Here is a 144179-nt window from a genome sequence, read left to right as displayed (position 1 = left end):
CTAGTTTCGCCCTTCGTGGAATCCGCCACGGAAGGGGATGTGCACATTAATGGGACAGGGTTATCGCTCGATATGATAAGCGGGGCTTAGGTGGGAACGGCTACGGTCCCCCACTGGCAGGGCTGGTCCAGTGGACAGTCAGTGATAGAGATTGGTTGGAGTGGGTGTGATTGTGTGTGTGACTGTTTGAGCTATGTTGTTTGTTGTGTTGTTGGATCATATAAATTGTGTGATTAGTATTGACCCCGTTTAAATGTTTTAAAAACTGTGGTGATCCATTCGGGGTGGTGAGCGAGTTATTGGTATGAGACGATGCGTATGGGATAGCCGGGATGAATCACCACGTTGCGGTTTAGAAGTCTTCATTTGTGTCGACGCTTGATAGTATTTTGAAAGTAGATAGTTTTGAGAACATGTATTTCCTTTTATCAGTTTTGGTTTTGAACATGTAATCACTTAAACTATAATTACTTTTAAAGTACGTTTCTTTATTGTCGTATGATATTCATTGCCTCGGGCAACCGAGATGGTAGCATCCTTATAACTGAGTGGTCCTGGTAAGGCACTTGGAGTATGAGGGTGTTACAGGTCAGGTTTTGGAGTTGAGGCACTCGATTGAGTAAGTGGGAAACTCAATAGATTGGCCTCAACTCGATCGAGTGGGTTGTGGTACTCGATCGAGTAGGTTCGTTGCAGGCTGTTTTCGTGTTTTGAGTATGGGATGTGTGTTTATGTTTGTTTATCTTATATAGTTTCAAGATGCCGCCAAAGAGAAACGCGTTATATGCCAGGGCTGAGAACATGAGTGTAGATGAGATCGTTAAAATGTTGGAGCACCAAGATGCTCATACTGAGGCTTTAAAGAAGTTCGAAAAGGATAAAGAGGCAGGTATAGATTTCGCCAAGATGAGCATCAATATAGCGAGGTTTAACCCTAAGGAGTACATGGGCACTGGGGCGCCAATTCTGCTGGATAATTGGCATAGGGTGATGGAAAACATACTCAATGTGGTTCATTGCCCAGAGGATTTTCGAGTAGAACAAGCTGCGTTCTACTTGAGGGAAGCAGCAAGAGAGTGGTGGGATAAGGTTAGGGTGAGTGCTCTGGATCTGTATGTGAGACAGGGGTTATCTGCTATACCATGGGATGAGTTTAAGAGGGCTATGAGGCGAGAGCTTGTGCTGTAGCATGTGCGGAGCAAGTTGAGAGAGGAGTTTGATGACTTCAAGATGACTTCTGATATGACAGTTAGTGAGTATTATCACAAGTTTAACAAGAAGTCTAGGTATGTAGAGGATATGGGGCTGAGCCAAGAGAACTTGGCATTGAGATTTGAGAAGGGGTTGACACCTAAGATTATGGAGAAGTTGCCGGTAGGGGTCCTTACTGATGTTAAGGAAGTATATGAGCGTGCTGGGAGAGCCGAGAGGTTGGTATAGATGAGTAGGGAAAATAGGGATAGAGGTTCAGAAAAGAGGAAGGCTGAGAGTGAGGGAGATGGACAGACTAGTTACAAGATGGGTGGCCATAACCAGGTGAGAGCTTACTCTTCGGGGTCGGGGTTTAGCGGTGGAGCTTCTTACGAGCGTGGCCATGGTGGTCGTAGTGCCAGCTGGGTTTTGACTTGCTTTAAGTATGGCGGTGTGGGCCACAAGAGACATGAGTGTACCAGTGCAGGGGGTCGGGGTTTTTAGAGGCAGACACATGGGAGTTTCTCTCAGGGTCCGTCTCAGAGTTTTGCCAGTAACAGGCCCGCTGGGTCGTGGAATCATCAGGGTGGTCAGAATAATAATAATGGTGGGGCTAACCGCAATAGCGGTAATTCATACCATAGACCGGCGACGAACAACAACCAGTGGTTGGGGTCGGCTGCTAAGCTGTCTACCTCAGCTAGTACTTTCCAGGGAGGTGGACAGAAGACTAGTGGTAAGCTGTTCATGATGGAGAAGAAAGCAGCTGAGGATGATGCTCACGTTATCACGGGTACTTTTCTTGTTAATGGAGTTTTTACCTTTGTTTTGTTTGATTCGGTGGCGTCGCAGTCGTTTGTACCATCGAGTCATGCTTAGCTTTTGGGTTTGAGAGAGTTTGAGTCTGTAAAAGAGGAGGTGTTCATACCGTCGGTGAGTCTGTATCTTGCGGGAGGTTGTATAGGGGTGTGTCTATGATAGTTAGACAGGTTGACCTACCAGTGGACTTGTTAGAGTTTCCCTTAGATGGTTTTGAGATGATAGTGGGTGTGGACTGGTTGGGTAAGTACAAGGCTAAGATCGACTGTCATCAAAAGAGGGTTTCTTTGAGAGGTCCTAAGGGAGTTAGTGTGTCTTATTGTGGGTTTGTTGTCAAACCCAAAGTTAAGTTTATTGCAGCAGTGACTTTGAAGTGTTATCTGAGGAAGGGCTGTCCGTTGATCTTATGCCATGTGAGATACCATAGTATGGAAATTCTTATAGTTGAGAAGATACCAGTGGTGGGAGAGTTTCCAGATGTCTTTCCAGATGAGATACCGGGTTTGCCACCGAAGAGGGAGGTCGATTTCAGTGTTGATTTGAAACCAGGGACGGGACCAATCTTTAAGGCCTCGTACCGCATGGGTCCTAAGGAGTTGGAGGAGCTGAAAAACAGCTGGATGATCTAATTGAGAGGGGATACATTAGACCTAGTGTATCACTGTGGGGAGCACCAGTTTTGTTTGTGAAAAAGAAAGATGGGAGTTTGAGATTATGTATCGATTATAGAGAGCTGAACAGGGTTATGATGAAGAATAGGTATCCTTTGCCGAGGATAGATGATTTGTTTGATCAGTTGAACGGTGCAGCGGTCATTTCTAAGATTGATTTGAGGTCGGGTTATCATCAGGTGAAGATTCGGGAAGAGGATATACCAATGATTGCTTTTACATCAAGGTATGGTCACTGTGAGTATGTTGTGATGCCGTTTGGGCTGTCTAACGCACCTGCAGTGTTTATGGATTTGATGAATCGGGTCTTCAGTCAGTTTTTGGATCGGTTTGTGGTGGTCTTTATCGATGATATCTTAGTCTACTCTAAGACTAAGGAGGAGCATGAGGAGCATTTGAGGATAGTGTTGCAGACTTTGTGAGACAATCAGCTGTATGTGAAATTGTCTAAGTGTGAGTTCTGGTTAGATGAGGTTGCTTTTCTGGGGCATGTGATTTCCAAAAGCGGTGTTGCTGTGGATCCTGCAAAGACAGAGGCAGTTACTCGGTGGGAAGCACCGAAGAATGTAGCAGAGATCAGGAGTTTCTTGGGCTTTGCAGGGTACTATCGACGGTTTGTGAAAGACTTTTCCAAGATAGCCAGACCTATAACAGCTTTGATGAGGAAAGAGAACAGGTTTCATTGGGATGAAAGTTGTGAGACGGCATTCCAAACATTAAAGGAGCGTTTGACCACAACTTTAATCTTAGCATTACCTGAAGGGAGTGAGAACTATAAAGTGTACACAGATGTTTCAAAGAATGGGTTGGGGTGTGTGTTGATGAAGAACGGGAAAGTGATTGCATATGCTTCTAGGCAATTGAAGCCTTATGAGGAGAACTATCCGACACACGATCTGGAGTTGGGTGCGGTTGTGTTTGCTCTCAAGATTTGGAGGCACTATCTTTATGGGGCGACCTTTAAGATGTTTTCAGATCACAAGACTCTCAAGTACATCTTCACTCAAAAGGAGTTGAACATGAGACAGAGTAGGTGGATGGAGCTGATTGGGGATTATGACATGGATATTATATACCATGAAGGGAAGGCTAATGTGATTGCAGATGCGTTAAGCAGGAAGAGTGTGCATTCCCTTTGCACGGCTATGTCCTTGATGAGGTTGGGGGATGAGGTGGGGAAGATAGTGATACATATGATACAGAAAGGGGATGCTAGAGGGGACTTGACACTGGAGCCAGACCTTTATGATGATATCTGCAAGAAACAGGCTTTGGATCCTAAGATCGAGGAGTGGAGAGCTGGGGTAGAGAAAGGGACAGTGTCTCGATTCTCTATTCATACAGATAGCAGTGTGAGATTTAACGGGCGATGGTGTGTACCTAGTGACGAGGAGTTGAAAAAGGTGATCATGATAGAGGCTTATTCTACACCATATTCGATACATCCAGACGGTGACAAGTTATATAAAGATTTTAAGAAGACTTTCTGGTGGCCTAGGATGAAGAAGAAGACAGCTGAGTTTGTGGCTCGTTGTTTAACATGTTAAAGAGTTAAGGGAGAGCAGCGATGACCACAGGGTAAGATTCAGTCTCTTGAGGTACCTGAGTGGAAATGGGAGTCCATCTCTATGGATTTTATAGTGGGTTTGCCAAGGAGTCAACAGGGTAACAACATGATATGGGTTATAGTTGATCAATTGACTAAGTCAGCTCACTTTGTGCCGATGAAAGATACTTGGACCAAGATTGAGTTAGCTTTGGCTTATAGGAAGCATGTGGTTCGTTTGCATGAGGTGCCTAAGGATATAGTGTCAGATAGAGATAAGAGGTTCATATCACGGTTTTAGAAAGAGTTACAGGAGTTGATGGGAACTACCTTGAACATGAGTACTATATTCCATCCTGCGATAGATGGCTAGACAGAGAGGACCATCAAGACTTTAGAGGATATGTTGCGAGCTTGTGTTATGGATTTTGGTGGTAGCTGGGAGGAGAGGTTGGACCTGATTGAGTTTTGTTATAACAATAGCTATCACGCGAGTATTAATATAGCACCATTTGAGGCTTTATATGGGAGGAGATGTAGGAGTCCGATTTGCTGGGATGATAGAGCTGAGGAAGTGGTTTTAGGACCGTTGATGGTACAGGAGATGGTAGAACATGTTAAGATGATTAGGCAAAAGATGAAAGCGGCCCAAGATCAACAAAAGAGTTGTGCATATTTACATTAGCGTGACATAGAGTTTCTGGTTAGGGACAAGGTTCTTTTGAAAGTGTCCCCTATGCGGGAGTCATGAGATTTGGTAAGAAAGGGAAGCTGAGCCAGAAGTTTATCGGACCGTATGGGATTTTGGATCGTGTGGGTGAGGTTGCTTACCGGTTAGCTTTACGAGCTGCTTTGAATAGAGTGCATAATGTGTTTCAAGTGTCTCAGCTGCGGAAGTATGTGAGTGATCCTTCACATGTGTTAGAGGTAGAGAACATCGAGTTGGATGAGTCCTTATCTTATCTTGAGGTGCCAAAACAGATTCTTTATCGCATGGTTAGGAAAACTAGACATGGGGAAATGGTGTTGCTTAAGGTTCTTTGGTCTAATCATGAGGTTGAGGAGGCTACTTGGGAGGCGGAGGAGGCTATGAGGGAGCGGTATCCGTCTCTTTTTTATCAGGTATGTGTGGTTACAGGGACGTAACCATGTTTCTTTTAAGGGGTAGGAGATGGTCGCATAGAGTTTTTGCATGTTTTGTGTCGGTTCTAGTACAGTTAGTAGTTGTTTTGAGTGGGTTTGAGTGTTCTTTTTGGGAGTTGTGTTTTGAGTTTTGGTTATGTTGTTGTGTCGGAGTGGTGATAGTGTGTTTTATTTTTATCTATGGGTTGAACTTCGGGGACGAAGTTCTTTTTAAGGAGGGAAGACTATAATACTATGGTTTTCTATGTCTATGGGTACTCTATCGAGTGGGACTTACTCTGTCGAGTAAAAAGCTTTTTACGCAAAACAGTAAGCTGCTTGCAGGGTACTCGATCGAGTAAGTATGACACTCGATCGAGTAAGTGGCACTCGATCGAGTAAGTGATTTATTCGATCAAGTAAGTGAGTATTAAGGGGTGTTTTAGCCGGGTTTTGTTAATAATGCGGGATTAATATAAAAGGATTCCGTCACTTTTCCTTAAACACTTTTATCATCTAAAAACATTTCAAGAGAAGATTAGAAGTTACGTTGTTCGCTTTCGCCGCATTATTAGCAAATCCCAAGGCTTGGTTTGTCGGATTGTTCTATTCTTTACGCCGTTGTGATCGTTGTGTCGAGCGTAAGCTTCTTGTATAATTTTTATAATGTTTTGATAAGTTTGATTAAACCCTAATTGGGTAGTTTTTGGGGTTTTCGGGGTATTATGATGAGTAGATGGTAATTGTATGTAAACATGTTATAGGAGGAGGATTCGTAGAGGAGAAGTTCTGATTAGCTGCTAGACGGTATGTGGTGATTGCTATTCCAGGTAGGGTTTCCCTACTCAGTATTGTTTACATGGCATTGTTGATTGTTGGTGATTGTTTTATTGTTGTTAATTGATTTTCATAAAGGAATTGGCATTTGGTGATTGTGATTGTATAAGGTGATTGTTGTGTAAATGTTTGTTGTTCTCGGGGTGCGTCCTTGGCTGAGTGGAGTCACTTGCGGGAGTGGCTTCACGCCCTTGATTCGCCCTCTGTGGAACCCGCCACAGAGGGGATGTGCACATTAAGGAATATGGGTTTATCGCTCGGATGAGATGAGCGGGGCTTAGATAGGAACGGCTGCGGTGCCCCACTGGCAGTGTGGAATACTTGTTGCGATGAGTATTCTGGTAGTACTACGCACCTAGTGTGGAGTCAGGTATGTGGTGATGTGACGGAGTTGGTGTATTGGATTGGCTTGTATTGTTGTTTTATTGCAGCTGTGTGTTTGTGTAATCCGTACTGACCCCGTTTAAATGTTTTAAAAACTATGGTGATCCATTGGGGGATAGTGAGCAGTTATTGAGCAGGTATGAGTTGATGCGCATGGGATAGCTGGGTTGAGTCATCACGATGCTGTTCTAGAAGTCTTCTGCTGTGTCGAACAATCTTTTAGCTGTTTAGTTGGTTAACATTTGTATTTCCTTTATTAGTTTTGGTTGGCTTGTATCACGTTAAACTCTTTAATAAAGCACGTTTCGTTATTGTCTATTTGATTATCATTGCCTCGGGTAACCGAGATGGTAGCACTTCCATGACTTAAGTGGTCCTGGTAAGGCACTTGGAGTATGGGGGTGTTACATTCTGCCCAAAGAACTGAGGACTGTGTTGGTTGTAAGAGATACGAATCTGCTTGTCCAACAGTTTTTTTAAATGTTCGGGTTTATTTATGGCATGAAACAACGTGGAGTATGGGTCTAGCTTATTGATACGTCCCAGAAAATTGCATTTCAATCTATTTATTCTATTTGGATTTTTTACTGAAAAAAACCCGCACCCGAAAAGAAATTTTTTTTCGGGTGCGGGTTTTTTTGGCCCAAGTGTATCTTGTCTTTACCACGAATTCTTTTCCTTGGTTAACAACAATTATCGTTTTGCCCATATTTGCAGGTTCTTTAATGTTAATTCTCCTTCATAAAGGAAATAAGGCAACTCGGTGGTATACAATAGGCATATCTACTCTAGAGCTACTTCTAACAACCTATGCGTTTTGTTATCATTTCCAACCGGACGACCCATTAATTCAACTAGCCGAAGATTATAAATGTATCAAATTTTTTTATTTCCACTGGAAATTAGGAATCCAACTGGACTTTCGATAGGACCCATTTTACTGACGAGATTCATCAGTACTTTAGCTACTTTAGCGGCTTTTCCAATTACTCGGGATTCCCGATTATTCCACTTTCTAATGTTACCAATGTATAGAGGTCAAATGGGCTCATTTTCATCCCGAGATCTTTTACTATTTTTCATAATGTTGGAATTAGAATTAATTTATGTTTATCAACTTTTACCCATGTGAGGAGGAAAGAAACGTCTCTATACAGCCACTAAATTTATTTTGTATACGGCCGGGGGTTCCATTTTTCTATTAATGGGAGTTTTGGGTGTTGGTTTATATGGTTCTATTGAACCTACCTTAAATTGGGAAACATTAGTTAATCAAGCGTATCCCCTGGCATTAGAAATAATATTCTATATTGGATTTTTTATTGCTTTTGTTGTAAAATTACCAGTTATACCTTTACATACATGGTTACCAAATACCCATGGGGAAGCTCATTACAGTACTTGTATGCTTCTAGCGGGAATCTTATTCAAAATGGGAGCGTATGGGTTGGTTTGGATCAATATGGAATTATTACCTCATGCTCATTTGATATTTTCGCCTTGGTTGATAATAATAGGCACAGTGCAAATAATCTATGCAGGTTTAACATCTCCTGGACAACGCAATTTAAAAAAAAGAATAGCCTATTCCTCTGTATCTCACATGGGTTTTATGATTATAGGAATTAGCTCTATAACTGAAACAGGACTTAACAGAGCCATTTTACAAATAATTTCTCATGTATTTATTGGTGCCGCACTTTTTTCTTAAGGGGAACTAGTTACGATCAAACATGTCTTGTTTATCTCGACGAAATGGGCGGAATAGCTATTCCAATGCCAAAAAAAATTACACTATTCAGTAATTTTTCCATGGCACCCCTTGCATTACCGGGCATGAGTGGTTTCATTTCCTAATTAATAGTCTTTTTTTGAAATAATTACAAGCCAAAAATTACTTTTAATGCCAAAGATACTAATTTCTTTTGGAATGGCAATTGGAATGATATTAACTCCTATTTATTCATTATCTATGTTGCGCTAAATTTTTTATGGATATAAGTTATTTAACATTACAAACTCTTATTTTTTTAATTCTGGTCCACGAGAATTGTTTTTTCGACTTCTATCTTTCTACCTGTACTAGGTGTTGGCGTTTACCCGGATTTCGTTCTTTCATTATCCGCTGAGAAGTTAGAAGCTATTTTATCAAACTTTTTTCTTGATAAGTTTCATTTAATGGAATGAAAAATTAATCGTTTTCCTCTATATATTTGTATACTTGAAATAAGAACGACTGAATTGGAATTATAATTCGGGCATTTTAGACATTTGTGAGAACCTTCTTAATGGTTCTCACCTGTTTATAAGTTGATAAGAAACACCTTGGCCTATGTTTGTCTTCGTAAAGTCTTTTCTTCAATTAAATTTAATTTAGAATGAACCATAACTATGTATCCCTATTCCTAAGAGATTGACTCCAAAATAGCATATCCAAATTATAAGAATGCCTATAAATGCTACAATTGCATAATTTTCACACTGAATTTTTTTATTTGGTCTAATATGTAAATAATTTGCAAATAAAGTCCAAGTAATAAATGCCGAAGTTTCCTTTGGGTCCCAATTCCAATATGAGCCCCACGCCTCATTTGCCCATACTCCTCCTGAAAAAATACGTATGGTTAAAAGGATAAATCCTAAACTAATAACACTATAACTCCAATGATCCAGTTGGTCTATCGATTGAGATCTATAATAATTTTTAACAGAAAAGGCTGAAACGCTTTCTAAAATATTGTCTTTTTTCGTTCATGTGTGGAATTTCACTAAATAAAAGAGACTCGTTTAATAAATGTTTTCTTTAAGCAGAAAGGGTTATTATAGCTTTTTGAAATAGAATGATTAGAAGTGCTACTGATAACAATGATCCGCATAAAAGAGCGGCATAACCTAGTACCATCATACTTACGTGCATCATTAACCAATGGGATTGAAGAGCGGGTACTAATATTAACGATTGGTGCATTTGCGTTAAAAGGCCTGAAGTAGTAAACCTTTGGGTAAAAATAGCACTTGGTGCAGTTATTGCACTTAAATAATTTTGTTGGTTTTTATATTATGGAATCATATGAATAATGTAAAAACTCCAGGAAAGGAAGATTAATGATTCATATAGATCACTTAATGGGAAATGTTTCCAATAAACCCAACGCATAATTAATAATCCCGTTAGGGATAAAAAAGTAACTATCATGCCTTTTTCTAATGAATTATATAGCCGTACTTTTTCATTGACTACTGAAGTTATCAAATGGAGTGTAATTACAACGGAAACCGTTGAAAATGAAATATGAGTCAAAATACGTTCTAAAGTCGAAAATATCATATAAAACTCTATCCATACATATATAAAAAATAAATACTTCAATTAAAAATTATCAAATGAAAAATAGGAAAGAAATTTTATTTCTCATTATTATTCATTTGATAATTTTTAAGATACCATGCCGCCACTCGGACTCGAACCGAGATGCTCTCGCACTGCTTCCTAAGAGCAACGTGTCTACCAATCTTACCATAGCGGCTTGTTTGAAATCATAATAGTCTTTTTTTATTCAATCGCCGAGAGTAATTTTTTTTTATTGTATTAAAAAAATTTTGACAAATAAAAGATAATTAGAAAATATAAAAATACTTTTAATTTAAGTAAATTTTAATGTACCACTTTGATTTGACAGTTGACTCTCGTGTCGTTTAGATTTGGAACTTTTGTAAACAAAATATTTTGTCTCACTCCGGGGTAGACAAGAAAAAAGTTTTTTCTCGTTTTCTTTTCATTTATTAATCATTTTTTATCTGATTTCTAAATTAGTAAATAACAAATGAATATGAATCCTTAAAAATCTACTGTTTTAGATCACATTTGAAATACGACATCGAACACTTTTTTCTTAAAAGGAGACTTTATATATAAAAAAATGAATTAAACATAAACATATATAATAGCAAAGGAAATTTTCTTTGTATATAGGTTATTTTATAGTTGAACAAAAAAATTTAATATTGAACTGAACATATCATATAAGAAAAGTAGTTCGTTTTTTTATTTTAAAATTTACAAAAAAAAAAAAAACTTTGATAATTTTGTTGTGACAAAACATAAAGGGTTGATGGGGAAAAATTCCCCATCTTAGAAATTAAAAAAAAAATGAAAAAAACGATGATGATTAATTTTTTTTTTTTTTTTTTGAAAAAGGACCGTTTCTGGGTTGACATAAGGGCTCTTCTTCTACATATCATAAGAAAAAGTCACACGTTTTTTTATAATTTTATAAATATTAATTAATAAATTAATAAATACAAAATAGCCATAATTTAGGATGTTAATTTGTTCTTTTAAGATCTTTTTTTTTAATCAGGTCCATTCCGATTATTCCAAGTTTTAAGTACTTTTTTTTAGTACAAAAAATCTTTTTGAATTCCTAGTATAAAGAGATTTTGCTAACGAAAAAGCTTTTAACGCCGCCCAATACCCCTTCTTTTTCCAAAAATTTTTACGAATACGCTTTTTGGAAATAGAAGTGCGTTTTTTTGGAACTGCCATTTCAAATTTAATTTATTCTTCATTGTTATAGTTGGATATGAAAGACATCTATTGTTTAAAAAAATCTTTGTTTCTTATTCATTATCTCTTATTCATTATCTATGTATTTATATTCTAGGCAATAACCAAATTTTGTATGGAAAAAAAAAAAAATTTGTATTAAATAATAATATGGGCGATCAGTAGAAACAAACTATTTTATGATCCGTAGACTATTCATAAAAAAATGCATATGAAATTCAAAATTATTATTAATTAATGACTAAAAATGTTACCTTATACCTATTTTCTAGTTTTTTTGTTGTATTTTAATTTAATTTATATGTACATAATAAACCACGCCGACAAATTATAAAACCCACTACTTACTACTTACTTATTACTTAATATTAATTTAAAAACTTGACTTTAGTTTTTTGAAAACATATCGACTTTCTATATATTTTTTTGGACTGGAAAATAATCAAATTTTTTTGTGTCCAGCGGGTTAATAATTCCGAATTCTGAACATATTTTAGAATAAACTAATTTTTTGTATCATTAGAGCTTTAGTAACTAATTTTTATAGTCTATAGACGAATTAGAAATTCTTTGAATATAAAGGAAAGTTTTTTTTATCTTCTTTCTCCATTTTATATATTCAAATTTACATATTTATTAACAAATTTTATATTTGACCAATAAGAATTTCTTGATTTGAATATTAAAAAAATTCAACATCTATGTATATTTATTTAGTGTTACTATATATAGTAATTTTTAATCAATTTCATTCAAAAGATTACTATTAAAAAAAATTAAATTCGAAATAAAAATTTTATTTTATGGAACATATATACCAATATGCATCAATCATACCCTTCATTCCACTCCTAGTTCCTTTCTTAATAGGAGTGGGACTTCTCCTTTTTCCAACAGCAGCAAAAAGTATTCGACGGATGTGGGCTTTTTCTAGTATTTCTTTGTTAACTATAGCTATGATTTTTTTGATGACACTGGCGATTCAACAAATAAATAGTAATTCCATTTATCAATATGTATAGTCTTGGACTATTAATAATGATTTTTCTTTTGAATTTGGCTATTTACTCGATCCACTTACTTCTATTATGTTAGTCTTAATAACTACTGTTGCAATTTTGGTTCTTATTTATAACGATAATTATATGTGTCATGATCAGGGATATTTAAGATTTTTTGCTTATATTAGTTTTTTCAATACTTCCATATTAGGATTAGTTACTAGTTCAAATTTAATACAAATTTATATTTGTTGGGAATTAGTTGGAATGTGTTCGTATCTATTAATAAGTTTTTGGTTTACACGCCCCATTGCCGCGAATGCTTGTCAAAAAGCGTTTGTGACTAATTGTGTAAGGATTTTGGCTTATTATTAGGAATTTTAGGTCTTTATTGGGTAACAGGCTGTTTCGATTTTCGTGATTTATTTGAAATATTTACTAACTTAATTAAAACTCATGAAGTTAATATTTTATTTTGTATTTTATGTACTTTATTCTTATTTTCTAGTACAGTTGCAAAATATGCCCAATTTCCTCTTCATGTATGGTTACCCGATGCTATGGAGGGGCCTGCTCCGATTTCAGCTCTCATACATGTTGCGACCATGTTCGAAGCTGGGATTTTTTTAGTTGCTCGTCTTTTTCCTCTTTTCATAGTTATACCTTATTTAATGTATGTAATCGTTTTTATAGGTATAATAACTTTATTTTTGGAGCTACCTTAGCTCTGGCTCAAAAAGATATTAAGAAAAGTTTAGCTTCTTCTACAATGTCTCAATTGGGTTATATGATGTTTGCCCTAGGTATGGGTTCTTATTGAGATGCTTTATTTCATTTGATTACTCATGCTTATTCAAAAGCTTTATCGTTTTTAGGATCCAGATCCCTTATTCATTCAATGGAAACGCTTGTTGGATATTCTCCAGATAAAAATCAGAATATGGTTCTTATGGGAGGATTAACAAAACATGTTCCAATTACAAAAACTGCTTTTTTAATAGGTACGCTTTCTCTTTGTGGTATTCCGCCTCTTGCTTGTTTTTGGTCCAAGGATGAAATTATTAATGATAGTTGGTTGTATTCGCCAATTTTTGCAATACTAGCTTATTTCAAAGCCGGATTAACCGCTTTTTATATGTTTCAAATCTATTTTCTTACGTTTGACGGGAATTTAAAGCTTTATTGTAAAAATTATAGTGGAAAAAAAACATTTTCCTCTATTCAATGTTTCTCTGGAGTAAAGACGAATGGAAAAAATTTAATAAAAATATATCTTTAGTTACCTTATTAACAAAGAATGCTAATCGAGCAGAGGCTTCAATTTTTAGGAAAAAACCATATAAAATTTACAGAAATTGTTTTAAAATAATTCGATCTTTTATTACTATTACTGAAAAAAAAATTATGCATATCCTCCTGAATCGGACAATACTATGCTATTTCCTCTCATTGTATTGATTGTGTTTACTTTTTTCATTGAATTATTTGGAATTCTGTTTAATCAAGTAGGATTAGGATTGGATATATTATCTAAATGGTTAACTCCACCCGTAAATCCTTTACATTCACTTTCGAATAATTCTGTTGATTGGTATGAATTTGCAATAAATGGAACTTTATCAGTTAGTATAGCTTGTTGGGGAATATTTATAGCTTTTTTTTATATAAACCTATTTATTCATCGTTAAAAACAATTATTTAATAAATTTATTTGATAAAAGAGGTCCAAAGAGACCTTTTTGGGATAATATAATAATTTTTTTTTATAATTGGTCTTCTAACCATGGTTATATTGATGATTTTTATACAACATATTTTATTAAGGGTGTAAGAGGGTTGGCCGAGTTAGTTTCTTTTATTGATAGACGAATAATTGATAGAATTCCAAATGGATTTGGTATTACAAGTTTTTTTGTTGCCGAAAGTATTAAATATATAGGAGGGGGTCGCATATCCTCATTTCTTTTTTTGTATTTATTTTTTGTATGTATTTTTTTTATTATTTTATTATATATTTTTAGTCCTATGATTGCATCAACTAAAAATTTTAAAAATTGTTCTTGATCTTCTGAACTAATTTGTTCTTCTTCTAGAAGTAAATGAATTCCATTCCGATTGAATGTTGATTCCCCAGGAAATGGACTCATTAAAGGCATGAAATGCCTAATTTCTTTTGATATTGATTTTTTTTAATGTATCTTTTTTCTATTCAAATTCGTGGTAATATAATCATTACGAAGAATACTATGAATCTTATTTAAAAAAATTCCATCTATCCAACTTTGGACTAAAGTTTCATTTATAATAGAGCGTGAAAAGCATTTTTTTTATTATTCCACTATAGGGTCCATTTAAGAAAGGATCATTTATTTTTGGCAAATATTCCTTTTTAGTTTTCTCATTGCATAATTGAGTTTTTTTATCGAGTCCATCTATATAAAAAAGTCCTTTGTCTAGAATTGCAATTCTATTAGCAAATTCAATGTTTAAACTGTTTTTTTTGTTCATTGGTATAAATCCAATAATTGTATAGTTCATCGTATAATAATTTTTCTGTTGTAGACAAAGAAATCTTTCTTTGTATCATTTCCCAGAAAATTGATAAACTGGGTGGATATGTAAAAGAAATTCTTTTTTTTTCCATCGTTTTGACATGTATAAAAAAAATATTGTGACATTTCATTTCTTACCGCATTTTAAAATCGATTGTTTTTTATATATCACGTTGGACGATTCCAACGTTTATAGTCGAAAAGAAGAGAAAGAAGGGGTTTTTCAAGCCATAATAGGTTTTTCTTTTCTTCTTTAAGTATTTCTAACTTCGAGATCTCTTGATTGCCAGAATACGAAGTTGGGCTATTTTTATTGTACGCTTCTTTTAAGTGCAAGTGGAATTCATCCTTTGTTTTATCCTTTCCATTCACTCGGATCTATTCCGTTTCATCAATTTTGTCCGGATCCGCATCTTCCTTTTCTTTCGAAAAAGGGGAGAAGGATCTTCTTCGGTGAATCCCTCTTCTCCCTGTTTAGTCTCCTTCGTTTCAGACTTTTTTTCTATTTCTACATCTGTTTCGTCCTCACTTTGTTTCGTTTCCGAGGTTTCTTTCAGTTTCTTAGTAAAAATGGGCGACGACATTCGGCCTAAATAGTACACAGGTAATAAATAAGAGAATACTAAAGATTCGAGCCATAAATTTTTTTAATTCTGACACCAGATACTTATTAGATCGAATAAGTACATTAGATCTAATAGAATGATTTTGCTGTATCCAAACTAATACCAACCCAAGCCATTTCATGAATAAAATGTGACCAATTAACCAACTAACAAAACTACTTGTTACAAATAACATCTTCTTGTTGCATCGAAACATATAAATGTTTACTAATCTGGCTAACATTGAACTTGGTAAAATGAAATGGATGAATAATTGAAAAATGAGATTATTCAGGAATACACATTGAATGCTGAGATTACGCATTGAATTTCTACTAGTAGATCCATAATCAAAAAAGCATTTGTGATTGCTCTAGAAGAAATGAAACAAAAGGTAGAGTAGAGCTAGGACAGTTATTTTATGAGGTCTACCCAATGCTAGATGCAGAGGCGTATAATAGATCGATATGAACATCACGAGTTGACCCATAATAAAACCAGTTGTTGCTGATACCTTCTTCTCGGTTCCTTCTTCTCCTTCTTCCATAACCTGAGCTCGGAGAAGGAAGAGATAAGAGGGCCCTATGGAGAATGTGGTCAGAAATCCATAATAAAGTCCGACCACAACGACCGAATTGATTATCTTCATGCATAAGGATACTAGATTACCTAGTAGAAAAGATTGAAAAATCATCACAAACCTCCCTTTTTCTTTTGTATTGCAATTTCTAGACTATTATATGATGATTTTTTAACTTTCCGTATCTAGAAATAGAAAGAGATAGAATAGAAACGACATCTCTTATGTCGATGACACAAAAGGGATATTAAATGATTGGAATTGGGATATGGATGGAATATAATGAAATAGAGCCACTTTCAGGTTCTCTATGAAATAAGGCATGGAAGGGAGCCATTACAAAGAAGTTCCAGGAGTTATGAAGGAAGCTTCGAGCTCATATTAATCATGGGTTGAGACCGGTAATTTAATTCTATAAGATCGAGTCTAGCATTGTTCCTCAGTAGCTCAGTGGTAGAGCGGTCAGCCGTTAACTGATTCGTCGTAGGTTCGAATCCTACTTGGGGAGATTTTATGAATTCTTCATTCTTTAATTCAGAATGAAGAGGCTCGTTTTGACTGTTAAGAGTAGGTAAGTGGGTAACCTCTTCCCTGTCTTTTTTTCTATCTCGTCGTATCGTATCTCATTCTCATTCTATTCTGCGCTATTTGATAATCTCCGTCAATACCTCAGTGTAGGTCCGGGATAATTTTTTGTTCCAAAGTCCTGGGGTTATTTACAAATAGCCAATTAATAATACTCAGATGTACTAGCAGTGCATCAAAGATGCAGTCATTGATTCTCCCGAGAGGCTACAATTACCGCCAGCAAATATAAAAAATATTAATGACATGACGAGGAACGCATTTTTGCTATGCTACTAATACTTTTATTTGCTCTGCTATTCTCTGGCTGAGGAAGAGTTACGGGGCGTAAAAGAAATATGTTGGTGGCATACTATAAGCAATAATAAGTGCATGATAACACGTAATAAAAAAAAAAAAAAAAAAAAAAAAAAAAAAAAAAGATAAGGCACATTCCACTTTGACAAAAGACCCACATCCAAGTTCCATAGCTTTAGTTCCGCTATCCCAATCATGATTTTCCTACTCCCAAAAGGGAAAGGCCCTTCCCTTTGGGGTCAGTTTTGGGCGAGGAAGGATTCGAAACCCCGACACCGTGGTTCATAGCCACGTGCTCTAATCCTCTGAGCTACAGGCCCCACCCCGCCTCCAATGTATATGCTCCCAGTAGTATCCTCAAAAAAGGAAACTTTCCTCACCCCAGCCAATTTATTTCGGGTGAAGAAGATATGAAAGCGCGTTTCCCTCTATAAGAGTAAGAACGGTGCATTTCGAGGTGTGAAGTGGGAGAGAAGGAATGTCATAATTGGGTTTTTGAATAAGACGACCTTTTCATTCTTATTATTTTTTAAATATGAAAAAGTAATAAGAATGATAGGTGATAAGCTTTTTATCATCCTGGCGTCGTGCTATTTTCCCGCAGGACCTCCCCTACAGTATCGTCACTGCAGTAAAGTTTAACCACCAAGTTCGGGATGGATTGGTGTGGTTCCTCTACGCCTGGGACACTAGAATATCGAACCACGAACTAAGAAAGGCATGAGAAAAAGACATATTGGCTAGTAATTGTGAGGCTCCAATTCATGACTGGAGGGGACGCCAAAGGCCTCCGCCCTGCCATTCCTTAGATAGATAGAGAGGGAGGGCAGGGCTTTTGGTTTTTTCATGTTGTCAAAGAGTTTACCTATGATTTTTCGTGTTGTCAAAGAATTGAACAATGAAAATAGATGGCGAATGCCTGATCAAATTGACCGGGTCATGTAGGAATAAGGTTCAAGTCTATCGGTCTGTTAGGCTGCCTCAACTGTATACATCACTGCACTTTCACTTGACACCTATCGTAATGATAAACGGCTCATCTCGCCGTGATCTTCTCTTGAATTCTCAAAACTTCTGCCGCTCCATCCCTGCAGGGGCAGAGAACCCGTCGCCGTCTCGGCAGTGCTATCGGCGGCTCTGGGAAGTCAGAATAGGAGAGCACTCATCTTGGGGTGGGCTTACTACTTAGATGCTTTCAGCAGTTATCCACTCCGCACTTGGCTACTCAGCGTTTAACGTGGGCACGATAACTGGTACACCAGAGGTGTGTCCTTCCCGGTCCTCTTGTACTAGGGAAAGGTCCTCTCAATGCTCTAACGCACACACCGGATATGGACCGAATTATCTCACGACATTCTGAACCCAGCTCACGTACCGCTTTAATGGGCGAACAGCCTAACCCTTGGAACATACTACAGCCCCAGGTGGCGAAGTGCCGACATCGAGGTGCCAAACCTTCCCGTCGGTGTGAACTCATGGGGAAGATCAGCCTGTTATCCCTAGAGTAAGTTTTATCCGTTGAGCGACGACCCTTCTACTCGGCACCGTCGGATCACTAAGGCCGACTTTCATCCCTGCTCGACTGGTAGGTCTTGCAGTCAAGCTCCCTTCTGCCTTTGCACTCGAGGGCCAATCTTCGTTACCTTTTAAGAGGCCTACGCCCCATAGAAACTATCTACCTGAGATTGTCCCTTCGCCCGTAGGTCCTAACACAAGGTTAGAATTCTAGCTCTTCCATAGTAGTATCTCACTGATGGCTCGGGCCCCCTCGGAAGGGGGCTTTCTTCACCTTCCACCTAAGCTGCGCAGGAAAGGCCCAAAGCCAATCCCAGGGAACAGTAAAACTTTATAGGGTCTTTCTGTCCAGGTGCAGGTAGTCCACATCTACACAGACAAGGCTATTTTATCCAGCCTCTCTTCAAGACAGTGCCCAGATCGTTATGTCTTTCGTGAGGGTCAGAACTTACCCGACAAGGAATTTCGCTACTGTAGGACTGTTATAGTTACGGTCGCCGTTCACGGGGCTTTGGTCGCTGGCTCCCTTATCATCAGGTCACCAACTTCCATGACCTTCCGGCACTGCGTAGGCGTCAGCCCCCATATATGGTCTTACGACTTTGCGGAGACCAGTGTTTTTGGTAAACAGTCGCCCGGGCCTGGTCACTTCGACCCCCTTTGTGAGGGGGCACCCCTTCTCCCGAATTTACGGGGCTATCTTGCCGATTTCCTTAGAGAGAGCTGTCTCGCGCCCCTAGGTATTCTCTACCTACCTACCTATGTCGGTTTCGGGTACATGTACCCTTTTGTTGAAGGTCTTTCGAGCTTTTCATGGGAGTATAGCATGGGTTACTTTAGCGCCGTAGCACCTGGTACTCGAACATTGGCTAGAGGCATTTTCTCTACCCCTTATTACCCTGAAAAATAGGGTCACCTTGTGTCCTTGAACCGATAACCATATTTCGGCTAACCTAGCCTCCTCCGTCCCTCGGGACCAACAAGGTGTAGTAAAGTTATATTTACCTGTTGTTCATCCACTATGCCTTTCGGCCTGATCTTAGGCCTTGATTCACCCTCCATGGACGAACCTTGCGAAGGAACCCTGAGGTTTTCGGGGCATTGGATTCTCACCAATGTTTGCGTTACTCAAGCCAACATTCTCGCTTCTGTTACGTCCATCTCCGGCTTGCGCCGGCACTTCCCTCTAGGCAGAACGCTCCCTTATCGATGTTTTTTTACATCCAACAGCTTTGACAGATCCCTTAGCCCCGTTCATCTTCGGAGCAAGAGCGCTCGATCAGTGAGCTATTACGCACTCTTTCAAGGGTGGCAGCTTCTAGGCAAACCTCCTGGCTGTCTCTGTACCCCTACCTCATTTATCACTGAGCGTTAATTTATGGGCCTTAGCTGGTGTTCCGGGCTGTTTCCCTCTCGACGATGAAGCTTATCCCCCATCGTCTCACTGGCCGACCTTGACCCCTGTTATTTGGAGGTTATATCTAGTATTTTGAGTTTGCCTCGATTTGGTATCGCCCTCGCGGCCCGCACCGAAACAGTGCTTTACCCCTAGATGTCGAGTCAACTATTGCGCCTCAACGCATTTCGGGGAGAACTACCTAGGTCTGGGTTCAACTGGTATTTCACCCCTAACCAAAACTTCTCCGTTGATTCTTCAACATAATTCGGTTCGGACCTCCACTTAGTTTCACCCAAGCTTCATCCTGGTCATGGATAGACCACCTAGGTTCGGGTCTATAAGCAGTGACAATTGCCCTATGAAGACTCGCTTTCGCTACGGCTCTGATGGGTTCCGTTAATCAAGCCACTGCCTATGAGTTGCCGGCTCATTCTTCAACAAGCACGTGGTTAGAGCTTCCACGGCGCCTCCTCCCAATGCTTGAGAGCTTACGGTTTCATGTTCTATTTTACTCCCCGATAGGGGTTCTTTTCACCCTTCCCTCACGGTATTACTTCGCTATTGGTCACCCAGGAGTATTTAGCCTTGCAAGGTGGTCCTTGAGGTATCACACGAGACTCCACGGGCCCCATGCTACTCGGGTCAGAGCATAAGCTAGTGATGCTTTCGGCTACTGGACTCTAGCCATCTAGGGTGGGGTTCTCCACCGCTTCGCCTAGCAACACGACGCTACTACGGGAATCGCTTTTGCTTTCTTTTCCTCTGGCTAGTAAGATGTTTCAGTTCGCCATGTTGTCTCTTGCCTGCCCGTGGATTGCGCAGCAGTTCAAAAGGTTGACCTATTCGGGAATTTTCGGATCTATGCTTATTTTAAACTCCCCGAAGCATTTTGTCGATTAATACGCCCTTCGATGTCTCTGGGTGCCTAGGTATCCACCATAGGCCTTTCCTTGTTTGAACTTCACCCTTACCTTAACTTTAAGGTTATGCCATCCTAAGGAGCTTCTAAATGTAAATGGAAGGATCTTATCAACGTCCATGAATGATGAATAATAGATCGAACGGTTGAATTAGAAACATTGGGTGCTATTATATAATATAGCTTTTAGCTTTGTATCGGCTAAGTTCACGAGTTGGAGATAAGAGGACTCGAACCGCTGACATCCGCCACAGGGTAAACCACCGTCTCTTAGGCCCCCGACTGACTGATTCTACCATAGAGGCCAACGATAGACAATAACCCCCCCCCTCGAACACAGCTTACAACTTTCATCGTACTGTGCTCTCCGAAGAGCAACTCTTCTCAAAATCTCAACGAGTTGGAATACAATTCTAACTAAGGATTCGTGTGGTTCCGGATGATCCAGCTACATGAGAACCAGAAACAGATGGCTTTCCCCCCTTTTCCGTCCGACTCTGTGGTCTTAAGTATGCTTGTTTTTAGAATGAGTGATTGCCCTTCTCCGACCCTTACTGCCCAACCTGGGAGCGGACAGCTAATGCGTTCCACTTATTGAATTGAACTGGGTTCTATGGTCGGCCTGTAACCCCTGGACGCCGAAGGCGTCCTTGGGGTGATATCGTAGTTCGTACGGGGTGGAGACGATGAGGTCGGTCCATGTATTTTCCTTCCTTTTTCCCGCATTTCGCTCAAAAGGTTGAAGGGAGATAGTGCATTAAGTTGTTCGCAAGGACCAACTTGATCCTCTTCCCCAGGATCCAAGATTAGGGAACCCTAGGAGAGCCGCCGACTCCAACTACTGTCTATGTACGATTCCTACTAGATCTGACCAACTGCCCTGTAGGATTCGTTAATCTCAAAAGTTTACATATTGAATATGTGATAAATTAATTTAGTCAAAAAATTAATTCTAGATCTTATGCATGCAAAACAAAATACAAGAGTGAAGAAAAATCGGTTCCTTACAAGTGTATTTTCGGCTATTAGGGCACTAGTAAGGTCTCCTACCTTACTTAGTTCTTGAGCTTTCCTAATGGATGAATAAGATTCAATTGTAGAATCTCTCCTCAAGGACTGTACCAAGGAAATCCTTCTTAATACAAATATTAATTTGATTACTAGAATTAATATTTGTTCCTTAAAAGTATTACTAATATTATAAGTATACTACTTCTAGTATTAAGAGAATAATATTAGAGATTTATGTGAGTTTTGGAATTTTGTTCAACAACAAAACTAGAGAGATAATAATTTTCTCAAGTTCAAAACTAATTAGAATGAATTGATGGTTGGGAGTGGAAAATACACTACTTGAGTGTATAGGGAGAGGCCACCGGTTTTTCATGGCATGGGTAGAGTGCCCAATGCTTTTCCTTGTTGTTCTTCACAAGAGTGTAGGTTAGCATGCCTATTATTAGTAGGTAATAATTATGCTTCCCACTAATTAGAATAATAAAGCACAACACCTCCTTTCCCATCCATTTACACGGTTCAAGTGTGTAATATGGATCCATTTTAACTTTGTCAATTTGTATTGTGTGACATATTGGACATGTTACTAGACATGTAATTTAAATAATGCATTTTTTAACAAATTAAAAATCATTATATAAATGAAATAAAGTACACACAAAAATTAACGAGTAATTCTCAATTACAATTACTTAAAATGGGTCATATAATTATAAATCATAACTACTTGTATTTAGAATAACCAATTCATTCTTATTTTAATTGTTTCATAAACAATAAATAAACCTTAAGTAATAAAACAATTTAATTACTTAACACGAATCTTATTTAATCAAATTATAATAAGATACGTATTATCACTGACAAAATGATTTGTTCAATTTTAAGGAATTAAGTAACTTGTATCATCATACAGTTAATTAATTAATCAATTAAGAATGTTTCCCTAGAGGTATGACCTTAAGGGATCAACTGATCACCACCGTCACACGACAGTAATGTCAAACTCTAGTCAGCCAATCATTACCGATTAATGTGGATCAGTTGACAATAAAATGTTACAGTCCCTTATGTATTCTTAATATGAGATTTAAACATGTGATCGCATTATTGTCGAGGACACATACTCCAACAATCTCCCACTTGTCCGCGACAAGTGTGCGTCACCAATTCTCTTGTCCTATTATAATCTCCAACTCAATCCAAGGTGTCTTGCAGGTTGTACTTGCATTTGATCATATCGTGAGTGGTTTCCTCGATCTGGAGAACAACTGTCTGACCGGAGTTATCTACCATAGATACCTTCCGAGCGTGGCCACGCATTTCCATTTCATTGCTCCTCGATTGGCCTTGAGATATAAAATAACCCCGACGGGGATGGACAATTCCTATTGCACTCTTCCCTTCGATTAGCCAAAACTCATCATGACCCAAAATATGCCCATTAGACCCCAATTATGAAGGCCGCCGAACATAAATCAAAGTCACTCTGAAACTGTGCCATCTCAGACGAACAGTCATTAGTCAAAGAAGTGACTCATAAGAATACCATAATAGCTCTCGCCATGACCAGACTATAAAAAAATGCCAGAACTCTATAAGCGGTCATAAGCCCGACAGAGTGTCCCTCACAGTCTGCCTATGTGATTGACTAGTCATCACTTATGACTCTATGACACTTGAACTTGCCATCAATCGCATCACACTCTTGTTACTTCGAGACTTCACCTCATATAAGCAACTAGGGGGGAATTCTATATTAATCCAGTTCACTTTAATGGGGTTCATGATTGTCTCTACAACCCATTGGATATAACAAAGTACAAAATGAGCTAATGATAACTCAAACGATAAATGTGATTATCATATGAGTAGTCAATACCTGATTACTACTTCATATTCTATAATCTAATTTAGATCTTGTATGTAGTTGTTCATCTTAATCCAATTGAAATGACATCACTCATCATGTTAAGCCTATGAATAGGCATTGGTTAGTAGGTTTTAGCAACTCCTTGCTCAACCTTGCTACACACTTGTTTTCCTTTCGTAATGCATACAATTGTATTACAAAAACTTTATGAGTACGTGTCTAGATCCAATCTAGACATAGGCTCTCTTGCCTTAGAATAGCTCCCACTGTTTTCATAGTGTGCGGGACTCATCCTTCTTGCACATCTCATGATTGCAAGTGTACTCAATTTCCGTTGTAAATATCTCTCATTGTTCTTTATTGCCTAGAATGATTATAGCAAATCTATTTTAAAAATAACATAGCCACAATGGTTCCTTAACCATCTTTATGTGTTTTGAATACGGTTTTGTCAGAAACCTTGCGCAATCTCAACAGTCATTAGTATAAACCCTTACACAAATTAGTGAATTGTATCAAAAGCACTTAACTTTACATCCTTAATGCTTCCGAAAACACTTAAGGATAATCTATATGGCTACTAGGTAACTATTACTTAAATTCGATTTGAAACAATTCATCATACTCAAAGTATATGAAGTGTTATACATCATTACTCATTTAATTGATCCGGCAGCGGAAGCAAATGGAATCAATCAAATATGTTCAACTCGATTGAACTAATTATGAATCTTATCAACATAAGACTTCTTATTTGGCGCTAATATCATGTGGATTTATCTCCATAAATCCAGATATTAAAGATGTATTATATTACTCCAAAAGTCTTAAATCATTCATAATGATCAATATGTCATCCACATATAAGATTAATCAAAATTTTCGTAACTCCCACTAAACTTCATGTATAAACACAACTTCTCGACTTATCGAGAAAAGCTTTATAACATGATCAAAACATTGATTCCAACTCATTGATGTCCTACTTAAGACCATCTCTTAAGTTGCACATTATCTTAGGATAGTAAGAATCTAAAAACCTCATAACATGTATTGAATACATTCCTTCTAATTGAAGAAGTGGGTTTTAGATTCACTTGCTATATATATATCATCATAATGAAACACAATCCTTAAGAAGATCCGAATAGTGCAAAACACTTTGCAACTAATCAAGCTTTGATATCTCTCTTTGATATCCAACAATTCCACTTGGAATTTATTTCGGATTTTCATGGCTCTAAGCCTTGTATTGAGTTGTGACTTAAACACTCTCATGTAAGTCATATGTTCATTACTTTCCAGAAGTAATTTGAATCAAACAATTTCTTTGTAAGTTGCAATCTCTTTACTTTCTAAAAGTAACACTAATTCATCATCTTTAACAAGTGATGCGTTCAACCTCTAGGTTTGAAAGAAACAACATCATGTAGCCAAGAAAGACCAGTTCCTCGCGACATACAATGTATCACATCATGTAGCCAAAAAAGACCATGTAGGCAAGAAAGACCAGTTTCTTGCGATATACAATTTTTGACACAATTCTTTTGTGGCTCTTGAATATTTTCTCCCACTTTGTCTTCTAGAATTAAACAGCTCTTATATTCTAGAAAGACAGCTTCACGAGCCACAATCCCGTTGTACTTGTGATTATTGTAAGGAAAAATGAGCATTTGTTTCTTGTGAAAACATACAAGCATGGTGCCCTACCATTTCATATCTCATATGAATCGTTTTAGATTTAGTGGAAAAATAATTTAGACAATATGATAAAATCCCCAAAAATAAGATCAAGTAACTTAAAGTAACTTGATTAAAGTCCAAACCATATCGAATAGGGTTTGATTTCTTCATTTAACCACACCTTATCCCATAATGTGTGCTAAGAGAGATTAACTTGTGATACCATATCATATTTCCTTTGGCTTATATCAAAGTCTTCAATTAGATAATACCATCACGACTAAATCGGGATTCCTGGAACTCTTTGAACTTCTTCAAAGATTTCTCATTTTACCTTATTAAGTGAACACATTAATGTCAACTTAAATCGTTGGTACAAGAAAATGATCAACCTATTCTGGATCAATGATTTACATCCTCGATCTCCTTTTCAACCAAACGTACGAGACATCTTGCTTTGAATACAAGATACGCATATACCATAAGATTAACAATCTAATGGTTCCAAGAGTACTCGCTAATTCTTTGCGTTCATCATTCCAGAATTTAAGGTTTTATCTTGGGTTACCAATTTGAGTCTTGCATCATCTTCATGATATATAATTCTAGTTTGGTTTAGAATATAATCACCTTGATAATGGGCTAGCCATACATCAAATCGTGGTGTATAGGGTCACAAAAGTGAAACCCTTTTTGAATCTTAACAAGATTATATTCTTATTTAGAGTTTGTGCACTTAATAGTCATAATTAAGGTACAACTATAAACCTAAAAATAGATTGAGTACACAATGACACTATCTCTCGACATCATTTGTTGCTAGTCGTAATATTCTAATTATCCTATGTATCAAATACAATGATGAAAACCACCATCGGTTTCTAATAATGACGAAGTAGTACTAGCAAAACTTATGTCAATCAAATAAACATTTAGAGAAGAAAGTTTCATTAGATGTCCCACAACTAATTTGCTGATTCTTCAATAATTTGAGGTAGTTTCCTTTCTAGCGTCCAACAATTAAGACAATGGAAACTTTATCGGTCGGGATTGATAGGTTTGGTATTGTTATTCTCAATAACTTTACTTTTACCATTATCTTGTATCAATTCCATTCTAATTTTACTTCTTTAAACCTCATCCTTTTCTTAACGGTTTAAGAGAATGCTCCCACTCTTTTCAATGAGTCTTTGCTAAGAGAAGCAAAATTGAAATTCATGAAGACTACTCTTCAATTTATTCGTTTAGTCTTAAAACTATTATTGAAGTGGTTGCGGTATTTTGGTCAATTATGATTTCTAACAAATCTAGTCACCAAAACAATTTAACGTTTCAAAGTATTTAACTCAATTAAGCACATGAGAAACAATCCATTGTAAGTAGATATGTTAGTCAAGAATCAAAAACCCTTTTGATCATGAATAACTTATATCTATACTCTTCACAAGAGATCCTTACAATGGTTAATACGAGGTTTTTAGAAGAAAATTCAAATTTTGTCTTTAGTTACGATGTTTTAATGGAGATTTGAATTAAAATCGAAATGATATCGTATAATTTGAGGTAAAGAAATAGAACAATATGATAACGGAATAATGAAAACAAAACATTTATCGTTATAATAATACTTGTAAATAATTTAACAAGTAAAGCATTTACATAGTGACCTCTACCCAACTATGATAAATGATTCCAAGACCCAAATTCATTTTAACTCAGGTACGGTGAAGCCGGATAATCCCTTATTAATATAACTCGGTGGATTAACTCTTTAATCGATTCTACTTCTAGAACTCTCGGTCGATAAAATTACTCTAATATTTATCTTTAGCCTGGAACACATGCGACTACGGTCATGAATACTTCCATTGAGCTCAATCCAAATTTCGATGTAATAACATTTTACTACCCCACTTCGCGAACGTAACAAGGTTTGTATTACGGTGAAACCGGCTCAACTCCCTTATGAAATTGGTACTTCATGGGTTCTACTATTTGGTAAGGCTATATCTCAATTATTAATTTAGTGAGAGGTCTTGTCAATTTATTATCTATCACGTTTTAAGTGAACTAAAGCGGTGAACTACGATAATTATAATTGACACGGTCGATGATTCGATTAAATATAATGCATGTTTAGTTATGGCGATTTAGCGATGCATGCAAACATATAAACAAAATGCTAAGCATAAATATAAAGTCCTAGTATGGTCTTCCTAAAATAGTAAATCTAAAAAACTATTACAAATTCGGAAACCAACTCCTTTGGTCCCTTGAACTTCGGTCTTGGCACGCATCTCGAGGTAACACCGTCTTCATGGAAACTCCGGGAAATTACAAATAATAAATAAAAATTACATAATTTCCTATTATACATTTGTAATAAAAATAAATCTTTTAAATTACAAAACGGTGATACGAGATCACAATAATTACAACCGAATCGATATTCCCATGCATTTCGGGTAATATCAATTAAAAACTAAGGCCATACTAAGTAAAATTACATAATTCAAAAGTATATAAAATAAAAATATGACAATCATAAATAAAATGCAGCATTATAATATGTATGAACATGCTTAATTTTATGCCAAATCGCCTTTTAAGAGCCAATATCGCATATAACATCGGTTTTTATGGATTTGCGTGATTATAAACTTGTTAAAATCACAAAGTGTCTCATAAATTCATATTCATGTCCAGGTTAATTACCCTAACCATCTTAGGACTCAAAACTTAGTCTTCACTAATATTTTGACAATAATTCAACTTTATTTCTTAGTATTGTTCTTTAAGGACCAAAAATACAATATTATATTATAAAGTCCAAATTAAATTATAAAAAAAAATTTAAATAATTTCAAAATATGAAATTCAAACTCATGAACATTCTGGAAAAATACCATGACACTCATAATGTTCAAAACTTTGGTTAAAAATTTCAAAAATGTTTCGAGAAAAACATCGTTGCGGTTTATCGGTTTCATCAAATATGACCATAAAATATGAGCAAATTAACTTTAACCAACTTTTCTGTAACACCCACCATTTTAATAAATCTCATTTATTTGATTTTCGTTAAAGAGGTTTATTTTTATTTCTTTTTATACTAATTTTGGTTTAGTGTTTTATTTAACACCATTTTTATTAATTTTAGTCCTATTTTATAAATGGACCGACTTTTAATTATATGTCACTTTTTTTATAAAATGGGAAAACGATTCTGGTTCATCACTTTTTTTTTTTACCGTGTATTTTATATCTAGAAAATTTATTTTGAAAACTTTTTTTTTTATATCTTTTACTTTAAGTCTTTGATAAATTGTTTTTATTCGACTTCTAATTATTTTCCAATAAAAATTAGAAGGTATTTTCTTTGACTTATTCCCTCTTGTGGCTGGTTTTTCTAGAGCTTTTCAAGGAGATTTTATTACTTATATTTATTCTTTCCCTCTTAAACACTCTACTTTATGACTACATTCATTAGGTCATTTATCATTCACATATCTATCCCTCTTGCAAAAAAAAAAAATATGGAACGTAAACCCTCTTCCGCCGTTCTCTGTTTCTAAAGAATAAAATTTACGTACGTGCTTGCCTTCTTGCTTCCTTATTTACGTTTTACAAATCATTCTACGTACGTGCTTGCCTTCTTGCTTCTTTATTTCGATCGACCTTCCCTCATCATCCGTTCATCTTTTTCTAAGGGTTTGTAGAGGAGATATTGAAGGCTAGCATATGTGGATTCGGATTCGTAACAAGGTAACTACGACGTTACTCGGTATTGCATTGATTAATTGTTGTAGTTGTATGTATTATTGCTTTTTTTGTGGTTTTATAAAGATTTATTGATACATATGATTTTTGAAACCTTTACTTTCTGATCTCTTGATATCCATAATCTATTTTGACTATGTATAAATTTTATTTTGTCAATAGGAATTTATTTTGGTTGATTTACAAGTTTTATGATCAAATCGATTGTTTTGATATTAGGGTTTTAATATTTCGTTTTTATAATTTAAACAGATGTAAATTATTTTTCTGGAATTAATAGTTGATTTTAAGATGCCATGAATTTTTGTGGTAATTATTTTGGAGTTTTAGTATTTATTTCGTAATTTAAAGTATTGACGCAGTTTCTGCGATTATAGCGTTTCTGTTCGGTTTTAATTATGTTAAAAATACTAAATAAAATTTTAAATTTACAATATTTTAGTATATGGCAGAGACATGGAGTATTAAGTTGTGTATAAATTTGTAGGTCTTCAATCATTATTTTCGATTTATGGTGTATTTTACAAGTTTGATGAAAACCGTTGTTAAATCTGTCAAACATGTTCGTCTGTTTGTAAAATTCATATCACCTGTTTTTATTTCGAATTTGCAAAAGTGTAAAGAATAGACTCCTGTTATTTTAAAGTGTAGAGTCTGTATAAAAATTTTCATAAGATTTAGACTTACGGTTTGGTCAGAATAAATTATTTGTGAACAGCTCGTCTGTAAAACGCGTTTCTGACTTCTCTCAAAGATTCATTTTTAAAAGATATTTTGCTTTTGATACAGTAGCTAATCTTTTTCTCAATGAAGATTTATCATGTTTAATTATGTTTAAAATTATGCCTTGCCTTAAAATGTTTTCTAAAAGTGGATTTATGAACTGAAACATTATGGGTGACGTTTTCTGACAGTTTTTAGAAATGAATTTTTAGACCCCTGATACTTTCGTAATTTAACGTTTGTCAAAAAATGAAAGTTGTAGCTAAAAGCTACAGGAAACCAGGAAAATTGGCCTTGCGTCATTTCGATTTTTCTATAATTAATTATGAATTTTACAATACTGCTGTTCAGTTTTATAAACTAATGTAGAACTCCGTCTCATTAAAGCCTAAGTAATAAGTCTTTACTAAAGTACCTTAAGTCAAAGGATGGTCTTTAAAGTTTGATTTCAGTAACTTAATTTATTTAAAGTCATTAAATAAATTTTATACTTTTGGTTTTAAGTTTAAGTTTTCTAATTCGAAGAAAATAAAGGTGTAGTTCACTTACGAACCATTTGAATAATATACTATATCACTTGGAATACTTTTAAGTTTGGAATAATGAAAGTAAAGGCAAAGAATAATAAACTAAGGCATACGGGTTCTAATACAGCTATAAGATTGGGTATCCTGCGGGCGGTACAGATTGTCGTAGAGTCATGTACATGTACTTAGACTAGGACTTCGCACTGCGTGGTAAGACGTGTCCTATTATAGCTTGTTGTCTAGTGAGCGAACTTGGAGTTGGTCACCTTTGCGTGACACTGAGTTCCCGAAACTAGTGTAAGATCTTTGCGTGGTGTCAAGGAGTATAGCTAAAGTGAATATCTAGCCCGAACTATATTATTTCCATTCTATCATTTGAGGAATTTTGCTTTTAAGCATGCGCAAGACGTTGGTTAACGTGATTTGGTAATCATATTTTGTTACTTATGTTTTATAACATTTCAATTACTTTGATATATTATTTGCATCTGTAACATTTATATCATGTGATATGGCTGGGAGAACGTCGAGTTACTCCCCCATCGATTGTGGTGTTATGTTTATAACATGACAGGTATTAGCTTTCTTTGGGGATTCTCTGTGTGAGCTAGCGAGTAGTTTGCGAGATCCTACTCTGTTTTCTGCTTTCTTTTATGGTTTTTAGTTTTAACACTTTTGAGGAATTTTATTTTCGCCCTTTTTATAAAAGTGGCATTTGTTTAGACTTAACCATTTAATTTTATCCTTGAGAATTTTATACATTCTCAATTTATAACAATTAGAACTTTTATCTTTGTGTATTTAATCCCATTCGACGGTGTTTCCGCCACTGTTTTGCACTAGATTTTATAGGGGATTACAGTTGGTATCGAGCATCGCTCCCGACGCTCACACATTGATCTTTAGGAAAATGCCTAATAAATTATTTGACTAAATAAATGATTTAGTGAGAGATGGGTAGAAACCATAAGGACTTGAATGTTAGTTTATGTGTTCTTGCAAAATCAATGACTAGCATTGAATCTATGTTTTGTTTTTTATTTCCTCCGACGAAGAAGATGAAGGAAGGTGGACATGGACGTGGTGTTTTCCCGGACCAGAACGCGATCATGATGGTGATATTGAACTCGCTCCACAACCTAGCTGGCCGCGTGGAGAACTTGATGGGACAATGGTAGTTTCAGCCCAGATTCTTTCCTGCTCAAGCTGCAGACATGTTGGCCAAGAGTAGACTCAAGTTTCACAATGGTGCAGTAGACCAAGAGATGATTACACTGTGGATCTGTTAGACGAAGCGACCCAAGACTCGTGTGTTTATCTCTCTACAAGAAGATGGTGCGACCTAGTGAGCCCTCTTGCAACTCTAGAGCCTTGAAATTCCTTCTCTCGGTCTCGGACCTTATTAGTCTGCGATCATTGTTCTTATTCCTTCACTCTTGTCAGCTTTAGCTGCTTATGTGTGCTTCTTAAAAATCTTTATCTCCCACCATGATGAATGAATCTTTGTTGCGATTCTTCTTCCTTTACTTTTTCAGTCTTAGCTGCTTTCTATGTTCTTATTATAAATTTTCATCTCCTAATCTGATGAATTAATCCTTCTTTGTGATTCCTCCTCCTTGGTATCTATTCCCTTGAGATTCACTGGATAGACTGACTCTCCCTTGGTGAGCTTTGATGGAAGTTAAGTGTGTTTGAGGTTTAGTAAAGTCTTGTTACTTATGGTTTGAGGATAGTAAGTTTTATCTTTAATGTCTAATCTTGTAAGAGATTTCCTTCCATAAGGATTAATTTGAATGGTGGCTAGTGGATTATGGATTTAGGATTTTAGCTTAGATGTTGGCTTTGACGTATAAGCAGCTTGCATATTTTGGTCTAAATGTGATTAAGGTTTTTATAGTAACCATGTGTCATTATTGGTTGACCTAGATTAATCTCAGTTTTGATTCTTATGGATTTAGATTGTTGAGTTCTGATGTAAGGTTGTAACCTTGGAGCTTTTGGTTGTGTGACTTAACTTTACTTGGGTTGTTTAGTGTTAACCTCAAGAGTAAGGAGTGTCTTAGCCCAACTGCATTTTGGATTGATTATATTGATTTGAAGAATTATGAACCCGGAGTTAGGAATTATGTATACGTATCATATCTTAATGTCTTAACCTTAGTACATGTATTTCTCTAAGGAATATTTTGGTCTGAATTACTTTAAAGGAAATCGTTGTTTGATGACCTTATATGATCGAAATTGTTGCTTGGTTGAGTTCTTAACCCCTAGCTGTTGCAGTGTTATGATTGAGAATTTAATGAACTGATAAGAGACCTTTATATTCATTTGATGGACTTCTAAGAGAGCTTTATCTTCGTTAGATTGTACTTGTGGATGTTAGAGGCATTGTTGCTTTCAGTTCAGAGGAATTCTCATCAGAGCTTTGTTAGACGATGATTTATGTCTGGTGTTTTGAGGAGTCTTATGGATTTGATAACTTGAGGAATTTAATTAGTCAGTTGGATGTTGAAGTACTTGATGGATTTCTTTACCATGATGTTTTGAGAGGATGATCAGTCATGTAAGGATTTGAGATGGAAGTTGTGTTAATCGATAATTTTGGAGGATGTAGACTAGGAAGTTTGGCAATTCTGAGCTTGATAACTTAGTTGCCTGAGTTTTATAACCTTGATGTTGTTTTCGATGGAAATAGCAAAAGCTTTGGTTCCATGGAGGAGTCGTATCAAGAATCTTGAGATCTTTAACCTCTTTTGTAATCCTTGAGAGAGCTTTGTATAGCTCTTGAATCTCTCACTCTCACTTCTTCACCTGAGCATCTGTTACTACCGTAACCTTGGCTTAAGTTTGAAAATTTTTACCTTTAGCCTTTTTCCTCGAATATTTCTTTTTATACAAGGTCTGACTCCAAAGTTTTGATTATCTTGAAAACTTATGATTTCAAAGTGTTAAACTTCTATTTTCGTTTTACTCTTGGTTAGTATCTAAATTTTGTCTTGTCTTCAAATGGTTTTTAAAACTCGTTTGAAAGTATTTCGGAATTGTTTCCAAAATTTTTGTTTCGATGCTTCTAAAACTTTCAAAAGTTATGTTGTATTTACAAATTCGATTTGTAAAAAAGTTTTAAGTAAAATTTGCACTCCCTCTTTTGAATCTCGAGATGTTTACCCCCTTTCATAATACTTGAGAGAGTTATATATGACTCTTAAATCTTTCTCTCTCTTGCTTTAGTTTCAAAATTTTTGTCTTGATTTACCGTTGACCTTTTTCCTCGGATATTTCCATTTTATACAAGAGTTTTTGCTTTTACAAAGTTTGGTTCTCGGAAATTTTAATTTTGAGTTATGATTTAAAATTTTAATTTCAAAGTTAATGTTACTCTGGATTAGTGTCTAAACTTGGTTTTGTTTCAAAATGTCTTAAATCTCGTTTGGAAATATACCAGAATTGTTTCAAATAAAGTTATTTAATGCATAAAAAAAAAAAACCTTTCAAATGTTATGTTGTATATACGAATTTGATTTCTCGTGAAGCTTTTTCTTTGAGAAATTCCATCTTACACAAGATATTTTGACTTTTATAAAGATATATTGATTATCTTGGAAATTTTGAATTATGACTAGCTTCAAAGTTTTGAACTTCTCTTTCTCTTTTAGTTTTGGGTTATCATTTAAATTTGGTTTTGTTTCGAAATGACTTGAAATTCGTTTGAAAATACTTCCGAATTTTGTTTTTCAAACACTTTGATGCCTTGAGAAACTTTCAAAAGTGGTGTTGTATTTTCAAAATTTGATTTGCTCAAAGGTTTTATGTTAAATTGGCACATTTACTTTTGAATTTCGACATTGGTGGATGCTAGGACTTGTCATTAAAGACGTCTAATGACTGGTTCAGTACTTGCTGATGCATGGTTGTAAGATTTGATTTTTCCAATGTTGACTTACCCTTATCTTGGACGACAGAATCCTGGTTTGCGACAGTATTCTCTTGTTCCATGAGATGAGACAAGTGATTTTAATAGTTCAATTTTGAAAACTTGTTTAAAAATTGTATGACCTCAACGATGATTTCTCGAATTTATGTGTCAACCGAAATGATAAAAAAAAAAAAAAAACTTGTTCTTTAAATTTTATTTTTTTTACTTTTAAGTTTCGAGGACGAAACTTTCTTTTAGTGGGGGAGATTGTAACACCCACCATTTTAATAAATCTCATTTATTTGATTTTCGTTAAAGAGGTTTATTTTTATTTCTTTTTATACTAATTTTGGTTTAGTGTTTTATTTAACACCATTTTTATTAATTTTAGTCCTATTTTATAAATGGACCGACTTTTAATTATATGTCACTTTTTTTATAAAATGGGAAAACGATTCTGGTTCATCACTTTTTTTTTACCGTGTATTTTATATCTAGAAAATTTATTTTGAAAACTTTTTTTTTTTATATCTTTTACTTTAAGTCTTTGATAAATTGTTTTTATTCGACTTCTAATTATTTTCCAATAAAAATTAGAAGGTACTTTCTTTGACTTATTCCCTCTTGTGGCTGATTTTTCTAGAGCTTTTCAAGGAGATTTTATTACTTATATTTATTCTTTCCCTCTTAAACACTCTACTTTATGACTACATTCATTAGGTCATTTATCATTCACATATCTATCCCTCTTGCAAAAAAAAAAAAATATGGAACGTAAACCCTCTTCCGCCGTTCTCTGTTTCTAAAGAATAAAATTTACGTACGTGCTTGCCTTCTTGCTTCCTTATTTACGTTTTACAAATCATTCTACGTACGTGCTTGCCTTCTTGCTTCTTTATTTCGATCGACCTTCCCTCATCATCCGTTCATCTTTTTCTAAGGGTTTGTAGAGGAGATATTGAAGGCTAGCATATGTGGATTCGGATTCGTAACAAGGTAACTACGACGTTACTCGGTATTGCATTGATTAATTGTTGTAGTTGTATGTATTATTGCTTTTTTTGTGGTTTTATAAAGATTTATTGATACATATGATTTTTGAAACCTTTACTTTCTGATCTCTTGATATCCATAATCTATTTTGACTATGTATAAATTTTATTTTGTCAATAGGAATTTATTTTGGTTGATTTACAAGTTTTATGATCAAATCGATTGTTTTGATATTAGGGTTTTAATATTTCGTTTTTATAATTTAAACAGATGTAAATTATTTTTCTGGAATTAATAGTTGATTTTAAGATGCCATGAATTTTTGTGGTAATTATTTTGGAGTTTTAGTATTTATTTCGTAATTTAAAGTATTGACGCAGTTGATTTTGCGATTATAGCGTTTGTTCGGTTTTAATTATGTTAAAAATACTAAATAAAATTGTAAATTTACAATATTTTAGTATATGGCAGAGACATGGAGTATTAAGTTGTGTATAAATTTGTAGGTCTTCAATCATTATTTTCGATTTATGGTGTATTTTACAAGTTTGATGAAAACCGTTGTTAAATCTGTCAAACATGTTCGTCTGTTTGTAAAATTCATATCACCTGTTTTTATTTCGAATTTGCAAAAGTGTAAAGAATAGACTCCTGTTATTTTAAAGTGTAGAGTCTGTATAAAAATTTTCATAAGATTTAGACTTACGGTTTGGTCAGAATAAATTATTTGTGAACAGCTCGTCTGTAAAACGCGTTTCTGACTTCTCTCAAAGATTCATTTTTTAAAAGATATTTTTCTTTTGATACAGTAGCTAATCTTTTTCTCAATGAAGATTTATCATGTTTAATTATGTTTAAAATTATGCCTTGCCTTAAAATGTTTTCTAAAAGTGGATTTATGAACTGAAACATTATGGGTGACGTTTTCTGACAGTTTTTAGAAATGAATTTTTAGACCCCTGATACTTTCGTAATTTAACGTTTGTCAAAAAATGAAAGTTGTAGCTAAAAGCTACAGGAAACCAGGAAAATTGGCCTTGCGTCATTTCGATTTTTCTATAATTAATTATGAATTTTACAATACTGCTGTTCAGTTTTATAAACTAATGTAGAACTCCGTCTCATTAAAGCCTAAGTAATAAGTCTTTACTAAAGTACCTTAAGTCAAAGGATGGTCTTTAAAGTTTGATTTCAGTAACTTAATTTATTTAAAGTCCTTAAATAAATTTTATACTTTTGGTTTTAAGTTTAAGTTTTCTAATTCGAAGAAAATAAAGGTGTAGTTCACTTACGAACCATTTGAATAATATACTATATCACTTGGAATACTTTTAAGTTTGGAATAATGAAAGTAAAGGCAAAGAATAATAAACTAAGGCATACGGGTTCTTATACAGCTATAAGATTGGGTATCTGCGGGTGTACAGATTGTCGTAGAGTCATGTACATGTACTTAGACTAGGACTTCGACTGCGTGGTAAGACGTGTCCTATTATAGCTTGTTGTCTAGTGAGCGAACTTGGAGTTGGTCACCTTTGCGTGACACCGAGTTCCCGAAACTAGTGTAAGATGCTGCGGTGTCAAGGAGTATAGCTAAAGTGAATATCTAGCCACGAACTATATTATTTCCATTCTATCATTTGAGGAATTTTGCTTTTAAGCATGCAGCACGTTGGTTAACGTGATTTGGTAATCATATTTTGTTACTTATGTTTTATAACATTTCAATTACTTTGATATATTATTTGCATCTGTAACATTTATATCATGTGATATGGCTGGGAGAACGTCGAGTTACTCCCCATCGATTGTGGTTGTTATGTTTATAACATGACGGGTATTAGCTTTCTTTGGGGATTCTGTGTGAGCTAGCGAGTAGTTTGCAGATCCTACTCTGTTTTCTGCTTTCTTTTATGGTTTTTAGTTTTAACACTTTTGAGGAATTTTATTTTCGCCCTTTTTATAAAAGTGGCATTTGTTTAGACTTAACCATTTAATTTTATCCTTGAGAATTTTATACATTCTCAATTTATAACAGTTAGAACTTTTATCTTTGTGTATTTAATCCCATTCGAAAGTGTTTCCGCCACTGTTTTGCACTGGATTTTATAGGGGATTACATTTCACTTTTAGATCTGAAATGTGGGATAAAATGCAACATATGACGTTTTTCTTTAGTCATGAAATATGTTTTAGCATTATATACTAAACTAAGTCACTATTTATTGAATTTTTACTCAAAAATTCATAAATCATGCAAAACAAGTTCAATCCATCTAATATTTTTACACACACTGACAAAATATAAAATTTTCATGACCAGATTCGAAATTTAACTCATATTAAGCTAATCAACCCTTTAAATTCAATTTAAACTTATAAAATCCATATTTCATGCAAAATAACTTAGTTATTCACGAGATTTTACATTCCATCAGTAGATAATATATGTGAAAACATATCCAAAAACCACAGAAAAATTCGAAGTTTAGCTATTTTTCGTCGAAAAATGACATTTTTCTCATAAAAATCACATTTTAATGCCAATAATATAAAAAATGAACAATAAAAATTAATAAATCGTCCCATATGACCTAAAATCCATTTAGGACCAGAAACTTTTAACATGCAAAATTATTTCATGATTTATCTTCATAAATCCTAAATAGCAAGTTTTACTTGTTAACAAATTAACTCGGAAAAACAAACCCAATTTTGCATGCAACAACCGTATTGCTCTGATACCACTTGTAGGATTTGTTAATCTCAAAAGTTTACATATTGATTATGTGATAAATTAATTTAGTCATAAAATTAATTCTAGATCTTATCCATGCAAAACAAAATACAAGAGTGAAGAAAAATCGGTTCCTTACAAATGTATTTTCGGCTATTAGGGCACTAGTAAGGTCTCCTACCTTACTTAGTTCTTGAGCTTTCCTAATGGATGAATAAGATTCAATTGTAGAATATCTCCTCAAGGATTGTACCAAGGAAATCCTTCTTAATACAAATATTAATTTGATTTCTAGAATTAATATTAGTTCCTTAAAAGAATTGCTAATATTATAAGTACACTACTTCTAGTATTAAGAGAATAATATTAGAGATTTATGTGAGTTTTGGAATTTTGTTCAACAACAAAACTAGAGAGATAATAATTCTCTCAAGTTCAAAACTAATTAGAATGAATTGATGGTTGGGAGTGAAAATACACTACTTGAGTGTATAGGGAGAGGCCACCAGTTTTTCATGGCATGGGTAGAGTGCCCAATGCTTTTCCTTGTTGCTCTTCACAAGAGTGTAGGTTAGCATGCCTATTATTAGTAGGTAATAATTATGCTTCCCACTAATTAGAATAATAAAGCACAACACCTCCTTTCCCTTCCATTTACACGGTTCAAGTGTGTAATATGGATCCATTTTAACTTTGTCAATTTGTATTGTGTGATATATTGGACATGTTACTAGACATGTAATTTAAATAATGCATTTTTTAACAAATTAAAAATCATTATATAAATGAAATAAATTACACACAAAAATTAACTAGTAATTCTCAATTACAATTACTTAAAATGGGTCATATAATTATAAATCACAACTACTTGTATTTAAAATAACCAATTCATTCTTATTTTAATTGTTTCATAAACAATAAATAAACCTTAAGTAATAAAACAATTTAATTACTTAACACGAATCTTATTTATTCAAATTATAATAAGATACGTATTAGCACTTACAAAATCATTTGTTCAATTTTAAGGAATTAATTAACTTGTATCATCATACAGTTAATCAATTAATCAATTAAGAATGTTTCCCTAGAGGTATGACCTTAAGGGATCAACTGATCACCACCGTCACACGACAGTAATGTCAAACTCTAGTCAGCCAATCATTACCGATTAATGTGGATCGGTTGACAATAAAAAGTTACAGTCCCTTATGTATTCTTAATATGAGATTTAAGCATGTGATCGCATTATTTTCAAGGACACATACTCCAACATGCGCATCCTACCTCCTCTACGTTCTTGACAACCCATCTTCGTTTTGTCTCAGTAGAGTCTTTCAGTGGCATGTTTCAGTCCTCTTCTCCATTACATAGAAAAAGTAAGCCACCGGTTCAGGTACAAGATACAATCATTACCGCCTAGACAATTAGATATCCAACCCGTAGTTGCAACGACCCAATTTCAAGAGCGGAGCTCTACCAACTGAGCTATATTCCCCCGATCCAAGTGGAGCATGCATGAAGGAGTCAGACGCTTCTTCTATTATTATTCTTTTCCCTGGCTTAGCTGGGCCATCCTGGAGTTGGACCAGAGACCTCACCCGTGAAGTAAATCATCGCACCTACAGTCCAATCAATTTGGGGAGAATCAATAGATTCCTTTTCTGGAGCGATTCATCCTTCCTGAACGCAACATACAACTCTCCGTTGTACTGCGCTGTCCAAGTGTACTTGTTCCCCCTTCTTCCTTCTTACCATAGCAAGTCTTTTTAAAATAACTCCGATGAGAAGAAAAAAGAAGGCATTAGGAGACCCTCTTGGCCCAACCCTAGACACTCTAAGATCCTTTTTCAAACCTTCTCCCATTTCGAGTCAAGAGATAGTTAAATAGATACATCCCGTTCCACTGATCGGGGGGCGTTCGCCGTGACTGAGGGGGTCGAAGGCCAAGAAGTGAGTTATTTATACCAAGCATTATTCTTATGGCTAGATCCAATCTCCTGGTCCCTGCGGAAAGGAAAAAGAATTTCACATTCTTCCTTTCAGGAAGGGAGGATTAGGGAAATCCTATTGATTGCAGCATTTTTCAGACCTCTGGGAAAGCATGAAAAAAAGGCTCGAATGGTACGATCCTTCCGTCACCCCATTCATTCTAGGGTGATCTCCTAGTTCTTGGTTTGTGAAGATGCGTTGTTAGGTGCTCCATTTCCATTGAGGCTAAACCTAAACCTGTGCATGAGAGATAGCTGTCCATACACTAATAAGGGATGTATGGATTCTCGAGAAGAGAGGAGCCGTAGTGGTCCCCCCGGACCGCCCGGATCCCATGAGTGAATCAAAAGTTGGTTGTACATTAGATCTCACCTGAATCACCCCATCTATCCTCCTGAGGAGAAGTTTGGTTTTAAATCCCGGTTCGAACAGGAGGAGTACGCCATGATAATGTGCCTTGGATGATCCACATATCAAGGTCAGGCGCTGATGGGCACATTGAACTATCCATGTGGTTGAGAGCCCTCATAGCCCAGACACAACGATGCAATTATCAGGGGTGCGCTCTACCACTGAGCTAATAGCCCGTCGTGCGAGCCCCCGGAAGGAGGCCCGCAATACAAAAAGCGAGAAAAACCCCATCCGTCTCTTTCCTTTTTTTGCCCCCATGTCGCCACACAGGGGGGACATGGGGACGTAAAAAGGGGATGCTATTAACTTGTTTTGTCCTGACCTAGGATAATAAGCCCATGAGTTTGGTCTTACTTCACCGCTGAGAAACGAAAGACGACTTCCATCTCCAAGTTTAACTCGGATGTAGCGTGCTTCTATTGGGGTGTGAAGCACTGTCAAACCAAAATACCCAACAAGCATTATCTCTCCCTGAAAAGGAGGTGATCCAGCAGCACCTTCCAGTACGGCTACCTTGTTACAACTTCACTCCAGTCACTAGCCCTGCCTTTGGCATCCCTCTCCTTGCGGTTAAGGTAACGACTTCGGGCATGGCCAGCTCCTATAGTGTGACGGGCGGTGTGTATAAGGCCCGGGAACGAATTCACCGCGGTATGGCTGACCGGCGATTACTAGCGATTCCGGCTTCATGCAGCCGAGTTGCAGCCTATAATCCGAACTGAGGATGGGTTTTTGGGGTTAGCTCACCCTCGCAGGATCGCGACCCTTTGTCCCGGCCATTGTAGCACGTGTGTCGCCCAGGGCATAAGGGGATGTCTGGCTTATCACTAGCAGTCTGTTCAGGGTTCCAAACTCAACGTTGGCAACTAAACACGAGGGTTGTGCTTGTTGCAGGACTTAACCCAACATCTTACGTCATGAGCTAACGACAGCCATGCACCACCTGTATCCGCGTTCCCGAAGGCACCCCTCTCTTTCAAGAGGATTCGCGGCATGTCAAGTCCTGGTAAGGTTCTTCGCTTTGCATCGAATTAAACCAGATGCTCCACTGCTTGTACGGGCCCCCGTCAATTCCTTTGAGTTTCATTCTTGCGAACATACTCCTCAGGCTGGATACTTAATGCGTTAGCTACAACACTGCACGGTTCGATACGCACAACGCCTTGTATTCATCGTTTACGGCTAGGATTTTGGTGTATCTAATCCCATTCGCCCCCTAGCTTTCATCTCTCAGTGTGAGTGTCGGCCCACCAGAGTGCTTTCGTCGTTGGTGTTCTTTCCGATCTCTACGCATTTCACCGCTCCACCGGAAATTCCCTCTGCCTCTACCGTACTCTAGCTTGGTAGTTTCCATCACCTGTTCAGGGTTGAGCCCTGGGATTTCTTTATTTTTCGATCACCTGGAAGGGGCAAATGAAACAACAAGATGTTTCTTCAACAATTTCTAATCTCTAGTGGGCTTCTCTGTAGGATTTGAACCCAGATGAAGTTCTGAACATCTGGCGGAGAAAAAAGAACGAATGGATCTTGTAGGATTCTCAAGAAGTTCTTCGATTTCTTCCGTTTGAAGAAAGCAAGGATCCCGAAGAATCGATCTTTCTTTTAGTTGTTGAATCCCTCTTTTATTGATTAATATGTGATATTCTGAATCCGCATTACTAATGGAATCCCAACGATATCTAGATTGATTAGAAGATCCGTTCAATTGGCTCGAATCCGTTACTTGAACGAAACTAGATCTTGTGGAATCATATTGAATATTTGACGATACATTTCGTACCTTGTTAAAAAATTTTACCAACAACACATTGTCTAGCCAAATCCAATTCTCTCTCATTACGTTCCTCAATAAATCCGATTCGTACGGATTCTTCCCCCAACTAACAACGAGATCTTGGTGGAATTGCCACATATGAAATTGAGCACAATTTTGAAAAGAAATAGCCCACTTGTTTCTAGAGAAAAGATGGGAAACATGCTCTATATCATTTGATTGAATAGTTGTCCCAGCCCCTTGTTTTTTGAAGAAAACCCCCACTTCAATTGGTCTTTTTTCCCGAAAAGCAGACATAAGATAACAAATCTAGTGCTTCAATAAGATTTCGAAATGTTGTCCCTAATTCAAGTTAATTATGTTTTGTCTCCTCCTCAAAGAAAGACGATCAAACAATTCCCAATCATGGTCCTTGCTGATCGGATCATCCATATAATATACAAAGAGAAACTCCAGATATTTTATATATTTTTCTTTGAATGAGATCTCAATTCTAGCGACGGTTTCATTAGATATTTTACAACTAGAATCCCTATTTTTACCGATCCAGTTCCTCCACCACTGCGAACCCCAGTTAGATTCCGGCATGATACACTTTTTAGTTATTGGAAGAAACCAAGTACTAGTACTCTCTTTCGGATCCAGGAAACAACTCGCTGAAATATTTTTTTTCTTTTGGAAGATAGAGGAGCGAAACAATCAGCCTATTGATATTGGAAGACCAAAAGTGTTTTTCCAATGTATCATTTCTGTGTCCAATGGAATTCATAGGTATAGGAAGAAGCCCTATCAAATAGAGACTTTTTCTTTCAACCATATTTTGATTGTTAATACGATATAGAAGGAACACTACTACAAAGAGTATTACACCCTTGATCGTGAAATATCGATTGCTTGTTGAACCCCGTGAATTGGGTGAAAGTAGGATACTCCAAATTCGGGGGTCAAAGAGTTTTATAAAACGTTCTTGGTGGAAAAAAATGTGAATGAAAGATCCCATTGAATTGAATTGGGTCCATGAATCTGAGAAATAGTGAGAATTTTTAATCTGTCTCAATTCGAAAAACCAGAATTTGAATTGATGTCCTTTCATTGATTCCTCCTAAATTGCATTAATTTATCCTAAAGTTTTCTTTTTAATTGGAATTTGGTTATTCACCATGTACGAGGATCCCCGCTAAGCATCCATGGCTGAATGGTTAAAGCACCCAACTCGTAATTGGCGAATTCGTAGGTTCAATTGCTATTGGATGCACGCCAATAGGACCCTCCAATAAGTCTGGCTCTGTATCAATGGAATCTCATCATCCATACATAAGAAATTGGTGTGGTATATTCATATCATAACATATAAACAGTAAAAACTAGCATTCTTATTGAGACTCGAACTCATAGGGAAAAATTTTTATGTATGGATGGAATCAAATAGGCAGTATTTACAGACAAAAGTATTCGGTTATTGGGGAAAAAGCAATATACTTCTAATGTCGAATTCGAATCAACAAGGAAGGAAATAAAGTATTGGGTCAAACTCTTCTTTGGTGTCATTCTTCTACCCTTTCGGAGGAGTCAATGACTATTCATAACTATTACCTTGACACCAAAGAAGAGTTCGATCCAAGTCAAGGTAATAGTTATGAATAGTCATCGACTCCTCCAAAAAGGTAGATGAATGGGACATATTATAGAACATACAATGCATTACAGATGTATGATCATTACGCTTCAATCTGGTTATTCTTTTCCACCTCTTAGAAAGAAAATAATTTCAATAAAAATACTTAATAACATGGCGATACATTTATACAAATCTTCTACCCTGAGCACACGCAATGGAGCCGTAGACAATCAAGTGAAATCCAATCCACGAAATAATTTGATCTATGGACAGCGTCGTTTTGGTAAAGTCCGTAATGCCAGAGGAATCATTACCGCAAGGCATAGGGGGGGGGGAGGTCATAAGCGTCTATACCGTAAAATAGATTTTCGACGGAATGAAAAAGGCATATACGGTAGAATCGTAACTATAGAATATGACCCAAATCGAAATGCATACATTTGTCTCATACACTATGGGGATGGTGAAAAAAGATATATTTTACATCCTAAAAGGGCTATAATTGGAGATACCATTGTTTCTGGTACAGAAGTTCCTATAAAAATGGGAAATGCCCTACCTATGACCGATATGCCCTTAGGCACGACCATACATAACATAGAAATCACACTTGAAAGGGTGGACAATTAGCTAGAGCAGCGGGTGCTGTAGCGAAACTGGTTGCAAAAGAGGGGAAATCGGCCACATTAAAATTACCTTCTGGGGAGGTCCGTTTGATATCCAAAACTGCCCAGCAACATTCGGACAAGTGGAAAATGTTGGAGTGAACCAGAAAAGTTAGGGTGGAGCCGGATGTAAGCATTGGCTAGGTAAGTGTCATGTAGTAAGAGGAGTCGTTATAAACCCTGTAGACCATCCCCATGGGGGAGGTGAAGGGAGGGCTCCAATTGGTAGAAAAAACCCCACAACCCCTTGGGGTTATCCTGCACTTGGAAAAAGAAGTAGAAAAAAGAAATAAATATAGTGATAATTTTATTATCCGTCGACGTAGTAAATAGAATTAGTCTCTTCGTCTTTACATAAAAAAAAATTTAAGAGTAATTAACTGTGACACGTTCACAAAAAAAATTCCTTTTGTAGCCAATCCTTTATTACGAAAAATTGATAAGCTTAACACAAAAGTAGAAAAAAAAATAATAGTATCTACCATTATGCCCACCATGATTGGACATACAATCGCTATCCATAATGGTAGGGAACACTTACCTATCTACATAACGGATCGTATGGTAGGGCGAACGACGGGAATTGAACCCGCGCATGGTGGATTCACAATCCACTGCCTTGATCCACTTGGCTACATGCGCCCCCTTTTATAGTTACGTAAAAAAACTACCTCTTAATTAAAGAACAAGAAAACAAGAATTGACATAATAAGACTTTGTAAAGTCGTTTTTTTTAGGATTTATAGTAAAGAAATAAAAATAAATTAATTATATAAAAAAACGAACTAGTAAAGGGGCAATACTAGTTTCTTGATCGAACAAGAAATTTTTTATTTCCCCCTTTAGTTTTATATACTAAACTAAAAAATAAATTTTATCCATTTGTAGATGGAACTTCAACAATAGTTAAGTCTAGAGGGAAGTTAAGAGCATTATGTTCATGCATAACTTCCATACCAAGGTTAGCGCGGTTAATGATATCAACCTAAGTATTTATTACACGACCTTGACTATCAACTATAGATTGGTCGAAATTGAAACCATTTAAGTAGAACGCCATAGCGCTAATACCTAAAGCAGTAAACCAAATACCTACTACTAGCCAAGCAGTTAAGAAGAAGTGTAAAGAACGAGAGTTATTGAAACTAGCATATTGGAAGATTAATCGACCAAAATAACTTTGAGCAGCTACGATATTATAAGTTTCTTCCTCTTGACCGAATCTGTAACCTTCATTAGCAGATTCATTTTCTGTCGTTTCCCTGATCAAACTAGAAGTTACCAAGGAACCATGCATAGCAGTAAATAGGGAGCCGCCGAATACACCAGCTACACCCAACATGTGAAATGGGTGCATAAGGATGTTCTGCTGAGCCTAAAATACAATAATGAAGTTGAAAGTACCAGAAATTCCTAGAGTCATACCATCAGAAAAGCTTCCTTAACCGATTGGGTAGATCAAGAAAACTGCAGTAGCCGCCGCAACCGGAGCTGAATATGCAACAGCAATCTAAGGACGCATACCCAGACGGAAACTAAGTTCCCACTCACGACCCATATAACAAGCTACACAAAGTAAGAAGTGTAGAACAATTAGCTCATAAGGACCACCATTGTATAACCACTCATCAACAGATGATGTTTCCCATATTGGGTAAAAGTGCAACCCTATAGCTGTAGAAGTAGGAAGGATGGCACCAGAAATAATATTGTTTCCGTAAAGTAGAGATCCAGAAATAGGTTCACGAATACCATCAATATCTACTGGAGGAGCAGCAACGAAGGCTATAATAAATACAGAAGTTGCAGTCAATAATGTAGGGATCATCAAAACACCAAACCACCCGATTTAAAGGTGATTTTCGGTGTTGGTTATCCAGTTACAGAAGCAACCCCATAGGCTTTCACTTTCGCGTCTCTCTAAAATTGCAGTCATGGTAAAACCTTAGTTTATTTAATTCAAATCATCAGGGACTCCCAAGCACACAAATTACCTATAAATGGATAATTGAAAGCTTGTTATTCAACAGTATAACATGCCTTATATGCCCGTGTCAACCAATAATTGAGATGCACCCGAATTCGTTATGAATACAGGAAGCTAAATTTAAAAATTTATATACATTGAATATAATTTCAGTATGAAAAGGTGGGTTACCCGGGACTCGAACCCGGAACTAGTCGGACGGAGTAGAAATTTTCCTTATTAAAATTAATAAGGGAAAAATCTCTCCCCAAACCCTGCTTGCATTTTTCGTTGCACATGGCTTTCCCCATGTATATATCTAAAACTAAGTTCCCTTAAGGAACTTTAAAGGCGTAGAATACTCAATTAATTCAATCCTTAAATTAATAGAAATGAATGCATTTTTTTGTTATTTCTCCACCCATTTCGGTATAATTTAAGTTTCATTTATATTAGATAGTTTAATAAACAATCATTCATCATTAGCCAAATTATGAATTCAAATAATATCCAAATACCAAATAGACCCTCCATAGAATCCCCACGAGTTAGCTGTTTTTTGTTAGGATCAAAGCAAGCACTTTTTCTTGCTCCGTAAAGAATTCTTCTAAAAATTCCGAACCTAATCTTTTCAAAAAAGCGCGCACAACACTTTTGTGTTTACGAGCCAAAGTTCTAGAATAAGAAATTTTAATTATATACTTTAATCGATAGAAACTCTTTTTCTTGAAGAGCCACTATAATAAATAGAAAGATTTCTGCATATGCGCCTAAATCGAGCAATAATATTCGAATCCGATAAATCAATCCAGACCGACTTACTAATAGGATGTCCTAATTGGTTACAAAATTGCGCTTTAGCTAACGATCCAATCAGAGTACTAATTGGGATTTTCGGATCGAACCTCTTAATCATATTATCTATTAGAAATGCATTTTCTAATATTTGACTCCGTACCACTCAAGAAGTGAGTTGTACACTTGAAAGAAAACCAATAAAGTCAAGACAATGGGTTGATAATCGATTAATATAGATTCTTCTTGGGTAAGACCACACAGAAAAATTACATTGCCAGAAATGAATTAGGATAAAATTTCCATTTATGCATCAAAAATAATGTCCTTTTTGACGCCATAATAGATTTTCCTTTATACCTAACAGAATGCATGGAAGGATCCTTGAAAAGCCATAGGATACCAGCAAAATCCTTAGTAAAATTTTTTACTAAGTATTCTAATTTTCCGTAGAAAAAGGTATGTTCAAGAAGGGCTCCATAAGATGTTGCTCGTAAATGAGAGGATTGATTGCATGTAACACCCCACGGTAATTGAAGAGGTCTAATGATAGGCTTTAATGACTAGTGCTTAAAGTGATTAAAAGTACTACTCATATAAACAAAGTGCACTTTATTTTATGGTCATCCATGCGAAAGAACTCCAAAGTTAAGCGTGCTTGGCTGGGAGTAGTCTTAGGATGGGTGACCTCTTGGGAAGGTTTCCAAGATGCACATGAGTGAGGATAAAATGCGCTATAAAGGACCCGTGTTTATCTATGGGCCATGTACACAGCTGATGAGCTATCATAAGTAACCGCTCCCGACCCGGTGCTCCTAGGCGTAACGAGGACGTTGCGTTCTTCAACTAGGGGTGATTGTAACACCCCACCGTAATTGAAGAGATCCAGTGATATGCTCCAAGGCGCAACGATGACGTTGCGTTCTTCAAGTGGGTGTTATTGTAACACCCCACGTTAATTGAAGAGGTCCAATGATAGGCTTTAGTGACTAGTGCTTAAAGGAATTGAAAGTACTACTCATATCTGTTGGAGTATGTGTCCCCGACAATAATGCGATCACATGTTTAAATCTCATATTAAGAATGCCGAGGGAAAATAATATTTTGATGTCAACTGATCCACATTAATCGGTAATGATTGGCTGACTAGAGTTTGACATTACTGTCGTATGACGGTGGTGATCAGTTGATCCCTTAAGGTCATACCTCTAGGGTAACACTCTTAATTGATTAATTAAGTAATTGTATGATGATACAAGTTAATTAATTCCTTAAATTGATCAAATTTTATTTTTAAGAGAGAGTTTTATATCTTATTGTAATTTGATTAAATAAGATTCAATTTAGTAATTAATTTGTTGTACTACTCAAATTGATTAATGTTTATGAAACACTTGAGATAAGAGCAATTAGTTAGTTATAATTACAAGATGTTGTAGATTATATTAACTAGACTTAATGTGACCCATTTTTATATACATGTAATTGTGAATTACTTGTTAATTTCTTAAATGTAATTTATTTAATATATAATGATATTTAATTAGTTAAATATGCATTTATATTACTAATGACATGTTGCATGTCACATGTCATAACATATTACAAATGACTAATTATAAAGATAAAATGGAGGTCCATTTTATGTACAAAAACCGGTTGGACTAAGGGTTAGTGGGTGATGATTTTTGTCATTAGTTTAACGCATGCTTGATGCGTGTATTTTATATAAGTATTTTGTACTTTATTTACACGCATTTCTATGCATTTTGTGTAGTGTTTAGCTACAAATGTCCCCCGAATTGTCTACTTTGATTTCTCTGGTATTATTTACAGGTATGAACCGGAAAGGACCATAATCAAGCCTAAAACACGTCCTTACGAATGCATTTTGGGGATGAGTTGAGTCGGAGCTTGGAAACTACTAATTGTGATGCGCAAAGAAGTAAGATAGCTAGGCGAGCAAAGAAAGAACTTCAAATTACTAGTGCCTAATTTGAAGAGCCATATCTCGAGTAATACAACTTATTTTTAGGTGATTCCAAATGAAGATGAAATCTTGTCCTCTTAGCTTTCCAAAGCCACCGGATACGCACTATTTGCCCAAGTAACGAAGAAATGGCAGCCGTTTGAAGTTCAGTGCGCAAAGCAGGAATTGTGCGCTGGAAAGTACTCGATCGAGTACAATTGTGTTCGATCGACCCCTTTTTCTACTCGATCGAGTAGTGACTATTTAATAAGTGTTCGATCGAGTACCTAAAGTACTCGATAGAGAGGTTTTAGCTTGGATTTGCTCGATCGAGTGATATAAAAGTCCTCGATCGAGTATTTAGCTATTATACTCGTGATTTTTAATCCGTGTTTAGGTTTTCTTTTGCTTATTTTCACTTCCCTATATAAGGAAGTCGTCATTAGGTTAATAGTCATCGCTTTTCACATCTCATATACTCTTAATCACTGTTTTTACTCTTAATCACTGCTGCTACCTTGTTCTTTTGCCGGATTCTAAACTTCTTTAACCTTTCTTCTCTTTTTTATATTAATTCTCTTTTGTTTATTCCTTCATTATGTTTGTTCTTGCTTCTTCCTTTTATTTTTTTTTATTCATTAATATGTTTAGCTAATTCTTCTGCTAGGATTTAGGGGATTCAATGAATTGATGTTAGTTGCTAATTAGGTTTGCAGATCTGTTGCTTAAATCATGTCTTTGTTGGTAATCACTACATATAATTGTTCTTGTCTACTTGAGTCGACAATACTGGATAATTAATCTTGGTAAGCCTTGACCTAGACCGGAAGGTTGGAAGGGGTGAGACCAGCAGTGAACATTAGGATGCTTTAGTGAGGGCGGAAGCTAAGCTAATAGTATTTTAGGGCGAATTGAGACCGGAAGGAGATATTTGTTGCCCCTTAGACCGATACAAGCGACCGATTTGTGACCTTAGCTGCAATTATCTGACATTCATTGATGATCCGACACTCCTAGTTCTCTCTCTTTATCGTTAATCCCTTTATTTTTATCGCTCAATTTCTCTTGTCTCCTCTCTTAGTTTAGAAATCGTACTCAAACCCCCGTTACTCTTAGACTAACTTAAAATAGATAAATCTCATTTTTGCCTCCCTGTGGAGATCGACCCGACTTCCCTAGCTATATTAGTTAGAGCCAGTTGGTTATTTTTTATAGGTATACTACTGCCCTGTCAAATTTGGCACCGTTGCCGGGGAGGCAGCGAAGTTTTATCTGTTTTTATTTAGTCTATTTCTTGTTTCAAGGAACCTCGGTTCCTTGAGACCATTCTCATGTCTTTCCTTCTTGACTTGCCGTAGAGAGAGAACGAAAGTTTTGGTTCTTATATAGACAGATGGGAGGAGTGGCTCGAACCAAGACGAGGAATGCTTTCGGGACTCCAAATATGCCAGTCTATCATCCGGGGAATTAATGCCCCTACGCGAGCATACCTCAAGGCTAATGGTAAGTGGGATTTCGAAGGAATCCCCGTAAAAGAGGTATTAGAATTTTTTGAATGGTTTGCTACTGAAACTCTTAAACCCAATTTCTCTCTTCATGTTGACTCAGATGAGGGGGTGGGTGAGACCTTAGAAACCGTTTTAGGAAATACTGACGGAAAAATAAAGGAGACCATTAGCGTGGTTGATAATCCCTTTTATAAGGATTTTAGAACCCCTCTATGATTCTTGCACAGATAGTGAGGACGACTGGAAAGGTCTCTTTGGGAACTTCCCTACTGTCGAATCCGGCCCTAAGGAGAGTGAGGAGAAAATTTTTGACAGTCTTGAGGTTAAATGGGATAGTTATGACAATATTATGGATGAACCTATTTTTGAGGACCCAATTGACTTTACTGTCCCGTGCATTTGGGATGAATACCCACCTTCTCCTTTAGAAGACCAGATTCCTCCACCTCAAAATATAAACCCGTCAGTGCATTTGGATTATACTCGCGTTATTTTTGAGTCAAATGCTCATGAGCTCTCTTATTTTCCACTCGCGGTTAATTTAAGCTTCTATATTCCGCCCTTAGCTGGAGGGAGGAATAATTTTGTGGATGTTTTTAGGAGCTGTCATAGGAAATTTTTTAGACTTAAATGCTATTTCATTTTAATTTCCTATGTTATTGCTATTTTATGGTGCTACTTACATTTTTGTGTAGCACATGCGCAGTTATTTGATCGATTGCTGCGTGCTTTGAGCTATTTTAATTGGGATCAATCGGAGTAGCCGACTGAAAGAAAAGAAGGTCGAGTTGGGACCTGTCTGAAACTAGCGCTGTCCGGGAGGCAACCCGGAGTTTAAATTTTTAGTTGCTTTGCTTTTAAGTTTCTGTTGCGTGTGTAATAATTGGTTTTTAGACCATACACTGGAACATTAGCTTGTTTCGTTAGTTTCACGAGCTGTTTATTGCATCTTTGCAGGAACCTAACGTGGATGGCTCGATCGAGTGTTTTTTTATAATCGATCGTACCCTTTTGCTGCTGATTTCACTCGATCGAACATACCTTCTTCTCAATCGAGTGCCTGCAAAAGATGGTCTTTCGATCGAGAGCCCTATTTCCTCGACCGAACTGCTTAGATGCCCAGTTCACTCGATCGATCATTGAGCCCTTTCGATCGAGTACTTTCGTTTTGATTCGCTTCCTGTGACGCCACTGTGAAGCTGTTTGTGACCTCCTATGTTGCTGGCTGGTTTGGGGAGGTCCCTTCTTTGCGTATTCTTGTGAGTTTTCCGCATCTCCACTCTCTCCTTTTTAGTTTGCATTTCCTTTCCTTATTTTTGGGTACAATGAGGGCATTGTACGATTTGGTTTGGGGAGGTTATGCATCCATATCTGTGTCTGCATTTATGTTTTTATTTCATTTCTGTTATCACGTTTAATTTCTGTATGCATTGTTGTTCATTTTCATAAAATTAAAAAATCTCATAAAAAACAAAAAATTCCAAAGAAAAGATTTCACGTTTATTTTAGCATATAGGTTGAGTCGGAACAGTAGATTTCAATGATGAAATTGCACTACAATTGTCTTTTTGCTTAAACCTTGCATTAAACTAATTATCTTTTTAGGTTTGTCATTTTGCATATCTACGAGTTAATGTTAAAATTAAGCTGAACGAATAGACTTGACCTAAAATTTTTGGCAAGCTACTTATAATTTCTAAGATTTAGAGCCGTATAAACTGGTGACATTCATGACCAGTTTACATAAGAATTGAGAGTAGTACTCTTAGCATAACATGTTTATCATTTTTGCACATTTATGAAATTCGATTTCTTGTCAATTGCATACATTCGGGTTTGTGGTCGGTGTCACATACAGGGAGGTGCTTACAATTTCCCTTTCTTTCATTTTCACCCATTTAGCTCCACTTTAGCCAAATATAGCCTTTTTGACCCATTTGCTACACCCAAAATTTAGCCTGCCAGTCAAGCTAGTTTAGTGTGACTATTGTGGTATATTATTCATCGTTGCGAGTTTGGCTCATTTTCATTGTGCGGAGTTGGTAGAAAAAAAAAGAATAAGGAAAAGAAGAGACGTGAAAAAGGAAAAAAAAAAAGAAGAAAAAAAATTGAAAAAAAAGAAAGAAAACGTGAACAGGGGAAAGAAATGAAAAAAAATGAAAGAATGAAAAAAAGATGTTGAGTTAGTTTGAGAAATAGAAGATCGTATGCGCTTATTTCTATCTTGTGGCGGTCTTAATCCTCTGTTTTATTCATATCTTTTTGTATTGGGTACTGAAATGAGTGCCAATGAAGGGCACTTGAGCTTTGTTTACTAGACAGTTGAGATTCAGATGGTTTTATATGATCCTGTTTAGGTGCTAGCTTGACGCTTTACCTCCACATTTCCATAATTTATTTTGCCTATTCTCGCCTGTAGCCTCACTTTCCCATATCTTTTGTAAGCCCTCGGCTGTGACATACATTGTTGGTTGGAATGTATGTATGGTACTAGAATCGTCTATCATTTTTGTTGCATGCATGTTATGTAGGTCGCAGTTTAGGTGAGTGACTGTTTTTCTCTTCTTCTCTTACACATATACTTTCACCCTTTGCTTCATGAGAGAAGAGTGACCCGTGAGAGTCCGATTTTGATGGTCTTGCAAGGTCAATTGTTCATCTTTATTATAAACATCCTATAACTCGTTTGCATTTGACATTTTTGCTATAAGTGTTAGTTTGTTGCATTAAATTGGTTTAAGTGGACAATTTGTAGCTAACTCTGAGTTTTCTTTTCTGTTCCATTAGTTTTGCATATAGTTTGCTTGGGGACAATCAAAGGTTTGGTTTGGCGAGATTTGATGCGTGTATTTTATATAAGTATTTTGTACTTCATTTGCACGCATTTCTATGCATTTTATGTAGTGTTTATCTACAAATGTCCCCCGAATTGTCTACTTTGGTTTTTCTGGTATTATTTACAGGTATGAACCGGAAAGGACCATAATCAAGCCTAAAACATATCCTTATGCATGCATTTAGGAGATGATTTGAGTCGGAGCTTGGAAACTACTAATTGTGATGCGCAAAGAAGAAAGATAGCTAGGCGAGCAAAGGAAGAACTTCAAATTACTAGTGCCCAATTTTAAGATCCATATCCATAGTTCTACAATGGATTTTCAGGTGATTCCAATTGAAGATGAAAGCTTGTCCTCTTAGCTTTCCAACGCCACCGGAAACGCCTTGTTTTCCCAAGTAACAAAGAAATGACAGCCTTTTGAAGTTCAGTGCGCGAAGCAGAAATTGTGCGCCGGAAAGTACTCGATCGAGTACAATTGTGTTCGATCGACCCCTTTTTCTAGTCGATCGAGTAGTGCCTATTTAATAAGTGTTTGATCGAGCACCTAACGTACTCGATCGAGTGGTTTTAGCTTGGATTTGCTTGATCGAGTGATACAAAAGTCCTCAATCAAGTATTTAGCTATTATACTCGTGATTTTTAATCCGTGTTTAGGTTATATTTTGTTTATTTTCACTTCCCTATATAAGGAAGTCGTCATTAGGTTAATAATCATCACTTATCACATCTCATATACTCTTAATTACTGTTTTACTCTTAATCACTGCTTCTACCTTGTTCTTTTGCCGGATTCTAAACTTCTATAACCTTTCTTCTCTTTTTTATATTAATTCTCCTTTTGCTTATTCCTTCATTATGTTTGTTCTTGCTTGTTACTTTTCTTTTGCTTTATTCATTATTATGTTTAGCTAATTCTTCTGCTAGGATTTAGGGGATTCAATGAATTGATGTTAGTTGCTAATTAGGTTTGCAGATCTGTTGCTTAAATCATGTCTTTGTTGTTAATCTCTGCATATAATTGTTCTTGTCTACTTGAGTCGACACAACTGGATAATTAATCTTGGTAAGCCTTGACCTAGACCGGAAGGTTGGAAGGGGTGAGACCAGCAGTGAACATTAGGATGCTTTAGTGAGGGCGGAAGCTAAGCTAATAGTATTTTAGCGCGAATTGATACCGGAAGGAGATATTCGTTGCCCCTTAGACCGATACAAGCGACCGATTTGTGACCTTAGCTGCAATTATCTGACATTCATTGATGACCCGACAATCCTAGTTCTCTCTCTTTATTATTAATTCCTTTATTTTTATCGCTCAATTCTCTTGTCTCCTCTCTTAGTATAGAAATAGTACTCAAACCCCCGTTACTCTTAGACTAACTTAAAACAGATAAATCTCATTTTTTCCTCCATGTGGAGATCGACCCGACTTCCCTAGCTATATTAGTTAGAGCCAGTTGGTTATTTTTGATAGGTATACGACTGCCCTGTCAATGCTTAAGGACATCATGATGACACATAAAGCATGCTTAAACCAAGATACCTACCCTAGGATCATGGCTAAGACAAAAAGCATTTGGGTAAGATAAAAAGCATTTTTATGTTCCCCTTATGTCATGAAATCCGGCTCCCCCCCTGGAAATGAGATATGTGTTCTCATTTTTCACATAACAAGTTTTATGCTCATCCTTCATCTTTCATCATCATCTCTCACATAAAATGGTTTTATGAATAATTTGTTCCAAAATCTCTAATATTATTCCACCATTACTAGAGGTAGTAAATAATAATATTAGTTATTATTTTTAAGGGCACATATACTAATTTCTAGTATCTAAATTAGTATATGTATTAAGAGTGATTACCTTGGTACAATTCCTTGCGGAGTAGATCCTACCATTGGATTTAAGGGTTTTCTTGGAGCACTTGATTTTCTTAAAAACTCTAATTAGGAAGGTGTCCAATTAGTATATCCATTCGGCATTCATTCTAAGTAGATCCGTTTTGTTTCTTACTTTGTATTTTGTTATGCATGCATAACATCTTATTAGTTTTATGACTAAACTAAAATTTTAAGGTTATTAGAAATATCTAATAAGAGGTTAATGAATCTTACAATTGGTATTAGAGCAAGAGTTGTTGGATACATAATCGGTCATTGTTTTTCCGAGTTAATAAGTTAACATATAAAACTAGAAATTTGTGATTTATGAGGATAATTACCACAAAACTTTTGCATGAATAACATTCTGGTGCTAAATTGATTTTAGGTCATTTTGATGATTTATGGTAATTTATTGCTCGCTAAAATGATTTTTAGTATTTTTATTACATTTTATTGAATAAAAATACACTTAAAATACTAAAATTAGTTAGACTATGATTCTGACCTTGAACTTTTTACACGACCTCACATGCATATTTTACACATTGTATGTAAAATTTCGTATAAAATGGTTTTATATTGCATGATTTATGATTTTTACATGATAAAAATTGCTTAAATAGAGGTATTTTGGTTAAAATTAGTTAGACTTTGTCTCTGCCCATGAAAAATTAGTATGTTGTCATATGTAATATTTACACACTGTATGTAAATTTTTAGGTAAAATGGTTTTATTTTGCATGAGTTATGATTTTTAGATGTAAAAATCACATAAATAGTGATTATTTTAGCAAAAATAGCTAAAATGAATTTTATGGAATGAAAATTTTTCCCATTGTTTTATATATGATATGAACATCAGATATTAAGTTGCATGTCAAATTTCGTTTGTTTTGAATGTTTATTCATTTTTAAATTGTAAAATTGATAAATAGTAACTTTAAAAAATCATAATTATAAATTCGATTTTTTGGCTTAAAAATTTGTCATTTTCAGGTTCTAGAAACTTATATAGAATATTCAAAATTTTAATTTTGATTTGTTACGTAATTTTATGTTTAATTTGGAATTAAAGGGTTTTTTATTATTATTTTTTTTTGGTAAAAGGTAAGTATATATTGATATCAAAAATGAATTACATCATCAAAGTGTTTGCAATATGAGTACAACTGTGAGCAAAAGATAAAAAGAAATCATCTAAGAAATATAAAAAACATTAGAACTTGGACAGCTGGAGGAGCCAAGTTCGATCCCTATAAGCAACAACAGTTTGATTACGAGCCCAAAACCGAGATAAAACATCCTGGATGACTAGTTGACTAATCTTCCATGGCCAAGAAACATAGTGATCCAAACGAGCCTTGTTCCTAGCTTTACAATTATTATAAGTAAGGCTCACATGGCAAGCACAAATCACACTTCTTTGTAATTTGCTCTGACCTCCTCCTACAGAGTACCATTGGCTCAAAGTATCAGGTGAAAATATGACACCAAGAGTATTCTGCAACACCTCCACATATTTTTGACTGAACACGCATTGATAGAACAGGTGAGGATGGTTCTCATCACCAGTAACACACAAGTAGCAAAGATTGGACTGTCCAAACCCCATTTGCATAATTCTATCTTGAGTAAGCAGCCTTTGCAGCTGCACTGCCCAGAAAATGAAAAAACACTTGGGGATATTAAGAGGTTCCAACAAACATATCTTCATGGCACAGGGGGATGGACCTGCCTGAGCCACTGGTATCCATCATCAACAGAATAATGCCTGTCTGAAGCTAACCAACAATCATTAGTGTAAGCTAGCTTAAAGGATCCCATGGTGTAAGCAATTTTCTTCCAGGTCCAACTACAATCATCAGGAGGATCATAATTGGACCAATGAGTACCTTTCATATAAACATGATTTATCCCCTTGACCCAAAGGTGATCCTTTTTACTAGCGAGCCACAAGATATACGTCCCAATAAGAACCTTGTTCCAAGTTTTAGAATTTTTGATGCCAAGGCCTCCTTCAGGTTTAGGAGTACAACACTTGTCCCAACTTACATTTGGAATTAAAGGGTTAAAGTAATGTATTATGCGATTTATTTGTGAAATAAATTAAATATATTCTATGGGCAAATTTTTATTAAAATTTTGCAATGTTGGAAATTTTCTAGAATATACAAAATTATGATTTTGAAATTTTCGAATTTTTATGACTTATTGGGAATTATTTCTTTATTATTATGAATAAAGGTGTTTAAAGAGCAATAATAAAATATCAAGTTGAATTATTGTCAAATATTTAGTTAAGACTAAATTTTTGAGTCCTAAGAAGGTTCGGGTAATTACCTTGGACATAGATTTGATTTATTTAATATTGTGTGATTTTAATAAGTTAATAATCACAACTATCCATAAAACCGGACCGAATGTACGATATTAGCTTAGATAGGGCGATTTGGCACATCACATGGCATGTTTCATACATATATTAATGCTGCATTTTTATTATGATTGTCATATTTTATTTTGTATAATTTTGAATTATGTAATTTGTACTTAGTATGACCTTAGGTTTTTATTGATATTTCCCGAAATGAATGGGGATATCGATTCGGTTGTAATTAATGTGATCTCATATCACTTTTATTTTTATTTTTGTTTTTCTTTTTATAATGTATTAAGTAGGAAAGCTATGTAATTTATTTATCCCGAAGATCCTTGAAGACGATGCCATTCGGAAAGGCGTTCCAACAATGACGGTGTTGCCTCGGAGTACGTGCCAAATGAAGTTCAAGGGACCAAGGAGTTGGCTTCCGAATTTGTAAATAGTTTATTAGATTTATTATTTTAGGAAGGCCATACTAGGATTTTATTGCTTTGCTTTGCATTTGTTTTATATGTTTGCATGCATAGCCAAATCGCCATAACTACACATGCATATCATATTTTATCTAATCATCGACTGTGTCAATTAAAATTATCGTTAGTTCACCGCTATAGTTCACTTAAAACGAGATAGATAATAAATTGACAAGACCTCTCACTAAATAATAATTGAGAATTAGCCTTACCAAATAGTAGAACCATGAATCCCAATTTCATAAGGAAGTAAGCTCAGCTCACCGGGGTGCTAAACTTGTTACGTTGGGTAAGTGGGTTGTAAACTGTTACTACATCGAAATTTGGATTGAGGTCAACGGAAGTATTCGCGTCCGTAGCCGCATGTGTTCCGAGCTTAAAATAAATATTAAAGTAATTTTATCGACCGAGTTCTAGAATTAGAATCGATTAAAGAGTTAATCCATCGCTTTATATTGATTAGGGATGAATAGGCTCACCGTGCCCTAGTTTATATGAATTTGGATCTCGGGATCATTTATAATAGTTGGGTAGAGGTCACTATATAAATGCTAAAACATGCTTAAATGTTTTAAATATAACTATGAATGTTTGTTTTTTCCCACTATTTCATTGTTTTATGTTGTTCTTTAGTATCGCTCCTACTCATATATGATATCAATTCGGTTGTAACATGAGTCTCCGCTAAACCACTATTACTTACGACATATCGAATCTCTTTCTAAAATGAACCGTATCATAGGTTGTGGACTAGATCCATAGGAATCGTTCTATTCCATAGAACTCGATAGGAATCGTCCTATGCAAATATAAGATTAAAATCTTAAATTCCTTACATACATATGACTTCTTATGATAGAAGTAATGATTAGTCAAAATATGTTTTGATAATGTCTTCTATACATCCATGGTTCAAAAGTCTTATTGCTCAAACCAATCACTTGTCATCAAACACTTAAGTTGTTAAGCACATGACGATATAAAATTGGTAAATTAATTTGTTAGAAAATTTGATTAACTAAATACCACAATAGAGTTCATCCTTGTGAAGGATTAAGTAGTAATTTATATGAAGATAAGTGTTCATCGAGTATAAATTCTTGAAATAAGTGGGAACAATAAGAAGTCAAGTATCTATCTTAATTGTTAAGGATAGAACTAGGCTCGAAAGAGAAGGTGTTAGACACTAAAATAAAGACAAATTCCTAAATAAGTAAAGATAAAAAAAGTTGGTCGTGTGACAACAACATATTCCATCTTGAATATCTATGACATTGACATAGCCTTCTTGCGAATTACCACGTCATGAGTATTTGATAAAAAATTGTGAACAATGTTAGAAAATACCACATTTCATGATCATGAAATATGGCAAAAAGATGTCAAAAACCACCTTTCTAAATGGGTATTTGGAGGACGATGTGTTCATAACACAATACGAGGGTTTTTTAAATCTTTAGAATCCTAACATTGAATAATCGTACGACGACTAGCAAGAATAAATTCAGAAATTTACATGAATGGAACTAGGGTAGTTGTCATTTCATCCATAGACATATAAGTGTTATAGTGTACTCATTGTATAAGACTCAAATTGGTGACCCCAATTATTTCTCGATTCTCGATTGAAATTGCATTTAGAGACTAGTTTTAACTAGTGTCCCAACCATCTGATTGGGAATCTCTTGGTATGTGTGCGAATCTTGTATTCAAAACAAGATTAATTCATGACTTCTTTCTAGAAAAGAATTATGAATAAAACAAGATATTCGCCCTATTTACACTTTGAAGTGTATGGTCGAATACAATTTCAATCAAAAAGGGTTATTACTTCTTTATCTCTTTTACCAACGAACTAGGTAGATACTTGGTATCCACTTAATGAGGTAAGAAGAGAAATTCTTTGAATAAGTTCAAATGAATGTTTAAAAAGTATCAAAACCCACAGATTATAAATACAAAGTATGAGTACATGGTTAAAATGGGGAACAAAAAAGTAATGACTTTGATTTACACCAAAAAGAATGTGATATGGTATCACAAGTTCACTATTATTACGACATGATTGTATCTTTACTATAAAATTGGAAGTAGTTTTCTATCACAATTTGTCTAGTATTTATTTATTCCACTAAAAGAAAATATAGTTAAAGCAATCAAGTACAATTAATATATGATATGATTAGGCATGGTACCTAAGTTGTAGCTTGTTTCGAAAGAAAACATATGCTCTCTCTTCCTACATGATCACGAGAACAAAGGGTTTGTGGCTCGTGATGCTGTCTATTAGAGAAAAGAGGATTATTTCTTATAGACAGAGTGGGAGAAAATGTTCAAGAGCCACAATCTGAGAGTAATAAGTAGGAAGACGTTCCTTCCTTCTTCGAAATCTAAGTGGACAGGTGTCATGTTATTTTAGAAAATAATAAACATGTAACTTATTATGATGCTTTATCTAGTTCCAACTCCGCAAAAGTTCGAAGCAAGCATTAACATGAAAATGTTTATTTAGCTTGGTTGGTTGGTGGCAAAGGTTTTGCATGCAACAACAATGCTTCATTGTATTCGGATATGATTTGATATAGTTGGATTTTGAAATCATCTTGCATGAGTTTTGTAAATCGCAACTATCCTAAAGTAGGATGCGAACTTAAGAGGAAGTCTTAAGTAGATGTTAAAGAGTTGAATTGTATGTTTTGATTATGTGATAAACATTTCTGGAATTGTCGAATAGTTCTTTTTTTACATGGAGTTTAGTGGGAGTAATGTGGTGTTATTAGTCTTATATGTAAGGAACATATTGATCATTGTGAATGATAGAAGACTTAGGAGAAGAATAATACATCTCTAAGGTATCCAGACCTACAAAGATAATTCTGAGAGGATATTAGCGTTAAATGAATATTCTTATATTGATAAGAGTCTAGTCAAGTTCAAAGGTATTGAACATGTAGAAATTGAATCCACTTGCTTCCGCTACGGGATTAATTCATTACGCTTAGATGTATCACCATTCTTAAATTTCGTATACTTGGAGTATGACGAAAAGTTACAAATCAAAATTTTTGAGAAGAAGTCTCTATATAGCCATATAGTTCATTGGTTAGTACTCTTGGAGCACTAGAGATATGAAGCTAAGCTTTTAGAATTGAGATGGATTTATGTGCAAGGAGTTATACAAAAACCATGTTCTAAACCCATAAGGATGGTTAGAGAACCATCTTGGCTATATTATTTAAGGAGCAAATCTGCTAGAAACGTTCTAGGCAATAGAACAATGAGGGATTAACAACGGAAATTGAGTACACTTGCAATAATGAGATATGCAAGTAGGAAGGGATGATATTAGGATTCGGTTTTATGAATTGGTGGAACCATGGTAGTTCGTTCCAACAACCGAATGTCCTATCTCTATACACTGTGAGGACTGTGGGAGCTATCCTAAGGCAAGAGAGCCTATGTCTATATTAGATTTAGACACCCACTCAAAAGTTTTATAATAAAGATTATACATAACAAAGGGAAAATGCATATAGCAAGGTTAGAGAAAGTGCAATGTGTTGCTGAGACTTACTAACCAAAAGCCTTTTCACAGGTTTAACATGATAAGTCATGTCATTTCAATTGAGTTGAAATGTGCAACATATACAAAATGGAATATGGATTATAGATTATGTAGTAATTGATATTGTATCAATTTTACATATGTGATAATACATTCATCGTTTGAATTTTATTAAAAACTCTTCTATTACTTTGTTACATCCAAATGGGTTGTTGAGACAATATTGAACTACATTAAAGTGAACTTTATTTGACATAGTATTCGCTCCTAGTTTCTTATATGAGGTGACATCTCGAAGTGAGTGGAGTGTGATGCGGTTGATGGCAAATTCAAGAGCGATAAAGTCATAAGATATGACTAGTCGATCACATAGACAGAATGTATGGGACACTCTGTCGGGCTTATGACCGCTTATAGAGTTATGGAAATTTTAATAGCCTGGTCGTGGCGAGAGCTACTATAGTATTCTTATGAGTCGATTCTTTGATTAAAGACTGTTCGCCTAAGATGGCACAGTTTCATAGTGACTTTGATTTATGATCTACGACCTTCGTAATTTGGGTCAAATGGGCACATTTTGGGTTATAATGAGCTGTGGATATTCGAAGGGAAGAGTGCAATATGAATTGTCCATCCCTGTCACGGTTATCTTATATATCAAGGCCACTCGACGAGTAATGAACTGGAAATGCGTGGCCACGCTCGGAAGGCATCTACGGTAGATAATTCCAGTCAGACAGTTATTCTCCAGATCGAGAAAACCACTCATGATATGATCAAATGCAAGTACGACCTACAAGACACCTTGCATTGAGTGGGAGATAGTAATAGGACAAGAGAATTGCTGACGCACACTTGTCGCGGACAAGTGGGAATTGTTGGAGTATGTGTCCTCGACAATAATGCGATCACATGTTTAAATATCATATTAAGAATGCTGAGGGAAAATAATATTTTATTGTCAACTGATCCACATTAATCGGTAATGATTGGCTGACTAGAGTTTGACATTACTGTCGTATGACGGTGGTGATCAGCTGATCCCTTAAGGTCATACCTCTAGGGTAACATACTTAATTGATTAATTAGTTAATTAATTGTATGATGATATAAGTTAATTAATTCCTTAAATTGAACAAATTTTATTTTTAAAAGAGAGTTTTATATCTTATTGTAATTTGATTAAATAAGATTCAATTTAGTAATTAATTTGTTATATACTAAAATTGATTAATGTTTATGAAACACTTGAGATAAGAGTAATTAGTTAGTTATAATTACAAGATGTTGTAGATTATATTAACTAGACTTAATGGGACCCATTTTTATATACATGTAATTGTGAATTACTTGTTAATTTGTTAAATTTAATTTATTTAATATATAATGATATTTAATTAGTTAAATATGCATTTATATTACTAATGACATGCTGCATGCCACATGTCATAACATATTACAAAAGATTATGAAGATAAAATGGAGGTCCATTTTATGTACAAAAACCGGTTGGACTAAGGGTTAGTGGGTGATAATTTTTGTCATTAGTTTAATGCATGCTTAAGGACATCATGATGACACATAAAGCATGCTTAAACCTAGATACCTACCCTAGGATCATGGGTAAGACAAAAAGCATTTGGGTAAGATAAAACGCATTTTTATGTTCCCCTTATATCATGAAATCCGGCACCCCCGCCCCTCAGAAATGAGATATGAGTTCTCATTTTTCACATAACAAGTTTTATGCTCATCGTTCATCTCTCATCATCATCTCTCACATAAAATGGTTTTATGAATAATTTGTTTCAAAATCTCTAATATTATTCCACCATTACTAGAGATAGTAAACAATAATATTAGTTATTATTTTTAAGGGCACATATACTAATTTCTAGTATCTAAATTAGTATATGTATTAAGAGTGATTACCTTGGTACAATTCCTTGAGGAGTAGATCCTACCATTGGATCTAAGGGTTTTCTTAGAGCACTTGGATTTTCTTAAGAAGACTAATTAGGAAGGTGTCCAATTAGTATATCCATTCGGCATTCATTGGAAGTAGATCCGTTTTTCTTCTTACTTTGTATTTTGTTATGCATGAATAAGATCTAATTAGTTTTATGACTAAACTAAAATTATAAAGTTATTAGAAATGTCTAATAAGCGGTTAATGAATCTTACAATATCAAGAAAGTGCACTTTCTTTTATGGTCATCCATGCGAAAGAACTTCAAAGTTAAGCGTGCTTGGCTGTGAGTAGTCTTAGGATGGGTGACCTCCTGGGAAGGTTACCAGGATAACCATGAGTGAGGACAAAATGCGTTATAAAGGACCCGTGTTGATCTATGGGCTATGTACACAACATGGTGAGCTACAATAAGTAACCGCTCCCGACCCGGTTTGGGCCGGGGTGTTACATTGCAAATAAAAAAATAAAATTGATTCATATTCACATACATGGAAATTATATAAGAACAAGATTAATCTTTGATTCCTTTTTAAAAAAATAAATGGATTTTTTTGGAATAAAAAGACTATTCCAATTATGATACTCATAAAGAAATAAGCGTAATAAATGCAAAGACGAGGCATCTCTTATCCAGTACCGAAGTGTTTGAACCAAGATTTCTAGAAGGGCGGGGTAAGGTAGTAAGATATCTAACACAGAATTTTAATGTAAAAATTTGTCCTCTAAAAAAGGAAATATTGAATGAATTGATTGCAAATTATGAGATTTGACTATTTTTTTTTCTCTGGAGAAGCTATTAATAGAAGATAAAATGGAATTTCCACAATGACTGAATTTCCTTCTGATATCATTTGCAAATAAAAATTGCGTTTGTGCCCCCAAAATTTATTTTGGTTAGAATCGTTAGACGAAAGAATCAAATGATTATGTTGATACATTCGAGTAATTAAACGTTTCACAATAGTAAACTATATTTCCTATTACCCGAAGTTTCCAACAAAGTAGATTTATTTAAATCATGACCATATACAAACAAAAAAAATATGTTCCTGAAAGATAAGTGGATAGAAAAAGTTTTGTTGCCAAGAACCCTCTAGTTCTATATATCCTTCGAATTCTTCCATTTAAAACCAGACCTAAAACTAAGGGTTTGCTTGGGATGGGAGTAATTATTAAGGGAGTAATAGAGCTAAAATGAACTAAAAAATGGAGGAAAGGGATGGGGTTTGGAGATAGAAATAGATAGAAATGGGGAAATATAGTGTAATAGTCCCTCCGTTAAGGGAGTAATAGTTACCCACCTTCCCCTCCAAGTAATTATTACCTCCATATAGAGGTAATAGTTCCTTCCTCACCTCCTCTTTCCACCCTCCACAACCACCACAAAACACCAATCTCCTCCCATTTCTTCTTATTTCTTCTTATTTTAGCTCTCATTACTCCCTTAATAATTACTCACATGCCAAGCAAGTCCTAAAAGTAAAAAAAAAGGGGGGGGGGGTTTCTTAAGTTATCAAATGATACATAGTGCTATACACTCAAAACAAGGTATTTTTTAGATAACTCGGTAAATTCATCAGCGGACTCTCTATTTTTTCCATCTGTTTTTTTTTTTTTTTGTTATTAGGAAATAACATAAAACGTTAGTTAGAAATCCTTTATTTTTCCAACCCAACCGCTCTTTTGATTTTGAAAAATCTTTATCAATATACTGTTTCTTCTACACATTCATGTCCATCTTCAGATGGAGAATGGGGAGTTTAATAGTTAGGATTCATTAAAAAAGAAAATCCACACGTGGGATAATCCTTTCCCGCATCAGGCACTATGTTTTTTTAACGTCTAATTAGATCGAGTAATCATTCAAATTACGAAGATAAGCTCGTTGCTTATTCTTTCCACAAAATTAGAACCCATAAGGATAGGCTTCGATCCATTTATTCAATCAACCCAACAGCGAATTCATTGCATTTCCTTCCAAGAAATCAATAAAGTTTTGTACTGCTTTGATAAGAATGAAATAGGTTCCAAATTCTCTATTGATACGACATGCTCTTTTTTCCATAAATTTCCTTTCCGGATCAGTCGTGGTCGTATAAACTCTACCGGCGATAGTGTAGACGAATTCCTTACTTCATCCAAATATGTAAAAGATCTTAGTCCCACATAAAAGACGAGTACTCTACCGTTGAGTTAGCAACCCCCAAAATAGCTATGTTATGTAGATACAATCGAAATCAATAAAATAGGATTGGAATCAAAACGTTGAATTAGCAACAAATCTATTTTTTTTTTTTTGAGTTGATTCCCGTTACAAACATAAAAACAAACACCAAAGAGATTCTTGAATAAAAAATTTACTAGACAAATTATCTACATTTTTTAGATCCAATATTTGAAGGAAATGTAGATTCATATACATACTAACATACTCATATATGTCTAAATTAATTTGTCATAAAATTAAATGTGGATTTTATGCATGCAAACAATATAATAAAATAGAGAAGAAATCATATCCTTACATTGAGATTTCGGTTCAAATGGGCACAAAAGAAATCTCCTTTTCTTTTGTTCTTGAGCTTTCCTTTAATGGAAGAACAAGATCCAAGTGTAGGATCTCTCCTTAGGAATAATACCCAAAGCTAACCCTTAATCTAATTAATATTATTTGATCTAGTATAATATTAATCTTGTGAAAAATTGAATAAAAAATGTTTGGTTTTTAGCTCCTAAAGCCGGGTAGAGGAGAAGGAATTTTGGAGTATATTATCTCTCTAATTTATCATAAAAATGTAGAGAGGAAATTTTTATTTCTTACACTAGAAAAATGAATGTGAATGAATGAATAATTTAGAGGAGAAAAACTCTCTAAATGCTCTAGGAAAACCGGTGGGGGGAGGAGCCTTTTGGGGAGCCAATGCATGCCCATATTTGTCTTCACAAAGTAAATAGGGTTGCATGGCTACTCTAGCTTTTAATCATTATGTTTTCTATTTAAAATATAAACACAATTTTAGCCTAATACTCCTCTAATATTTCGGCACTTTTAGTTAATATGGATTCCATATTATTTTTGTCAATTGTCAATATGTCACATGTCACATGTCACATAAATTTGTTATGTATTTTTTAACATATTAAAAATCAACGTATTAATAAAAATACGTCACATACAAAAATCGACTTAGTAATTTCATAATTACTTGTGCCAAAATATTTTACCAATTTATAAATCACAACAGATTGTATTTATAATAATTCATTCAATTCCGATTGTTTCTTTAAACAATAATTTCATCCGAGTAATGATACAATTCGATTACTCAGACCGTATCTCATTTAATCACATTTCAATTTGATACGTAAATTTCACTTCCAAAATCGTCCGTCAATTTTTCAAGTAATTTAATTAACTCGTAACGTTATACGATTAATTAAATAATCAATTAAGAGTGTTGCCCTATAGGTATGACCTAGGGGGTCAACTGATCACCACCGTCGCACGACAGTAATGTCAAACTCTAGTCAGCCAATCATTACCGATATATGTTGACCAGTTGACAGTATAAATACTTCCCAATTTGTATTCTTTAAAATGAGATTTAATAATGATATTTAAATCATGTAATCGCACTATTGTTGAGGACACTTTTCCCAACAATATTTTGATTCAAGGATTGGTTAAATTTTATTCGATATAAAATCAAAATATTGGGTAGAAGACATAAAAAACCATTTAATTTTTTTATTTCACAATTTAATTATATTTGTTTAATACATTCTTGTCAATATGCATGAAAAATAAAATATAATTACAAGAAATTCCATTTTATTTTTTATCTTACTTTCAATTGAATAATAATGGACTCAAATTCAAATAAAATCCAAAATCCAATTCTATTTCTATTATACGATAAATATAATAGAAATTATGAGCTCTAAATAGAAAACAAAGAAAAAATAAAATATTAAATATAGAAGAAAACTTTTGTTAGATTAGCAGTACAAATAAAAGTCCAGGCCTAAAAAAGTTCTACCAAATTACAACCTCATTATCTTTCGTTTTTATAAAAAAAATTAGCAACAAATCTATTTTTTTTTTGAGTTGATTCCCGTTACAAACATAAAAACAAACACCAAAGAGATTCTTGAATAAAAAATTTACTAGACAAATTATCTACATTTTTTAGATCCAATATTTGAAGGAAATGTAGATTCATATACATACTAACATACTCATATATGTCTAAATTAATTTGTCATAAAATTAAATGTGGATTTTATGCATGCAAACAATATAATAAAATAGAGAAGAAATCATATCCTTACATTGAGATTTCGGTTCAAATGGGCACAAAAGAAATCTCCTTTTCTTTTGTTCTTGAGCTTTCCTTTAATGGAAGAACAAGATCCAAGTGTAGGATCTCTCCTTAGGAATAATACCCAAAGCTAACCCTTAATCTAATTAATATTATTTGATCTAGTATAATATTAATCTTGTGAAAAATTGAATAAAAAATGTTTGGTTTTTAGCTCCTAAAGCCGGGTAGAGGAGAAGGAATTTTGGAGTATATTATCTCTCTAATTTATCATAAAAATGTAGAGAGGAAATTTTTATTTCTTACACTAGAAAAATGAATGTGAATGAATGAATAATTTAGAGGAGAAAAACTCTCTAAATGCTCTAGGAAAAACCGGTGGGGGGAGGAGCTTTTGGGGAGCCAATGCATGCCCATATTTGTCTTCACAAGGTAAATAGGGTTGCATGGCTACTCTAGCTTTTAATCATTATGTTTTCTATTTAAAATATAAACACAATTTTAGCCTAATACTCCTCTAATATTTCGGCACTTTTAGTTAATATGGATTCCATATTATTTTTGTCAATTGTCAATATGTCACATGTCACATGTCACATAAATTACTCCTCGAGTGGCCCTGAGATATTGTTTTAACCCTGACAAGGGGATGGACAATTCCTATCGCACTCATTCCCTTCGACTAGCCACAGCCATCATAACCCAAAATATGCCCATTTGACCCCATTTACGAAGGTCGTAGTAGCACAAATCAAAGTTAATCTGAAACTGAGCCATTTTAGGTGAATAGTCTTTAGTCAAAAGAATTGACTCATTTGAATACTATAGCAGCTCTCGCCACGACCAGGCTATATAAATTTGCCAGAACTCTATAAGCGGTCATAAGGCCCGACAAAACGTTCCTAACAGTCTGCCTATGTGATCGACTAGTCATCTCACATGACTCTATGGCACTTGAACTTGCCATCAATCGCATCACACTCTAGTCACTTCGAGACGTCACCTCATACAAGTGACTATGGGCAAATACTATGTTAATCCGTGTTCACTTTAACGGGGTTCAATTGTCTTTACAACCCGTTTGGATGTAACAATGTATAAATTTAAAGATAAAAGACAAATGTGATTGTGAACATAAACAAAAACAACACTTTTATTTCATTTCAAAATCTAACAAAAACTTGGTACACGTTTAAGTCCCATGGACGTAACATGTCCATCATGCTTAGCCTGCGATAAAGGCTTGGTGAGCGGATCGGCTATGTTGTCATCCGTCCCAACCTTACAAATCGCAATTTCCTTTCTTTCAATGAAATCTCTTATTACATGATATTTTCTAAGTACATGTCTAGATCTATTACTAGACTTTGGCTCCTTAGCTTGGAAGATCGTCCCACTATTATCACAATAGAGAGTGATGGGATCATTGGCGGTAGGTACTACTTTTAGACCTTCCGTGAATTGCTTGATCCACATAGCTTCCTTGGCGCTTCGATGCTTTGCTATGTACTCACCTCCGTTGTTGAATCCATGATTCTGACTTCCTTGAAGCTTCTCCACTTACGGCACCACCATTGAGCATGAAAACAAAACCGACTTGTGATTTCATGTCATCTCTATCTGTTTGAAAACTTGAGTCCGTGTATCCATTAACACGCAACTCAGTGTCTCCTCCAAACACAAGGATAGAGTCCTTAGTTCTTCTCAAGTACTTAAGGATGTTCTTGAAAGCAATCCGTTGACTCTCACCTGGATTTCCTTGATATCTACTCGTCATGCTCAAGGCATACGAGACATCGAGACGTGTGCATATCATGGCATACATGATTGATCCAACAAATGAAGCGTAAAGGGATCAACTTCATGCGTTCAACATCATGGGGTTCGGAGGGACATTGAGTCTTGCTCAATATCGTCCCGGTTACCATAGGTACCAAACCCCTTTTGGATTTGTCCATGCTGAATCGTCGAAGAATCTTATCAACATAAGACTCTTGACTTAGTGCCAATATCCTCTTGGATCTATCTCTATAGATCCGGATACCTAATATGCGTTGTGCCTCTCCTAAATCCTTCATTTGGAAGTGGTTACCTAACCACTTCTTAACGGAAGACAACATTGGAATATCATTTCCAATGAGTAGTATGTCATCGACATACAAGATTAGGAAACACATTATTGCTCCCACTTTGAATTTCATGTATAAACATGGTTCCTCAATATTTCGAGTGAAACCATTTTCCTTTATAACATGATTGAATCGATGATTCCAACTTCTAGATGCTTGCTTAAGACCATAAATGGATCTCTTAAGCTTGCACACTTTGTTAGGATTTTTAGAATCAACAAAACCTTCGGGTTGTATCATGTACACCTCCTCTTCTAAATGCCCATTTAGAAAAGCGGTTTTGACATCCATTTGCCAAATTTCATAATCATGAAATGCGGCGATCGCTAACAAAATCCGTATGGATCTTAGCATGGCTACGGGGGCGAAGGTCTCATCATAATGGAGACCTTGGACTTGGGTAAATCCTTTTGCCACTAGCCTAGCTTTGTAGACATCGTCATGTCCTTCTATGCCATTTTTGACCTTGAATATCCATTTGCATTGGAGGGATCTTGCCCCTTTAGGCAAATCTACCAAGTCCCAAACTTGGTTTTCATGCATAGAATCCATTTCGGACTTCATGGCTTCAAGCCATAAGGAGGAATTCGGACTAGAGATTGCGGTCTTGTAGGTGGCGGGCTCGTCACTTTCTATAAGTAACACACCGAGTGTTCCATCTTCCTCGATAAGTCCCACATATCGATCGGGATGGCGAATTACTCGACTCGTCCTTCTTAGTGGAGGAGGTACAACCGTGTTAGACGATGAAGGAACATCTTCTTGCGTCTCTACCTCGGTTTGTGGCTCTTGAACTTCATCAAGTTCAAAATTTCTCCCACTCTGTCTCTTAGAAATAAATTCCCGTTCTAAGAAGACAGCCTCGCAAGACACAAACACTTTGTTCTCTTGAGGTTTATAGAAATAGTAACCTCGAGAGGTCAAAGGATAGCCTACAAAGATGCACTTTTCAGATCTTGGGGCAAGCTTATTGTCGGGTTTAGTTTGACGTAAGCATCACATCCCCAGATTTTCATGTAGGATAGATTAGGAACTTTTCCTTTCCATGTTTCAAATGGAGTCTTTTCGGTGGCTTTAGTGGGACTATTATTTAAAGATAGAATTGCAGTTTGGATTGCAAAGCCCCAAAACGAGTTAGGTAACTCGGTTGGACTCATCATGGATCGAACCATATCAAGTAGGGTTCGATTTCTCCTTTCGGCAACACCATTCAGTTGTGGTGTTCCGGGTGGAGAAAGTTGTGATATGATACCACAACCTTTCAAGTGTGAATCAAATTCAAGGCTAAGGTATTCACCACCACGATCGGATCGTAGTGCCTTAATCCTCTTGTTCAATTGGTTCTCTACTTCGTTTTGAAATTCTTTGAATTTCTCAAACGCTTCACTCTTATGTTTCATTAAATAGATATACCCATATCTACTTAAATCATCGGTGAAGGTTATGAAGTAGTCATAATTACCACGAGCGGTGATAGTCATTGGTCCACATACATCGGTGTGTATGAGTCCCAATAGCTCACTAGCTCGTGTTCCTTTACCACTAAAAGGATTACGAGTCATTTTGCCAAGTAGGCAATATTTGCATGTACCAAATGATTGATAATCAAATGGTGTAATCACATTAGTCGAAACCAATCTTTTGATGCGATTCTCGTTTATGTGACCTAATCGACAATGCCAAATGAACGCTTCACTTGGGTCACTTGTTTTGAGTTTCTTTGATTGAATGTTATAAATATCATTTGTCGGATTTGAGGTCTCTAAAATGTAAATGCCATTGATAGAGGAAGCTTGGCCTATGACCAAGTCGTTCCTAGAAATAGTACAACGATTGTTCTTAATGACAAAACAAAAACCGTCCATGTCTAGCATGGCGATTGAAATAATGTTTTTAGAGAGCGTAGGCACATAAAAACAATTATGCAAATACAACTCAAATCCATTAGGCAAAGCTAAAACATAAGTTCCCTTGGATTCGGCCGCTACCCGAGCTCCATTTCCAAGGCGTAGATCCACATCTCCCTTGCTAAGCCTCTCCACATCTCTTAAACCCTGTAAATGATTACAAAGGTGAGAACCACAACCGGTATCTAGTACCCATGTCGTAGTGGAAGTATAATTTATATCAATAACATAAATTTCTTTAGGAATTGTACCTTTTGGAGCAATGAGTCCTTCCCTTATATTTCGCAAATACATGGGACAATTCCTAAGCCAATGTCCCATGCCATAGCAATAATGGCACTCATCATTAACTTGCTTGAAGTTTTTGATTTTCTTTCCTTTCTTCTTGAACCTCTTGCCCTTTGAATCAAGAACTTGATTGCTAGAGCTCCCACTAGCTTTGGCATCCTTATCTTCCAGAGATAAAGACCCTATAGATCGTATGAGGTAGTCTTCCTGAGACAGACTCACACGAGGTCTAGTAAAAGTGGGTGGTTTAGAAGAGGTGATGAAGTTAAGGTTTCCATCCGAACCTATCTCGAAATGAAGTTCTCTAGTTGTATCTAAATTATTGTTGGAGCATACGTCGTCAAGAACATGGTGATATGACTCAATAGTTATCGGTGCGGTAGCATTTGTTGGATTCATTGTAATGCACTATAAATATGGAGGAAAGGAAATATTAACATTTGTCTTTTTAAATCATACTTGCAAATTAACAAGATATGAACATTTATATAGTGATCTCTACCCAACTATTATAAATGATTCCAAGACCCAAATTCATATCAACTTAGGCACGGGGTAGCCGATGCAACCTTCATTAATATAACTCGGTGGATTAACCTTTTAATCGATTCTACTTTTAGAACTCTTGGTCGATAAAATTACTCTAATGTTTATCTATAGCCCAAAACACATCAACAAGGGCACGGGGTAGCCGATGCATCCCTTATCAATAACTTTTGTTGAGTTCAATCCACATTTCGAATAAATGTGTCCATTATCCAAACCCACATCAACTTGGGCACGGGGTAGCCGATACATCCCTTATCAACACGAATTCGATGGATTAACATTCATCACCCACTTCCCCTACGTAACAAGGTTTGTAACTCGGGGTAGCCGAGTGCACTCCCTCACGAAATAGGTTTTCATGGTTTCTACTAATTGGTAAGGCTATGTCTCACTTAATTGTTTTAGCGAGAGGTCATGCCAATTTATTATCTATCACGTTTTAAGTGAACTAAAGCGGTGAACTACGATAATTTGAATTGACACGGTCGATAAACTCGATAAGATAAAAATGCATGTTTTAGTTATGGCGATTTAGCGATGCATGTGACATAAAATAAAATGCAAGCATAAAGATAAATAAATCCTAGTATGGCCTTTCCTAAAATAGAAAAACTATTTAACTATTACATATTCGGAAACCAACTCCATTGGTCCCTTGAACTTCGGTTGTGGCACGCATCTCGAGGTAACACCGTGTTTATGTATCGTCATTCTTGAAGAAATCCGTCTTTTGGAACTCCGGAATGAATAAAATTACATAATAAATTACATAATTTCCTATTATACATTTGTAACTAAAATAAAATAAATCTATTAAATTACAAAACGGTGATACGAGATCACAATAAAATTACAACCGAATCGATATTCCCATACATTTCGGGAAATACCAATTAAAATCTAAGGCCATACTAAGTAAAATTACATAATTCAAAAATTACATAAATTAAAATTATGACAATCATAAAGAAAATGCAGCATTATAATATGTAATAACATGCTCAATTTTATGCTAAATCGCCTTTTAATTAGCCAATATCGTATATTACTCGGTTTTTACGGATTTGCGTGATTTCAACATTTTATAATCACAAAAATGCATAAACTCATATTTATGCATAAGTTAATTACCCTAACCTCTTAGGACTCAAAATTTAGTCTTCACTAATAATTTGACCATAATTAACCCATATTTTATAAAAATTGTTCATAAATGGACCAAAAATTACAAAAATAAGCTATTAAACATCAAATAAATCACAAAATTTCAAATAAATTCAAAATTTGAAATTTTAAACTCATGAACATTCTGGAAAAATTCCATGACACTCATAATGTTCAAAATCTTAGGTTAAAAAATTTCGAAAATTTACCGGAAAAACAATGTTGCGGTTTATCGATTTTTAATAAAATAATCATAAAAACATGGAAAAATTATTTTCACTAAATTTTCAATTTTAGATCTGAAAAATATAATAAAATGCAATATTAGACGTTTTTCCTAAGTCATAGATTATGTTTTATTAATTTTTCACTAATAATGTCACTATTTATGCTATTTTTCTTCAAAAATCCATAAATCATGCAAAAAGACTTCTTTATAGCCAATTATTTTACACACATCTTGTAAAATTGCATGTGACAACATATTAATTTTCTATGACCATATTCGAAATTTAACTCATATTAACCTATTTTTCACCTAAATCCGAATTTAATAATGAAAAATTCATTTTTCGAGCATAACAAGTCCAAAAATTATGAAAATTTACAGGTTATCTCAAGATAATATATGTGACAACATATCCAAAAATCAATGGAAAATTCGAAGTATAGCTAATTTTAGACCAAAAATGACATTTTTACTCATAAAATCACATTTAAATGCCATTATTGTAAATTATGAACAATAAAAATCCGAAAAATTAACCAAAATATCCTAAAACATTTTAGGACCAGAAATTAACATGCATGGTTTAATTTCGTGATATATCATAATAACACAAATTTTACAAGTTTTATTTGTTATTCTTATAACTCGGAAAAACTTTTAACCGATTTGCATGCAAACAACCGTGGCTCTGATACCGATTGAAGGAAATGTAGATTCATATACATACTAACATACTCATATATGTCTAAATTAATTTGTCATAAAATTAAATGTGGATTTTATGCATGCAAACAATATAATAAAATAGAGAAGAAATCATATCCTTACATTGAGATTTCGGTTCAAATGGCCACAACAGAAATCTCCTTTTCTTTTGTTCTTGAGCTTTCCTTTAATGGAAGAACAAGGTCCAAGTGTAGGATCTCTCCTTAGGAATAATACCCAAAGCTAACCCTTAATCTAATTAATATTATTTGATCTAGTATAATATTAATCTTGTGAAAAATTGAATAAAAAATGTTTGGTTTTTAGCTCCTAAAGCCGGGTAGAGGAGAAGGAATTTTGGAGTATATTATCTCTCTAATTTATCATAAAAATGTAGAGAGGAAATTTTTATTTCTTACACTAGAAAAATGAATGTGAATGAATGAATAATTTAGAGGAGAAAAACTCTCTAAATGCTCTAGGAAAAACCGGTGGGGGGAGGAGCTTTTGGGGAGCCAATGCATGCCCATATTTGTCTTCACAAGGTAAATAGGGTTGCATGGCTACTCTAGCTTTTAATCATTATGTTTTCTATTTAAAATATAAACACAATTTTAGCCTAATACTCCTCTAATATTTCGGCACTTTTAGTTAATATGGATTCCATATTATTTTTGTCAATTGTCAATATGTCACATGTCACATGTCACATAAATTTGTTATGTATTTTTTAACATATTAAAAATCAACGTATTAATAAAAATACGTCACATACAAAAATCGACTTAGTAATTTCATAATTACTTGTGCCAAAATATTTTACCAATTTATAAATCACAACAGATTGTATTTATAATAATTCATTCAATTCCGATTGTTTCTTTAAACAATAATTTCATCCGAGTAATGATACAATTCGATTACTCAGACCGTATCTCATTTAATCACATTTCAATTTGATACGTAAATTTCACTTCCAAAATCGTCCGTCAATTTTTCAAGTAATTTAATTAACTCGTAACGTTATACGATTAATTAAATAATCAATTAAGAGTGTTGCCCTATAGGTATGACCTAGGGGTCAATCGATCACCACCGTCGCACGACGACAAGTAATGTCAAACTCTAGTCACCCAATCATTACCGATATATGTTGACCGATTGTTTGAGATAAATACTTCCTAATTTGTATTCTTTAAAATGAGATTTAATAATGATATTTAAATCATGTAATCGCACTATTGTTGAGGACACTTTTCCCAACAATATTTTGATTCAAGGATTGGTTAAATTTTATTCGATATAAAATCAAAATATTGGGTAGAAGACATAAAAAACCATTTAATTTTTTTATTTCACAATTTAATTATATTTGTTTAATACATTCTTGTCAATATGCATGAAAAATAAAATATAATTACAAGAAATTCCATTTTATTTTTTATCTTACTTTCAATTGAATAATAATGGACTCAAATTCAAATAAAATCCAAAATCCAATTCTATTTCTATTATACGATAAATATAATAGAAATTATGAGCTCTAAATAGAAAACAAAGAAAAAAATAAAATATTAAATATAGAAGAAAACTTTTGTTAGATTAGCAGTACAAATAAAAGTCCAGGCCTAAAAAAGTTCTACCAAATTACAACCTCATTATCTTTCGTTTTTATAAAAAAAATTCTTATTATTCATTAATTGAACTTCGTTTGCTTAAATCGAAATTCTTTAAAAACCTCCGCCCTCCTTAAAATAACATAAACAGTTTCTGTAGGTTGAGCGCCTTTTTGAATAAATTCTAGAATAGCAGGAACATTTAAATAAGTTTGATTTTTTATCGGATCATAAAAACCTACTTTATGCAGATCTCTTCCCTCTCTTCGGGACAGAACATCAATTGCAACTATTCGATAGACGGCTCATTGGGATAGATTTAACCGCCCTTGGGAACGTATAGGAAGTTTTCTCCTCGTACGGCTCGAGAAAAAATGATTAAAAAAATGTATGTATAAATTAGAATGCCCAATAAAAAAGTCTATAAAATCCTCAATCCTCAAATGAATTAAAATTAAGGCCTTTTTTTACTCATCTTTACTCAAAAAAAAAATCATTTGTATACTCATTACTCAAGTTGGATAGGTTTCAAGGAGCCCAAAATAAAAAAATCCTTTATTTAGCATTTATTGAGTAGTCTAAAATACCCTTTGTTTTGTCTCATTTAAGATCGATTTGAATTGATCCCAATCAATTGTTGCGACAATTAAAAAGAGTCTTTCCTTGTTCCGGAAGCCTTTATCATCTTGTTTTTTGAATCATTGGGTTTAAACATTGCTTCGTTGATTTTTAATCCTTTCAAAAATGGCAGCAACAGACCTTTTTGTTATTTATTTCTATCAAAGAATCTAATCATATGAACCAGGGATTTCTGCACGATATATATAAATCCAATTAATTGAAAAGGTTTATCAAAATCTCCTGGGGGATTCATAATTTGCTTGATTTTGATCCTTTACTATTTTTCTGTCAAAGATAACTTACGAAGCTGTTCCAACTTATTCTTTTTATTACCACAAACCCTAGACCCCTCTCCCTTGATAAATTGCTCAGTACTTTCTACTCGAGCTCCATCATATTCCATTACACCCCAACAAACCGGGTTCGAGTGAAACAGAAAAAAAGATGTCGAGTTAAGAGCATCCTTTATTATAGAAGTTATAGAATGATGGATATAAGAATCCACAACAGATGATGTCCATCAAGTCGCACGTTGCTTTCTACCACATCGTTTCAAACGAAGTTTTACCATAACATTCCTCGAATTTGGAACTGGGTTCCGGTTTGCAGTTGATTCAATTATCAAATCATGATTAGTCGTTGGTTCACAGTTAAGACAATTGTTACATAGATTAGATACGTAATATATCTTACTTTTTTTTTAGTATTGTTCTATCTTCTAATTTTTTTATTTCCTAATTAACATTTTTTATACAAATTGCAAACAATTAAAATTGACAATAAGACGATATCCCTAAGAGATAAGCTAAAAGAGTTTTAAACTCAACCTTTAAATATATTAATTTTATTCACATTCATTTATATTGATATATAATATATATCTAAAAAGAAAATAATAGTAAAAAACAATCAGTTTTATGGGGATGAACAAAAAAGAACTAACTTCCTTCTATAATTTTAGATGAATATTTTTTCTATATAATATATTCCTATATCATATATAGATATGGAGGATGGATATAGGATAGGTAAATGCACCACTTTTTTTTATAATTAAAATTTCTCTAATCTATAACCCCATCGTGCCTCAATACCCAATGGGTGCGCCTTTTGTTGCGTGGAATTTGAGTTCGTATCGTTGTGAAATATGTGAAAAAGATCTAATTTTTTTTATTCTAATTGTAACACCCGCCAATCTCCAACCTTGATTTTTGCAATGTGTTCGAGTCAAATGGTGAGTTCAAAATATTTTCTCGGATGTTAACTCTTTGAATCTATTTAATTATTTTTGGCCGAAAAACCCATTTTATATCATATGATCATTTTGTGACAAAGATCACTTTTATTTATTTATACATCAAAGTTTCGAAGTGGGCATTTAATATTATATTTGAATTGACAACGCATTTTAATATTTTCTCGAAATACATTTTACGTACGAAATTTTTTTTCTTTGCAACGTCTCGGAGGAAACTCTTATTTTTCGGTTTAAAGCTAAATTTTTCTTAGTGATAAATATTCTATGAAAATAATTTGAGTTACGATTTTATCTTCGACCGTATACTTTTATAATTTTACGAAATGGGTCAAATACGAGTCTTATTTCAGCCGTGTATTATACTTATGCTACTCGCCCATATTAATTGCAACATTTTCTTTTAACTTAGATATTTTGCATACAAAATTGTTTGTTGGGATAAAACTTGTCAAAGAAGAAAACTTTTTCTTCCTATTCATTTTGGTTGTTGGCGTGAAATTGGGAAGGGATTAGAAGATATTTTTTTTTTCAAAGTTTGGCAGGATTATATTTCCTAATAATCTACTCCTTTTCTTTCGTCATTCACAACAAAAAAAAGTTTAACAAAAGAAAAACACAAACTTTCTCTCTCAAAGGGTCGTGTATCTTAGCAGTCCATCGGATCAAATTTTTGATCATTAACTCCTTAATTCTTTTGCTAATTCGTTCTGAGATCGTTGTTATCGTAAGGTCTATCAAGAGAACTCTGACGCACACGAGTATTTTGTTGATTCGGATCTTGACGAATAAGGTACTTCGACATTGCTCGGTATTACGCGATATTTATGTTGTAATTGCTTGTATTAAGAATTTTCATATGAATTTGTGGATTTTGTATGCTGGCTGTGACTTACCTTTATGGTAGTCTCAAGATTTTTTAATCTTGTTTTCACTAGTTTCGTTATAAACGTTATAAATCGTCTTGTTGAAACAATTTAAATGTTTGTGGTTAATTTTTTCCCAAAATTAGTAATGGGCCGAGTCTTATTAACTCTTGCAAGATAAATTTTTTTTTGTACGTAAGTATGGTTGCATGCATGCTGTGTCGTGCGTAGTATTTTCATTCTTTTTACTTTCTATTTTGGTCGCATGCTAATTACGATATTTCATAAAATTCCGTCCTATGTTATTTGGCTGTGAGTTTTAGTGTAGTCCATGGAAAATTATAAACATTCTGGTTTCTCAAGATTTTGTGTCTAAAATGTTATGTTTTGTATTTTATTTTGATAGAGTAAATTGCCTTGTGAAAATGAGTATTTTTCGTCTTGTTCGAAGGAAAACCGAATGCTTCATCAATCTTTGCTCATTTCGAAATTATGACTTTCCACATAAGTTTTTGTCACAAAATTAATATTCGTGTTGAATAATAAATATATGATATTTTCGGAATTTTTAATCGACCGAATTGGTGACAGGATGAAATATTCGATCTACGCGATAAAAATAGCATTTTCGACTAAAATATTAAATCTGCAAAATTTTATGTTGAAAAATATATATTTAGGGTTGAATATGTGTTCTGGTGTTATTTTATAATTTTCGAAAATTTATAATTCAATCAACTAATTTTTTATTGATTTTATCGCGTTTGCGAGAAAACGGGTTTTACGCTAGTTTTCATTGTGAAATTAATCTTAAAAATAGCTAAGGCTTGTTGTTATGAGAGTTTGACATTTTGGACATGTTTTAAGATGTCTACATTTTAAATTATGGAAGTAAACCATGTGTTTCTTATTTTTGGTTGATTTTAAAATTTAGCGAAACGTTCGTAAATTCTGCCGAACCTGACAGTTTGTATGCAAAATTTGTTTCGCCTGTTTCAAAGTCTGATACTCAAAATTTTTAAAAAGAGACTACTGTTATTTATAAGTCTGGAATCTACAAAAAAAATTTCAGAAATGTTCGTTGTACGATTTGCTCATGAAAAATTATTTATTAACAGCTCGCCGATAAACTGAAAATCTATCATCAGTCAAAAGAATAATTCTTAAAATGACTTTCCCTTATGATCCGGTGACTAAGATTTTTTCTACATAAACTTTGGAATGTCTAGTTATGTTTAGAATTTTACTTTGCTTTAAAATGTTTTCTTAAAGTCGTTTTATGAACTGAAACGTTCTAAATATCATTTTTCGTCAGCTTTTTGAAATGAATTTTTAGACCGCTCATACTTTCGTTTCTTGAAGTTGGTTATTAAATGAAAGTTGTAGCTAAGAGCTACAGGAAACCACGAAAATTGGTTTTGCAACATTTTGATTTGTCTGTATTTAATTATGAATTTTACAGTATTGCTGTCCTATTTTTAAAATCTGATTTTAAGAGTTTATCTCGTTAAGGCCCAATAATATATATCTTACTAAAGTACATTAAATCTTTGACTTATTCTAAGCTTTAGTACAGTAACTTTACTAATTCTTAACCTTAAATTTATTTATATTTTTGAAAGTGAAGTCTAAGCTTCCTGTTTCGAAGAAATAAAAGTGTAGTTCACTTACAAACATTTGATTGATATACAATGAATAATATATTATCCTTTGGGATATTTTTAATTTTGGAATAATTAAATTAAGGGCAAAGAATAATGAACTAAGGTATACGAGTTCTTATACAACTACATGATTGGGTACCCTTGTGGGAGGTACAGATTGTCGTAGAGTCATGTACATGTACTTAGACTGTGACTACGCACTACGTGGTAAGACGAGTCCTGTTATAGTCTGTTGTCTAGTGAGTGGACTTGGAGTTGGTCACCTTTGCGTGACACTGGGTTCCCGAAACTAGTGTAAGATGCTGCGGTGTCAAGGAGCATAGCTAAAGTGAAAATATAGCCTGAACTATATTATTTCCATTCTGTCATTCGAAGAATTTTGCTTTTAAGCATGCAGCACGTTTATTTTAAGTGTGAGTTTGATAATTTATTTTTGTTACATATGTTTTTGATATTCCAATCTATTTTGGATATATTATTGCTTCTGTAACATTTATATCATGTGATATGGCTGGGAGAACATCGAGTTACTCCCCACTGATTGTGGCTGTTATGTTTATAACATGACAGGCATTAGCTTTGCTGGGGATTTCTGTGTGAGCTAGCGAGTAATTTGCAGATCTTACTCTTTTTTCCTGCTTTCTTTTATGGTCTTAGTCTTGAACACTTTTGGAGGGTTTTTTTTTTTGCCCTTTCTATATAAGTGGCATTTGTTTATACTTAACCATTTAATTTTTATCCATGAGAATTTTTTTACATTCTCAATTTATAACCGTTAGAACTTTTATCTTTGTGTATTTAATACCATTCGACAGTGTTTCCGCAACTGTTTTGCACTAGATTTTATAGGGGATTATATTAATCGTCAGCCAAAAGAGTAAAACTCTAGCCAATTTTACACCTTAGAAACTTTATAAAACGAATTTTTTTTATTATTATTATTAATTTAAATAAAATTAGATAGGCTCTGGGACGGAAGGATTCGAACCTCCGAATAGAGGGACCAAAACCCGATGCCTTACGGCTTGGCCAAGTCCCACTTCGATTTCTATACTAATAAACACTAATATTGTTGTTGATTATTCGTCAATTCCAACCCAATTATTGAAAGAATCAAGTAGATTATGTTGGTTAGTATTTTAACTTCGACACATGTAGACATAGAAAAAATGAATTTGTTGATCATTACCAAAAATTCCATTAAGATATTATATGAAAGTAGAATTTCTTCTATTCTCTATTGAAAATGGAAGGTTTTTTGATTGGGTGAGTAAGTTCAAAAAACGAAAGATTTTTTACAATCAATAACTCAATCAAAATACAATTTTTTTAAAAATAATCTCCTATGCTTAATATCTTTAGTTTGATCGGTCTTAATTCATCTATTTATTCGAGTAGTTGTTTCTTTGCCAAATTACCGGAGGCCTATGATTTTTTGAGTCCAATTGTCGGTTTTATGCCAGTCATACCTCTACTTCTTTTTCTCTTAGCCTTCGTTCGGCAAGCTGCTCTAAGTTTTAGATAAGATCTTTCGTCTTATCCTATAAACATGAATGCTTTTTTTTTCGAGAATAGAGGATTCTATTCTAATATTCTAATACTCAAACATTAACAAAAAAAAAGTCCTACGATATGAGCCTTAAAATATTTTAAATATTAAAGTAAAATTTCTTAGATCGACACAATCCACATTATCTCGTTTTCCATTCTAACTGTTTTTTTTATAACTGAACAAACCTTATTGTGATCCTCCACAATATCAAGAAGTAGGTATAAAAAATTATTGATAAGTAAAAAGATAATAGATAAGATAATAATAACTTTCTTTTTTATTTCTTATTTATATATATTACAAAATATAAAATAAATGCCTTTCGGCGTCAAACGAAATATAAAAAAATTATGGGATATGCAGTATAAAAATAGGTAATTTATTATCTTTTCAAAAAAAACTCTTGGAGATTTTTAATACTTACTCTCAAACTCTTTGTTTTAACAGTAGTGATATTTTTTGCTTCTCTCTTTATTTTTGGATTCTTATCTAATGATCCGGGGCGTAATCCTGGGCGCGAAGATTAACAAAAGGCTTTTTTGCTTGATTTTTCATCCATTTTTTTCGAGGTTAAAATTTTAACTTTGAAAAGAAAAAAGATTCGAATGAAAAAAAGATATTTAATAATGATCAATGTAAAATGTAACTAGAACACGGAAAGAGAGGGATTCGAACCCTCAGTACAAATAAATCGTACAACGGTTTAGCAATCCGACGCTTTCATCCACTCAACCATCTCTCCCGCTTGCAAATAAATATTAAATAAATTAGAAGATTTTTTTTATGTTAAAAAAAATATTTAATGTAATAAAATCGAATTTAAAATAACTAAAAAATTAATATATTAATATAATATAACATAACAATAAAGTTTATATAATGTTAATATATAACAATAATATATGTATACAAAATATAGAAGTTGTTATTGTGTCATACAATAGTACAACAGTACAACAGCAAGTATAAGTTTTAGATGAAATTCCAATAAGTTGTATAAAGACAAAAAAGAAAGATTCAATTTGACTATAATATATAATTATTATTATATTATATATAAAGAAAGACCCAAAATTTTTAATATTTTTATTCCCGCGGCCTGGCCTGATCAGAACTTCGCCAGGCCTTTTTTTTTTTACTGTATTCGGTGTTCGACAAAAGTGATATTTCGATACAATAATTGAAATGTAGCGGGTATAGTTTAGTGGTAAAAATGTGATTCGTTCTATATAACCCTTTAATAGTTAAGGGGTCCCCCGGTTGATTAGTATTCTAGTCATAAACTTTATTTCAAAAAAGGAATTAATCCCTTACCTTCAATGCCAAATTTGAAGGCAATTATAAATTTTCGTGATTTGTATCCAAAAGTCAATTAAAATAAAACTCTAAATTTTTTATTATGAAATTACGAAACATGAATTTTTTTTGTAATTGGACCACTATTTCCAATTGAATGAGTATAAGTAAGAAATCCAAGGATAAAGATATAAAAAGGGTTGCTAATCGTAACTAAATCTTCCTCATTTTTTTTATAAAGAAAGCAAGGCAAAATGGCTATTAAATGATGACTTTAGTTTACTAGAGGCTTTAATATTTCTTGTAGCTCGGTGGAAACAAAAAACTTTTCCTTATGATTATCTCAACTAGAAATAGAAAACAAAGTAACTTGAAAGATTGTTTGAATCTCTTCTTCTAGAAGGATCATCTAGAAAGCAAGTTTTTTTTGAATTGAATCCATTCATACAAAAAGCTGACATAAATGTTATGGGTGAATTTTTTTTAGTTCCCGCCTAAAATTTTTATCTGGGAATTCCTCCATTTTCCATAAAGGAGCCGAATGAAACCAAAGTTTCATGTTCGGTTTTGAATTAGAAACGCTCAAAATTAAAAACCAGCGTCGACTATAACCCCTAGCCTTCCAAGCTAACGATGCGGGTTCGATTCCCGCTACCCGCTCCGCTCTATTCTATAATAATTAATAGGTCGTTATTGCATTGAATATACAATTAAAAATTAAATATCATCTTTCATACAATCCGATTTTTTTTCAGAACAAGAAAATAGTTAAAGTCAAAAACAAAAAAAAATAGGAATGGTCGGAATGAAATGAAAAGCGTCCATTGTCTAATGGATAGGACAGAAGTCTTCTAAACCTTTAGTATAGGTTCAAATCCTATTGGACGCAATTTTTTCCATATGTTTTTTAAGGAAGAAAGATTGTTTTTTTATATATATTATATACTTATTATATATAAATATAATAATATAATGTATAAATTTTACATTACATTATGCTTGTTCCTGAAGTAAAAAGCGTTCCATTTGTTCTTGAATAACTTCTTTTAAAAGGGCTTCTGCCTCCTCAGTAAATGTTTTGGTAGAAGAGATAATTTCTTGGAATTGCGATTTGTTCGTTTTTAAGTAAGTATGTAATTCAACAATAAATTTTCTTACCTACCCAATTTCTAATGAATCAAGATAACTGTTCGTTCCAGTGTAAATAGTCATTATCTGTTCATCTACCGTAAGAGGGGCAGATTGAGGTTGTTTGAGCAATTCACGTAATCGTTGACCTTGTGCCAATTGATTCAGAGTAGCTTTATCAAGATCATAAGCAAATTGTGCAAAGGCTTCTAATTCTGCGAATTGTGCCAGTTCTAATTTTAATTTACCAGCTACTTGTTTCATGGCTTTAATTTGAGCCGCGGACCCTACTCTAGAAACAGAAATACCCACATTATTGGCCGGTCTGATTCAGCATTGAATAGATCAGCGGATAAAAATATTTGTCCATCTGTAATGGAAATTACATTAGTAGGAATATAGGCCGAAACATCCCCTGATTGGGTTTCGACTATTGGTAAAGCGGTCATACTTCCTTCACCTAAAAAAGAACTTGATGTAGAAGCTCTTTCCAAATGTCTTGAATGCCAATAAAAAACATCTCTTGGGTACGCTTCACGGCCCTGCGGTCTTCGTAGTAGAAGAGACATTTGTCGATAAGCTTGTGCTTGTTTGGAAATATCATCATAAATTATTAAAGTGTGTCGCTCGCGGTACATAAAATATTCCGCCAGTACCGCTCCGTTATAAGGGGCGAGGTACTGTAATGTAGCGGGGGAATTTTCCATTCCGGCTAGCACAATAGTGTATTCCATTGCTCCCCTTTCCTGGAACATATTAACTACCTGCGCCACAGAAGATGCTTTTTGACCAATAGCTACATATAAACATATTATATTTTGCCCTTGTTAATTGAGAATCGTATCTGTAGCTGTTTTGATAATTTTCAACCGATTTAGGTTAAGTTGGGTCAAGGTGGTCTTACTCGTTGTATGTGATTGAGTTTTCTACGTTTAATGGTTGATAAAGAAATAAGAGATGTAACTAATGATTAACACAAGAGATTTGGTGACGCGGAAAACCCAATGTGGGAAACGATCGCGGGAAGGGACGGTACCCTTCCAATGATTGCACTAGCTTTATGTAGGAGAGCGGATAAAGTGATGATGGCACGATAAACTAGCTAGTATAATATGCTTTGTTTGTATGATAGTTCTTGAATGAATATTCTTCCTTGTCTTCTTGGCTATTTATAGGGTAGGAACCCTAGACGTGTCCTACTCCGTTTATGGTAAGTAATATTAGCCCTACCATGCTTCTTTCCATAACCCCCCCTTATACTCCGTTCTCCTTGATCTCCCTGGAATCTCCCTGAATTCTCCCTGATGATTCTTCAATGCGCGAGCTCCTTCTATTCACGGGCCTTTTGTAATTATGAAGCTTCCTCGGCCCAACTCATTAGACGAAATCAGATGGGCTTGTTCCCTATTAGGCCAATGTGTGGATTTTGGCCCAAACAGTGTGCCCCTAATTCCATGTGAGATACGTCTCGAGGCGTCGAATAAGGAATTACGGATTTTAAATCCCGCGCCGTCTTTCACACAACTTCCCAAACACTCATCATTATCCCTACCCCTTCTCCTCATTTCTCGCGCTCCTCTCCCTCTCTCCTCCTTTATAATATAAACTCCCTACCTTCCCCACTTTATTAATTCCTAAAATTAAAACCCCACCCTCTTTCTAAAACCCTTCTTCTTCCCCTCGCTCCCTCTCCGGATTCCGCCATCTTCATCGGTGCTTCGCTTTGTCAGGTACTTCCCTTTTTTTGTAATCTTTCTTTGATCTTCTTCTTCTTTCCTTCTTTGACCATGGGTAAAACTCGTCACACTGCCTCGACCTCTACTCCGAACGACCAAAACCCAAATCCTACTTTTCCTTCCCGTAATCTTTTCGTCCACCCCCACGACTGTAACTCCTCCCTGACCACCGCCGATATCCCTCTGATCAAGGAGTTGCTTGGTCTTGGCGATGGGGTCGATATTCCTATCCCTCAGCCGGGCCAAAAGCTGGAGGCTGTCACTGCAGGATGGGTTTGCCTTTAGCTTTATCCCTTCAGATATGGTCTTCGTTTCCCCTTCCCCAAACTCATGCAAGATTTCCTTCGAACCAACAATTTCGCAATGGCGCAAATTTCGGCCTCCATCTGGAGGGTTCTCTTCTACTCCCTGTTAGCCAGCCAGAATACCAGCAGCACCATCTCCCTGGGTGAGCTGGCTCATATGTATGAGGTCTGGTCCTTGAGAAGAGGCCAGTTTTCTTTTCGCGGTCGTGGTGGGACTCCCTTCAGGCACGTGTCAAATTCGAGGGATGAAAAATGGTTTGAGGATTTCTTCTACCTGAGGAAGGCCTCCATTCAGCCACCCGCCGACTATATTTTCGAAGACTACGTCATAACCTCGAGTAAGTATCTCTCCCAACGCCTGCTTTGCTCCTCCGATGCTTACTGGCTTACTTTTTTTACTTTTGTGCAGGCCCTTGCAGCCTGATCTGTCTGGGTGATTCAGCATCTGCCCACAACAAATTGTTTTGTATCTCTATGCCTGAGAGAAGATTTCCTGATCTACTACCTGGTTTCTCACCTGCTTCTTCTTCAAACCCTCAACAATCCGTTCACAGCATGTCGTCTGGTACGTCGCCTTATGGTACATGTTTTATCTAACGTTCGTGATGCCTGACATCTTGCTGTTTTATCTGGTGATTCACGACACTTGACGTCTGGTTGATTGCAGGTTCTAAAGTCAACCCTCTGGAGGCCATCCTTTAGAGTGCTAAGGGAAAGAGAAACGCTAGGAGCCCTGATGTGGTGTCTGCGTCGACGAGGAGTGCCCCTGCTGCCTCCTTTCAGTCTCCTCCTAATGTTCGTCCCGAGCCTCTGGACGTCAGCCCACTGTCCCGTCATCCCCCTACTCCGCCTGCTAGTCCTGCTGCTGCTGCTGCCAGTGGTGGCATCATTGCTCACTTCCCTGAGGGCTTTGGGAACGTGGATAAGGTACAGTACTGGACTTAGATCGACCAGATCCTCTTCCCTTCTCTAGTGGAAGTCTTCTCAAAATTCTTGCCGGAAGAGATGGCAGAGATTGACATACACAATGCCTTCACGGTGAGTAATCTTCCCCTGCCACCTGTTCTGAATAATTTATGTCGAACATGCTAACTCTTCCTTTTCTGCTCACAGGCCTTCCAATCAGCTCTTTATAACAGAAAAATGATCAACGTGGTGCAGACCACTAGTCGAGCTACCAGTGTCAGGAACAAAGAGTTGTCTGGGACCCTTGCTGATTTGGAACAGCAACGATCTGATCTGAGGGGACGTGTGGCTGAGCTGAAAGCTGAACTTACTGGTGCCAAGAAGAAATTAAAGGAGGGAGCTGACCAGCTGGCGCGCACCTAGGAAGTGTGCAGTACTTTTGCTGACTCCCTCAAGCGTTCTGATGAAAAGATCAGCGAGCTGATCACCCTTGCCACCAATATCATTGCTTATGCTACCTGGCGGGGGTAAGATCAGTGGGATGCGTGCTGTACTTGTTGAGCTTCCAACCCTGCAGTCTATTGAAGAGGAAGAAAGGCAGCTGGCGACTGTTTATCCGGTTCAGCCTGACTTGAGCGTGCTGATGCCTGAGGTTGACGAGGTGAACTCTCCTGCGCTAATGGAGCAGATAGTTGCTGAGGAGGCTGTCGTAGGTGAGGGAGCTCAAGAAGCTGCTGGTACCGAGGGCGTGCAACCTTGTCCTGTACCTGAAATGGGAGGTCAGTAGAAGAAGGCAGAGGAGATGCCAGAAAGGGAGGTCATTGATCTGGCCTCCATTTAAAGGTTTTTATTTTCAAACTTCTTTTGATGGTGGTCTAACCCTGTATGGGCAGATTTGTAAGATTTTTAAAAATTTTGTTTTGTGTTTGCCCGTCGTGGTGACATTCAACTAATCTTGGGGCCGTGTTTTGGCCATATCTTGAAATTCCCCTTGCCTTAGTTTTGGCAAGTTTTATTTATGTCACAACTTATGTTGCTTTGTTTTTTACTTATATACTTAGCTTATGAAGCTGTCGTATCAGCCCGCTGGCCGATTTAAGCTAGTCACGTCAGCCTGACGAGGTTGAGTTAGACTCAGCTAGCTGCCGTGTCAGTCCAATGACTGATTTAGGCATATGCCGCACTTTGAGTGGAGTGGTCGTGTCAACCTATGAGGTTGATTTAGACCACTCACGTCAGCCTGAAAAGACTGATTTAGACTCAGTTAGCTGTCGTGTCAGTCCAATGACTGATTTAGGTGTATGCCGCATTCTGACTACTTAACCTTGTTCATGACGCAAGGTGTGTTCATCATGTTTAAAGCCAACAAGGGCGTACCTTAGGCAAGTTTATCGTCATTCTAGGACCAATGGAACGTTCAAGGATTCTGGTAGCTCAGAGATCCCTGCACTCCATATGTTTGTGCATGCATGCTGGGGCCCTGATTGATTGCGTCGAGTACTCGGTATTGCGAGCTACGTTTTTGGGAGTGGTATCAGGGTAGCTGGATGAGCTTTAAGCTGCCAGCCAGGCTCCCTTTCGTATGTTCCACAAGTCGCCTGGTGAGGGTGCTCCTACTGGAGAATTTAGGTTAGGCATGCTGGAGTTCTATGTGCCTTGTCACCCCGCGTTTGCAGTTGATAGTCCTGCTAGCAACACTTTTAATGTACCATAGATATTAGAGTTCAGAGTAATGTATTCAAAGAAGCCTGAAAACAGAAGATTCCACCAGAGCGATGTGAATTACCTGATGCTGTCTCATGGGGTACCAGAGCAATTGTGGTCCCAGGAAGCTTACAGACCACACAACTCCAATAGTAGCTTTTAAAGTTTAAATAAATAAAAGAAAAGAAAATGGAACAAAATTGGCAGTATGCCTACTACCGTTTTTTTTTTTGGCTTTTTTTGGCTTTTCTGGATACACTACTCTGTACACTAAACTCTACTTATTATTAAAAGTGATACCTCTTCAGGTAAAGTATGTTCCATGGTTTGTGTATGATTTGACCGTCCATAGTCATTAATCTGTACGCCCCATGGCCAACAACGCCTTCTACCTGGTAGGCCCTTCCCATTTGTAGGCAAATTTGCCTGCCTTACGATTCTTGGTGTTTTGGAACACTTCACGGAGAACCAGGTCGCCTACCTCCAGAAGCGTGATTTTTACGTTCTTCTTGTAACTTCTGGCGACTGACTACTTGTAGGCAGCTAGACGTATTTTTGCACTTGCTCGCAGCTCGTCTATCATGTCCAGGCTCCTGATCATCTCTGCACTTTTCAGTTCCCCTATCATACATCCATACCTGTGGGTTGGAACTAGAACTTCTGATGGAATTACTGCTTATGCGCCAAACACCAGACTGAAGGGTGTCTGGCCTGTCGCCGTCTTTGGTGTCATTCTGTCTGACCATTGCACTAGTGGCAATTCATCTGCCCACTTTCCTCCTAACTCCTGTAACCTCCTTCTTAAGTTATCCATGATGAACTTATTGCTGGATTCAGCTTGCCCGTTGGACTTTAGAGTCCTAGGTGCTGACTTTTTCAGGGAGAAGTTCCATTTGGCACAGTATCCTTCCACGTCATTTGAGATGAATTGTGATCCATTGTCACATATAATTTCTGACGGGATACCAAACCTGCAGATGATGTTACGTTTGATAAAAGAAATGACTTGTTTGTCTTTTATCTCTGTGAATGCTTCTGCTTCTATCCATTTGGAAAAATAGTCCGTCATTCTAGCATCCATATTCTGTTTCCCGTGGCTCTAGGCAGAGGACCCACTATATCCATTCTCCACGTCATGAATGGCCAGGGAGAAATGATTCGATGTAAGCGCTTTGCTGGCTGATGGATCATTGGCACTGAGCACTGGCAGGTGTCGTACTTCCGGGTATATTCTGCCGAGTCTGCCCTCATTGTGGGCCAGAAGTAGCCTTGTCTGAGGGCTTTGTTTGACACACTCCTGCCCCCTGCATGGTTTTCACATTCGCCACTGTGGTGGGCATGCAACACAGTCTGTGCTTCTTGCCTATCCAGGGACCGTAAGTAGGGTCCTGCCAGCGACTTCCTAAAAAGCACGTCAACAATTAGTATGAATCTTGAGGCTTTCATTTTAAATCCCCTTACCTCCTTCTTGTCATCTAGCAGTTTGTCGTGTCTCAACCAATCTAGGTATAGCATCCGCCAGTCCCACTCATCTGTCTGGTCGGCTGTCTGATCGATTGGCTGGACAACTATCTGATCGTTCGGCTGGATAGCTGTCTAGCCATCAGTGGTAGGTAGAACTGCCGCCCCATCTTGCTGATCTTCCAGTTTTCCTTTATCTTCTTCCTCTAATTTTTGGATAGTTGGTTCCAGCATGTGTGCGATGGGATGTTAGCCAACTCGGCCTGTTTAAAGGTTGCCCCCAGAGATGCTAGGGCATCTACCTCCACATTCTGGTCTTTGGGGATCTGCTTGAGCTTGCAATCTTTAAAATTTTGTCTCAGCTCCTTCGCCACCTTTAAGTAGGCGATCATCTTTGAGTCTCTGGCTACGAATTCATCACTCACATGGTTAACTATCAGTAAGGAGTCACTGAATATCTGTAGGTTCCTGACTCCTAACTCCCAAGCTAGCTGCATTCCTAGTATAAGGGCTTCATACTCTGTTTCATTGTTAGTTGCCTTAAATTCACACTGCACTGCTTCCGCTATCAGATCTCCCTATGGTGATCGTAGGATTAGTCATACACCTACCCCCCTTTAGTTGGAGGCTCCGTCGATGTTCATCTGCCAGACTTCTACCTCTTTGTTCCCTTTAAGGGTTAGGATCTCCTCGTCTGCAAGATTCTGGATAGCTGGGCTGAAATCTGACACAAAACCTGCCAGCGCCTGTGATTTTATCGCCGTTCTTGGATCATACCTGATGTCGTAGACACTAAGGTTTACGGACCATTTTGACATTCTGCCTGATAACTCAGGCTTCCTCATTACAGATTTTAATGGATAATTGGCACATGTATGGTGTGGGACTCAAAGTAGGGGCGCAGTTTGTATGATGCAATAACAAGTGCTAGTACCAATTTTTCAAGAGATGTGTACCTGGTCTCTGCTGGTAGCAGAGACTTGTTTACATAGTAGACTGGCTTCTACTCCTTGTCCTGCTCTCTGAGTAGAACCGCACTTACTGCTATTTTTGGGACAGCCAAGTAGAGAAACAGTGGTTTTCCCTGTTCTGGTTTTGATAGTAGCGGCGGGGTGTTAAGGTAGTACTTCAGCTCTCTAAATGCCTGCTCATGGTCTGCCGTCCACTCGAACTTTTGGCTCTTTCTCAATATATCGTAGAATAGACTGCACTTGTCTGAGGATCTTGAGATAAATCTGCTTAAAGCTGCCACTTTTCCAGCTAGCCTTTGCACATCCTTCAGTTTTTTCGGTGACTCTAGCTATAATACGACCTTAATCTGCTTGGTGCTAGACTATATTCCTCTTTGAGTTACGATGTATCCCAAGAATTTGCCGAATGAAACTCCAGAGGTGCATTTGGATGGGTTTAGCTTCATTTTGTATTCTCTGAGGTTGCTGAATGTTTCTGCCAAATGCTGCATGTGATCCTTAACTTTCTCTGACTTCACCCCCATATCGTCAATATATACCTCCATGGTTCTTCCTATTTGTTCTTTAAACACCCGGTTGACCAGTCTCTGATATGTGGATCATGCGTTCTTCAGGTCGAAGGGAATAACGTTGTAGTAGTATATTCCTCTCTCAGACATGAATGTTGTCTTCTCCTGATCTGCTGGATCCATTTCGATTTGATTGTAACCACTCCAAGCGTCTAAGAATGTTAACATTTTATGTCCAGCTGTTGCGTCCAACATTATGTTAATGTATGGTAGTGGGAAGGCCTCCTTTGGACATGCCTTGTTGAGATCGGTGAAGTGCACGGATACTCTCCATTTTCCATTCTTTTTGGGCACCACTGTGGGAAATATCGGTATACTTCATCAAGAAATTCGGATTATAACGAAATTATAATTATGAAATTGCTAGTCATAAATGAAATTGCATAAACAAAATAGTAGAGATTAGAATCAATCTTTGGTCCTAGCAATATGGCCTAAGAACAATATCGAGATCGATATTCTCCTAATCCTTGCACCCAAAATGCTTTGAGAAATGCCTCTTTTCTTTGCTAGAAAAGATCCCTAATTTCTTATGAATTTTTAGGATTTGTGTGATGTGAGAATTAGGTCAAAAAGAATAAGAGAAATGATCTCCCTATCTCCTCTTAAAACCGTCTAACCAAGAGAAAATAAGGGAAGATATTTTTCTTCCTAATTATCTCTTATTTTCGGTTTCACCAACCACCAAAAATAAGGAGGAAATCATCTTATTTTTGGTTGTTGTCAAAAATATATAAAATGTGTATTATTTATCAATTGTCATTTATGTCGTCCTGTATTAATAAGTCCACACACTTAATACCGGTCCGTCATCATTTATTATGACAATATCGTATAATATATACATTAACTATAAATATCGCATATTTATAATGTGCTTATTAAATATAACCGTTTACGTTTAATTACGAATTAACATCTTAGTTCGTTTAAGCTAACATTATATACAATAATTAAATATAACAGTTTATATTCAATTTAAGAATTAACCGTTAATTCGTCTAAGCTAATATTATTTAATTATACTAAATAATCGTCTCATCATCACATTGACTAACTTTTTAGTCAAATACATGGACTAACCTTTTAGTCATATAAGGCATCAATGTGATTATATTTTCATACAATCAGATCTCTCAAACACATCCTTTAGGTGTGACTTTTAGGGACCAGTTGATTACCGCCATCAGTATGATAATAACGTCAAACTTCTAGCAAGCCAACCGTTATTAATAAACGTTAATCAACTGATAATATACTAAGTATACCCTTGTGAACCTATAAGAGATTTATATACGTTATCACACTAACTGTGGAGGACACAAGCTCCAACAAACTCCCAATTGTCCTCACAAGTGTGTGTGCGATAACCGATTCTTATATCCTAAAATTTCTCCCACTTAATGTAAAACAATTTGCAAAATCCGTATTCACAAAGGTCGTATTTTACAAGTGATCAATATCAAGAGTGGTTTTCCCGACTAGAGAGTAACTTAACTGATAAACGAATCATCATTCGAGCATGGCAATGCATTTCAGTTACAACTCCTCGAGTGGCCCTAAGAAATAACTAAACCTGATAAAGGTTGGATGTTTTCTTCAAATCGAATCCTGCAGATATAAGCACAGTATGAAATGACCCAGTGAAAATCTGCTTAGCCTCCTGTTACGGTCGACCATGAGAAAGAAACCAAAGTCACCTAAAAACTACCTTAATCTCAAGAGACAATCGATAGTCAAAAGAATCGACTCTAGGAACACAATGGACGTCCAATCCACGACCTGACACCAAATGTTTTTAAACATTTAGGACTCCATTACGTTGTCACAATTGTCCTACGAGGTATCGTTATAACTTGTATCTGTGATCGATCAGCCAACCGTTTGACTTATGGCCCGTTGAACCCACCATCAATCAACTTCACAATATAATAGCCAGAGTTATCAGCTCATATAGGCGATTACGGACCAAAACAAATATAATGTAATTCAGTTCACTTTGTGGCGTTCAATGTTGTCGTACAATCCACATGAAAAACAAAATATGAAATAATACAATGAAGTTATAAATAGCAAATGAAAAAGATAATGTATCTAATCCATTAGCAACTAGTAAAACTCAAGAATACGTTTCATTCCCATGGAAATAACGTGCCCTTCATGCTTATCATATTTCAATGGTTTAGTGAGAGGGTCTGTGATGTTGTCATCCGAAGCAATCTTGTCAATCACTATCTCCTCTTTCTCCACGTAATCACGGATCAGGTGAGCCTTCCGATGTACATGTCTAGACTTATTGCTAGACTTAGGCTCCTTAGCCTAGAAGCTGGCACCTCTATTGTCACAATAGATAGTTATTGGGTCATTCAAACAAGGAACTATGGTTAGTCCTTGTAGTAATTGACGCATCCATATAGCTTCCTTTCGCTTACAAGCGGCATAGTACTTTCGGTTGTAGTAGAATCTGCTATAACTTACTGTTTGGAACTCTTCCAGCTGACAGCAGCATCATTAATAGTAAAGACGAATCCAGACTGAGATTTCGAATCATCTCGATCTGTTTGGAAGCTAGCATCTGCATAACCGATTACACATAGCTTAGTATCTCCTCCATAAGTCAATACCCAATCCTTCGTCCTCTGTAGGTACTTAAGGATGTTTTTAACAGCCATCCAGTGTGTTTCACCTGGATTGCCTTGGTACCGACTCGTCATACTCAATGCATATGCCACGTCTGGACGTATGCATATCATGGCATATATGATTGATAATATGGCTGATGCATAAGGAACACGACTCATGCGCTCGACCCCTTCAGGTGTCTGGGGTGACTGAGACTTGCTCAAATGCATCCCAGGCGTCATTGGAAGGTTCCCCTTCTTTGAGTTGGTCATGCTGAACCTTTCAAGAATCTTATCTAAATAAGATTCCTGACTCAATGATAACATCCGTCGTGATCTATCTCGATATATACGGATTCCCAATATGCGTTGTGCCTCACCCATATCTTTCATCTGGAAATGGTTGTTCAACCATCCTTTTAGCAAAGATAAGAGAGGAATGTCATTCCCAATCAAGATTATGTCATCGACATACAATATCAAGAAAACAATCTTGCTCCCACTCGACTTGACATATAAGCATGGTTCCTCGACCGATCGAGTGAAACCATAATCTTTTATCACCTGGTCGAAAAAATGATTCCAACTTCGAGAAGCTTGCTTAAGTCCATAAATGGAACGTTTAAGCTTGCACACTTTCTTAGAATTTTCAGGATTTATGAAACCTTCGGGTTGTACAATGTACAACTCCTCCTCCAAATAACCGTTTAAGAAGGCGGTTTTCACATCCATCTGCCAAATTTCATAGTCATGAAAAGCGACAATCGCTAAGATTATCCGAATGGAACGTAGCATAACTACGGGTGCAAAAATTTCATCATAATGCAATCCGTGCACTTGAGTAAAAGCTTTTGCCACTAGTCGTGCTTTATAGGTATCTGGTTGCCCGTCTACAGAATGCTTTATTTTGTAAAGCCATTTGCACTGAAGAGGTCTTACCTTGTTAGGTAAATCAACAAGATCCCATACGTCATTCTCATACATGGAGTCCATCTCGGATTGCATGGCTTCAAGCCATAGCTTAGAGTCGGAACAGGTCATGGCACCTTTATAGGTAGTGTGTTCATTACTCTCTAGGAGCAAAACGTCATTTTCCTCGACCATACCAATGTATCTGTCTGGATGATTAGAGACTCTACCCGACCTCCTAGGTTCCTGAGGAATATTAACCGTATCATCAGTTGAAGGAACAACTTCCTCCATCTGTTCCTCGGTTGTTGGTTCTTGAATCTCCGACAGCTCGAAGGTTCTATTACTTGACTTGTTCTCGAGAAATTCTTTCTCTAAGAACTTTGCACTAGCCGCAACAAAAACTCGATGTTCGGTAGGCGAATAGAAGTAATGACCAAACATTCCTTTTGGATAACCAATAAAGTATGTCTTGACCGATCGCGGGCCGAGCTTATCCTCGTGTCTCCACTTGACATAAGCCTCGCAGCCCCAAACCCGAATAAAGGAAAAGTTAGGGACCGTTCCCTTCCACATTTCATATGGAGTCTTGTCGACAGCTTTAGACGGACTTCGGTTAAGTATAAGAGCAGCTGATAAAAGAGCAATACCCCATAATGAATCAGGTACTACCGTGTGACTCATCATGGATCGAACCATATCAAGTAGTGTTCGATTTCTCCGTTCGGACACACCATTTAATTGAGGTGTTCCAGGTGGAGTTAACTATAAAAATATTCCACAGTCTTTAAGGTGTTGATCAAACTCAATTGAAAGATATTCGCCACCCCGATCTGAACGGAGTGCTTTAACCTTTCTTCCCAGTTGGTTCTCAACCTTATTCTGGTATTCTTTAAATTTTTCAAAAGACTCACTTTTATGCTTCATTAAGTAGACATATCCGTATCTACTCAAATCGTCCGTGAAAGTGATAAAATATCTATAACCATCTCTAGTGGTGATTGACATAGGTCCACATACATCAGTATGTATGAGTCCTAATAGGTCACTAGTGCGCATTCCAACACCTTTGAAGGAAATTCGAGTCATTTTGCCGATAAGACATGATTCACACGTGCCAAATGAAGAGAAATGAAATGTGGGAATAGTCCCATTCTCAATGAGTTTCTTTACACGTTTTTCATTTATGTGTCCCATTCGACAATGCCATAGATAAGTTTGATCTTTGTCACCAACCTTTAATTTATTATTATTCACATATAATATATCCGTGGTTTGATCTAAGATATAAATTCCATTCATGGAAACTACTTTGCCATAAACCATTTCATTAATAGAGAAAATATAGCTATTGTCCTTTATTGAAAATGAAAAATCGTCTTTATCAAGTACGGAAACAGAAATAATATTCTTAGATAAACTGGGTACATAGTAACAGTTATATAAATATAACTCAAACCCACTAGGGAGCTGGATTAAGTATGTTTCCATTGAGACTGCAGCAACTCGTGCTCCATTCCCGACTCACAGGTCCACATCACCCTTTGCGAGGGGTTTGATGTTTTTTAGGCCCTGCAAATGATTACACTGATGAGAACCACAACTAGTATCAAGTACCCAAGTTCTGAAACTTGCATGGTTAATCTCAATCATATGAATATAAGATGACATAACAACAGGAGTGACGCGGCCTGCTTTTATGTCCTCAAGGTACACGGGATATTTCCTCCTCCAATGTCCAGTCTTGTGACAATGGTGGCATTCAACGTTACCGTCCTTTATCTTTGCCTTGCCTTGTGAGCCACTAGTCTCACCACGCCCACTCTTACCGTTTCCTGACTTCTTAAACTTTGGCTTTCCTACAGTTAGGTCGCCGTGAACTTTGCCATTACCCTTATTCTTGTTGGAAATCATGAGAACATCTTACTTCATGCTCCCACTCAATTTCATATCCTTCTCGGTCTGTACGAGAAGTGAGTGTAGCTCATGAGGACTTTTATTCATGTCATTCATATAGTAATTTGCCCTAAAAAGGGCAAAACCATCATGAAGTGAATGAAGCATACGGTCAATGAATATGCTCTCACTGATTTTGCAATCAAGTGCCTCCAAATTCTCGACATTCCCAATCATGTTAATAATGTGTGGGCTAACCGGTTGGCCATTCTGGAGTTTCTCATCAAAGAAGCGACAGGTATGCTCATATGTAACGATTCACGGTGCTTTTGAGAACTCATTAGTGAGCGTGGTGAAAATTTTGTTTGCACCTTGGGCAATGAAGCGTCTTTGCAAATTGGTTTCCATTGCAAAAATGAGTACGTTCTTTATCACACCCACTTCTGTGACGAAGTCACTATAAGCAAGTGACTTGTTAGCTCTTGCTTTGGGGCCTGGGTTTGGTGGTATTGGCACAGTTAAGTACTTGAGCTTACCGTCAGCAATGGCAGCATTCCGTAATGATGCCTCCCAGTCCGCAAAGTTGGACCCGTCATTCTTCAGTCGTGTGGACTGATTCATGTGGTCCATGAAAGATTTGAGCCAGGACTCGCGTGAAAGTGTGGCACTTGGCATAGGGATTTAGTTATTTCCAGCCATTTGTTGTAAGCAGTATTATCAATATAAAACAAATTCTACACTGCGAAAACAAGAATAAAACATAATAAGCATACTCATCGTTATGATTTAAGTCTAATGCATGTTATAAGCGAAGACTCAAGCATTTATACAATTGACCTCCCTCAAGAATTATATAAATGATCCCAAGACTCAATTATCTGTAAATTGATAAGCCAACCTCTTGGCTAATTCTACTGTTAGAATTCTTGGTTGATAAATGTAATACTCCGTATTTATTAGTCTTGGGGTACTCTATCGAGTAGGCCTTACTCTGTCGAGTAAGGGAGTTTTGCGAAATAAAATAGTTTCTGACCTGTTGGGTACTCGATCGAGTAACTACGATACTCGATCGAGTAGGGGGGGTACTCGATCGAGTACTTGGGCTACTCGATCGAGTAGCTAGGTTTCTGAGGGGTTGTTTTCTCGGGTTTTGTTAATTATGCGATTAAGGTATATAATCTTTTCGTCATTCATTCTAATCACTTTTCTAAAACCTAAATCACTGTGAGAAGAGAAAGCAAACTACGTTCATCACCTTAATCGCATTGTTAACAAATCCCGGAGCTTGGAAGGTCGGATTTCACTTGTCTTTACACCGTTGTAATCCTTGCGTCGAGGGTAAGACCTTTATACCGTTTTTATTGTATTTCGTCAAAGTTAGTTAAACCCTAATATTGGGAATTGGGGATAATTAGGAGGAGGATTCGTAGAGGAAGCTTTTTGACTTCAGCTGTGAGATCGTCTGACAATTGTGCTTTCCAGGTAGGGTTTCCCTACTCGATATTACTTACATGTGGTGTGGTGTTGTCTTGTAATTAGTATAATTGGTTGATTTGACGATGTTGTGATTGTGATTGTGATTGTTTGTCTGTGGTTCTCGAGATGCGTTCTCGGCTGAGTGGAGTCACTTGCGGGAGTGGCTTCACGCCCTAGTTTCGCCCTTCGTGGAACCCGCCACGGAAGGGGATGTGCACATTAATGGAACAGGGTTATCGCTCGGTATGATGAGCGGGGCTTAGGTGGGAACGGCTGCGGTCCCCCACTGGCAGGGCTGGTCAAGTGGACAGTCGGTGACGGAGATGGAGTGGAGTGCTTGATCGTGTATGATTGTTAGAGTTGTGTTGGTTACTGTATTGTTGATTATACCTCTTGTGTAAGTAATCTTGACCCGGTGAATGTTTTGAAAACTGCGGTGATCCATTCGGGGATGGTGAGCAGTTATTGAGCGGGTATGACATGAGTACCGGGATATTTGGGATTGCCACGATCGGTGATAGAAGTTTTCATTGTAGTTTAGCGAGTTTTCATATACATTTCGAGTTAGTTCAAGAGGCAGTAGTCTTGAGAACATGTATTAGTATTTGGTTTGGTTTTTGGATTGTAACCTTTCGCTAAAGTATTACTATTTAAATATCGTTTCATTATTGTTTATTTGATTATCATTGCCTCGGGTAACCGAGATGGTAACGTCCTTATACCTGAGTGGTCCTGGTAAGGCACTTGGAGTATGGGGGTGTTACAATAAATTTCTGTACATTCTATCTTTAGTCCATCATAATCACGAGAAACTCTTCGGATTATAATGTTGAGGTAAAATAAGTCAACACAAACTACTTACCCAACGTAGAAGGGGTCACATGGAGAGTAAGGTCCTATATGCCTACCGACGAAGAAGGGATTCATAGTTGTTTGCCCTTATAAAGACTAGTCTCAATTTAAGTTTTAGAGGAAGATCCCATCAACTTTATTTTAATTCATTTTAAGTGAACTAATATCTAGCATGCGAGAATGAATAGACTAAAATGATGGCTTAAAATAGTGTGACATCTGTATGTCTATGAAAACTAACATCCAAACTATATGAGTCAATTTTCATGCATATAAGTAGTAGGTGGTTTGGTTTAGGCGGAATATGATGCACTAATTGTCATGCAAATGAAAAGCAACGAGAATGAAAAACGTAAAACAAAATAAAGTCCTAGTGTGGCCTATCTACCAAAATGAACATAAATACAACTTTGGAATCCTTCCTAGGACCCGAGAAGCTTGTCTTGATGTTCCATCTTGGTCCATGTAGCGGGAATGAGCAATCCAATCTCCATCTTTAGTCTTCTCAAAATTACAATTAATAAATTACAAAATAAACCTATTTACATTCTAATTTCAAAAATATAATACGAAAGAAAACCAAAGGAGATTCGAGATCTCAAAATTACATAAAAATTATGTTTCCATCATTACGAAAGCGTAATTAACTAAGGCCACACTAGGTATTACAAATTACAACCGATTGCAAAAATACGTAAATAAACCATTCAACAAATCATTCAACTAAATAAAAATGTATCAACTTTAAATTAATCATTCAAGACATAATTCCTTAATTATGTAGAGTAATTTATCCAAACCACCTATTTTAAATTTATCAAAATTATGTGACAATTCCTCAATTACTTACAATAATTCCAATCTTAATTCACATTAACTAGTGATATGAATTAATCCAACATTATTTTAAACCTCTTTAAAATAATTGGGTATCTTTAATTTGTGACCTTTTTCAAAACAAACAATTATACATTATAAAGAATAAAGTATAAAATTTAATCGGCCAAAAAAAAAAAAAACGAAACCATTTTTTTTAGCTCTCGGCATTATTAAAAAAACGAATTTTTTTTTCTTTTTATTCTCGGCAAATATGAAAAAAAAAAAGAAAAACAAATTTTTTTTTTTTTTCATCACGGCATTAAGCCCTAAAAACAAAAAAACTGATTTTTTTTCTTTTCATTTCTTGCGGCATTTTGCCCTAAAAACAAAAAATAACAGTTTTTTTTTTCTTTTCGAAAATTGACCCTATTTATGAACAAATTTGTTTAATGTTGCTAATACAACAAGATTGGCATAATCATCAACTTTTAATTTTAATATAGATTCAATCTAGATGATTCAATTTAACCTCTTAAAAAGAATATCCAAATTATGATTAAATCGATTATCCGAATATTTGATTCATCACAATTGATTTGAACAATATTAAATTTAATGAATCATGATTCTAAATAACAATTTAAAACCATGTATGCCAAAAACTATATAGCAAAACACATGAACAAGATCAATAAAAAACGATTTCCATTTACATTTTAATTTAATTCTTATTAAATCAAAACATCTACAAATTTATCATATTATCATCTTAACAAATTAAAACAACAATATCAATAAATCAAATGGAAACAAAACATCAAACAAAACAAAAAAAGGTCTCGGCAAAAAAAAAATTAATCGGCAGAATTTTTTTATTTTTTTAAAAAACGGCCGAACCTTTTTTTTTCTTTTTCTCAAATTTTTGTTTAAATTCATTTATGAAAATCATATAAAACAATTTCGTGACCTATGCTCTGATACCACATGTGGGAAATATCGGTATACTTCATCAAGAAATTCGGATTATAACGAAATTATAATTATGAAATTGCTAGTCATAAATGAAATTGCATAAACAAAATAGTAGAGATTAGAATCAACCTTTGGTCCTAGCATTATGGCCTAAGAACAATATCGAGATCGATATTCTCCTAATCGTTGCACCCAAAATGCTTTGAGAAATGCCTCTTTTCTTTGCTAGAAAAGATCCCTAATTTCTTATGAATTTTTAGGGTTTGTATGATGTGAGAATTAGGTCAAAAAGAATAAGAGAAATGATCTCCCTATCTCCTCTTAAAACCGTCCAACCAAGAGAGAATAAGGGAAGATATTTTTCTTCCTAATTATCTCTTATTTTTGGTTTCACCAACCACCAAAAATAAGGAGGAAATCTTCTTATTTTTGGTTGTTGTCAAAAATGTATAAAATGTGTATTATTTATCAATTGTCATTTATGTCGTCCTGTATTAATAAGTCCACACACTTAATACCGGTCCGTCATCATTTATTATGACAATATCGTATAATATATACATTAACTATAAATATCGCATATTTATAATTTGCTTATTAAATATAACCGTTTACGTTTAATTACGAATTACCATCTTAATTCGTTTAAGCTAACATTATATACAATAATTAAATATAACAGTTTATATTCAATTTACGAATTAACAGTTAATTTGTCTCAGCTAATATTATTTAATTATATTAAATAATCGTCTCATCATCACATTGACTAACTTTTTAGTCAAATACATGGACTAACCTTTTAGTCATATAAGGCATCAATGTGATTATATTTTCATACAATCACATCTCTCAAACACATCCTTTAGGTGTGACTTTTAAAGACCAGTTGATCACCGCCATCAGTATGATAATAACGTCAAACTTCTAGCAAGCCAACCGTTATTAATAAATGTTAATCAACTAATAAAATACTAAGTATACCCTTGTTAACCTATAAGAGATTTATATACGTTATCACACTAACTGTGGAGGACACAAGCTCCAACAACCACTACCACATTTGATAGCCATTCTGGATACTTTACCTCTCTTATCTTGTTTGCTGCGAGCAGGCTGTCTACCTCTTGGTTGATCACTTTATTCCTTTCAGCTGCGAACTTTCTCCGTCTCTGCTGGATGGGCTTGCACCCTGGGTCTACGCTGAGTTTGTGTGCTATGATGGATGGATCTATTCCTATCATATCATCATGGGACCATATGAAACAATCCATGTTGGCTTGCAGGAACCTGATTAGGTGTTGTCTGAGGTCTCCTGTGTATCATGCCCTTATTAGCACGATTCTCTCTGGGGGTGCAGCTTGTCCAGGTTGATCTAATCTAGCTCCTCGGCTGGAGGCTCAATGTATTCATCCTGGACACGCTATTTATGTAATTGCTATGCTGGAGGGGTAGCAGTGCAGTTTAACACCTTCTTGTAGCAGCCTCTAGCTTCCTCCTGGTGTCCTCGGATTATTTCCACTCCCCATGGTGTGGGGAATTTTACACATTGATGATATGTTGAAGGGACTGCTTTCATTAGATGCAACCATGGTCTTCCAAGGATAACATTGTAGGTAGATGGCCCATCTATGACCAAGTACCTTACTTGTTTTTTTACTCCTCCTGCATAGGTTGGGATCACGATTTCTCTCAATGAGTTAGCTGTCTCTCCACTGAACCCTACCGGCGGGATGGTTTTCTTCTGCAAGTCTTTCTCGCTGAACCCCATGTTTTCTATGGTTTTCAGCATGATTAGGTTAACCGAGCTACCAGTATCTACCAGAACCTTTCTAACTGTGCAATTGGCCATTGACAGTGTTATGATAAGTGCATCATGATGTTCCTGTCCGTCATGTACATCCTCTTCGTCGAAAGCAACAGCAGGCAGGTCACAATGAGAAATTGTGCAGGAAGCTTTTGGCCTATCTCCCTTAGTCTCAGTAGGACGCCTTTTGGATGCTGAATATGTCAATCCGCTTAAGTCTGAGCCGCCTGTTATCACGTTTATTATCTTGGTGCATGTAGGTGGCGCTACAGGCTTTGCGGAGCTTAACTTATCCCGCTGCTTGCCCCCACGTGGTAATAGGTGGCTCAGCTCCCCTTGCTCGTATAGGAGCCTAATCTCCCTGCGCAGCGTGTAGCAATCCTCCGTGTTATGCCCGATGCCACGATGGAACTCACATTTTTTCTTACTGTCTTTTCGTCATGACTGTCATTCTACTGGTGGCCTGGGCCACCTTACCCAATCTCCTATCTCTCTGAGTGCTTTCAGGATCCCTCCGATGCCAGCTGTGAATCCATACTTTGCCAGTATGAGGAGCTGCTGATTCTCTTCTCTGTTGTCGATTCTGTTGACGCCCCTACCATATGGCCTGTATCGTTCCTCATACCTGCTGGTAGGTTGCTTTCTATTTGACTTCTCCATGGCTGATGTGCTGGATACGCTTAGCGTACTTGGTATGCTGGGTCTGGTTAGGATATCTTCCTCTAGTCTGATCGGAGCAGCTGCCTTTTCTTGCACTGCTTCAAAGTTATGGCAAGGGTGTATAGTCAGCTATTTATACAGGTCTGACTCATGGTGTAGGCCCCTTCTAAAGGCTTCCACTGTTGTTGACATGTCACACTCCCGTACCGCCACCTTCTCATTGCTAAATCTAGTGTTTTACTCTCCAATTGTCTCACTTGCTCCTTGAACAATTCTGTACAAGTCGCCTGCATGCTTTTGTGGCTTTCGGCTGCTTGCGAATTGCTGAGTGAATGCGTTTACCAGGTCGGCGAACATGGATATCGATCTGTTAGGGAAACTTACGATCCATTGGAGTGCTGGCCCCGACAGTGTGGATCCAAACCCTTTGCACATACATGCTTCTTTTACGTGTCCTACAGCTGTCACTGTCATCATTTTCTGCTTGTATTAGCTTACGTGGTCAAAGGGATATTTAGTGCCATCAAAGAGAGCCATGTTTGGATTTGTGAATCCCTTTAGCATGGCGATAACAGATATTGCATCCACGAATGGCGAGTCAGCATAACTGTCGGGTGCTGCCTTCTCGAGTGGAGGTGGCAGTCCTGGGACCCTGCTTAGCATCTCCCTCAGTTCTAGATACTACTCATTGGTCAGGCTTCCTGAGTCCGAGCTGCGTCTATCTGCTGATTTGGAGTGCTGCTTCCAGGCCCGAATTCCTGAGGATTCTAATGCGACGTGGTCCCTAATAGTATTGAAGTCACGAGCGTTCCCTGGTGCCAGCTTACCTGCAGACTACCTGTGGATCCTCCACCTAGTGTTTGGTTACTTATCACGAGGTTACCACCTGGGATGTTACCTGGTTGTATTTTCACGTGGCTGGCTTGCTGCTAGCTGTCTGGTGTGAGGTATCCAAGTTCTTGTGGGGTTATCGTTTCTCCTGTTGGTACTGCTGTTAGATCTAATCTTATTACCAGTTCAGCTGGTATCTGCCGAGGTTGACTCCTGCTGCCTGATGCCCCCAGTGTGATATCTACTACTAGGGCCTGACCTTCATCCCCCGCGCTTGCTGGTGTGCTGGATTGTTGTCTCAGGATGACTATATGTGCCCAGAGTTCCCTATTCCTCTTTCTTGCCTCAGCTTCGGCCTTCCTCTGGTCTTCTCGCATACCTTCCATGACCTTCTGCAGATTTTCCATGCCACTAAGCTAGGTTTGTGTTGGACTTGGCGGTGGAGTAAGGCTTGAACTTCGTGTTCCCCTGTCTGATCTGGGTTGTGCAGCCACAGCAGGAGTTTAGGGAAGCAGAGTGAATTTTGTCACGGATGTGGTTCTCGGTGTGTGCCCGAAGGCATGAGTTTGAGCCGCTGATGCTGGATTTTGAACTGGATTTGGTGGTATCAACCGCTGACCGCTTCTTGACACAGCTGCTGACGTTTGTTTGTCCATTGTGTCTGAGTAATTAACGATTGACGACCACAATGCCCCACGATGAGCGCCAAACTGTTTTGGTAATTTTCTGCCGAATTAGGTTAAGTCGGGTCAAGGTGGTCTTACTCGTGTTATGTGATTGAGTTGTCTATGTTTAATGCTTGATAAAGAAATAAGAGATGTAAGAAAAGATTAACACAAGAGATTTGGTGACGCGGAAAACCCAATGTGGGAAACGACCGCGGGAAGAGACGATACCTGTTTGGGCTAAAATTAGCACAACAAAAGAGGCCCACTTAATAAAATGAAAGCTATGGAAGGAGTGATAAGGAGGAAGGAAGCCCGCTGATGGAGAAAGGGGGAACGGGCTCAAGGGAGATCAGGAGCCCATCATGGAGAGTGTCCGGATTAAGGAAATGAGAGTTAGGGAGAAGATAGGGAGAAGTTAGGGAGATCAGGGAGAATTGGGAAAGGCGACCAAGTATGGAAAGAGTTCTTATGGAAATTATATTCCCTTTCCATATTCGAAGTAGGACATATCTAGGGTTCTTACCCTATAAATAGCCAAGGAAGCGAATCAAGAAGGACATTCAAGACACCATATTCACACATCCACACTCAAGATCACACCTCGACATATCATACTCAAATATACGTTCGTCTAGGATCTTGCAGGCCTGACGCCTAGGGCCAGCAGGATTAGCTTTGTGCCACGATTGTAATCATCCTCCTATTCATATAGTGCAATACTTGGCAGGGTACCGTCCCTCCCACGGTTGTTCCCACATTGGGTTTTTTGCGTCACCAAATCTTACGTGTCAATTTACGTTACGCACTTTATTTTTCTATTTATTTATTGACATACGAACGATCATACAACCAACCAACGAGTAAGACTACATTGACCCTAATTAATCGACTTGGGTAAAAATACCTAAACAGTTTGGCGCCCACCGTGGGGCATTGTGGTGGTCAATCGTTGATATTCTAGATATACAATGGAAAAGCAAGCATCTGAAGCCGTGTCAGGGAGCAGGCAACCATCGCCACCACCACCATCTACCCAAAATCTAACATCAACAGAGGCCACGCAGACTCCCGGACACACCTCAAGAATCATACCGACAACAAAAGCCTCTCTACCTCCCAGGACTCCTGCTGTCGTGGCCCAGGCCAGGTCAGATAAGGGAACAGCAAGTTCAGGCCTCACTCCACCACCTAGTCCCACACAAATCTTACTCACTGGCGTGGAAAGTCTTCAAAAAGCTATGGAAAACACGAGAGAAGACCAAAGGAGAGCATATGCTGAAGCAAGAAGGAGAGACAGAGAGCTCTGGGCACAGATAGATATCCTAAAATAGCAGTCTGTCACTCCAGTAAGTGGGATAGGTGAAGGAAGATCTCCTTTGGTAGATCTGACACGGGGAGCATCGGGCAGCAGGCAGATACCAGCTGAACTAATAACAAGATTAGATTTGGCTACAATACCGTCAGATGGAAGAATAACCCCACGAGGGTTAGGATACCTCACACGGATAATAGGCGTATAGGCTACTTGCATAGGGACACAGACAGGTGGCCTCCCCGCCAGCATCCCCGCAATAATCGATCAGACACTTGTAGCAGGATCCGAGTCAAACCAGCAAGTGAACTGGCAGCTGGGGACAATCGTTACTACAACCCCCCTGGCTGCCAGAGCCCATCAGAACCTTCAAGAACCCGGATCAGGAGGAAATATGCAGACAGCTGACAGACGGACCCCAGATTCAGCCAGTATAACCAATCAGTGACTTGGAACTAAAGGAGATCTTTGAGCGGGGTCCTGTGGCTACCACCCCCACTCGAGAAAGCAGCTGTAGACAGTTACGCCGATTCACCATTCGTGGACACCATATCCATCATAGCCATGCCAAAGAGATTCACAAATCCAAATATGCCTCTCTTCGACGGCACAACAGATCCCTTTGATCATATCAGCCAGTATAAGGAGAAAATGATGACGGCAACAGCTATAGGGCAAGTCAAGGAGGCTTGCACGTGCAAAGGATTCGGGTCCACCCTAACAGGACCGGCACTTCGATGGTTTGTGAGCACATGACGGTCGATATCTACATTTCTTGAATTGGTGAACGCATTTACTCAACGATTTAAGCGGCCCAGAAAGCCACGAAGCGCGGGAGACCTGTACAGAATCGTCCAGGGGGCAGGAGAAAGCATTGGAGAATACAATACTAGGTTCAACAACGAGAATGTAGCAGTACGAGAATGTGATGTCTCAACAGCAGTAGAAGCTTTCAGAAGAGGCCTCCACCATGACTCTGACCTATACAAGCAGTTAATCATGCATCCATGCCATAGTTTCGAGGTAGTACAGTAGAAGGCAACTGCCGCAATCAGGTTGGAGGAACATGTCTTAGCCAGAGCCAGCATGCTAAGCGCGCCTAGTATCTCTAGTACCTCAGCCGTGGAGAAATCAGGAAGAAATCAAACCACCAGCAAGAAGGATAAGAGGTACAGACCATACGGGAGGGGAGTCAACAGAATCGAAGAAAATCGGCTACTCCCCACTCTGGCAGAATACGGATTCACCACAGGAATCGGAGGAATCATGAAGGCACTCAGGGAGATGGGAGATGGAGTCAGGTGGCCCAACCCACCACTAGGAGAGCAAGCATGGAGGAAGGACATCAAAAAGAAGTACGAATTCCACCGGGATATTGGGCACAACACTGAGGATTGCTACACATTACGAAGAGAGATCAAGCGCTTGTAAGAACAAGGAAAGATGAGCCACCTATTACCACGTGGGGGCAAGCAACAAGATAAGGTAGGCTCCGCCAAGCCGGCAGACCCGCCCACATGCCCCAAAATCATAAACGTGATAACAGGCGGCTCAAACTTAAGCGGGCTGACATATTCAGCAGCTAAGAGACGTGCTACAGAGACCAAAGGAGATAGGCCACCAATTCGTGCGAGAATTTCTCAAGTGACTGCCAAGTGATCGGCTTTGATGAAGGAGATGCATACGATGAACGAGAATATAGCAGCAAGATAAGGTAGGCTCCGCCAAGCCAGCAGACCCGCCCACATGCACCAAAATCATAAACGTGATAACAAATTTCTCACAGTGACCTGCCAGCAGTCAGCTTTGATGAAGGAGATGCATACGATGAACGAGAACATCATGACGCACTTATTATCACCTTATCAATGGCCAATTGCATAGTTAGAAAGGTCTTGGTAGATACAGGAAGCTCGGTCAACTTAATCATGTCGAAAACTATAGAAAACATGGGATTCAGCGAGAAGGATTTACAGAAGAAGACTATTCCGCTAGTAGGCTTCAGTGGAGAAACAACCAGCTCGCTAGGGGAGATAGTCATCCCAACCTATGTGGGAGGAGTCAACAAGCAGGTCAGGTACCTGGTTATAGACGACCCCTCTACTTACAATGTCATCTTGGGAAGACCATGGTTGCACCAGATGAAGGCAGTCCCCTCAACATACCACCAGTTCATAAAATTCCCCACACCATGGGGAGTAGAAACGATAAGAGGAGATAAGGAGGAAGCTAGAGGCTGCTATAAGAAGGCATTAAAGTGCACTGCCAGCCCCCCCGCATAGCAATTACAGAAGCAGCCTATCCAGGACGAATACATCGAACCTCCAGCAGAAGAGCTGGATCAAATCAACCTGGATAAGCTGCACCCAGAACGAACCGTGCTCATTGGAGCAGGATGCACAGAAAGCTTAAGACAACAGCTAGTCAAGTTCCTACAGGATAACATGGATTGTTTTGCATGGTCACACGATTACATGATAGGAATAGATCCGTCCATCATAACACATAAGCTTAGTGGGGACCCAAAGTGTAAGCCCGTCCAACAGAGAAGAAGGAAGTTTGCAGCGGAGAGAAATAAGGTAATCAACCAGGAAGTAGATAGCCTGCTGGAAGTGAAGAAAATAAGAGAAGTAAAATATCCAGAATGGCTGTCTAACGTAGTGGTGGTGCCGAAGAAGAATGGGAAGTAGAGAGTATGTATGGACTTCACCGATCTCAACAAAGCATGCCCTAAAGATCCATTCCCGCTGCCTCATATTGATGCAATGGTGGACGCAACAGCTGGACACGAGATGTTAAAATTCCTGGACGCATGAAGTGGATACAATCAGATCAAGATGGATCCTGCAGATCAAGAGAAGACGGCATTTATGTCTGAAAGAGGAATATATTGCTACAACGTCATGCCATTTGGCCTAAAGAATGCAAGCTCCACATATCAAAGGTTGGTTAACAGAATGTTCAAAGAACAGATAGGAAGAACAATGGAGGTGTATATCGATGACATGGTGGTGAAATCAGAGAAGGCCAAAGATCACATGCGGCATCTGGCAGAAACATTCAGCACCCTTAGGGAATACAAAATGAAGCTAAACCCATCTAAATGCACCTTCGGAGTATCTTGTGGTAAATTATTGGGCTATATCGTAACTCAAAGAGGGATAGAGGCCAGGATCGAGCAGATCAAAGCCATCTTGCAGCTGGAGTCACCTGAAAAGCCAAAGGATGTTCAAAGACTAGCCGAGAAGGTAGCAGCCCTGAATAGGTTCATTTCAAGATCTTCAGATAAATGCAGGCTGTTTTATGACGTACTAAGGAAAAGCCAGAAGTTTGAATGGACCTCTTAGCACGAGCAAGCCTTCAGAGAGCTGAAGCACTACCTCGGTGCCCCCGCGCTCCGTCAAAGCCGGCCCGGAGAACCATTATTCCTATACCTAGCCGTCACGAAGTGGCGGTGAGTGTTGTCTGGTCGAGAGCAAGAAAAGGAGCAGAAGCCAGTATACTACGTGAGCAACTCTCTGCTGCCGGCAGAGACCAGGTACACATCTCTTGAAAAGTTAGTACTAGCATTGGTAGTAGCATCTCGCAAACTGCGCCCCTATTTTGAGTCCCACATCATACATGCCGTGACCAATTACCCGCTAAAAGCTATCATGAGGAAGCCTGAACTATCAGGCAGAATGTCAAAATGGTATATACACCTCAGTGGGTATGACATTCAATATGACCCCAGAACAGCAATCAAATGACAAGCACTGGCCAACTTCGTATCAGACTTCAGTACTGCCACCCAGAATCTGGCAGATACAGAGATCCTCACCTTAGAAGGAAGCAAGCAGACAAAAGTCTGGCAGATGCATATTGACGGAGCCTCCAACAAAAGGGGGGCAGGTGTAGGATTAATCCTGCGGTCACCACAGGGAGACCTGATAGCACAAGCAATAAGATGTGAATTCAAGGCAACCAACAATGAAACAGAGTATGAGGCCTTGATATTAGGAATGAAGCTAGCTTTGGAGTTAGGGGTCAGGCACCTGCTCATATCCAGTGACTCTGTATTAATAGTCAACCACGTGAATGATGAGTTTATAGCCAGAGATTCGAATATGATTGCATACCTAAAAGTAGCAAAGGAACTAAAACAGAAATTCGAAATTTGCAAGCTTAAGCAGATCCCTAGAGATCAGAATGTAGAGGCAAACACCTTAGCAACTTTGGGGGAAACATTTAAACCAACATAGCTATCCAGCATTCCAATAGTACACATGCTGGAATCGTCTATTCAGAAGGCGGACGAAATAGACAGAGGTGAACTGGAGGATCTATAGAGCGAGAACGAAATCCAAGCAGTTACAGAGGAAGGTGAGAACTCCCAGCCAAACAGGCAGGCACCTGACCAAATAGCCGATCAAGCAGATGACTGGCGCACACCTTATCTACACTGGCTGCACCATAACAAGCTACCAGATGACAAGAAGGAAGTGAGAGCTTTCAGAGTAAAGGCCTCCAGATTCATACTTATTGATGATACATTGTTCAGAAAATCGCTAGCAGGCCCCTACCTACGGTGCCTGGACAAGGAAGAAGAACATACTGTGTTACATGCTCTCCACGGTGGCGAATGTGGAAACCATGCGGCGGAGTCGGCAAATAAAGCCCTCGGACAGGGATACTATTGGCCTACAATGAAGGCGAGATGCGGTGAGAATACGCACGAAAATGTGACTCCGCGGCAAAGACTCAAAGACCAATGATCCATCGGCCCAGAGTGAGCCGCACCCTATTATTTCCCCCTGGCCATTCATCTCGTGGGGCATGGATATAGTAGGCCCTCTACCACGGGCCCACGGGAAATAGAACCGGATGCTAGCAATGATGATTACTTCTCCAAGTGGATAGAGGCGAAGCATTCACGGAGGTAAAGGACAAACAGGTCATTTCATTCATAAAACGAAATATCATTTGCAGATTTGGTATCCCATCAGAAATCATATGTGACAATGGCTCACAATTCATCTCAAACGATACCGAGGGATACTGTGACAGGTGGAACATCACCTTAAAAAATCAGCACCTAGGACTCCAAACTCCAACGGGCAAGCTGAATCCAGCAACAAAATCATCATGTACAATCTAAAAAGGAGGTTACAGGAGTTAGGAGGAAAGTGGGCAGATGAATTGCCACTAGTGTTATGGTCGGAATTTAACGACACCAAAGGTAGCAACAGGTCAAACACCCTTCAGCCTGGTGTTTGGCGCAGAAGCAGTCATTCCGTCAGAAGTTCTAGTTCCCACTCACATGTATGAAAATATGACAGGGGAACTAAACAATGCAGAGATGACCAGAAGCCTGGACATAATTGACGAGCTGCGAGCAAGCATAAAAATCCGTCTGGCTGCTTACAAACAGTCTGTGGCCAGGAGTTATAACAAGAATGTGAAAGTCAGGCTCCTGGAGGTAGGAGACCTGGTTCTCCGAGAGGTGTTTCAAAACACCAAGAATCGCAAGGCAGGCAAATTCGCCTACAAATGGGAAGGACCATACCAGGTAGAAGGAGTTGTTGGCCATGGCGCATATAGACTGATGACTATGGAAGGTCAAATCTTACAACGCCCATGGAACATACTTCACCTGAAGAGATATTACTTTAATAATAAGTAGACTCCAGCTTTCAGAATGATGTACTATGAAAAGCCAAACCGTCTTTTAAAAATTAAAATAAAAATCCGGTAGTAGGCATACTGCCAATTTCACTTTTATTTCTGGTGTCTCTAGTTATTTTAAGATTTTAAAATACTATTAGATGGTGTGGTTTGGCGGCGTCTGGGACCACATTGCCCGGTACCCCATGAGATGGCGGCAAGTACTTCACATCATTTTAATAGATTCTCTTATTTTCGGGCTTCTCTAAGTACACCACTTTGAATTTCGGTATCTATGGTACTTTGAAAGGATGTCTAGCGGCAGATCCCAAGCGCAAACGCGGGGTGACAAGACACATGACACTCCAACATGCCTAACCTATTTTCTCCACAAGGAGCACCCTCACCAAAGCGGATCGTGGAACGTACGAAAGGGAGCTGGTTGTGGTGAATACGCTTACCCAGCTACCCCTGATACCTCCCCATGGACGTAGCTCGCACTAATCGCAATTAATCAGGGCCCCGGCATGCATGCACACGAACATGGAACGTAGGGATATCTGCACTACCAGAATCTTGCAGCGTCCCATCGGTCCTAGAATGACGATAAACATGCCTAAATGACGCCCCTGTTGGCTTTAAACGAGATGAACACACCTTGCGTCATGAACAAGGTTAAGTAGTCCAAAACTGCGGCATACGCCTAAATCGACCATCCGGTGACACAAAGACTAGCTTAGTCGGATCGCCTTTTGAGGTGACAGGTGGTCTAAATCGACCTTTTGAGGCGACAGTGCTGGTCTAAATCAGCCTCCTAGGTTGACACGGTCACTCCTCCTTACATTGCGGCATATGCCTAAATCAGTCATCAGACTGACACGGCAGCTAGCTGAGTCAAAATGTCAACCTTCTTAGGATGACAGGACTCGCCTAAATCAGTCAAACAGGCTGACACGACAAATTTCCTAAAAATAGGGAAAATAAACAACAAGCACACGATATGTAAGCTAAAGCCTTGCCAAACTATGACAAGGGGCATTTTCAAAATATGGCCAAAGTACGGCCCAAAGTTTAACCGCCACCTTGGTGGAGCAACCACAGAAAGAGTTCCAAAAATTACAAAGTCTGCCACCTCTGGGCCAGACCGACAAAAAGTTCTTCAAAACATAAAAATATTTAATTATCGGTCACATTAATGACCTCCACCTCTGGCATCTCCTCTGCTTGCTGACCTCCCGTTTCAGTTACCGTACCAGCCTGTGCATCCTCAGCTGCCATAGCTCGCTGAGCTCCGTCAGTAGCGTCCTGGGACATTCCAGCTCCGTCCCCAGCAGCTTGCTCAGCCAGTGCAGGAGAATTCACCTCCCCAACTTCAGGCATCAGCACACTCAGATCAGGTTGAGTAGGATAAAGCATCTTCAGCTACCTCTCCTCTTCCTCTATAGCCTGCTGGGTAGGAGCCTCTTCGAGGGCAGCACGCATCCCGCTGATCTTTCCCCGCCAGGGAGCATAAGCAACAACGTTGGTGGACAGGGAGATCAGCTCACTGATCTTCTCATCTGAGCGCTTGAGGGAGTCAGAGAAAGTATTGCATATCGCCTGAGTACGCGCCAGCTGATCAGCCCCTTCTTTCAGCTTCATCTTTGTGACAGCAAGCTCAGTCTTCAGATCCACCACACGCTCCTTCAGATCAATCCGCTGCTGTGCCAGATCAGCAACAGTCTCCTTCAGCTCCTGGTTCTTGGCGCTGGTAGCACGGCTGGTCGTCTGCACTATGTTGATCATCTTCCTGTTGTAGAGTGCAGGCTGGAGGGTCTCGGGCAGGAAAAATCAAGAGTCAGCAAGGAAGTCAGGAAGTCAGGAGGCAGAATCTATGTAAAGCAGACAGACTGACAGGTAAAAAACGAAGAATATTTACCATGAAGGCGTTGTGCACGTCATTTTCAGCCATCTTCTCTGGGAGAACTCCGAAAACGTTTCCTCAACAGGAGGAAAGAGCAGCTGGTCAATCTCCGGCTAGTAGGGGACCTTGTCCACATTCCCAAAGCCCTCTGGGAAATGAGCAATAATGCCTCCGCTAGATGAAGCCCGAGGACTGGCAGGAGGAGTAGGCGGATGGCGAGATAACGGGTTGACCTCCAAGGGCTCATGTGCGCAGAACTCGGAAAGCGTGGGAGGAGTCCGGAAGGAGGCAGCAGGAGCACTCCTCTTGGAGGCAGAGGCCACATCGGGGGGGCGGAAGGTCTCCTTCTTTTGGCACTTTGGAGGATGATTTCCAACTGATCAACTTTTGAACCGCAAGCATATCTGATCTCGGGCACGTGAGAATGCTTAAAGCGTCGTGAAAACAACATGCAAATTAAAACGGTGTAGATGTCTTACCAGAAGACACCGTGAGCCGACTTAGGAGGATTGGAGGAGGAAGCGGTGAAAAACCAGGCTGTGTCCTGGGAACTTTCTCTCAGATTTAGAGATGCTGAAGAGTTTGTTGCAGGCAGGGATTTTGGCACCAATACAGGTAAGGTCACAGGGGCATGCACGAAGACGATGAAGTAAGCTAGTAAGCAGCGAGATAAAATAAATCAGGTGACAGGAAGACTACTTACTCGAAGTTAGAACCCATTTCTCGAAAATATAATCACCAGGAGGCTGGATGGAGTCCTTCCTCACGTAGAAGAAGTCCTCAAACCATTTTTCATCACGGGATTTTGACACGTGTCCGAAGGAGCCTCTCCACGGCCCCGGAATGAGAATTGACCCCGCCCGGGGATCGATGTTGTACATATGGGCTAGGTCGCCCAGAGTGACAGATTTACTAGTATTCTGACCGACGGCAAGAGAATAGAGAAGAACTCTCCAAATGGCAGCAGAAATTTGTGCCATAGCAAAGTTGTTGGTGAAGATGAAGTCTTGAACGAGTTTAGGAAAAGGAAAACAGAGGCCGTATCTAAATGGGTACAGGTAAAAACTAACCCACCCTGGACGGAGGGCGTCGGCTTTCTGTCCCGGTTCAGTAATGGCAGTGTCCACCCCATCACTAAGACCAAGCAGATTCTTGATCGTGGGAATATCGGCCGCAGTCAAGGCAGAGTCACAGTCGTGGGGGAGCTTAATAAGTCCCCGAGAAGGAAAAGTGGGGTCGAGATTACGGTCAGAAGGTGTGGAGGATTGACGAATTTTGCCCATGGTGGAGGGAGAAAGCGAAAATTAAAAGAAGAAAAGACGGTGGATTACCTGATGAAGAAGATGGGGAAGAGGAACAGTGAATCCGGCAAAGGATAAAAAGAAGGAAGGTTGAGGGTTTAAGAAATTAGAGTATTTTTTGAAATGATTTGAAATGATTAATGAAAAGTGGAAGGTAGAGGTTGAAGTTATAAAGAGGAGAGAGGGAGTCGGGGCGAGAAAAGAGGAGTAGGGCGGCTGACATGATGGATTGCATGGGAAGGAGTGTAAAAGACGGCTTAGGGTTTTAGCATTTGATTACGTAAATTCCTTGCTCAAAATCTAGAAGCGTACTTCACAAGAAATTTGGAGCAAACTGTTTGGGCTAAAATTAGCACAACAAAGGAGGCCCACATAATAAAATGAAAGCTATGGAAGGAGTGATAAGGAGGAAGGAAGCCCGCGGATGGAGAAAGGGGGAATGGGCTCAAGGGAGATCAGGAGCCCATCATGGAGAGTGTCCGGATTGAGGAAATGGGAGTTAGGGAGAAGTTAGGGAGATCAGGGAGAATTGGGAAAGGCGGCCAAGTATGGAAAGAGTTCTTATGGAAATTATATTCCCTTTCCATATTCGAAGTAGGACATATCTAGGGTTCTTGCCCTATAAATAGCCAAGGAAGCGAATCAAGAAGGACATTCAAGACACCATATTCACACATCCACACTCAAGATGACACCTCGACATATCATACTCAAATATACGTTCATCTAGGATCTTGCAGGCCTGACGCCTCGGGCCAGCAGGATTAGCTTTGTGCCACGATTGTAATCATCCTCCTATTCATATAGTGCAATACTTGGCAGGGTACCGTCCCTGCCGCGGTTGTTCCCACATTGGGTTTTCCGCGTCACCAAATCTTACGTGTCAATTTACGTTACGCACTTTATTTTTCTATTTATTTATTGACATACGAACGATCATACAACCAACCAACGAGTAAGACTACATTGACCCTAATTAATCGACTTGGGTAAAAATACCTAAACAGTACTCTTCCAATGATTACACTAGCTTTAAGTAGGAGGTCGGATATAGTGATGATGGCACGATAAAATAGCTAGTATAATATGCTGTATTCGTTTGATAGTTCTTGAATTAATATTCTTCCTTGTCTTCTTGGCTATTTATAGGGTAGGAACCCCAGACATGTCCTAGTTTATTTATGGTAAGCAATATTAGTCCTACCATGCTTCTTTCCATAACCCCCCCCCCCCCCTTATACTCTGTTCTCCCTGATCTCCCTGGAATCTCTCTGAATTCTCCCTGATGATTCCTTAATGCGCGGGCTCCTTATATTCACGGGCCTTTTATAATTACGAAGCTTCCTCGGCCCAACTCATTATACGAAATCAGATGGGCTTGTTCCCTATTAGACCAATGTGTGGATTTGGCCCAAACAGTAGCTACAGCTCGTCCAATAGGATTCATTGAATCAATAGCAATAAGCCCAATTTGAAGAGGCTCATAGACAGAACGTCTCGAAATAATACCGGGAGCGGGAGATTCAATTAACCGAGATTGAGAATTTGAAATTTCACCTCTACCATCAATAGGTTTAGCTAAGGCATTTATAACACGACCTAGATAAGCATCACTCACGGGTATCTGAGCAATTCTTCCTGTTACTTTTACAGAACTTCCTTCTTGTATCACCAAACCATCACCCATTAATACAACACCAACATTATTTGATCCTAAATTTAGAGCAATACCTATTGTCATCTCTTCAAATTCTACTAATTCACCTGACATTACTTCATCAAGACCGTGAATACGCGCAATGCCGTCACCCACTTTAAGTACGATACCGGTATTTACAACTTTTACTTTTCGATTATATTTTTCAATACGTTCACGGATAATATCGCGAATTTCGTCGGCTGGAATGGTTACCATGAGTCTTTCTTAATTTTTCGTGTAAACAAAAAAATAATACCTACAGTTGCAGAGAAGGACTAATCAGTTTTTTCGTTCAGCACCCCAAACATTCCAATATTAGCATTGATGGTACATAAATGTAACTCGTTGTTCAAACAACTATTCAGAGTTCCTAAAGCTCCTTGTAAACCTTGTTGGAACACCCATTGTCGGACTTGATTAATAGCTCTTTGTTGTTCAAAATTAATGGTTTCATTTTTGTAATTTTCTAATTGTTCTAAAGTTTTATAAGTTGAATTAATCAAATTTATTTTTTCTCGTTCTATTTCCGAATATCCTTTCACTCAAAACTGATCCGATCCTATTTCTATTTTCCTTAAGCGAACCCGGGCTTTTTCCAATTGTTCAATGGCCCTTCCACGCAGTTCTTCTGAATTTCTAATAGTATTCAAGATCCTCTGTTTTCGATTATCTAATAAATCACTTAATGAAAGTAGATTATCTTTCCATTCGTTTAAAAATGTTCATGATCCCTTCCTGAACCAAACTTGATTTTTTCAATTCATTTGGCTCTCACGCTTAATTACTTCAATCATAAATTTACATATTTCTTTGATGTAATGAACCTAACCTCTCTTCTCTGCTGATAGTAAAAAAAATTAAATTGAAACAGATCCCTAATTACAGCTATTATATTTGGAGGACTCTTCTGACCAAACAAAAAATGAATTGTCAGCGAAATTGTTTTTTTTCTTCAAATCCGAAAAAGTTTCTTTTTTTATATGTAGGTCGTCGACTCAGCCTTTTTTGCATTAACATAAAAAAATAATAATAACTTTATCGCCATGAGTGCTCCATATAGAAAATTTCTAACTTTTTTTTAACTGTCTCGGTATTAACATAGTGGTAGAAAGAATACACTGCTTCACCTGGACCTCAAACCGTTTAGTTTTAACCATGTTAATGGGCCCACATTATTGGTTGATAGAGAATCAAAGTATATTTACCAACAACTCGCGAAATGCTATGGTTCTTACATATAATTTTTTTAATTCAGAAGTAATTCGCGAAATCATGCACCTTTTGTCCCTAGTTCTAAAGAAAATAAAGGTACAACTGGTTGAATCTAACCTATTCTTGAAATAAACAACCCGCACACACTCCATTTCCAAAAAAGATCAATACACAAATCACTACGCTAAGATTTATTAGATTTGTTGCTAAAATATAAGTATTAACCCCGAAACTCTCAGCGGATGGCCAGTGACCCAATAAAACGAAAGAATCTGTTACATTTTTCCTAAGATCTCATTTTATAGATAAACTCAAAAAATCATTATATTGCTTCACTTATTTATTACTTCTAAAAAGAAAATAGGTTAAAAAGTTTTTTACGAATTTCCGTTTTTCAATTGAGATTTCCAATAGCAATAATACTTAAATTATTTTATATTCGAATAAATTAAAATAAAATAGAATTAGCTAGAATTAGGTACTAGGTTTCATGTGAATTGTGAAATAGCTCCTTTGTTGGGGAACTTATGCTCTGGACTAAGGAAAGCGAAAGAAGGAAGAAAACGAGTGGGTAACACTAATTCTTCATCTCCAAATCAGTCCTTCCCTTGGGTTATTTTCTGAATGAATAAGTATAAGTAATTGTGTAGGGACGAAATTTTAATATAATGTGAAAAAACAACCTGCACGTCCAAGACCCTAAAAGAAATATGAGAAATATATATTTCTATTTCTCGGATTAAACAAAAGGATTTGCAAATGAAAAGGCTAATGCTACAACCAATCCATAAATTGTTAAAGCTTCCATAAAAGCTAAACTAAGTAATAAAGTACCTCGGATTTTTCCATATGCCTCAGGCTGTCTCACAATATCTTCTACAGCTTGGCTTGCAGCAGTACATTGACCAACTCCAGGTCCAATAGAAGCAAGCCCTACGGCCAATCCAGCATCAATAACGGAAGCGGCAGAAGTCAGTGAATTCATGATAGATAAGTTCCTCACACAAAAAACAAAAAATGAAATGTTTAATGATACAATGAACCAATGAATTAGAACTTAATTATTCCATTGGAATATCCATCCACTAGAAAGAATTAAAAATGCCAAATTTTAATTAATATATTATTAGATCATTAGAAAAGCTTTATCTTTTTTAGTTATTAATCCGAGAGTCTTTCTGACTACATACAACGCCTGGCATCTTTAACCAAATTCAAATAGTGCAAATTACGTTCATATATAACTTAACTTGTCAATATATAATATAAAATATACATATGTTTCTTACATAACGTAAACCGCCTATATGTCTCTTAAATTCAATCAGATTTTCTAATAATTCTTCGAAACATCTAATCGAAAAAATTTTAACTTCAAAATATGAACCTATAAGCATTAGATTCTACATATCTGGTGCAACCGCTCTCTACTAACCAACTAAGTTTTTTTCAAGAGACTCTATTACCATTAGTTTCTATCAAGATATAATCTAATGGTAATAGAGTCTCTTCAGCCACACATGATTGGATCTAAACTAAATCTTCCTAAGACTAATCAATGATGACCCTCCATGTATTCGCCTATATAAGTTGCGGCAAAAGTTTCAAAAATAAGAGCCTGAATCCCACTTGTAAATAACCTGAGGAACATGACAGGTATAGGAACGACTAAGGGTACTAAAGAAACAAGAACAACAACTACTAATTCATCCGCTAATATATTTCAAAAAAGCCGAAAACTAAGTGATAGAGGTTTTGTGAAATCTTCTAAAATGTTAATGGATAAAAGAATTGGAGTTGGTTGAATGTATTTATCAAAATAACCTACCCTTTTGTTTAAAGCCCCGCATAGAAATAGGCTAATGATGTGAGTAAAGGTAAAGCAACAGTAGTATTTATATCATTCGTGGGTGCGGCTAACTCCCCGTGAGGTAACTGTATGATTTTCCACGGGAAAAGGGCCCCTGACCAGTAAGAAACAAAAATAAATAGAAACCTAATTCCAATAAATGGAACCCAAGGGCGATATTCTTCTCCAATTTGGATTTTACTCACGTCTCGAATAAATTCAAGGACATATTCCAAGATATTCTGACCCCCTGTCGGAATGGTTTGTGGATTACGACTACTATAGCAAATTTGAACCTAGTAAGATAGCAATTACAACCCAAGAAGTTATAAGTACTTGACCATGGATTAGGAAACCCCCTATTTGCCAATAAAAATGTTAACCTACTTCCACACCAGACATATCATATAACCCCTTCTTTAGTGTGTTGATTGAATATGATAGAATATTCATATTTTCTTCTAATAGAAATATAACTTAAAAAAATTTATTTTGATTCAATCATCTCTTTCTCGACTTGTCTACTTTTTTTTTAATTGAATTTTTATTTAGGATACTGATTAATCAAATCACGTAATATAACCAGTCCTTTCCCTTTAATTTATTATATAGTGTTTGATATTCAGGAACATTAACCAATTCTATTATAAATTGTAGGAATTGAAGTGTTGATTTCATAAAAAAAACAAGTATTTCTTACATAGCTAGAATGACCTTCACAAATTGCAAATACTAACTTGGTTAGAATTAATCGGATTGAAGATATAACATCATTGTTTGCCGGAATCGAATTATCGGCGAGGTCCGGGTCACAGTTTGTAACGATTAAACAAATCGTTGTAATTCCCAATGTAATACATTCTCGAAGAGCTGTAAATTCTTTTTGGTGATCAACAATGATTACAATATCAGGTAATTCTGTCATATATTTAATCCCGCCCAGATATGTTTGCAAGTGAGATAATTGTCTCTTTACCACCGCGGCATGCCTCTTCGGAAGACGAGCGAGTCGCCCCGCCTTTTGTTCCATTTGTAAGTCCCTGAATTTATGAACTCTTGTTTCTGTAGTGGACAAATTCGTTAACATACCCCCAAGCCACTTTTTATTAACATAATGACATCGAGCCCTTACTGCAACCCATGCTACTGAATCAGCTGCTTTATTTTTTGTCCCAACAATTAAATTTTTTTTTCCCCTACTTGCTGCATCAAAAACTAAATCACAAGCCTCTGATAAAAAACGAGATGTTCTGGTGAGATTTATAATATGAATACCCTTACATTTTGCAGAGATATAAGGCGACATTCGGGGATTCCATTTTCGAGTACCATACCCAAAATGAACTCCCGACTCCATCATCTCTTCCAAATTGATGTTCCAATATCTTCTTGTCATTTCTCCACACACTTTAACTCTTTTTTCAATAAAGAGATGAGGTATCCTGAAGTAAAAAATTGTTCCAACGGAACCTTCTTTTTTAACCTAGATTGGTCATTGATACACAACCCAAACCAAAAATTCCTGTCTATTTTTTTTTAGTGAACGTATTTTATTACATTACTAAGATACTAAATAAATAAATTAAATAACAATAATAAAGATAAAAAAAAGATGAATCTCTTCTGTTAAATCCCCCCAATCATTGTTGTTTTGATCTATCACCTAAATTCTTTAAAAAATAAGAATCCAACAATTCTCTGTGGTAAAACAAAATATCTCTTATTTGTCCCTCGAGTCTATTCTTTTTTTTTTTTTCAAAGGAATGCTAATGCTCTTATGTTGATTTGATCGGTGTACGAATCCCTTGAATCCAGTACCAACGGGTATCATCCCCCCAGAACAACGTTTTCTTTTAATCCTTTCAACCAATCAATACGACCTCGTAGAGCAGCTTTTGCTAAAACTCGAGCAGTTTCTTGAAAACTTGCTTCAGATATAAAACTTTGAGTATTTAGAGATGCTCTCGTTATTCCCAATAATATCGTTCGGTAATAGATCGCTTCTTCCAAAGCGCGCCCCATTTGTTCTGCTCGAAACAATCCAATTAGTTCTCCGGGCAAAAAAATATTAGACATTCCATCCTCTGAAACCAAGACTTTAGACATTATTTGTCGTACAATAATTTCGATATGCCGGTCATGAATCTGCACCCCCGGGATCGATAATCCTTTTGGATCTTATTAACCGAAGAGATACGACTTTGCGCTATAGTTAGCTCAGCCCCAACCAAGAATCCCCACGGAATTCCAGGAATTTTTTTTATACGTTCGTTCCAACCATTAATCCCTTTTTCGAGATTCATGGATATTTACTAAAGCGAACGAACTTCTAAGACTTGTTCAACTTTTGGCAGACCTTGCGTTATATGACCAGACCTCAATTTTTCATATATAAATGTAACTAGGGTATTCACTTCATAAATGATTTCTCCATAATGCCATGAACTGTTGCTCTTGGGGTAGCCAAACAGGGCTTAGCCGATCTTATTACTACCGAATCAAATTGAACAATTATAATTTGACCCATTTTTAAGTTTAGTCCATTTTTTATACAAATATTTTTACAAATAAATTGTCCAAGACGCATTTGTGTAGATGTCTCGTCACAAAAAATGTAATGAAGAAAATCCCAATGCAAATTGAATGGATTCAAAATTATATTACTACAAAAATCGGGATTATAAATTTTTCCATTTTCATCCATTAATTAATATTGATATTTAAGGACTTGACAAGTTTGTTTTAAATTGTTCAGTTGTAAATAATTATTTACCAAGATCTGATTATGAGTTATTAAATGGTAAAAAGAAAAATTTACAAAATTAAGGACTGTTCCTAAAGGACCGAATGAGTTCTTAATTAGAATTAGGCGATCTTTTTTAATGGATTCTTTGGGATATTTTACACCGTTGAGTGTTAATGGACCCATTCGAAAATAATTGGATGATGAAAAAATTATACAAGACTGACATTCCTTATTTTTACCCACCAACATACGAACAGTTCCTTGATTTGGGTTAAATGCTTGTTGAAGTTTTGGCTTCGAATAAATGGAAAAAAAAAGGATTCATATTGGTATACACTAAGCCATCATCAGAAAAAGGGGGGGGGGGTTATTTCTTTTACCGATATACGAAAGAGCCCTATTCACTAAACCAATCTTTAGGAAATATCGAATTATACCACATGTCCTTACTTCAACAAATGAAGCACGAGCCTCTTCGATAGAAGAATCTTTTTTGTCTTGGTTCCAATTCAATACTAAACAAGTACCCACTAATTGAATACTTGTGTCATAAATTCCCCGAGTGACTTTGCCATTTCCACAAAGGACATAATTGAAAATCCGAAGTTACACATTAACCCTATCTTGCAACAGATCCTGAAGAAAAACTGTTGCTAAATTGATAGCGTCCGTGATTTCATATGTGACTACGGGTCGAACCAAAACAAAATACTTTTTTCTTACTAGGGGTGATCTGTTGAACATAGAGCCAATTTTTTATATTTTTTTATTCCTTGTAATTTGTCTTTCCTGGTGGTATCAAAATGCCGCTGTGTCGGGATATCTTATCTGTTTCCCCAGGAAAATAGATATCTACAGAAAAAAAATTTAAGTTCAATCTTTTTTTTTTCTCTCCACCCGAACCACTCCGCCTACGCGGCTTCTTGTATTTAAAGTAATTTGTGTATATACTCCAATGATACTATTGTTCCGTACCATTATCGAAGAATATCCGGGTAAAATATTTACTTCCTCGGAAATGAATAAAAACCGATCGACTTTCATTTGGTATTTTGGTCGAAATTCTTAAACTCCTCGATACTCAATCAAGTCCTCTTTTTTAACGCTGGAATGCATTTCTAGAGTCTTATATTTAGTAATTCCCGAGCTCTTTGTTCGGTATTATTGATCATTGAAATAAGCAAAAATACTATTTCTACGGAAAATACCATTTATGGGTATTTCAATCGAGATACCGTTGGAAAGGGACATTAATTCTTTTTCTCGTTCTTGACTTTATTGAAATTGAAATGGAATGATTAATCTATTTTTTTGCCTCTTTGCCAATAAATCGGAGTTTTTTGCATGATATATGTGATTACAATGACCCATCCCATTATGTTCTGAATAATTCGGACTCCTATGTTCTTTTTGACAAGATTTTTTAACATAAGGATCAAAAAATTTATTTTGTACTTGATCATTAGTCATTGATAAGTTATAAATTATTTGTTCGAAAGAAAGAGAATTCTCGGTTGTTTGATCTTAATCCTTGTGGAGTGAGAAGGAGACTACACTGGATCTATATGGTCTTCCCGACTATATCCATAAGCAGCTTGCTTTTGGTAGGAGATGAACATTACCGTATGTAAATTCGGGTGCATGATACACATCGGTACTCCAGTGAATTTCTCCTTTTGAATCCGAATAAATATATTTTCGAACTTTTTCCTTAAAATTCAGAGTTGATGCCCCCGCACGCATTTCAGCAATAACTTGTTCAGATTCAACATATTGATCATTTTGAACTAAAAGAAAACTTTTTGGAGGAATATTCACATTATGTAGACTATCTTCGCTCTCAATAGTGACATACAAGACTATATAACATAGAAAGGAAGGGTGTCCATGACGTGTACGTGTGGGATGCACCAACCCCTCATTAAATTTAATTTTGCCATTATAGGGGGCTCGTACATGTTCCGCAGTACCCCCTGTGAATACTCCGCCCGTATGAAAAGTTCTTAATTTTAGTTGAGTACCGGGCTCCCCAATGGGTTGACCTGCAAAAATACCTACAGCTTCTCCTAATTCGACCAGGTCGTCGTGAGTAGGACTTCGGCCATAACATAATCGACAAATCCAAGACGTACTTCTACAAGTAAAAGGGGTTCGAATTTCTATTGTTTGGGTTCGAAAGGTTATGAATATATTTACAAGCCCAACCACGATATCTTGATTGCGAGTCGCAATGCATCGCGAATCCAGATATATATCGTCTGCTAATACGTGACGTATTAGTATTTGGGTAAAAATTCTTTCGGCATCCTGCCATTTCTAGGACTTACATAAATACCCCGAATGGTGTCACAATCTGTCCTATGTACAACAATATGTTGAACTACTTCGACAAGCCTACGCATAAGATATCCCACATCCGATGTTAAATGCAGTATCCACAACCCCTTTGCGGGCTCCGTAGCAAGAAATTATATATTTTGTTAAAGAGAGTCCTTCGCGTAAATTGCTTTGAATAGGTAAATCAATCATTTGGCCTTGTGGATCGGACATTAATCCTCCCATACCTACTAATTGATGTACTTGAGACACATTTCCTCTAGCTCCTGAAAAAGACATTATATGTACTGGATTATAAGGGCTAGTCATCCTAAAATTAGGATTCATTTCTTGTCGCAAATATTCACTTTTAGAATACCATATCTCGATGGATTGGCGTAATTTTTCTACTGCATGGACATTTCCATAATAATGGTGTTTTTCTAAAATCAAACTTTGCTGTTCAGCATCTTGAACTAGCTATCCCTTAGAAGGTATTGTTAAAAGATCATCAATTCCTAATGAAATGGATGTAGCAGTGGCTTCCGGAAACCCGAGTCTTTACTTGATCCAAAGATGTGTTTGTATATGCCATTCCAAAGTGATCTATTAATCTGCTAATATGTCATTTCATGGCAATTCCATCTATCGATTTATTGTGAAACACCAAATTAGCCCGTTCTGCCATTAGTACCTCCGTATTCCGCTTAAGTAGAATTAAACAATGAATGGTTTTGAGTTAATGATTAGATAACTTCCTTTTCTTAATCTTAATTCACCTAAAATTGATGAATTGTGATCCTAGTTGAACCCAAAAAACTCGAATTACACGGATATCATAGAATTACTTAAGTACGGTCTTTTCTTCTCCCTTTGAATTAAACTTTTCTTTGCCATAATGGTTCAGTTCCTATTAGTTTCAATGATACAAGTCGGATCCTAGATGTAAAAGTGTATAAGAAAGGAGGTTCCCTTCTCTATTAAAATAAATGAGATTTTCGCGAAGACAAAACAAAAATTTACCAAATTTGCCCGATGTAGAAGCAATCAAGAAAGCGGCATAGGTGAATATATAACCTACGGAGAAGTAGGCTAATCCAACTAATTTTTTTGCATAATGGAAAGAGCCGCCGGTTTATCTCTCCATCGAATCAAATTGGCCAAAGGTGTTCATTCATGAGCCCATGATAAAGTTTCAATCAACTCCTGCCAATATCCACGCCAGGAGATTAAGAACATAAATCCCATAGCCCAAACAAGATGCCCGAATAAGAACATCCACGGCCAAACCAATAAACTATTCATCCCCAAAGGGTTATATCCATTGATAAGTTGTGAAGAGTTTAACCATAGATAATCTCTTAACCATCCCATCAAATAAGTGGAGGATTCGTTAAATTGTGAAACATTACCCTGCCATAATCTGATGTGTTTCCAATGCCAATAAAAAGTAACCCATGCAATAGTATTTAACATCCAAAAAACCGCCAAATAAAAAGCATCCCAAGCCAAAATATCACAAGTCCCATCGCAAGGAAAACTATAACCGAAATCCTTTTTATCTGGCATTAACTTGGAGCCTCGGGCATCTAAAGCACCTTTTACTAAGATCAATGCAGTTGTATCTAAACCTAGAGCAATAACATGATGAACTAAAAAGTCTCTGGTCCCTATTGTTAAGAATAAAGAATTATTATTCTCATTAAAAGCATTTAACCAGCCAGGCAACCATATATTTCGACCTGCCTTGAAGGCCGGGCCGCTTGTTGAGGATAAAAGTATGTCGAACCCATATGAAGTTTTACCATAAGCGGATTGTATCCATTGAGCAAATATAGGTTTGATCAAAATTTGTTTCTCTAGAGTCCCAAAAGCAAGCATGACTCGTTATGAACATAAAGTATGGAACCCTAAAAAGAGACTGGCCTAACTTAAATGAGATATGATAGATTCTTTATGGTCTAACATTCTTGCCAATACATTATCCTCATTCTGTTCCGGATTGTAATCTCGAATGAAAAATATAGCTCCATGAGCAAAAGCTCCGGTCATGATGAATCCTGTGATGTATTGATGATGCATATATAATGCAGCTTGAGTAGTAAAGTCTTGTACTATGAACGCATGTGAAGGTAAATAATACATGTGTTCGGCTACCAAAGAAGTTATAACTCCTAAAGAAGCTAGAGCAAGTCCTAATTGAAAATGAATCGAATTGTTGATTGTGTCATAAAGACCATTATGTCCGTGCCCTAGCCGCCCTCCTGGAGGAATATATGCTTCTAAAATAACTTTCATACTGTGCCCAATACCAAAGTTCGTTCTATACATATGACCAGCAACAAGAAAAATAAATGCAATAGCTAAATGATGATGAGCAGTATCAGTTAACCATAAACTTTGCGTTTGTGGATGGAATTCCCGAAGAAGGGTTAGAATAGCCGTTCTTGTAACAGTCCATGTTAACTGAAGAGATTCAGTGATAGGCTTAAATGATTAGTGCTTAAAGGGATTTGAAGTACTACTCATATCAACAAAGTGCACATTCTTTTATGGTTATCCATGCAAAAGAACTCCAAAGTTAAGCGTGCTTGACTAAGAGTAGTCTTAGGATGGGTGGCCTCCTGGAAAGGTTCCTGGGATGTGCATGATTGAGGACAAAATACGCTATAAAGGACCCGTGTTGATATGTGGGCCATGTACGCAGCATGGTGAGCTATCATAAGTAACCGCTCCCGACCTGGTTTGGGTGGGGGTGTTACAAGTGGTATCAGAGCAACCCTGCGACCATGTGATGGTGGGAGGCAGTAGTTGTACACTCCTGGAGGAAGTTGTTATACGCTCCATTATGATCACCCACCTAGCGGGGGAGGATTCTGGGTTTACGGTTATGCTCCCAGGCGCAACGAGGACGTTGCGTTCTTCAAGTGGGGGTGATTGTAACACCCCATGTTAACTGAAGAGATTCAGTGATAGGCTTAAATGACTTGTGCTTAAAGGCATTTGAAGTACTACTTATATAAACAAAGTGCACTTTCTTTTATGGTTATCCATGCAAAAGAACTCTAAAGTTAAGCGTGCTTGATTGAGAGTAGTGTTAGGATGGGTGGCCTCCTGGGAAGGTTCCCGGGATGCGCATGAGTGAGGACAAAATGCGCTATAAAGGACCCGTGTTGATCTGTGGGCTATGTACATAGCTTGGTGAGCTATCATAAGTAACCGCTCCCAACCTGGTTTGGGTTGGGGTGTTACAGTTCCCGCTTCTTGGGAGGTACCAAACAAATGACTGCTTGAGTCGGAATTTTGAGCATAAAGATTCCACTGACCTATAAAAAGGGGGCCTAATCCTTGAGGATATGGTAATACGTCTAAGAAATTATTCCATCGAACGTACTCGCCCCTGGCTCCGGGAATAGTGACATGAACTAAATGTCATGTCCAAGCCACTTATTAGTGCGTACCCGATTGTATACCACCACTGATAAACACCAGAATAAGCGATATTCACTGGGCAAAGAGCCCCCCCCCCCCCCACCCCCCGGCGCGTAAAGGCTTCCACAGCCGGTTGACCAAAATGAGGGTCCCAAATTGCATGAGCGATAGGTCTTACATGTAAAGGGTCTTATACCCATGACTCAAAATTTCCTTGCCAAGCTACATGAGACAGATTCCCGGAATTCCACAGAAAAATTATTGCTAATTGTCGAAAGTGAGAAGCAAAAATACTCTGATAAAGACGTCTTCGGTAATATCATTATGACTCTAGAAATCATGTGCGGTAGCTGTTGGAGTTAGTGTCCTCAACAATAGTGCGATCACATGATTAAACATCATAATTAAATATCATAATAAGAATACATAAGGGATGATTCATGATATAGTTAGTCAACTGATCAACATTAATCGGTAATGATTAGCTAACTAGAGTTTAATGTTACCGTCGTTTGACGGTGGTGATCAGTTGATCCCTTAAGGTCACACCTATAGGACAATTCCCTTAATAGATAAGTTGATACAAGTTAATCAATTCCTTAAAATTGAACAATTTATTTGTGAGTGAGAATTTTTATATCTTATTGTAATTTAATTAAATAAGATTTATTTTAGTAATTAACAGATTTTATTACTAAAATTGATTATTGTTTATGAAACAATTAAGATAAGAATGAATGGTTAATAATAATTACAAAATGTTATGAATTATATTATCATGTCCCATTTTATACTATGTAATTGTGAATTACTAGACAATTAGTTATATGTAATTTAATTAATTTTTATAATGATATTTAATATGTTAAATATGCATTAGAATTAATTAATAACGTGCTACATACTACATGTGACACATTGTGTGACAAATGACAAATTGACAAAATAAAATGGATGTCCATTTTATGAAATGGACCGAAATATTGAAGGGTTAAGAGGATAGTGGGTGTTTTATTTTAATAGCTAAAATAAACATGATCATTGCCTACACTTACAAGCCTTCACCCTACATTTTATGGGTAAGACAAAGGCTATGCATTGGCCCCTTTTCCCCTCTCTTACCCGGGACACCTCGACATATCATACTCAAATATACGTTCGTCTAGGATCTTGCAGGCCTAACGCCTCGGGCCAGCAGGATTAGCTTTGTGCCACGATTGTAATCATCCTCCTATTCATATAGTGCAATACTTGGCAGGGTACCGTCCCTCCCGCAGTTGTTCCCACATTGGGTTTTCCGCGTCACCAAATCTTACGTGTCAATTTACGTTACGCACTTTATTTTTCTATTTATTTATTGACATACGAACGATCATACAACCAACCAACGAGTAAGACTACATTGACCCTAATTAATCGACTTGGGTAAAAATACCTAAACAGTACCCTTCCAATTATTGCACTAGCATTAAGTAGGAGGACGGATATAGTGATGATGGCACGATAAACTAGCTAGTATAATATGCTATATTTGTTTGATAGTTCTTGAATTAATATTCTTCCTTGTCTTCTTGGCTATTTATAGGGTAGGAACCCCAGACATGTCCTAGTCCATTTATGGTAAGCAATATTAGTCCTACCATGCTTCTTTCCATAACCCCCCTCCCCTCCCCCCTTATACTCCGTTCTCCCTGATCTCCCTGGAATCTCTCTGAATTCTCCCTGATGATTCTTTAATGCGCGGGCTCCTTATATTCACGGGGCTTTTGTAATTACGAAGCTTCCTCGGCCCAACTCATTATACGAAATCAGATGGGCTTGTTCCCTATTAGACCAATGTGTGGATTTTGGCCTAAACAGTAGCTACAGCTCGTCCAATAGGATTCATTGAATCAATAGCAATAAGCCCAGTTTGAAGAGGCTCATAGACAGAACGTCTCGAAATAATACCGAGAGCGGGAGATTCAATTAACCGAGATTGAGAATTTGAAATTTCACCTCTACTATCAAAAGGTTTAGCTAAGGCATTTATAACACGACCTAGATAAGCATCACTCACGGGTATCTGAGCAATTCTTCCTGTTACTTTTACAGAACTTCCTTCTTGTATCACCAAACCATCACCCATTAATACAACACCAACATGATTTGATCCTAAATTCAGAGCAATACCTATTGTCATCTCTTCAAATTCTACTAATTCACCTGACATTACTTCATCAAGACCGTGAATACGCGCAATGCCGTCACCCACTTTAAGTACGATACCGGTATTTACAACTTTTACTTTTCGATTATATTTTTCAATACGTTCACGGATAATATCGCGAATTTCGTCGGCTGGAATGGTTACCATGAGTCTTTCTTAATTTTTCTTGTAAACAAAAAAATAATACCTACAGTTGCAGAGAAGGACTAATCAGTTTTTTCGTTCAGCACCCCAAACATTCCAATATTAGCATTGATGGTACATAAATGTAACTCGTTGTTCAAACAACTATTCAGAGTTCCTAAAGCTCCTTGTAAACCTTGTTGGAACACCCATTGTCGGACTTGATTAATAGCTCTTTGTTGTTCAAAATTAATGGTTTCATTTTTGTAATTTTCTAATTGTTCTAAAGTTTTATAAGTTGAATTAATCAAATTCATTTTTTCTCGTTCTATTTCCGAATATCCTTTCACTCAAAACTGATCCGATCCTATTTCTATTTTCCTTAAGCGAACCCGGGCTTTTTCCAATTGTTCAATGGCCCTTCCACGCAGTTCTTCTGAATTTCTAATAGTATTCAAGATCCTCTGTTTTCGATTATCTAATAAATCACTTAATGAAAGTAGATTATCTTTCCATTCGTTTAAAAATGTTCATGATCCCTTCCTGAACCAAACTTGATTTTTTCAATTCATTTGGCTCTCATGCTCAATTACTTCAATCATAAATTTACATATTTCTTTGATGTAATGAACCTAACCTCTCTTCTCTGTTGATAGTAAAAAAATTAAATTGAAACAGATCCCTAATAATAACTATTATATTTGGAGGACTCTTCTGACCAAACAAAAAATGAATTGTCAGCGAAATTATTTTTTTTTTTCAAATCCGAAAAAGTTTCTTTTTTTATATGTAGGTCGTCGACTCAGCCTTTTTTGCATTAAAATAAAATAATAATAATAATTTTATCGCCATGAGTGCTCCATATCGATAAATTTCTAACTTTTTTTTAACTGTCTCGGTATTAACATAGTGGTAGAAAGAATACGCTGCTGCACCTGGACCTCAAACCGTTTAATTTTAACCATGTTAATGGGACCACATTATTGGTTGATAGAGAATCAAAGTATATTTACCAACAACTCGCTAAATGCTATGGTTCTTACATATAATTTTTTTAATTCAGAAGTAATTCGCGAAATCATGCACATTTCGTCCCTAGTTCTAAAGAAAATAAAAGTACAGCTGGTTGAATCTAACCTATTCTTGAAATAAACAACCCGCACACACTCCATTTCCAAAAAAGATCAATACACAAATCACTACGCTAATATTTATTAGATTTGTTGCTAAAATATAGGTATTAACCCCGAATCTCTCAGCGGATGGCCAGTGACCCAATAAAACGAAAGAATTTGTTACATTTTTCCTAAGATCTCATTTTATAGATAAACTCAAAAAATCATTATATTGCTTCACTTATTTATTACTTCTAAAAAGAAAATAGGTTAAAAACTTTTTCACGAATTTCTGTTTTTCAATTGAGATTTCCAATAGCAATAATACTTAAATTTTTTTTTATTCGAATTAATTAAAATAAAATAGATTTAGCTAGAATTAGGTACTAGGTTTCATGTGAATTGTGAAATAGCTCCTTTGTTGGGGAACTTATGCTCTGGACTAAGGAAAGCGAAAGAAGGAAGAAAACAAGTGGGTAACACTAATTCTTCATCTTCAAATCAGTCCTTCCCTTGGGTTATTTTCTGAATGAATAAGTATAAGTAATTGTGTAGGGACGAAATTTTAATATAATGTGAAAAAACAACCTGCACGTCCAAGACCCTAAAAGAAATATGAGAAATATATATTTCTATTTCTCGGATTAAACAAAAGGATTTGGAAACGAAAAGGCTAATGCTACAACCAATCCATAAATTGTTAAAGCTTCCATAAAAGCTAAACTAAGTAATAAAGTACCTCGGATTTTTCCATATGCCTCAGGCTGTCTCACAATATCTTCTACAGCTTGGCTTGCAGCAGTACCTTGACCAACTCCAGGTCCAATAGAAGCAAGCCCTACAGCCAATCCACCAGCAATAACGGAAGCGGCAGAAGTCAGTGGATTCATGATAGATAGGTTCCTCACACAAAAAACAAAAAATGAAATGTTTAATGATACAATGAACCATTGAATTAGAACTTAATTATTCCATTGGAATATCCATCCACTAGAAAGAATTAAAAATGCCAAATTTTAATTAATATATTATTAGATCATTAGAAAAGCTTTATCTTTTTTAGTTATTAATCCGAGAGTCTTTCTGACAACATACAATGCTTGGCATCTTTAACCAAATTCAAATAGTGCAAATTACGTTCATATATAACTTAACTTGTCTTTATATAATATAAAATATACATATGTTTCTTATATAACGGAAACTGCCTATATGTCTCTTAAATTCAATCAGATTTTCTAATAATTCTTCGAAACATCTAATCAAAAAAATTTTAACTTCAAAATATGAACCTATAAGCATTAGATTCTACATATCTGGTGCAACCGCTCTCTACTAACCAACTAAGTTTTTTTCAAGAGACTCTATTACCATTAGTTTCTATCAAGATAGAATCTAATGGTAATAGAGTCTCTTCAGCCACACATGATTGGATCTAAACTAAATCTTCCTAAGACTAATCAATGATGACCCTCCATGTATTCGCCTATATAAGTTGCGGCAAAAGTTTCAAAAATAAGAGCCTGAATCCCACTTGTAAATAACCCGAGGAACATGACAGGTATAGGAACGACTAAAGGTACTAAAGAAACAAGAACAACAACTACTAATTCGTCCGCTAATATAATTCAAAAAAGCCGAAAACTAAGTGATAGAGGTTTTGTGAAATCTTCTAAAATGTTAATGGATAAAAGAATTGGGGTTGGTTGAATGTATTTATCAAAATAACCTACCCTTTTGTTTTAAGACCCGCATAGAAATAGGCTAATGATGTGAGTAAAGTTAAAGCAACAGTAGTATTTATATCATTCGTGGGTGCGGCTAACTCCCCGTGAGGTAACTGTATGATTTTCCACGGGAAAAGGGCCCCTGACCAGTAAGAAACAAAAATAAATAGAAACATAATTCCAATAAATGGAACCCAAGGGCGATATTCTTCTCCAATTTGGATTTTACTCATGTCTCGAATAAATTCAAGTACATATTCCAAGAAATTCTGACCCCCTGTCGGAATGGTTTGTGGAATACGAGCCGCTATAGCAGCTGAACCTAGTAAGATAGCAATTACAACCCAAGAAGTTATAAGTACTTGACCATGGATTTGGAAACCCCCTATTTGCCAATAAAAATGTTAACCTACTTCCACACCAGACATATCATATAACCCCTTCTTTAGTGTGTTGATTGAATATGATAGAATATTCATATTTTCTTCTAATAGAAATATAACTTAAAAAATTTTATTTTGATTCAATCATCTCTTTCTCGACTTGTCTACTTTTTTTTTTAATTGAATTTTTATTTAGGATACTGATTAATCAAATCACGTAATATAACCAGTCCTTTCCCTTTAATTTATTATATAGTGTTTGATATTCAGGAACATTAACCAATTCTATTATAAATTGTAGGAATTGAAGTGTTGATTTCATAAAAAAAAACAAGTATTTCTTACATAGCTAGAATGACCTTCACAAATTGCAAATACTAACTTGGTTAGAATTAATCGGATCGAAGATATAACATCATTGTTTGCCGGAATCGAAATATCGGCGAGAACCGGGTCCCAGTTTGTAACGATTAAACAAATCGTTGTAATTCCCAATGTAATACATTCTCGAAGAGCTGTAAATTCTTTTTGGTGATCAACAATGATTACAATATCAGGTAATTCTGTCATATATTTAATCCCGTCCAGATATGTTTGCAAGTGAGATAATTGTCTCTTTACTACCGCGACATCCCTCTTCGGAAGACGAGCGAGTCGCCCCGCCTTTTGTTCCATTTGTAAGTCCCTGAATTTATGAACTCTTGTTTCTGTAGTGAACAAATTCGTTAACATACCCCCAAGCCACTTTTTATTAACATAATGACATCGAGCCCTTACTGCAACCTATGCTACTGAATCAGCTGCTTTATTTTTTGTCCCATCAATTATAATTTTTTTCCCATACTTGCTGCATCAAAAACTAAATCACAGGCCTTTGATAAAAAACGAGAAGTTCTGGTAAGATTTATAATATGAATACCCTTACATTTTGCAGAGATATAAGGTGACATTCGGGGATTCCATTTTCGAGTACCATACCCAAAATGAACTCCCGACTCCATCATCTCTTCCAAATTAATGTTCCAATATCTTCTTGTCATTTCGCCACACACTTTAACTCTTTTTTGAATAAAGCGATGAGGTATCCTGAAATAAAAAATTGTTCCAACGGAACCTTCTTTTTTAACCTAGATTGGTCTTTGATACACAACCCAAACCAAAAATTCCTGTCTATTTTTTTTTGTGAACGTATTTTATTACATTACTAAGATACTAAAAAATTAATTAAATAACAATAATAAAGATAAAAAAAAGATGAATCTCTTCTGTTAAATCCCCCCAATCATTGTTGTTTTTATCTATCACGTAAATTCTTTAAAAAAACAAGAATCCAACAATTCTCTGTGGTAAAACAAAATATCTCTTATTTGTCCCTCCAGTCTATTCTTTTTTTTTTCAAAGGAATGCTAATGCTCTTATGTTGATTTGATCGGTGTACCAATCCCTTGAATCCAGTACCAACGGGTATCATCCCCCCAGAACAACGTTTTCTTTTAATCCTTTCAACCAATCAATACGGCCTCAAAGAGCAGCTTTTGCTAAAACTCGAGCAGTTTCTTGAAAACTTGCTTCGGATATAAAACTTTGAGTATTTATAGATGCTCTCGTTATTCCCAATAATATCGTTCGGTAATAGATCGCTTCTTCCAAAGCGCGCCCCATTCGTTCTGCTCGAAACAATCCAATTAGTTCTCCGGGCAAAAAAATATTAGACATTCCATCCTCTGAAACCAAGACTTTAGACATTATTTGTCGTACAATAATTTCGATATGCCGATCATGAATCTGCACCCCCGGGATCGATAATACTTTTGGATCTTATTAACCGAAGAGATACGAGTTTGCACTATAGTTAGCTCAGCCCCAACCAAGAGTCCCCACGGAATTCCAGGAATTTTTTTTTATAAGTTCGTTCCAACCATTAATCCCCTTTTCGAGATTCATGGATATTGACTAAACCGAACGAACTTCTAAGACTTGTTCAACTTTTGGCAGACCTTGCGTTATATCACCAGACCTCAATTTTTCATATATAAATGTAAATAGAGTATTCCCTTCATAAATGATTTCTCCATAATGCCCATGAACTGTTGCTCTTGGGGTAGCCAAACAGGGCTTAGCCGATCTTATTACTACCGAATCAAATTGAACAATTATAATTTGACCCATTTTTAAGTTTAGTCCATTTTTTATACAAATATTTTTACAAATAAATTGTCCAAGACGCATTTTTGTAGATGTCTCGTCACAAAAATTGTAATGAAGAAAATCCCAATGCAAATTGAATGGATTCAAAATTATATTACTACAAAAATCGGGATTATAAATTATTCCATTTTCATCCATTAATTAATATTGATATTTAAGGACTTGACAAGTTTGTTTTAAATTGTTCAGTTGTAAATAATTATTTACCAAGATCTGAATATGAGTTATTAAATGGTAAAAAGAAAAATTTACAAAATTAAGGACTGTTCCTTAAGGACCGAATGAGTTCTTAATTAGAATTAGGCTATCTTTTTTAATGGATTCTTTGGGATATTTTACACCGTTGAGTGTTAATGGACCCATTCGAAAATAATTGGATGATGACAAAATTATAAAAGACTGGCATTCCTTATTTTTACACACCAACATACGAACAGTTCCTTGATTTGGGTTAAATGCTTGTTGAAGTTTTGGCTTCGAATAAATGGAAAAAAAAAGGATTCATATTGGTATACTCTAAGCCATCATCAGAAAGGGGGGGGGGGGGGGGGTTATTTCTTTTACCGATATACGAAAGAGCCCTATTCACTAAACCAATCTTTAGAAAATATCGAATTATACCACATGTCCTTACTTCAACAAATGAAGCACGAGCCTCTTCGATAGAAGAATCTTTTTTGTCTTGGTTCCAATTCAATACTAAACAAGTACGCACTAATTGAATACTTGTGTCATAAATTCCCCGAGTGACTTTGCCAATTCCATAAAGAACATAATTGAAAACCCGAAGTTGCACATTACCCCTATCTTGCAACAGATCCTGAGGAAAAACTGTTGCTAAATTGATAGCGTCCGTGATTTCATATGTGACTACGGGTCGAACCAAAACAAAATACTTTTTCTTACTAGGGGTGATCTGTTGAACATAGAGCCAATTTTTTATAATTTTTGATTCCTTGTAATTTGTCTTTCCTGGTTGTATCAAAATGCCGCTGTGTCGGGATATCTTATCTGTTTCCCCAGGAAAATAGATATCTACAGAAAAAAATTTAAGTTCAATCTTTTTTTTTCTCTCCACCCGAACCACTCCGCCTACGCGGCTTCTTATATTTAAAGTAATTTGTGTATATACTCCAATGATACTATTGTTCCGTACCATTATCGAAGAATATCCTGGTAAAATATGTACTTCCTCGGAAATGAATAAAAACCGATCGACTTTCATTTGGTATTTTGGTCGAAATTCTTAAACTCCTCGATACTCAATCAAGTCCTCTTTTTTAACGCTGGAATGCATTTCTAGAGTCTTATATTTAGTAATTCCCGAGCTCTTTGTTCGGTATTATTGATCATTGAAATAAGCAAAAATACTATTTCTACGGAAAATACCATTTATGGGTATTTGAATCGAGATACCGTTGGAAAGGGACATTAATTCTTTTTCTCGTTCTTGACTTTATTGAAATTGAAATGGAATGATTAATCTATTTTTTTGCCTCTTTGCCAATAAATCGGAGTTTTTTGCATGATATATGTGATTACAATGACCCATCCCATTACGTTCTGAATAATTCGGACTCCTATGTTCTTTTTTACTAGATTTTTTAACATAAGGATCAAAAAATTTATTTTGTACTTGATCATTAGTCATTGATAAGTTATAAATTATTTGTTCGAAAGAAAGAGAATTCTCGGTTGTTTGATCTTGATCCTTGTGGAGTGAGAAGGAGACTACACTGGATCTATATGGTCTTCCCGACTATATCCATAAGCAGCTTGCTTTTGGTAGGAGATGAACATTACCGTATGTAAATTCGGGTGCATGATACACATCGGTACTCCAGTGCATTTCTCCTTTTGAATCCGAATAAATATATTTTCGAACTTTTTCCTTAAAATTCAGAGTTGATGCCCCCGCACGCATTTCAGCAATAACTTGTTCGGATTCAACATATTGATCATTTTGAACTAAAATAAAACTTTTTGGAGGAATATTCACATTATGTAGACTATCTTCGCTCTCAATAGTGACATACAAGTCTATATAACATAGAAAGGCAGGGTGTCCATGACGTGTACGTGTGGGATGCACCAACCCCTCATTAAATTTAATTTTGCCTTTATAGGGGGCTCGTACATGTTCCGCAGTACCCCCTGTGAATACTCCGCCTGTATGAAAAGTTCTTAATTTTAGTTGAGTACCGGGCTCCCCAATGGATTGACCTGCAATAATACCTAGAGCTTCTCCTAATTCGACCAGGTCGACGTGAGTAGGACTTCGGCCATAACATAATCGACAAATCCAAGACGTACTTCTACAAGTAAAAGGAGTTCGAATTTCTATTGGTTGGGTTCGAAAGGTTATGAATATATTTACAAGCACAACCACGATATCTTGATTGCGAGTCGCAATGCATCGCGAATCCAGATATATATCGTCTGCTAATACGTGACGTATTAGTATTTGGGTAAAAATTCTTTCGGCATCCTGCCGTTTCTAGGACTTACATAAATACCCCGAATGGTGTCACAATCTGTCCTATGTACAACAATATGTTGAACTACTTCGACAAGCCTACGCATAAGATATCCCACATCTGATGTTCGTACAGCGGTATCCACAACCCCTTTGCGGGCTCCGTAGCAAGAAATTATATATTTTGTTAAAGAGAGTCCTTCGCGTAAATTGCTTTGAATAGGTAAATCAATCATTTGGCCTTGTGGATCGGACATTAATCCTCCCATACCTACTAATTGATGTACTTGAGACACATTTCCTCTAGCTCCTGAAAAAGACATTATATGTACTGGATTATAAGGGCCAGTCATCCTAAAATTAGGATTCATTTCTTGTCCCAAATATTCACTTTTAGAATACCATATCTCGATGGATTGGCGTAATTTTTCTACTGCATGGACATTTCCATAATAATGGTGTTTTTCTAAAATCAAACTTTGCTGTTCAGCATCTTGAACTAGCTATCCCTTGGAAGGTATTGTTAAAAGATCATCAATTCCTAATGAAATGGATGTAGCCGTGGCTTGCTGGAAACCCAGAGTCTTTACTTGATCCAGTATGTGTGCTGTATATGCCATTCCAAAGTGATCTATTAATCTGCTAATATGTCATTTCATGGCAATTCCATCTATCGATTTATTGTGAAACACCAAATTAGCCCATTCTGCCATAAGTACCTCCGTATTCCGCTTAAGTAGAATTAAACAATGAATGGTTTTGAGTTAATGAATAGATAACTTCCTTTTCTTAATCTTAATTCACCTAAAATTGATGAATTGTGATCCTAGTTGAACCCAAAAAACTCGAATTACACGGATATCATAGAATTACTTAAGTACGGTCTTTTCTTCTCCCTTTGAATTAAACTTTTCTTTGCCATAATGGTTCAGTTCCTATTAGTTTCAATGATACAAGTCGGATCCTAGATGTAAAAGTGTATAAGAAAGGAGGTTCCCTTCTCTATTAAAATAAATGAGATTTTCGCGAAGACAAAACAAAAATTTACCAAATTTGCCCGATGTAGAAGCAATCAAGAAAGCGGCATAGGTGAATATATAACCTACGGAGAAGTAGGCTAATCCAACTAATTTTTTTGCACAATGGAAAGAGCCGCCGGTTTATCTCTCCATCGAATCAAATTGGCCAAAGGTGTTCATTCATGAGCCCGTGATAAAGTTTCAATCAACTCCTGCCAATATCCACGCCAGGAGATTAAGAACATAAATCCCATAGCCCAAACAAGATGCCCGAATAAGAACATCCACGGCCAAACCAATAAAATATTCATCCCCAAAGGGTTATATCCATTGATAAGTTGTGAAGAGTTTAACCATAGATAATCTCTTAACCATCCCATCAAATAAGTGGAGGATTCGTTAAATTGTGAAACATTACCCTGCCATAATCTGATGTGGTTCCAATGCCAATAAAAAGTAACCCATGCAATAGTATTTAACATCCAAAAAACCGCCAAATAAAAAGCATCCCAAGCCAAAATATCACAAGTCCCATCGCAAGGAAAACTATAACCGAAATCCTTTTTATCTGGCATTAACTTGGAGCCTCGGGCATCTAAAGCACCTTTTACTAAGATCAATGCAGTTGTATCTAAACCTAGAGCAATAACATGATGAACTAAAAAGTCTCTGGTCCCTATTGTTAAGAATAAAGAATTATTATTCTCATTAAGAGCATTTAACCAGCCAGGCAACCATATATTTCGACCTGCCTTGAAGGCCGGGCCGCTTGTTGAGGATAAAAGTATGTCGAACCCATATGAAGTTTTACTATAAGCGGATTGTATCCATTGAGCAAATATAGGTTTGATCAAAATTTGTTTCTCTAGAGTCCCAAAAGCAAGCATGACTCGTTATGAGCATAAAGTATGGAACCCTAAAAAGAGACTGGCCTAACTTAAATGAGATATGATAGATTCTTTATGGTCTAACATTCTTGCCAATACATTATCCTCATTCTGTTCCGGATTGTAATCTCGAATGAAAAATATAGCTCCATGAGCAAAAGCTCCGGTCATGATGAATCCTGTGATGTATTGATGATGCATATATAATGCAGCTTGAGTAGTAAAGTCTTGTACTATGAACGCATGTGAAGGTAAATAATACATGTGTTCGGCTACCAAAGAAGTTATAACTCCTAAAGAAGCTAGAGCAAGTCCTAATTGAAAATGAATCGAATTGTTGATTGTGTCATAAAGACCATTATGTCCGCGCCCTAGCCGCCCTCCTGGAGGAATATATGCTTCTAAAATAACTTTCATACTGTTCCCAATACCAAAGTTCGTTCTATACATATGACCAGCAACAAGAAAAATAAATGCAATAGCTAAATGATGATGAGCAGTATCAGTTAACCATAAACTTTGCGTTTGTGGATGGAATTCCCGAAGAAGGGTTAGAATAGCCTTTCTTGTAACAATCCATATTAACTGAAGAGATTCAGTGATAGGCTTAAATGATTAGTGCTTAAAGGGATTTGAAGTACTACTCATATCAACAAAGTGCACATTCTTTTATGGTTATCCATGCAAAAGAACTCCAAAGTTAAGCGTGCTTGACTAAGAGTAGTCTTAGGATGGGTGGCCTCCTGGAAAGGTTCCTGGGATGTGCATGATTGAGGACAAAATACGCTATAAAGGACCCGTGTTGATATGTGGGCCATGTACGCAGCATGGTGAGCTATCATAAGTAACCGCTCCCGACCTGGTTTGGGTGGGGGTGTTACAAGTGGTATCAGAGCAACCCTGCGACCATGTGATGGTGGGAGGCAGTAGTTGTACACTCCTGGAGGCAGTTGTTATACGCTCCATTGTGATCACCCACCTAGCGGGGGAGGATTCTGGGTTTGCGGTTATGCTCCCAGGCGCAACGAGGACGTTGCGTTTTTCAAGTGGGGGTGATTGTAACACCCCATGTTAATTGAAGAGATTCAGTGATAGGCTTAAATGACTTGTTCTTAAAGGCATTTGAAGTACTACTCATATAAACAAAGTGCACTTTCTTTTATGGTTATCCATGCAAAAGAACTCTAAAGTTAAGCGTGCTTGACTGAGAGTAGTCTTAGGATGGATGGCCTCCTGGGAAGGTTCCCGGGATGCGCATGAGTGAGGACAAAATGCGCTATAAAGGACCCGTGTTGATCTGTGGGCTATGTACATAGCTTGGTGAGCTATCATAAGTAACCGCTCCCAACCTGGTTTGGGTTGGGGTGTTACAGTTCCCGCTTCTTGGGAGGTACCAAACAAATGACTGCTTGAGTCGGGATTTTGAGGATAAAGATTCCACTGACCTGTAAAAAGGGGGCCTAATCCTTGAGGATGTGGTAATACGTCTAAGAAATTATTCCATCGAACGTACTCACCCCTGCCTCCGGGAATAGTGACATGAACTAAATGTCCTGTCCAAGCCACTTATTAGTGCGTAACCCGATTGTATACCACCACTGATAAAAACCAGAATCAGCGATATTCACTGGGCAAAGAGCCCCACCCCCCGGCGCGTAAAGGCTTCCACAGCCGGTTGACCAAAATGAGGGTCCCAAATTGCATGAGCGATAGGTCTTACCTGTAAAGGGTCCTATACCCATGACTCAAAATTTCCTTGCCAAGCTACATGAGACAGATTCCCGGAAGTCCACAGAAAAATTATTGCTAATTGTCGAAAGTGAGAAGCAAAAATACTCTGATAAAGACGTCTTCGGTAATATCATTATGACTCTAGAAATCATGTGCGGTAGCTGTTGGAGTTAGTGTCCTCAACAATAGTGCGATCACATGATTAAACATCATAATTAAATATCATAATAAGAATACATAAGGGATGATTCCTGATATAGTTAGTCAACTGATCAACATTAATCGGTAATGATTAGCTAACTAGAGTTTAATGTTACCGTCGTTTGACGGTGGTGATCAGTTGATCCCTTAAGGTCACACCTATAGGACAATTCTCTTAATAGATAAGTTGATACAAGTTAATCAATTCTTTAAAATTGAACAATTTATTTGTGAGTGAGAATTTTTATATCTTATTGTAATTTAATTAAATAAGATATATTTTAGTAATTAAAAGATTTTATTACTAAAATTGATTATTGTTTATGAAACAATTAAGATAAGAATGAATGGTTAATAATAATTACAAAATGTTATCAATTATATTATCATGTACCATTTTATACTATGTAATTGTGAATTACTAGACAATTTGTTATATGTAATTTAATTAATTTTTATAATGATATTTAATATGTTAAATATGCATTAGAATTAATTAATAACGTGCTACATACTACATGTGACACATTGTGTGACAAATGACAAATTGACAAAATAAAATGGATGTCCATTTTATGAAATGGA

At 36.7% G+C, this 144179-nt stretch overlaps 1 non-coding gene and 1 pseudogene across 1 annotated transcript; one reads left to right on the top strand and one right to left on the bottom strand.

The window, feature by feature from the left end:
* The first annotated feature begins 16311 nt into the window (after positions 1 to 16311).
* Positions 16312 to 16383, top strand: TRNAN-GUU (transfer RNA asparagine (anticodon GUU)). The gene has a single exon. It is a non-coding gene; the product is annotated as a tRNA-Asn (tRNA).
* A 40091-nt stretch (positions 16384 to 56474) lies between these two features.
* LOC141628017 (ATP synthase subunit alpha, chloroplastic-like) lies at positions 56475 to 118176 on the bottom strand (annotated as a pseudogene).
* Between the last annotated feature and the right edge of the window lie 26003 nt (positions 118177 to 144179).

Source organism: Silene latifolia, chromosome Y (assembly GCF_048544455.1).
Source record: "Silene latifolia isolate original U9 population chromosome Y, ASM4854445v1, whole genome shotgun sequence".
NCBI classification, from domain to species: Eukaryota; Viridiplantae; Streptophyta; class Magnoliopsida; order Caryophyllales; family Caryophyllaceae; genus Silene; species Silene latifolia.
The sequence above is the reverse complement of the archived record's forward strand: the minus strand, read 5'-3'. Positions and strand labels throughout refer to the sequence as shown.